We start from the raw sequence: 110,791 nt of genomic DNA, 5'->3' as shown, positions 1-110,791 counted from the left end.
TAGTAATGACAAACATATATACAAATATACTCTTTTCATCCGGAATGAGGGGAAGGTTAAAGGGGTCAGGAAGAGGACAAATAAAAACAATAGTAGTAATAGTAATAATAATATTAATAATGGTAGATATTGATAAAGTCATTAATAGTGATAATAATAGTAGTGGTAACAATGATTTTAATAATAATAACAATAAAAATAATTATAATAATGGTAATATTGATCAGCTATTAATAACAAGGTATTATAAAGCTTTGATACCCCTCATGGCCATGGCATAGGATAGACCTCTGGCAGAGTTGTAATGCAATGGGCTATCAAGGTGAGGTGCTGCCAGGGTCCCGAGATCCATGCCCATCCCCCAGCTGTTCCATAGATGCCACGCTGACCCTATCTTTGTGTTTTTTGTTGTTGTTGTTGTCTGATGTGTTTGTCAACTAGTGTATAATGCATTAAAACAAACATGGCGTGTAGCATGGAACCTGCCCAGTGCAAAGCCCATGCAGGCCGCCATGTCCATGCCACATTTACCCTATATATGTGCCTTTTTTTTTCTTTTCTTTTTTTTCTTTTTCTTTTTTTTTTTTTTTTCCTGATTTAAACTAGTTTTATGCTCCAAATGAATGTGTGTGCACCTCACCTAATATGTAAAGCATTAAAACAGCGCGACAACTACCAGCTGGAGGGCGAAAGACCAAGGCCCCCGGCCCCACCTCACCCCCACCCACGACTAATCAGAACCACACATGACAGGGATTAGTATGCCACAACCATCCAGGGTCCACAAGCGCAGAGAGAGATAGAGAGAGAGAGAGAGACAGAGAGAGAGAGAGAGATAGAGAGAGAATAGAAAGAGAGAGAATAGAAAGGGAGATAGAGATAGAGAGATAGAGAGAGAGAGAGATAGAGACAGAGAGAGATTCCAATATAATCTTATAAGAAATTTTATTTATTTAATAATAGTCTGTGTTGCTACCTCTTCCTGACCCCGCTCCCCCCATTATTGATGGTGTATCATTAAGGATGGCTTCAGACAAAGAAGGTGAGTGGATTCATGACTGTTGGAAGTTAAACAGAGCTGACCAAGAAGGGTGTAATTCTGATGTATCATTTTGAGTAGAGGTAGACAAGTTTTCCATTGAGATGTACTCTATTAGTAAATTTTTCCAAGTTGTAATGTGTATGGTGTTTCTTGATTTCCAGTTCATGAGGATAGTTTTCTTGGCGATAGTTAGGGCCACTAGGAGTAACTGACTGTTTGTACTGTCTAAACTGATTATGGATATGTCACCTAATATACAGAGAGAGGGAGATAGTGGGATGTGACAACCCATAAGGTTGGATAGTGAGTCAGTAACGTTCTCCCAAAATGTTTTAACTGAGGTGCAATGCCAAATAGCGTGTAAATAGGTGTCTGGGGTGTTTTGTGTGCAATGTGAGCATGTTTCTGAAGAAAAACCCATTTTAAATAATTTCTGTCCAGTTAGGTGGGATCTATGAAGAACTTTATACTGTATAAGTTGTAAGTTGGCGTTTTTTGTCATGAAGTAAATATTTTTACAAATTTGTGACCAGAAAGCGGCATTGGGAGTAATGGATAAGTCTGATTCCCATTTAGCATTGGGCAGGCTTAATGTGTTGTCTGATTTGGATATTATTTTATATATTTTGGAGAGTAGTTTTTTGGGGGATGTTATATTAATTAGCTCTAAGATTGGAGGAGGAAGATCTAGATTAATTGTCTGAGTGTCGATTTTTGATTGAATAGATGACTTGATTTGTAAATATTCCAAAAAACAATTACTCCCAATGCCGTACTTCAGAACTAAGTGGGAAAATGGTGCCCAGTTATTATTAAGGAGGATGTGTTGAAGTTGTGTGATGCCCTTATCTACCCATGTGCGTAAGTTGAGTGGCTTCTTGTTAACTATAAAATCGGGGTTATTCCAGATCGGGGTGTATTTAGACGGTGCAAGAGGAGTGTTTGTGATTTGATGAAATTTCCACCAGGCTGTCAAAGCTGCGGCTATTGTTGGTGTTTTAAAACAGTGATGCTTTTTGATTGTCTGAGTATGGAAAGGTAGTTCTGAAATGTTAATGTCTTTGCAAATTGACTGTTCAACAGCTAGCCATGTGCTTTCTGATGGGTTAGGATGAATCCATTTGTATATATTTTGGAGTTGATTGGCCAAAAAATAGTGGTAGAAATGTGGTGCTTCCAGTCCTCCTTGTGCTTTTGGTTTCTGTAGAGTAGTCAATTTAATTCGTGGGGTCTTATTTTTCCAATAGAATTTAGTGACGATTGAGTCTAGTGATTTAAACCAAGTGAGGGTGGGTAGTGCAGGAGTCATTGTAAATAAATAGTTTAATTTAGGGAGTATAGTCATTTTGATTACTGATATTCTGCCCATAATGGATAGTGGTAGATTCATCCAGCGGTACAGGTCATCATTTATTGTTTTCAGTAATGGTGTAAAGTTGAGTCCAAACAGCTCTGACAGCCTAGGGGAAATATTAATGCCTAAGTATGTGATATAGTTGGTGCACAAAGGAATAGGTGGTGTCTGGGATGTCACATCCAAGCTGTTGGAATGTAATGAGAGTATAGCAGATTTACTCCAGTTAATCGAGTATTCAGAGATATTTGAGAATGAATCAATGAGTTTAATCGTTTCTTGTAGTGATGATGGAGGATCTTGTAAATATAGCAATATATCATCAGCGTAAAGACTAATTTTGTGGTGCATGTTTATTGTTTGAATTCCTTTAATGTAGCTGTTTTGACGGATAGCTGCTGCTAATGGCTCAATGAAAATGGTAAATAATGAAGGTGAGAGTGGGCATCCTTGTCTAGTCCCCCGTTGTAGTGTGAAGGTGCGTGATGTTAATCCATTAGTGATGACAGTGGCTGAAGGTGATGTATATAGAATTTTGATCCAATTAATGAATGACTCCCCAAAACCAAACCTCTCTAATGTGGAAAACAGGAACTTCCAATTGACCCTATCAAAAGCTTTTTCTGCATCGAGACTAACTATGATGGTTTTGGTTTTTTGAGTTGATGAATAAGGCATTAAGTTAAATAGTCTACGTGTGTTACTGGATGAGAGTCTACCTTTGATGAAACCGGTTTGATCTGGATGGATTATAGATGGTGTGACTTTTTCTATTCTATGCGCTAGTGCTTTAGTGATGATTTTAATGTCTACATTGATTAGGGAAATCGGGCGATAACTTGAAGGTAATGTTGGATCTTTATTTGGTTTAAGAAGGAGTGAAATTGTGGCAGTGTTTATACTATCTGGGAGTTTTGATTTTTGTTTTGATTCAGTTATCATACGGATGAAGAGTGGCGATACAGTTGACCAAAAGTGTTTGTAGAACTCAGCAGGGAATCCATCAGGGCCTGGTGCTTTATTGTTTGGCATGAGTTTAAGGGCATTCAAAAGTTCATATTCTGATAAGGGTGCTTCAAGAGTATTTATATGATCTTTACTGAGTTGAGGCAGGTTGATATTGTTGAGAAATGAGTTGATTTCTTTCTGATCTGGGTCTTTATCGGAGGAATATAATTTACTGTAAAAATTGTGAAAGATTTGATTTATTTCTTCTGGTGAGTTGGTGGAATTCCCTGCTGTGTCTCTAATCAATGGTATTGTAGCTTTTTCTTTATTTTGTTTGATTTGATTTGCCAGATATTTACCAGATTTGTTATTATGATGGAAGCTTTCTTGCCTTAGCCTAAGAATTAGGAATTGTGTATGTTTATTGATTAATTCATTCAATTTGAGTTTATATTTTCTTAATGAATCCTGAGTTTCTTCTGTTGGGTTATTGATGTTAATGTCTTCTAGTTGTTTAATTTTTTGTTCCAATTCTACCTGTTTGTCCTTTTCCTTCCTTTTTTTGTAAACAGAGAATGAAATTATTTTCCCTCTTAGTACGGCTTTTCCCGTTTCCCACAGAAGAGATGGGGATACTTCCGGGGAGTCATTCATCTCTAGAAAGCATGCCCACTCTCGTTTGAAATAACTGTCAAAATCATGATCTTTCAGGAGAGATGTGTTAAATCGCCATCTGGTAGTAGGTTTATTTCGACTAGTTGTGTTCCACTTTAATGTTACCGGGGCATGATCACTAATTACTATTGGATGAATCTTTGATTCAGAAATGTTTGATATGATAGAATTACTGGTAAGAAAGAAGTCAATGCGGGAATATGAGTGGTGTACTGGTGAGTAGAATGAGTATTCTTTACTGTTAGGATGCTGTAGACGTCCTAACATCCTTATTTTAAATAGGTCATAAAAATATAAATAATTATCGATATCGAACGATATGAAACATATCGTGATACCACTTTCAGCCATATCGCACAGCCATACTTAAAAATACCACATTCTGTGCAGAATTCAAATGGGTCCGATACAGTTTCTGTTATGCGCCGACTCCCGCTCGTGCATATAATCCACTCTGTGCTATCGTGTCTCTGGACCGGAGCAGACTAATGTGAAACCGACTTAATTTGCCTCCAGAGGACAGCTGAATCTGAATCGTTCCCTTTCTCCTATATAGTGCACTATGTGCCCTTCACCATGCAGAAAATGGTAAATGTGTGACCATGACCAAGTGACCGATTTCAGCCGCACCTTCAACGTGTATTTGGGGGCATGGTGCTTTAGATTCAAGAGAGCTTTTGACCAGACAGAACATCTAATCTGAAGCTGCAGTACAGTTTTCTGGCTATCACCAGACCAAGATCAACCTTTTAAAGCTGTATTTTTTAAAAGTCATTTTTTTATACTGTTGTCTGAGGTCAATTAATGACGTTTGTGTGGTTTTTACATTTAAAAAAAAAAGTACTAGGCTATTTTCTACACTGGTTTTGAGGCTCTCTCCAAAACACTGGGTTTTGGTGAGCGTGACGCACTGGAGACTTGGAATTAAACGCCCACAGCTAGGATTGGATAAGATTTGCATATTTAATGAGCTTAAGCTCTCTTGTCAGTTCACATAAGAGAGGAGAGATTAAGGAAGAAGCAGCAACCGGAATGATTCTCTCGATCACAGGGCTCGTAAACGTCTTTATCAAACAAACACTGATTTATTTCTCATCCACCTGCAATTGATTGGACTATTACTTTTATAATACACATAGCCAGCAAGATCGGACGCTATAAGCGTGAACCGCGCGCACACATACACTGTAAAACCCAACAAGTTACGGTAACTCAAACCATTTGAGGAAACCGATTGCTTCAAACCAATTAAGTTTTAAAACCATTAAGTATGAGTACTGAAAACTCATATACATTGAGTTAAATTAACTCATATTTTAGTGTTGTTTAAGTGTTAAAACTTATATTTTAGTGTTGTGTTGATCAATTATTAAGAGTAAACTGAACTTAAAGATTTTAAGTTAATTTTATTAATTCAGTTTGAATTCAGGTAACAAATCTAACTAAGTCTTAACAACTACATAGTTACTTAAATGGTTTTAGGAAACAGATTGCGGCAAATGGTTTAAGTTCATCAAACTCAAAGTGATTAAGTTACATAAGACTAAGCACAAGCTAACATTGGTACAAAATGAAGACAGAACAGGAGGGTATTTTTAAGTAATTTATTGAAATATAACATTTACATCATAAATACAGTATGCCATATGTTCACAAATATAACTAGACAAAAAATATTAGACTTTTTCACCAAATAAAACAGCACAAACATGTTTAAAAAAGTCATAACATTTAAATAACCAAACATATAAAATAAAAAAAATTATGTAAAAAGGTACGTTTCCTCAAAAAGCAAAAGCACTGTATGATCTTTAATGTACTCTAAGTGTATTGCACTGACCGAAGACTTGGCAGACATCACCACCTCATCTTTAAAGACAATCAAAGCATCCAGTGGGTTTAAAGGTAACGTTCCCTCTTCCTCCTCGACAGTAAGGATGGTGACTGTTGGCTTCTGCACCTGGTCAAGCTCCTTTTTCTATATGCATTGGAAAAAAAGTTTGTATGTCACCACATATAAAAATAACCCTTGTCAGGGCAGACACCATATTTCAATTTTCATAAATAAAAAAAACGTTGTTATAAGGAACGGATTATTGTTGATTTAATTGGGTGTGTGCTTATTTAAAACCCTGTAGTTCAATTTTGTAAAGATGTTAAGTTGTTTGTCAGCAAGGTTTAATTAGGGGAAAAACATTTTCAGGGGTGTATCAGCCGAATGTTCTAGACCTTGAATTGAATGACGAATTGAATTGAATTGAATTCAAGCGATAATGCACACATTGCAAAACATTTGTTTTTCATGTCAGTATGTCATAAATAGAAAGAGGCAACAGTTTACTGTCAAAGATTTGTCGCTCACATCACGCCGCATCCAGTGTAGACAACATAACGGACTATAAGGGGTTCTTTTGTCCTGTCGCGCTGCTCACATCCGGTGTAGACAAGGTGAAACAATACAAATTTTAAATGGATAATGGCAAGACATCCTTGGTGTAAATTACGTTCTTCTTTCAGATTAATATAATCAGAGCGGTATTAATAAATGTCCTGGTTAATCCAAGCATTATAATGGCAGTAAATGGCTGTCCAAAATTTGAAGCCAAAAAAGTGCATCTATTCATTATAAAAGTAATCCACATGACTCTGGAGGGTTAATAAAGTACTTCAGAAGTGAATCGATGGGTTTATATAAGAAAAATATCCATATTTAACTCGTTATAAAAAAAGAAAATAACTAGTTTCCGGCGCAACGATGACGTCGGATATAGCGTAAAAAAGCATAACAGCCATGGCGTTGACGGCGGACGCAGCGTAAAAAACATAAATGATGTGACGATGTCGGGCGTTGCACAAGCGTTTTGAATCACGAGAGGATATTTTTCTTACACAAACCCATCGATTTAATTCAGAAGGCCTTTATTATTCCCCCGGAGCCGTGTGGAGCACTTTTAAAATGGATGGATGCACTTTTTTGGGCTACAAATTTTGGGCTGCCATTCACTGCCATTATAATGCTTGGACGAGCCAGGACACGTATTAATATAACTCTGATTGTATTCGTCTGAAAGAAGAATGTCATTTACACCAAGGAGGACTTGAGGGGGGGAGTAAATCAGGGTGAACGATTCCTTTAAGCTTGAGCTGAGATTGGTTTATTATGTGTCAAATAAGCTTTTGCTGTGCTCAATGTATATGCTAATGAAAGCCTAAATTAAACGTTTTGAAGACTAGATTTTCAATGGACAGATTAAAACAATTCTTATGTGTGTGGAACAATATGAGGGTTGGTAATTTATGAATCATGACTGAATTTGTATTGGCAAGTGGACTATACATTTAAGACAACTTGAATGATCAACTATCAGTCACTGTAACCACACCATGCATTTATGCTGGTGGCAGCTGAAAGGTTAACATGTTGCTATATAAATGTAATGTAGTTTTGACATGTGTCCTACCTTGTGTCTTGAAAACATCTCCTGACTCTTCCTTTTAAATAGTAACAGACTTGCCAGGATCGTAGTTTTTTTTATGATTCATGACAAGACTTCTTTCAACCACTGCAAATCTAGCATTGCCAATTACCTTACACCTTTACAAACCCAAGGCAACTTCAGGATAACTGCCAGTGAAAATATAACACACGAAATGTTTCTGTTTATATTAGGAAAGCCGACTATAACAACAACTTTCAAGACTTGACCAGTATTCTCCTGAAGTAATACAACATGACTTTGAATGATAGACAGACTGGACTTTGGACTTTAAGCCTTTTAAAAAAATCATATTGCTTCAGAAGACTTACAAGTGGTGCTAAAAGACATTTATGGTCATAATTACGTTTGCAAAAATAGCAATTCATTCAAAAATTAAAATTGAAGAACAAACTTATATTTGTATGAACATTATGTAACTGTTCATAACGTTATCATTTGCATTTTGCACAGTAACGTTACAAAATTCCATTGATTTGTTCAATGTTAATTCTAACTTACTTACTCATAGAATTGTAGCCACGTTGCTGCCATTGCACCTTCGTCTTTGCTCTGAAAAGATTTAAAAGCATGGCAACAATGTGTTAGTGTGAGTTTCAAATGAGAAAACGTCATGAGAAACAAATAACAGTTTAAAATTTTATCTAACGTTAGCAAAACAGGATCTAAAATGCTCCTCAAGTCACTTTGTTCACCCCGGAGCTTCAGCTGCTTTAGTCAAATTAACTAGCATCACATATGATAGAGGAAACTCGAATTCGATTAACAATACATTTAAAACGGTTGTAATATAAGGAATGCGTGAGTTTGCATTAACGTTACCTTTTGCTTTAACGTAAGTTAGTTAACGTCACTGTGGCACGAGACGAGAGACATGGAAAGATGGCCAACTGTCTCAAAAGCCAGCGTTTATCTGTCCGACTGTGAGAAAGCACAAACATATATTTTTTAATTCCCCGCTGACAAACTGCAGTGTAAAACAGCATAATTAACTCCAAACGTGTACATTACCGTTGATAACACTGGTGAAATAGCGCATTTGCTCCTAATGTTAGATTGTTTGCTGGCTAACTTTACACACAACATTACTGAGCTGGTTAATCTTCGGATAAACATAAAAGAGGTACGAAAATAACACTGAAAACGTTCAAACATGAGCGAAATATGAATAAATAAGTTTGAAACGCTTACCTTTTGTTTTTCTTGACTGTAGCGCGAGCCGTCCTGCTGTGACTGGACTGAAGGAGGGAAAATGGTGCGGTTTTTGTTACCTCGGAAACTCACTGGGATGATACTTTGACATGACTAAATGTAATGACTTTAAAAGAGCTTAATGTAAGACTGTAGGCTTAATATGAGGTAGATTAATGTATATACTATTGTTTATTTATTTATTTTATCAGCTTTTAGTTATTTAATTGGCCATAGATGTAAAATACTAGATTAAATAAATATCTGTAACTTAAACCATTAGAGTTAAAAAGTTTTGGTAACTTATTTAGATTGAGGTTTGCTTACAATAATACATTTTTGAGTTAACATCACACATATTTGTTAAGTTGAATTAACTTTTTTGGTAACATTAAGTAAAATGAACTTATTTCATTTAGTGAATTTCACTGTTAGGTTTTACAGTGTACACGTGTGCCCAGATCCGCCCTTCCAATGTCAGTGTCAATGGCTCGTAAACGTCTTAATCAAGCAAACACAATGATTTATTTATCATACACTCGCAATTGATTGGAATATTATTTTTGTATTACTTGGCCCGCCCGATCGGTGGATATAAGCGCGAAACGCGTGCGCACACACACACCTGCGTTCGCGCCCAGATCAAGAACAGAATTTTATTTCACTATTTTAGATTCACCGCCCTGCTGATGGGTGTACGTCTTGGTAACCTGTCTGAAAAAAACATAGCCCCGGAACTATATAAAAAAAAAAGACAGCAGATCTAATATAGAAGGCACAGCATTGTGTTTTAATCTCAATATGTCTGAAAATCCAGCTCGACCTGAGACTTGTTTAGCAAATGACACCGCAGTTAAATGAAGCGAACATATGTACATGTCTTCCCCACATGAACTGGAACTTCATAAGAAATAAATGAAGTATAACACATTCCTAATATTATGATCCGAAGAAAGCTTATGCAGCGACTGTGTTCTTCCACAACCAGGAATAGCGCAATATCTTGCTATCTTCTTCAGCATGTTTATTGCTGCTGGCCAGTGCAATCCGAACAGCTTTATGAGTCGGTGATCGGGGCTACTGAATTAGACGTGCTTATTATTAGGCAGTGTTTCGCCGCATGATGACGTAAAGATGCGGCACATGATCGTTTTCTGGACCTGGTGTCTATAAAAGCTTTTCTTTGACTAAAAAAGGAAGTTTTCAGCTCTGAAACTTACAGGATATTCTTATATTACCATAACCTTTTATATATCAAAAGATCAAGGGAAAGTTGATTTCTTAATTCATCACCCCTTTAAGATTGAACATTGGTCTGGGGAGTCTGTTCTGTATTTTCTACTGCACAGAGGAGAGATCAACTAGCATAATTCAAATCTGTACGCAATTGGATAGTCCTTCTACCAATCAGACCACAAGAGGCGTGATCAATGGGCAACGACCCATCGCCTCTCTATCCATCGTGTTAAACTCACCAATAGCGCACCAGGTGGATAAGCTAGTTTGTGATTAGTTCCCGCAAAAGTGTGACAGGATAAATTAATGTACAGATTTCCAGCCTGAGATGCAGGGCGAAATCAAATCGCCGACAGATCAGGCTGGGTTTACCCGATCTAGCAGTGCAGGGTGAATCCTCAAAATCATTGATCCATATTGCCAGAAATGAGAGACTGCAAGTTTTGGATGCTTATATCTTCTAAATGCGAATTTTGTAGAGCAGACTAGCTTATAGATAACATATTCATACTAAAAGCGCATCCTTACGCTCTCCAGTAATCTGTCTTTCTTTGCGTTCTGGAAATTGAGAAACAGTGACTTTTTAAACACTCCTCTACTCCACTCCTACTGTCATTGGTCGTTTCAACAGATAGTCCCGTCCTAAACTCACACTATTGGCTAAATCATTGTTGTTTTGCAACACAATATGCTTACTACCATTCTATATAGCATGCAAAAAAAAAAGTTACGTCAAAAGAGTAGAATGTCTGATTCATAGTATTCAAAAAACAGTAGGTGAAAATTATCTGGATGACTACTCAAGATTCTGGAGTGTGAATTCAGTGTTTGCATTTTTTTTTTAATTGTCGCAACGTACCTTTCAAACCAAATGTAGTTCCTACTATACACTATGCAATTTGGAACGCAAGCTTTTGATAGCAACTTACACTTACGAATGACTTATAAACAGGGCCTAAAATTAACACTCGCCTTCTGCCTGGACTTGCAGAGCGCAGTGCCAAACAAACAGCTTATTTCGCTAAATACGACTATTATTCCTTGGCTGGGATTGTGTAGAGCCCTTTGAAACTGCATTGAAACTGGAATTTGGACGTTCAATCTAGTGATTGCTGTTGAAGTCAACTATATGGAGAAAAATCCTGAAATGTTTTCCTCAAAAACCTTAAATTCCTTTTGACTGAAAAAAAAAGACATGAACATCTTTGATGACGTGGGGTGAGTTAACTATCAGAAAAGTTTAATTCTGAATTGAACTACTCCTTTAAGTCACCAGTCATTGGCAGCTATGCTAAAAGGTACATTTAGGCTCTGCTGATAAACATCTCTAAAGTGTAGCAACAGTAGCGCTGTAGCTTGTAAAAATTCTTCAGGAAAGGTAACATCAGCAAAAAATTTCAGGCAAAACTGCCAAAAGCGGTTTTGACAAAATAAGCTACTTTAAACTTGAGTTGTGAACTTGAACCCAATGCATGAGAAAGACTTTAGCCCTCACGCAAAATTCCAAAGTGCGAAAATTTGCTGAACAACATTAAATGTTACCCCACCCCAATAAATGGTTAGCATATGCAGATAACTATAGTATCTACCTAAACAATAAAAATAATTGATATGCGCTACCGGACTGCGTTTCCCATTCACATCTGCACACATATGCTTCTGGTCCCAAAAAACAAAATTTTATTTTTATTTTTAGTACATCGGTTCAAACTATTAACAAAACTGAGCTTGGGAAAAAAGTATCTGCTCAATAAATATATATACATTTATTTTAACTTGTTCACTTGTTTGAAAAAATAAGGCTTTTCATAACACCTTATGGGGGACACAATATGTTATGGGGAACACAACTTTTGCCTCAATGAAGTCCTAATTTACTGCTTATTAATAGTCAGTAAAGTAGTTTTTGTAGCATTTAAGTTTATGTATTGGGTAGGATTAACGGATGTAAGGTCATGCAAAATAAGGCAATAATATGTGTATAAACAGCCAATATCCTAATAATATGCATGCTAATAAGCAGCAAGAAATTAACCCTAAAACAAAGTGTTATCATTTTTTCCAAGTTGCATTAATTGCATTTAATGTAAATTTATACATTAAGCTTAATGATCACCAAGTTTGAAATTCTAATTGTTGTATGCCAAATACAAAAAAATCATGAGAAAATAAAAATCTTTCCCCCTTAAATAATTTTGGTAATGGCTAGTTGTGTAAATAGCAGTTCAAATAAATATATTTTTAAATAGTTTAATTGTAGTTTAAGTCCTCAACAAGCTACAGTCTGAGTGTGATCTTGTTTTTATACGCTGTAACATCCCTGATTTATATTTCACATCACTGTTCACAAACAATCAATATTGTCATATTTGTGATAGCAGGACATCTGCACAAAATATGGAATCAAACCAACGTTTCTAAATATCACCAATAACACATGCCTCCAGCTCTTGCAATGTGAATGAACAGAATACAATAAATATTGGCTAAGATAGTGTGTACCAAAGCAAACAATTTTATCTTACTTTCCTTCTTTATACCGAGTGCATCTGTACACTGTAATCTGCATATAAAGTGAGCCCCATATTTACATGCTTTACATTTTTTCCCTGTAAAATACAGCAAACATAATTTGTTTCATTCTGAATTCCGAAGCTGGCATTTTACTTTTATTGGTTGTGAGTTTATAAATTACAGTGTACTGGACTGTGTTTAAAGGGCCAATATGTATTTTCCATTTGTTTGCAATGAATAATTCATTAAAATAAAAGGGTTTTATTGCATGTAACTGATTATATATAATGTTACATAACAATGCACACTGACGCCATGGGCTAGTCGGGTAAGCTTAAAATAAACCTTATTTTTTAGAGCGTAAGTTAATATCAGTGGTCTTATCACATGATAAGACACACATAACCACTGTCAACATGGGAATTCACCTCATGATTCCGCTTGACAAATGAAACAGAAATATTACCCGAGGCTCTTTAAAATAGGATTCTAGGTTTTTTAGAAAGTTAAAATGAAGATGCAAACATTTCATTATTTCTGAATATTATAGTTTGAAAGATAAAATAGGTTACGCCTATAAAAAGGTTTATCAAAATATACACATGATGATAACGGCATCTTTTAATCCCAAAACATCCCACACTACTACACCTTTGTGTGGTCAGCAGTTTTGTGTTCTGTAACTCTGGCTGTAGTTACTGCTGCCTGACTAGTATTAATCCTAAAAAATGTATATATTAAGGACAATATTTTTAAGTGCGAATTGAATGTAATGCCTTGTTTTAATTGCATATTATTTATAATTAAATCAATATTATAGTTTAAATGTATATTAAATTCAGTTTGATTAATTTAAGACTCACTTAAGCAGGACTTATTTAATTTATAATATAAATATTTTTTTTATGTGTTAAGAGTACTGTCTAAAGTACCGACTAGCATTTATGGTACACTAAAATACACTCACCTAAAGGATTATTAGGAAGCCCATACTAATACTGTGTTTGACCCCTTTCGCCTTCAGAACTTTAGAAATATTGATATTGATATGCCCATATTGATAGGATAGCATCTTGCAGTTGATGGACATTTGTGGTATGCACATCCAGGGCTTGAAGCTCCCGTTCCACCACATCCCAAAGATGTAAGTGTGGGGGGCCATTTTAGTACAGTGAACTCATTGTCAAGTTCAAGAAACCAATTTGAAATGATTCAAGCTTTGTGACATGGTGCATTATCCTGCTGGAAGTAGCCATCAGAGGATGAGTACATGGTAGTCATAAAGGGATAGACATGGTCAGAAACAATGCTAGGGTAGGCCGTGGCATATAAACGATGCCCAATTGGCACTAAGGGGCCTAAAGTGTGCCAAGAAAACATCCCCCACACCATTACACCACCACCACCAGCCTGCACAGTGGTAACAAGACATGATGGATCCATGTTCTCATTCTGTTTACGCCAAATACTGACTCTACCATCTGAATGTCTCAACAGAAATCGACTCATCAGACCAGGCAACATTTTTCCAGTCTTTAACTGTCCAATTTTGGTGAGCTTGTGCATCATCAAAATTAGTCCATATGTGACATCAGATGGTTCATTCGAATCTCTTGAAGCATTAAAAATACATTTTGGTCCAAAAATAACAAAAACTACAACTTTATTCAGCTTTGTCTTCTCTTCCTTGTTTGTTTTCAAACCTTAAATAAACATTAAAACGGTAATGAATCACCGGATTGATTCATGATTCGGATCGCCAATGTCACGTGATTTCAGCAGTTTGACACGCGATCTGAATCATGAACTAACCCTTTAAGTCAAAGTTGCTCTTCTATCAACTTGAATCAGTCGGCCCATTCTCCTCTGACCTCTAGCATCAACAAGGTATTTTCTCCCACAGGACTGCCGCATACTGGATGTTTTTCCCTTTTCACACCATACTTTGTAAACCCTAGAAATGGTTGTGCATGAAAATCCCAATAGCTGAGCAGATTTTGAAATACTCAGACCAACAACCCTGAGTTGGTCCGGCACCAACAACCATGCCACGCTCAAAATTGCTTAAATCACCTGTCGTTCCCATTCTGACATTCAGTTTGGAGTTCAGGAGATTGTCTCGACCAGGACCACACCCCTAAATGAATTGAAGTAACAGCCATGTGATTGGTTGATTAGATAATAACATTAATGAGAAATTGAACAGGTGTTCCATATAATCCTTTAGGTGAGTGTATACTAATGTAATACGTATTGAAACTTGAACGCCATGTATTTAAATACATGTGTAACTATGCAGTAGCAATGTAGTACATTTAAAATATATCAACTTTTTAGTACATATAAACTTTTAATATCAACTATTACACGGCTCTATGGAATACTTGATTCTGACCATGTGATTATGGTCAATCACACATTCCAGCGTTATGTTCCCAGATAACAACCATCAAAGTGAACAACACACCACTCATCCGGGTACTATGAGTTATCTTGACCGGTACTACTTATATGCTTAATGTGTCACTCTGCTGTCATCTTGTGACTGAAAAACACTTAACCACCACGGGTTACAATGGAAGGCTTCAAGGAGTCCACGCAAAAAAAGAAAATTAAACTTAAAAATCACATTTAACTTTCAAACAAATAAAATTGGAGTTAAATATTATATATTTTATAATGGCAGTGATTGTCATGTTTTTGAAGTCCATAAAATGCATCTGTTCATCAAATAACGTGTTCCACAAGGCTCTGGGGGGTTAATAAAGGCCTTCTGAAGCGAATCACTGCAGTTGTGTATGGAAAATATCCATATTTTAAACTACAGAGTAAAGTTTTGGCCAATCGCCTTCCGTGGAAAAAGTGTTAAAAGTGCCTTCTTGCAATTCAAAATGCTTTTCTGACGACCCTAACTGGTAGCGTAAGCATTTTGAATTGCAAGAAGGAATTTTCAACACGTTTTCCATGGAAGGCGATCAGCCGGAATTACTTTATAAAGTTTTAAATATGAATATTTTTCTTTCACAAATGCAGCGATTGGCTTTTGAAGGCCTTTATTAACCCCCCAGAGCTGTGTGGAGCATGTTATTTGATGGACCAATGCATGCAAGCAGCTACAACTACTGCAATTATAATGCTTGGATTAGCCAAGATTTTTTGAATAGAACTCCGATTTTATCCGTCTGAACGAAGAATGTCATGTGGTTGAACTATCCATTTCAGCATTAATTTCAGCATATATGGTAAAAACAACTCTTTTCAACAATAGATAAACGCTTAAAGCAGTTTGGAAATGTTTTTAGAGCTAATAAAATGTTTAAACTCAAGACAATATTTTGTGTCTAATTTGAGGGTGTGTGTGGTCCGTGCTTACATCCACCGATTAGGTGTGCCAATTAATGAAAAAATTAATCAATCACGGTTGGATAAGATAAATCATTGTGTTTAAATATGTTTTGAGACTGAGCCCCGTCAGATAATTATTCTGACCGCTTTCAAAACCATACCTCCCTCATGTGAACTGAACTGACAGGGGAGCTGAAGCTCATTAAATATGCAAATCTTATCCAATCCTAGCCATTGGCGTTTACTTCCAAGTCTCCAGTGCAGCACGCCCATCAAAACCCAGCATTTTGGAGAGAACCTCAAAACCAGTGTAGAAAATAAAAAAAAATTCTACTGTTGTCTGAGGTCAACTAATGACGTTTGTGTGGTTTTAACATTCAAAAACATCATAACTAATAAGTACTACGCTAAAGGCCAGTTCATGACACCTTTAAGTTGACTAGGCAGTTTAATATCTGCAACTTAATATATCAAACGGCAAGAACTTTCCATATCAAGTTTGGTAGTGAGGGTCCAAAAAGAGGCATCAACCAACCGGCCAGATTACAGTGCGTCACTTCACAGACATTTCACGAGCTGGCCTTATCATGCACTTTTTAATTACTTTCGTCTCTTTTATTTTCTCTTTACCAATGAGTGCCAAATGCAACTAGAGAGGCGTCATATAATTAAGTGTGCAGATGATTCAGAGATTGTATGAAGGTCTAAAGATCCTAAAAGTCTTAAAATGCAAGCTTTTTGAACTTGTAATTCACAAGTAAAAAACAGTGTTAGTCTTAAGTTTATCGAATTTATTATGTTTGCTGAAAGCACGGACCAACTTTAATTAAGTTGATACATTTTCCGCCAAAGTAGAGTGATTTGGGATGCAGTGCACTAAAACTAATTTTGCAAACTAATATGCAGAGTAGGCTCTAGCCATAGCCTCAACAACACTGGGATGTGGAGCGTATTATGGTCTGTCCTGTTATTTTTGAGAGCAAAAGGCCCATAGGGTTGTTAATTCATCATGGATTTAAAATGGGATATAAATGGATGAGGAATTGTGCCATTTACTTAAGAGCAATTGTCTAGAAATCATTAACTTCGGCTCAATTAATTAAAGCTTTTTATTCATCTTCCCCAAATACTCCACAGAGGGAAGGGAAATATTAAAAGAGCGAGAGAAACCGTTGGTTAAGCATAAAAGGCTTCATCACACAGATAATAAAAGAGTAGATTTAATTCCCGCTCTGTATATGCTAAACACCAGATTCATTAAGCTGAAAACTGAACTTAAAATCATCTCATCAGAACTTTTAAAACTTCACTGAGCACAGGCAGATCACAGAAAAATAAAGTTCGGCTCTTTCCATAAAACAATGTGTTTTTTTTATTATCATTCTCAATGAAACCCAGTGCAAGTTTACAAGATTGCTTTTGAAATATAACCTGTTTACAAGGTTTATGGAAATCTTGGCGAGGGGTTGCCTGCATTTGAATTTTTGCTTTCATTAACATACCCACAATTCCTCACTCCGAGCACGAAATATCGCATACATAAAATATATAGTTCTTAAACTCCAGGCATAGTTATCCTTGAATTCAAACCGTCATTACCAGAAAGTGATACTTATGCGTTTGTTTATTACTGTTTAAATCATGCCTATATTTTCATTAGCCTATTGGTGTTCCACTCTCGGAATAAAGGTGGGGTATAAAACAGCCGAGAACACTCAGGCGTCTGACATTTTAGGGAGCCCTTTCAGAGTCATAAAGGTGCCGGAGAGATGGATGAGAGAAGAGTGTGCAAAGCCAGACCATCAGTGGAATAAAGAAAAAGGAGCGGGGGGAACGTGAATTCGATTATATGGGAAGGGAAGAGTATAACCTCTCTTTCTAGACCCTTTATACACACAAAAAACAAACACAAAACAAACACACCAAGATAACCACAGTTTTTGCTTACAAAAAAAAAAAAAAAAAAACACTTACTTACAATTTTTGCAACTGGAAAAAAAATGTGATTACTTGGTACTTGCCTCCCGATACACGGTTTTGAAATGTAATTATTTTCCTTATTGAAGATGATCTTTAGCCTGACAAGCCAGACCCACATCAAGATGTTTGGTCTGGAAACTCACCATTGACAGGGCGCAATCCGAGGGGCGGGATAAACGGTTGTCTTTCAAACTCCCTCTGCACGCGATAGGATAGCGCTACCATCAACCAGAGCAACAAAGGTGAAGCAGAGCTTGTTGATAGATTAAACATTCGCCGTATCCGGTCAGCAAAACTCAGAACACTTCTTCCCTTTTTAACCCCCAAGTCTTCCAGAGTCGCAGTCAAATCACAATGGGTGGGGGGTTATGCCCATACTATACTAAAATTCACTACTAGATATCTAGTTTAGATGGATCTCAAGAAGTCTAATTGAAGATGTCTATAGGCCTACCCTTAATTTTCTACAAAAACCCATAATGAAATGACACTTCACAATGGATGATGAAGTTGAAAAAAAAAATACTTTCTAAGTTGTGAAAACTAACCCACTCCCACACCATACACGTCAAAGTAGCCAGCACATTTTTTTCTATGCAAGTGTGACACATATATCAGGTCTAAATCATTATTTAATAACAGGCTTACCATAGTGAAGCAGGATAAGCCAAAAACACGTTTTGGAAGAAGAATTAATGTATTGGCATGATCTAAATGTTTAGTGTTCCTTTTTGTTGAGTTCAACATTAAAGGCATAATACAGGTCCTTCTCAAAAAATTAGAATATTGTGATAAAAGTTCATTATTTTCCATAATGTAATGATAAAAATTAAACTTTCATATATTTTAGATTCATTGCACACCAACTGAAATATTTCAGGTCTTTTATTGTTTTAATACTGATGATTTTGGCATACAGCTCATGAAATCTAAAAAAAATTAGCATATCATGAAAAGATTCTCTAAACGAGCTATTAACCTAATCATCTGAATCAACTAATTAACTCTAAACACCTGCAAAAGATTCCTGAGACTTTTAAAAACTCCCAGTCTGGTTCATTACTCAAAACCACAATCATGGGTAAGACTGCCGACCTGACTGCTGTCCAGAAGGCCATCATTGACACCTTCAAGCGAGAGGGTAAGACACAGAAAGAAATTTCTGAACGAATAGGCTGTTCCCAGAGTGCTCAGTGGGCACCTCAGTGGGAAGACTGTGGGAAGGAAAAAGTGTGGCAAAAAACACTGCACAACGAGAAGAGGTGACCGGACCCTGAGGAAGATTGTGGAGAAGGACCGATTCCAGACCTTGAGGGACCTGCGGAAGCAGTGGACTGAGTCTGGAGTAGAAACATCCAGAGCCAGCGTGCACAGGCGTGTGCAGGAAATGGGCTACAGGTGCCGCATTCCCCAGGTCAAGACACTTTTGGGCTACAGAGAAGCAGCACTGGACTGTTGCTCAGTGGTCCAAAGTACTTTTTTCGGATGAAAGCAAATTTTGCATGTCATTCGGAAATCAAGGTGCCAGAGTCTGGAGGAAGACTGGGGAGAAGGAAATGCCAAAATGCCTGAAGTCCAGTGTCAAGTACCCACAGTCAGTGCTGGTCTGGGGTGCCATGTCAGCTGCTGGTGTTGGTCCACTGTGTTTTATCAAGGGCAGGGTCAATGCAGCTAGCTATCAGGAGATTTTGGAGCACTTCATGCTTCCATCTGCTGAAAAGCTTTATGGAGATGAAGATTTGGTTTTTCAGCACGACCTGTCACCTGCTCACAGTGCCAAAACCACTGGTAAATGGTTTACTGACCATGGTATTACTGTGCTCAATTGGCCTGTCAACTCTCCTGACCTGAACCCCATAGAGAATCTGAGGGATATTGTGAAGAGAAAGTTGAGAGACGCGAGACCCAACACTCTGGATGAGCTTAAGGCCGCTATCGAAGCATCCTGGGCCTCCATAACACCTCAGCAGTGCCACAGGCTGATCGCCTCCATGCCACGCCGCATTGAAGCAGTCATTTCTGCAAAAGGATTCCCCACCAAGTTTTGAGTGCATAACTGAACATAATTATTTGAAGGTTGACTTTTTTTGTATTAAAAGCACTTTTCTTTTATTGGTCGGATGAAATATGCTAATTTTTGGGGGTTTTCATGAGCTGTATGCCAAAATCATCAGTATTAAAACAATAAAAGACCTGAAATATTTCAGTTGGTGTGCAATGAATCTAAAATATATGAAAGTTTAATTTTTATTATTACAATATGGAAAATAATGAACTTTTATCATAATATGCTAATTTTTTGAGAAGGACCTGTATTAACGACTTCTGGATTCAAATATCCAAACCACTAGAACAATGTTATATACCTGGTTGATTTTTATACTTACGTTATCCCAAATGTTTCGAAGAATGTTTAAATCAGGAGAATTAAAACATTATAACCAGGATAACCATGTCCATGCATCATCTATCAATGAGATCATACCCGCATTACCCTCGATTGTTATATACCTCAACACAGATAGTCTTGTTTAAATCTTATTTTCTTGATTTACCATGAGTACCATGTTTTACAATGCCTATATCGATCTAGCTTACTAGATGTGAAAGTGTCCCACAGTAGCCACCGAATGCCATCACATAACTTCCAGCACACTCAAACCTATCTAATATGATAAAACAGATGTAGCCCACATACATACGCATGACCTGAAAAAGCGGAAGCAGTCACCTGCAGCATTAGAAAAGCTCCACTGCTCGAGCCATGTGTCGCGTTTGTCTCTCATCAGCAATGGCTCCAGCTGGCTCATTCCACTCCAACGGCTTTCAGCCCCACCCTGCTTCATACTTCAGTAATATTAATACAAAATTAATACATTAGCTCACCCATGAATATGATTAATGTGTGAATATGAGTTCCTTCAGGTTCTTTTCCACCAGCTGAAGTGAAGACAACAACTGCGAAATCAAGGCGTCATCAAACTACGCATGTGTTTTCAATAAACAACCTCTAGTAGCAAACATTACATATTGTGCTAAGATTAATAAATACTGATGAAGTATTGTTCATTTTTAGTTCATATTAACTAAAGTAGTTAACGGTTAACACATGAAACTTTATTGTAAAGAATTACTATGTGTTATAGTTGTAAACAACATTTCCAATAGAATGAAATATGACCTTGACATAATTTTAATCCACACAAATTAATACTTAATAAATATGTCAGACCAGCTCTAGATGCTCCGTTTTCATGGGTCCCATAAATAAAACATTCAGAAACATTATAGTAATGAGAAATTTTAAACAAAGTGTAATTGTCGTGAAAGTAATGTGGCAATGCAAAAACATGACTTGGAAAAACTAGAAAAGATTCTAAAAATAGGTTTAATTTTTTTATGAATAATACATAATTTCTTATTTTGTGATTTAAGTTTTGTGAGATCCATATCATAGCTTTATCATAAAGAACAGCCTCAGTGAGAGTGTGTGTGTGTGTGGGGGGGGGACAAGCAAAAAACCAAAGTTAAGGAGTCTCTGGTGAGAAGTGGAGTGTGTTTTATACAGCAGGTGTGTAGAAGACTTCTCCACTGCTCAGTCGGCGCATGAGCTCTTTCCACAGGAGGTCTCTCTCCATCTGCACTCCTTTCATAATGCCGCGGTTCTCCTGTGCCCGGCGGGACAGATAGGGAATCACCTCGTTCACCGGACCATATGGAACATACTTGTACACTGGGAATCCTGCCTGAGCTAGAGATATGAACAGACAAGAGAAAAAAAAAAAAAAAAAACTATATTTTTAAATGTATTTTTTTTTTGGGGGGGGGGGATTTTTTTATATAACTATACTTTTGGTAACACTTTATATTGTATACTTTCATTAAGATTATATATTAAATGCATGTCAATTGATGTCATCATCAATACACACTGCATATATATATATATATATATATATATATATATATATATATATATATATATATATAAGAGAAATCTGTTATATATAAAGTATACATATATAAGATAAATTATATAATATATATATATATATATATATATATATATATATATATATATATATATATATATATATACACATACAGTATACACATGCAAATGTTTCTTAAATATATACATGCATGTGTGTATTTTTGTATAAATAATAATTATACACAGTACACACAAATATATATTATGTAAACATAAACATTTATTTTGTATGTGATTAATCGCAATTAATCAATTGCCCAGCACTATAAAATTGTATACTTTGATTATATGTGTTGAGATAAAAGATGATGGAACCTGAAACAAGCACAGCTATGAAGGAAAATAAACTAAATTATGTAAATTAAACTTTTAATCCAAATCTAAATCAATCTAAATCAAATATTGCAAATATTTATATATATATATATATTTTAACTTGAAATAAAATAAATATGAACTGAAATGAAAGAAACTTTTAAAAAAGAATTCTAATTTTGATGTTCTAAAATAAATTAAACTATCATAAAATCAAATCACTAAAACAAAAACTAACATACTAAATACTCAATTACAAAAAGTTCAAGTAAAATACATAAAGAAATAAATACAAATGTAAAATATTACAAATAATATAATAGAATCTCAATTATAATAAAATAGCAATGGTTTAAAATTAATGAATGCTATTGTAAAGTGTTGCTGTAATTTTACTAAAGTGACCACTTTAGAAGTGATTTTAGAGACTCTGTGTGTGTGCGCGCACGTGTGTCTCTCTCTCTCTCTCTCTGTGTGTGTGTGTGTGTGTGTGTGTGTGTGTGTGGTTCACCTAACGGAAAGCTGATTTGGTCACACATTCCCAGGAGCTGGCCGAAGTACACCTTCTTATCTGTGGGTGCCAGACCCATTTCATTCATCCTGTTAGACCATAAACACACAGAGCGCCGTCACAGAAAGTGAAAAATGAGAGACGCCCCTTCGGCAAGGTCATTTAATACCGGATACATTCTGGTGATTGCTCACTCAAAGTTTTACACCGTCTTATCAGTTACAGCCATTACACGCAGGAACAAGACACATTCTGAAACACTTAGGCTGATATTAAGTGTGAATGATGTAATAGGAGGATAACTAGTGTGTACTTCCATACGAATCATGCCCTGGCGCCAGCATTTGACATTGTGACAGAGAATGTTAATGGCATCAGTCACTGGCACACCTTTGTCAAATGAGGTTACACCCCAAGGGAGTGATTAACTACAATTAATGATTGCACATTACATTATTAATTTATACAAATTAATTTACTCCCACAGGGATCTAAATATTCATGGTGATTCAAAGAAGAACAGAACAGAACCTAAACTACACTTTAAATTTGCGTTTTTCTGTACTTAACAGCCCTCAATTGTATGTCCAGATGTTGATATTTATTATCTAACAAATATCAATATGCAGTCATTTAATTTAGTTTTAAAGGTGCATTGTGTAAATTTCACCTCCATCTAGCGGTGAGGTTGCGAATTGAAACACATAGAGAAGCTACGGTGGCTGACAAAGGACAAAGATGGCGCCGTCTGAGACAGCAGAGAGTAGCTAGCGCTGTGAAGAGTAGTTTGTCCGTTTAGGGCTACTGTAGAAACATGGCCGCGCAAAATGGCGACATCATTGTAAGGGGACCTGCGGTGTATGGAGATAGAAATGACTAATTCTAAGGTAATTAAAACAACGGTTCATCATGTAAGGTCTTTATACACCACTGAAAACATATTTTTAAATAATATATTGCATTTCTGGAAATATATATTTATGAATATTACACACTGCACCTTTAACTTTTCTATGTATACATTGTATTGATACACTAGCTTTCAAGTTGATTATACCTTAAACATTTTTGTTCTTAACTTCAGGCAGCAACTTTTTTTTAAGGATATTTGATGAATAAAAGGTCCAAAAGAACTGCATTTATTCAAAATAAAAACATTTTCAAATAATATAAATCTCCTTTACTATCAAATTGCTGAGCTGCTGAATAAAATTATTGATTTATTAAAAAAAAAAAAGACTGGAGGAATGATACTGAAATTCAGCTTTGTATCACGGAAATAAATTATCATTTAAAGTATAATAAATTGAAAACCAATTATTTTAAATTGTAATAATATATCACAATATTATTTTTTCTGTATTTTTGATCAAATAAATGCAGGCTTGATGAACAGAAGAAACTTCTTTCAAAAACATTACAAATAGTAATGTGTAAAAACTGTATTTTCAGTCATATAACTGTATTCTCAAAATTAAGAGAGTTTTTGCTTAAAATAAGATAAATAATCTGACAATGGGGTAAGAAAAATAATCTTAATTCAAACAGAAAACAAGTTTATTTTTCTTACCCCATTGTCAGATTATTTATCTTATTTTAAGCAAAAACTCTCTTAATTTTGAGCTATTTTCCCCCCCAAAAAGACAATCATTTTTACTTGTCTAGTAAATGTTTCTTAATGTAAGATTTCTTTTATATTTTGACTAGAAACAAGACAAAAATACTAAGTATGACAAAGCATTTTTTGTAGTGTATTATATAACAGATTTAAATAGACTCCTATATTTGGTTATTTGGTTTCCTTTTGGAGTCTCCAATGATCATTGAAGCTTGCAGAAAATACAGTTTTGTGAGAATCACCCTTCAATGTGAATGTTTACTTTGGTTATAGCACATATATTAATATTAATATTAATATATATATATATATATATATATATATATATATATATATATATATATATATATATATATATATATATATATATATATATATATATATATATATATATATATATATATATATATATATATATATATATACACAGTCTTGTTCAAAATAATAGCAGTACAATGTGACTAACCAGAATAATCAAGGTTTTTAGTATATTTTTTATTGCTACGTAGCAAACAAGTTACCAGTAGGTTCAGTAGATTGTCAGAAAACAAACAAGACCCAGCATTCATGATATGCACGCTCTTAAGGCTGTGCAATTGGGCAATTAGTTGAAAGGGGTGTGTTCAAAAAAATAGCAGTGTCGCATTCAATCACTGAGGTCATCAATTTTGTGAAGAAACAGGTGTGAATCAGGTGGCCCCTATTTAAGGATGAAGCCAACACTTGTTGAACATGCATTTGAAAGCTGAGGAAAATGGGTCATTCAAGACATTGTTCAGAAGAACAGCGTACTTTGATTAAAAAGTTGATTAGAGAGGGGAAAACCTATAAAGAGGTGCAAAAAATGATAGGCTGTTCAGCTAAAATGATCTCCAATGCCTTAAAATGGAGAGCAAAACCAGAGAGACGTGGAAGAAAACGGAAGACAACCATCAAAATGGATAGAAGAATAACCAGAATGGCAAAGGCTCAGCCAATGATCACGTCCAGGATGATCAAAGACAGTCTGGAGTTACCTGTAAGTACTGTGACAGTTAGAAGACGTCTGTGTGAAGCTAATCTATTTTCAAGAATCCCCCGCAAAGTCCCTCTGTTAAAAAAAAGGCATGTGCAGAAGAGGTTACAATTTGCCAAAGAACACATCAACTGGCCTAAAGAGAAATGGAGGAACATTTTGTGGACTGATGAGAGTAAAATTGTTCTTTTTGGGTCCAAGGGCCACAGGCAGTTTGTGAGACGACCCCCAAACTCTGAATTCAAGCCACAGTACACAGTGAAGACAGTGAAGCATGGAGGTGCAAGCATCATGATATGGGCATGTTTCTCCTACTATGGTGTTGGGCCTATTTATCGCATACCAGGGATCATGGATCAGTTTGCATATGTTAAAATACTTGAAGAGGTCATGTTGCCCTATGCTGAAGAGGACATGCCCTTGAAACGGTTGTTTCAACAAGACAATGACCCAAAACACATTAGTAAACGGGCAAAGTCTTGGTTCCAAACCAACAAAATTAATGTTATGGAGTGGCCAGCCCAATCTCCAGACCTTAATCCAATTGAGAACTTGTGGGGTGATATCAAAAATGCTGTTTCTGAAGCAAAACCAAGAAATGTGAATGAATTGTGGAATGTTGTTAAAGAATCATGGAGTGGAATAACAGCTGAGAGGTGCCACAAGTTGGTTGGGATTTAGCAATGGTTGATTGCTAAATCCCAGAAAAAAAAAATGTTTGTACAAAATAGTTTTGAGTTTGTACAGTCAAAGGTAGACACTGCTATTTTTTTGAACACACCCCTTTCAACTAATTGCCCAATTGCACAGCCTTAAGAGCGTGCATATCATTAATGCTGGGTCATGTTTGTTTTCTGACAATCTACTGAACCTACTGGTAACTTGTTTGTATACTTGTATATATATAAAATAACACACACACAGGCCAAAAATTTGGACACATTACTATTTGTAATGTTTTTGAAAGAAGTTTCTTCTGCTCATCAAGCCTGCATTTATTAGTGTATAGTATGTGTACAGAGCAACAACAACGAGATTGTTCTCATTTTAGACATTTTATGTAAAATGTAAAACACGGAGATGCAATAAAAACTCCTAAATCAACCGCTTTGACTGCAAAAATGTGTATGATATAATCAGCTCGGCACGTCGTGCTCATCATCATCAGTTCTCAGTAGGTTAAGTCAGTGTACTGTTAACTGAATAACTCCAGGATGTTGGTTTATTTCGAGTCAGACATGTCAAATAGTGAATAACTTTAGAAATGTGTGGATTAGTGCTTACTAGAGAAGCAAACTGTTTGGAACGGTTCAGTCCGATTTGGTGAACTGATTCACCAAAAGCGAACCGGTCATCACTTAAGTTCACACATGACAAATCAAACATCTTGAATATCCTTCTTGAGTGTGTGTGGAAACAACACAAATGTACTGAAATGTACATGAATGCTGCGTGAGATCAGTGATGGAGAGCGCACTCACGTTCTCTGTGCATCAATAGAACAGACTCTTACGCGCTTACTGTACGACACCAGAAATGAGCTCTTCAGAAACAATTGCAGAATACAACAGAGCTTGTGTTTTAACGCACAGCACACACTGAAAAAAAACAATCTCTATTCTCTCTGATGTAGCCTAATCCAGGGTTCGTACACCTTTTCAAAGGTCAAATTCAAGCACTTTTCAAGCACTTTCAAGGTCCATTTTAAAGTTTTTTCCAGCACCTACCACCGCGGTAAATTACATACCAATACATTGTCAAAATTATTATTTAGTGTTATCATCACATTAAAAAGATAATAATGCTATAAACAGACAAAATTGTGTTTCGTTAAGCAGAAGAATCAGATATTTAACCAAATCACAAGTTTTATTTATTTTAAATGTATCACTGTCTAAGTTGACTGTGCTTACTATCTAACCTGCCTTTGGGGTCACTGTAAAAACAATTACCCTAAACAAAATCACTCGACGGGTTCACTTAACTTTCAATTCACTTATTGATAATATTAAAAATGCAAACATTCGTCTTTGAGGTAGACACTCAATCAGATTCAGCTCATTGACCTTTTCTATTTTTAATTAATTTCTTTTTTGTGTGTGTATGTCTATTAAAAGTCTAGGCAATCAAATATTTCTTCTGAAGAGATCACTTTATATTTCCCCATAAACATTGATCAATTACCATTACAATTATCTCACAAATATGCTTACAGTGCATGTTCTACAATGGGGTAATTGTGTTGCAGTAGCTTACATACAGCACAAGAAAGCTTGACTTCAAATGGTAAAAAGAAGAGAAAACTGTAATAAAATAAGAATAAATAAGCAAAAATACTAGCACAAATAAACCAGGTCTAACTATATTAAGGTGATAAACTGAATTAAAAAAGAAACAAGTTATCAAATTTAAAATAACATTGTATTTTCATTGTAAAATTAAATACATATTAATCTGTTAAAGTTACACAAGTTAATCAGTAAAGAGCAGCAAGTGATCTTTTGTCTTTTTGTATTTTGAATAACTGCTGCCCCTTTAAGACCTGACGCAAGTGTGGAATCAAAACACTGTTCCTGTTGCTCATTCTTCTGAACTGTTTATGACTGAATTTACGTTAATACACACCCAGATGAACAGTGTAACATTTTTTGTGAGTATTTGACCATTAATAAGCTGGGAAAATGAGCTATTTTTTATTTTATTTACTTGTATGTCAGAGGTCGGCTTAACGGTATGTGCGCACTTCAGATATGAGCGCGAAATCTGCGGGAATTTGTAGAATTATGTGCAATCGTGTGCAAAATTCAGATCGATCACACTGTCATAAAGAAAAATCCAGCCGAACGCGTTGGCACGTTAGTGTTCAGAGGCCGGAGAACAACAGGTGTAAAGAGGAGAGGTGTCGTTTCGAATATTTCATTATCGATGCATATCAAAAATATCAATATTTTTGACAGCACCAAGTAACTTGTATGACCATCTGACACTATTTTTATGCACTGAGCTAACGTTTAGGTTTTTTACCTGAGTAGGTTTTAATTTGCGGATTTGTGACTACATTCACTGCCTATTCCACAAATGAACATGCCATAACGGACATGCTAATTATACATTATCACATTATACATATAAGTACTAGCGCAAGTTAAACAAATAGGCGCTAATGTGTAGGCTACAGTAAACTACTTTAGTTAGCTTATTGAAAGTCTGAGTTAGCCTACCTTTCATGTGACTCGAAAGAGCAGACTCGCCCATAGAGAAAAGCTGAAAGTGTTTCTGCAGACTTTACAAGAGGCACTTCGTGGGGTTAGTGCCCGTTTGATCCAAAATCCGAATTTAGCATCTTTCAGCCAACGCTCATTGAAACGACAACATGGGGGCGGAGTCACACATGGAAATAGACGGGCAGATCGCGAGCACAGCAGGTTTCATTTTAGGCTCTCCAGCATTTTATTTCTACATTTAATAAACAAACTATTTAGTCAGATAGGTATTTGTTGTAAAAGAAATAGTTACAATTTCAAGCATTTTTAAGCACTTTATCCAAAATTCAAGCACTTTTCAAACCTTGAAAACACAACATCAAAATTCAAGCACTTTCAAGGATTTCAAGCACCCGTATGAACCCTGCTAATCAGCCTGGCCTTCTTTACATTAGCACTGTTTTGGAGTTTGAATGAATTAGATTACTGGATCACTGAACACTTTCCCAGAGTTTAATGGCTTAAACTCACAAACTGAGAATTGCAATTGTGATTGTAAAATCACAAACGCAGAATCGAGTTAAATAGTTGGAATGGAAATTTCCTCCTACCAGAGTTACAGGTGCAGATGCTCAGTGTGATTGTGAAAAACTATGATTGACTGTCTGATGCAAATTATGTTAAAGGGATAGTTCACTTTGATATTAAATTTTGATATGTTTTAGCTTACCTCATGGGCATCCGAGATGTAGGAGTATTTGTTTCCCCAGTAGTTTCAATTTTGATCATTTTAGGTCAAACCGTTCTTGTCTGTGCCTCACATAATGCAGGTCTATGGTCACCACCTCAAAGAGCAAACACAGAGAAGTCCAAATTAAACAATCCCCCATCGTAAGTACACACTGATGGCCTAAGACACGAAACGAGCGGTTTGTGTGAGAAAACGAACAGTGTTTATATCGTTTTTACCTCTTGTACACCAAGAGGCGCGTGCGTGTTTCCTGTTGTGACATTCGCGCGTTCTGGCTTTAGTCTACGCAAGTGCGGACGTAGTGGTGTACAAGAGGTAAAAACGATATAAATACTGTTCTTTTTCTCACACAAACCGCTCGTTTCGTGTCTTAGGCCATCATTGTGTACTTACGATGGGGGATTGTTTAATTTGGACTTCTCTGTGTAGGCTCTTTGAGGTGGTGACCATAGACCTGCATTATGTGAGGCACAGACAAGAACGGTTTGACCTAAAATGATCAAAATTGAAACTACTGGGGAAACAAATACTCCTACATCTCGGATGCCCATGAGGTAAGCTAAAACATATCAAAATTTAATTTCAAAGTGAACTATCCCTTTAATGTCACAGCCTCACGTACTTCTGCAATTTATCTGCATGAATTGCATTAAATTATTTTAATGTGTTAACGTTGAGAGTGAGAGTGAATAAATTAACAGCAATTTTTTATTTTTGGGTCAACTATCCCTTTAACAAGATAAAGGATTCAGCCATTGTATTCCAAAAAGTTTACAATTTAATTTCAACTACCATTATTTCCACCACAAAATGTATAGCTATTTGAGTTGTGGTGGAAATTACATTTGTTCACGATGGTTCATACAGTACATTATTGAAAGAAAGGAGGAGAGAGTAAAAAAAAGTGTCCTACCTTCTGAGTGTATGCTTGACAGTGTCTAGATTGTGTGATGCCACCATGACATTTGCTTTCTTATTCCGTTCGATCTCCTCCAGCACGTAATCCAGACATCTGAAAGACACCAGCTGCTCATAAATCATCCTGGTTTTGCTCTGCACTTCCAGCCAACATTTTAACCTGACTGCTGACCGCAAAACACAAAAGCTTTTGAAAATATCTGATTTATTTTGAAAGCTGTCAGAATGTGCCTTAATCATAAGAGGCTTACCTATGGTGAGATAAGCCAAGAGTCTAGATAAATCTCTCCTGCCTTTGAAACATTATGTCAGCACACAAGACCGTCTGAATGAAAGCACAGTTCAGGGTATGATGTTCAGATAAGGACCTATATTGTATGTAACAAGTATTTTAGGACTGATATCTGGACTCAAAAACTACTTGGCAATGTCATCTTGCTCCTTAAAGGTCCCATGGCATGACATTTTTATTTTGAGGTTTTTCAACATTAATATGATTTCCCCTAGTCTGAATATTGTCCCCAAGTGGCTAGAAATTTTGATCGGTGTAAACTGAGTTCTGGCTGTCTTTCTCTGCCTTTGAGAAAATGAGAGCTCAGAGGAGCGGATCTTGAGTTCTCCTGTTATGACGTCATATCAGGAAAGGTTTCCTCTCCTTCCTCTGCTTCGCCCGCCCAGAAAATTAGTAGAGAATGGATTCAGTTTATCAGTCGCGATGTCAGCACAGGCTTTATCGTATGGATTCGACAGCACCGCCACAAACAGTGAGAAACCGTGTTCATTAATGCCTGATCTGGGATCAGTTAGTTCTGATGTGTAATCATTCAAGTTCACACAGACTTTCTTTGTAAATTGTTTAATACTGTCAGTCCCGCCGCTGGCCGTCTTGATGCATCAGTTTATCAAGCCAGTGACTAAAATGATCAACTTCATGTCGTTTCTGTTAGCACCATGAAACAACAGAGAGCGATCAAAGAACACTCTTTATAATGTTCTGATCAGTCAAACACATGTATATCTGCAGTGCACACTTGCCCAAACTGCCGTTATAATGAATGATGCTGTTATGCTGAACAGAAGCTCTTACTATATTCATGTCATGTTTGCTGTTAGTTGTGGTGAAACCATTTTGTGAGAGAAATAACGTTGCAAAGTTCTCTCGTGTTTATTCAGAGCTCTCAGATACAAACAAAATAAACTTGCGCTCTCAACAACTCGGTACAATAACACTTCCTCAGCAATCTTTCCCCAGCTCTCCGTCTCTCTCTGGACCGGAAGTGCTGCAGCTGCTCGCGCCTCACTAAACCACGCCCCCTCCCCACGTAATCTAATTTCAAATGCAAAGATGTCAGCCAATCACAACAGTGGGTGTTTTCACTGAAGACTCACAGCAGACGTGTCCCTTAAAACAGAGCATTCAAGCCAGAGGGCTAATATCAGTATAGAAAAAAAATGCCTTTTATTTGTAAATTATGACTTTTTTTATGTAAAAACCATACTAATAATATAAGTACACCTCATGAAACATTATAAAATAATAAAAAAATCCATGCCATGGGACCTTTAATTAATCCAGAGATCAAGTCTGTAGATATCAAACAAATGTAATATAGTACAATTCAAAATCAACCATTAAAAAAAACAAAACAAAAAAAACCCACTAAATATATGGCTAATTACAGCTTATATTTTACGTTTTAATGTAAGCTAAGAGAAGTAGGACGTTTATTAAATATCAGACCGCGGAGATGTGGGCTGAAAGTGGGAGTCCATGGCCACCCGGTTCCTGCGGCCCTGCGTCAGACTCTATTGGAATCAGCTGTGAGTGTTAGTTGAGTCTCTTGTGTGTATTTTGCGAGTAGCTGTATTTGTTTTCCGTGGGTGAGTGACTGTTAATGGAGCTGCTGCCCAAGAAGAGCTTTTAGATGAGTCACTTACGAGGGCCCATTTCAGTTCAGATGCTGCAGTAGAAAGCAGCACAACAAGGCAGCTCGCTAGTTTTCAAGAACAAACTTCAAATGTGAAATTCTCAAGGAAGAGTTTGGAACATTTCTTGCCTGTGGTACATTTCGTTAGTGCATTCATAGTCGGGGTTGATGGGGTCTTCGTATCCAATCTCCATTGCTCGGCTTCTCTCCTGGTACATGTAAGCCCCCCTTACCAACTTGGCACCGAAACACCAGCCCTCCCTTCTCGATAGCTCAACGTCCATGGACACATTATCAAATGCCTCCTGAGCACAAAGAATTCATTACATTGCAACAGATAACCTTATTTTAAATGCAGCATTTCAGGAAATTAAAAAGATCCTTCAACCAAAATTGAAATTCTGTCATTAATTCCTCACCCTCATGTCGTTCCAAACCTTTAAGAGTTTCGCTCATCTTCAGAACACAAATGAAGATATTTTCTAAAATTCTGTCCCTCCATTTAAAGTCTATTCAACCTAGGATGACCATATTTTGATTACCGAAAACCAGGACACTCGGCCTGGCAATAAGACACTCAAATAATACTCAAAGTTTACTCCAAGATGTCTTCTTAATTTCAATACATTTAAAGTATGCCCCTCTGTATGGATAGAAAACAAAAAACAAAATGTCTATGTCCTGGGAAAAAAGGACGTTTGGTCACCCTAATTCAACCAAAACTCTAATGGTACAGCTTTACTCCAAATTTTATCTGTTCATCATCACAAAGGCGATCATATGGAAGCTTGTTTCCACCACAGAATAAAATTATTCAAAAGAAAATTGCGACTTTTTAATCTCACAATCGTGTTGACGTTTCGCAATTCTGACTTATTTAGACTTGCGAGATATTAAGTCAGAATTGTGAGATATAAACTCGCAATTGCAAGAGAAAATGTAAATTGCGAGTTTATATCTCACAATTCTGACTTTATCTCCCATTTCAGATTTTTTTAATCACGTAATTCGGACTTTATAACCTCGCAATTACGACTTTTTATTAATTGGCAGAAAAATAAAGGCAGAATTGTTAGACAAAAAGTCGCAGTGCCCGTTTTTATTTAATATTCTTTGGTGGAAATAAGCATCCATATGACCAAGTCTCTTCAGAAGACTTAGACAAAACAACTCGATTCATATGGTTTCATTTTCCAATCTCTTTATGAACGTTTTAAACCATAAGTTGACAGAAATCTCTCAGATTTGAATACAAACAGGCCTATCTTAATTAAAATGTATTTAATTTCGTAAATGAATGAAAATCTAGGAAAGACATGAAATGGGAAATTGATGACAATTTAAAGGGGGGGGGGGGTGAAACACTCAGTTTCAGTCAATCTCATGTCAATCTTGAGTACCTATAGAGTAGTATTGCATCCTTCATATCTTCGAAAAGTCTTTAGTTTTATCATATTTATAAAAGAAATATGGGCTGTACCGAGTCTTTCCGGAAAAAACCGAGCGTCTGGAGGCGTATCGTATGGGCGGAGCTAAAGAATGACGAGCGTGCACAAAGCGGTGACGTCCTCAAGCGTCGATAAGAAAACGCTACCCTAAATATACCATGGCTATCAATCAGATTCAACTAATACAGATATGATCCAGAATCAGATCCGGAGGCTGAAATAAATTGAACAGGAGAAACAGCAGCAGCAGGACGTCCGTCTCTGTGGTATGTACTGTATTTAGTGGCCTGTCAAAATTTGTGTGTCTTTACTCACAGTTTATGAGGACATGATTCGGTTTATGGACTATTGTTTGCGACTAAACCTTAGCAGTAGCAAGCAAAACGGTTTTGCACGTCAGACTAGTGTAACGTTATACATAGAACAACAATAGAGTCCGTTAGCGCATTTGAATGACGAAGCACGCGACCGTGTCGTTTACTCACGCGACGGTAGCCAACAGCACAGACATTTGAAGCAGTTTTACTCACCGGCTGCTTCCAAAGCAGGACCGAACCTTTATAGCCCCGTCAAAAACATTTTTGACACAGAAATACTCTATAAAACGTCCAACATTAGTTTTTGAAACTTTGTCTATGTTTAGTATGGGAATCCAAGTCTTTAACAGTGTAAAAAGCTCAGTATGCATGAAACAGCATTTAACCCCCCCCCCCCCCTCCTTAAATTTATAGGTAAACTATCCTTTTATTAACTTCCTTGCACTTCTGCATGTAATACAGCATGTAAACATACTCGTACATTTACAATGCAGAGCTCCCCCATAAACCAAATGGCAAAAACGTGTCATTTAGAAATTGTCACGGTATTTACACTAATGCGGTGGAGACTTGTTAATATATAAAGAGGTTTGACAACATTAATGGAAGACATCTATCATATTTTTAAGGAAAATATATTGCACCTGTCTATAAGTCGCACTTTTGAGGGAGAAAAAAAACATTGGTGTATAAGTCACATTATTTTAACTACATTCAGAAACAATGTCAAATACTGGTAAATAAAACAATGTTTGCAAATACTACAAAAGGGTATTTTAGTTCTGCTCACTCTACAACAAATCATTTACATTTAACCGTTTTCAGAACAGAAATAAAATATGTAAGTATATTATAAACAGCAGGTATTATAAACACCAAGCCTAAACAAATGTATTTAAAGCACAGCTAAAACTACCGGCACTTGGGAAATACGCTATACAAATAAATTTGGGCATGCATATGAATCTGCAATCTGAAAAAGAAAACACATCGTTTTGAATTCTATGGTTTTACATATTGGGACACATAACACATTGGGTTTTTAGCAGGTCTTACAATTAGGTAGGCTAAATATAACCTCCGATGAACAATACCACGACATATAACAGTGTGTATTGTATTCTGTGCGTCACCGTGTCAATATTTATTTAACAAAAATAAAGTCAAAATGGAGAAGCCATGTGTGACAAACTTAGTAAACCCTATGATTAAGCGCTGTAACGTACTAATTTTCTATATTGCTTTATCAGTCTCATAGTTTTGGAGGAATTTTGTTTCGCTCTTCTTTACAACATTGCTTCAGTTCATTGAGATCTGTGGGCATTTGGTCCTGCCACAACATTTCAATCAGGTTGAGGTCTGGACTTTGACTGAGCCATTGCAACATCTTGATTCTTTTCTTTTTCAGCGATGCTAGTGTATATTTGCTGGTGTGCCAAGCTATAGCTGTCAAGACAGATGCCTCACATTTGACTCTAGAACACTGTATGGGGGAGTTCATGGTGGCCCCAATGACTGCAAGATGCCCAGGTTCCTACACAACAAGCCCAGATCATCACCCCTCCACCACTGTGCTTGACAGCTGGTATAAGGTGTTTGTGTTATGCTGTGTTTGGATTGCACTGTGCAGTATGGCCAAACATCTCCACTTACGACATTGTTTCAGAAGTCTTGAGGCTTGTTCAGATGCAACTTTGCAAACCTAAGCCGTGCTGCCATGTTCTTTTTAAAGAGAAGAAACTTTCTCCGGGCTTACCTTCCAAACAAGCCATACTTTCTAAATGTACAGTGCTGTCATGAACTTTAACATTTAACTTTAACTGGGGCCTGTAGAGTCTGAGAAGTAGCTTCTGGGTGTTTTGCGATTTCTCTGAGCAGTGCACAGTCCGACTTTGGGGTGAATTTGCTGGGACGTCTACTCCTGAGAAGATTGGCAACCTTCTTGGATGTTTTCCACTTGTGAATAACCTTCCTCACTGTAGAATGATGGACTTTAAATGGTTTGGAAATGGTCTAGTAACCCTTCTCAGTTTGATAGGCAGCAACAAATGCTTCTTCAAGATCATTGTCTTTCCTCCTTGGCATTATGATAACACACAACTGAATGCTCCAGACCAGCAAACTGCCAGAACTTCAGCTTTAATAGAGTTGATCACACTTGCTGATCTGATATACATTAATCAAATACATTTGATTTGCATTGTCTAACTGATACTTACCCTTTTAATTCCCATGGAAACAATAAGGGTGTACTTAGTTTGTCAGACATTAATTCTTTTTGGCATTATTTCATCTTAATTGCATCATATAAGCAGTGGTGGGCTGTCAGGGCCAGCAGGGCCTTCTCTGCTGGCCCTGTCAAAATCATTATATATATATATATATATATATATATATATATATATATATATATATATATATATATATATATATATATATATAGTTACGATTATATTTCCAGAAAGAATGTATTTATTTTTGGTGTATTTTCCATATGTCATCATCTAATCGCATCACAGCCCCGAGGACCAGCACTAGTAGAATAGCTTGCCTTCCATTGAAGCTGCTATTTTCCATTGGACCATAGCTTTGACTGACGTGGGTCATTAGCCAATCAAAATTTGATGTGTAATGATAGACCGGCCCAGAGGCCCAGCGATGTGTCGGTGTGCTACCCCCTGCTGATGTCATCAGCCGTCTGAACTTTTCGCAGGTTGTGAGAATTCTGTGTGAAATAAATAGACAGGCAGCGTGCGAATGATCGATCCTGATGTCAAGCCGGTAATGTTAGCTAACAAGCAGTGTTTTTTTCTGTTTCTTTGGATGTTCTGTTGGTCCGTATTTTTGTTTGTTTAAGAGTATTTGTGCCAGCTGATTTTGATTCTTTTCCCCATTTGCCTAAACGGTGATACGTGAGTGCAGTATCATCAATAAATAGTCAAATTGCCTTTTTGTCTCGCGTGTACTTTTTGCTTGCCCCCTTCCCAACGAACACTATGAAAGCAAAGTTCGTAGTAGTATTGCGTACAGTGCATTATTGTATTTTGCGTGTGTGTGTGTGTATTATGACACACAGGAGAGGGTGAAATATGAGGACATTGGCCATGTCACTTTTCAAAATGCTTATAAATCATACAGGATGAGGTTTTTTTTAGAAAGTAAAAATGCAGAATGTTTCATATGATGGGTAGGTTTAGGGGCAGTGGCAGTGTAGGGGGATAGAAAATACGGTTTGTACGGTATAAAAACCATTGCGCCTATGGAATGTCCCCATATGTCACAAAAACAAACGTGTGCGTGTGGGGGTGTGTGTTGTTATGGCGACGGCGTGGGGCTTGTTGATCGTGTGTGTGCGTGCGTGCGTGCGTGTTTATGGCGTGGGGCGTGTTGATCGTTAGTGAAGGCCCTGACTGAAACCCCACGGTACGCTACTTTGGAATACAAGTTACAGCAAGGTTCAGATGATAAATCATATTATATTTTAATTATATATTCTGGTTAAGATTCCATTTGGCACATATAGAAGCCTTAAAGGTTCAGTTGCAACAAACAGCATAATCATAAAGTTTAAATAGAGGGTGGAGAATGTTTTTAGTGTAAGAATCCTTAAAAGTAAACCCTATTATACAAGAAAAGTAGTATACAGAGACTCAATGTTGCCATCAGTTTGTGTGCACTTCATGTTTAACTGTCACCATCATTTATTTCCTTTTTTAAGATTAATTTTAATGCAACGATAGATTGCGTTAAATATCAGTTTTGATGTTGCATTGGCTAAATGTTATTCTGTTATAACAGCATGTCTTCTGCACAACATCTAACTATCTCACTGCAGTTAAAGCCCAGAATATCATCAACTGATCCAAGTTAGCACCATTCATATGTGCCAGACATATGTATGTGTGTGTGTGTAAGGCTCACTTTGAGGTAGCACTGATAGGTGTTGAAAACGACAGCTTTGTCTCTGTTGAAGATTCTCTTCATCTCCACAGTGAGTCTGCTGATGGCAGGCTGGAAATATGTCTGTTCTGCATCCACCATCAGCCTGACGCCATTTTCCACCGCATGCTGTTCAGCACATGAGAAGCAGGCAATGCAACGGTGAGATAAAAACATTCATCAGCGGACAAAAAAAGATAATGCCACAGACACAGTTTTAATTGATTTTGAACCAATCTTTCCTGACATAATCAAGGATTTGTTGGGAAATTATGCTATAAACCACAAAACCTTTCAAAACAAAACATATTCAAAGTAGTTTGATAGGTTTAAAAACAATATTTTTTATGTAACTATATACACATATATACATTCATACATACATACATACATAAAGGAAAATAAGTATTTGAACACCCTGCTATCAGTAGGTGCATGTCCACTGTGAGTGACATAATCTAAAAGAAAATCACCAGAAATCACAATGTATGATTTTGTTTAACTATTTATTTGTATGATACAGCTGCAAATAAGTATTTGAACACCTGAGAAAATCAATGTTAATATTTGATACAGTAGCCTTTGTTTGCAATTACAGAGTACAAATGTTTCCTGTAGTTTTTTACCAGGTTTGCACATACTGTAGGAGGGATTTTACCCCACTCCTCCATACAGATCTTCTCTAGATCAGTCAGGTTTCTGGCCTATCACTGAGAAACACAGAGTTTGAGCTCCCTCCAAAGATTCTCTATTGGTTTTAAGTCTGGAGACTGGCAAGGCCATGCCAAAACCTTGATATGCTTCTTACAGAGCCACTCTTTGGTTATCCTGACGTGTGCTTCGGGTCATTGTCATGTTGGACGACCCAGCCTTGACACATCTTCAATGCTCTAACCAAGGGAAGGAGGTTGTTCCCCAAAATTTCGCAATACATGGTCTCGGTCATTCTCTCCTTAATACAGTGCAGTCGCCCTGTCCCATGTGCAGAAAAACACCCGCAAAGCATGATGCTACCACCCCCATGCTTCACACAGGGATGCAAACACATGTATGGTCAAAAAAGAGAGAGCACAACCCCCCGAACGCGACGCAGACAGTGTTTGCATGATATCAAACAGAGATCAAGTTAGAAGCGACCAAACACCTCCATGGTTTCCCACGGTTTCCCGTTTTCCGGCCAACTATAATGTATGGTGGAATAGCACATCTGAGAGTACTTTGACTCAGCGCATTAAAAAGTCACGCCTGAAAAATCCTCCGTCACATCTCCCCCTCACTCTCTCATTTCTGTCAATAGGGGGAAGGGGGAGATGTGAGATGTGAGGATTTTTCAGCCGTGACTTTTTACTGCGCCGAGTCGAAGTACTCTCAGAAGTGCCATACATTATATTTCTCCTTTTTAATCCACTTAGAAAAGCGCCACATTTTATTGTATGTGTCCACATCACCCCCATTCTAAAATCACTCCACTCGTTCAGGATCGAGTACAAGATCTCTCTCCTTACGCACCAGTGCATCCATGGTGATGCTCCCTCCTATCTCAAGGAACTCCTCACCACACAAACAGCCACTCGTAACCTCCGCTCTCTGTTTCTCTGTTTCGTCTTAAAACTCCCTCGACCAATCTCCGAACTATGGGAGATCGGGCCTTCTGCTCGGCAGCCCCCAGTCTGTGGAATTGCTCTCCCTGACCACCTGCGGATTCCACAGACTATAGATGCTTTTAAGCGTGGTCTTAAAACCCACCTTTTTAGCAACGCTTTTAATTGACTTCTTTATTTTATTTTTTTCAGTTTTATTTATTTTATTTTATTCATTTACTTATTTATTTATTGTTGTTGATTGTTTTTAATTCTGTAGCACTTTGAGATTTTGTTTAATATAAAGTGCATTATAAATAAAATGTATTATTATTATGTCACCATACTAGGTCGTTCAACTATTCGTGTAACTGTATTTAAATAGGGAACACGTGGAGGTGTTTGGTCGCTTCTAACTTGATCTTTGTTTGGTACCATAGTGAATGAACTGGGCTTAGTGGGCTAAGCTAAATGCTTTCAGAATGTCACCGCATATCAGAGAGATTAAGTGAGACGAAAGAGGTATGTATCAACTTGTCTTAGTTAAAGGGGGGGGTGAAACACTCAGTTTCAGTCAATCTCATGTCAATATTGAGTACCTATAGAGTAGTATTGCATCCTTCATATCTCAGAAAAGTCTTTCGTTTTATTATATTTGTAAAAGAAATATGGGCTGTACCGAGTCTTTCCGGAAAAAAACGAGCGCCTGGAGGCGTATCGTGTGGGCGGAGCTAAAGAATGACATATGCGCAAAGCAGTGACGTCCTCAAGTGTGGAGAAACCCATCTCAGCTATCTCAGCTAATAGATATGATCCAGAATCTAATTCGGAGGCTGAAATAGAAACAGCAACAGCAGGATGTCCGTCTCTGTGGAAAGTACTGTATTTAGAGGCCTGTCAACATGACATGATTCGGTTTATGGACTATTGTATGCGACCAAACCTTAGTAGCAAGCAAAACGGTTTTGCACGTCAGAGTAGTGTAACGTTATAAGTTACATAGAACAGCAATGAAGTCCGTTAGTGCATTTGAATGACGAAGCACGCGATCGTGTCGTTTACTGATGTTTACATACGCGACGATAAGCACAACACAGACATTTGAAGCAGTTTTACTTACCAGCTGCTTCCAGGACCGAACCTTTATCGCTAGGACGGCTCCGTCAAAAACACACTTCTTGGAGTGTGGAGATCCACTTTGCGATGCGACTGAAGCATTTCTGCGTTCAAATCGGTTCAAATGCAGCGCTGCCTTCCCGGAATGCTGTGCTGAAGCGTTGAAGTCGATTAATGTCAAAGTGGAGGAATGAAGTGGAGCGCGGCGCGGACTATAACCGACATTAGTGTTCACGGACGACTGGATCTGCAGCTGAGAGACTGTTTACAGCGTGCATTTCCTCTCTCGCACTAGTGAAGCGCGCGCGCACCCTACCGGGAGAAGAGCCCGTACGGCCCATACAAGGACCTTCCGATCTTTTAACGTCAAGTAGACCCATACTCGAAAAAAACTCTCCGAAACTTGTGAGAAACCGGTAGGAGTATTTTTGACATAGAAATACTCTATCAAACGTCCAACATTAGTTTTTGAAACTTTGTCTATGTTTAGGATGGGAATCCAAGTCTTTAACAGTGTAAAAAGCTCAGTATGCATGAAACAGCATTTCACCCCCCCCTTTAAGGAAATTTAATATGAAGTTTAATATGAAAAAGCGGTGAAGTATTCCTTTAAGTATTTGTCTTAGAGATGATTCACAACACTTTTCTGTGCTACAAATGGGATTTTGGATGGACCAATCACTGAAGAGATTTCCTTATTTAAGAATCTCAGATAAATTCACATTGAATGTTTACATTCAAAACACACCATAAAGAATTTTCAAGAGAATGCATTATGATATACACATTGACAATGAAAGAAACACATTTTACCATATCCTACAAATTAAATTTTTTAAAACTGGTGTGCTGTTAACTGACCTACCTATACAAAGCCTATATTTTAAAGGGTTCCTTTAGTGATTAGCATATGGCTTTGTATCAGTAGAAACTCTGGAGTATATTCAAATGATTGTGCTTCCCCCCCCCCCCTCATATCCCCCTGAGACGAGAGATTTATTCATTTTATTTCTGAAAAAATTCCTCCCGTGACGCAAATTGATGCTATTTGTGTCCTCTTTGGAATGTTTGGCCAAAGGCTAAAGACTACGGCCAGCAGAGGGAGCCATTTCCGCATGTTTTAAACCCGCGCATGGGGGATGGAGATCACACTCACAGCACTCAGCTCAGCTAGCAGCTACAGGCATTCATTTAAATGGATCAGGTGCTGAGCAATGCAAGTGTTTTAACTTCTCAAAATAATTTCTATGAAAGTTAAGCTTCCAAAGGCATGAACTGAAAACCCGCAAGACTGAACAAGCGTTGTGAATGTATGCCGCGAGTGTGGTCGCGATTTCCTCAGCTCTCATCACGAGAGCTCAGCTCATTTATGATGTTAAATGTAATCTGACTCCTAATCTGAGTTGGTGCTGTGAGACTCACACGGTGACTCAATCATTATATTGAACAGATACGTTCAGTATTTATTTGTAGTGTCTGTTCTCTAACTCAGTCACAGTGATCCAGTAGCGGTGGCTTTGGGAATGGCCTCACAGGGCAGCAAAGCCTTCTGGGAATTGTAGTCTTTCATCCCCATGAGACAAAAATAAATGTTCTGTCTTTTCTCAGTCTAGAAGGCACCAAATAAAAAAAAAAAAAAAAAAATCACATTTCTACTACATTAATGACCCAATTTAAATACAGAGTCATCTTTCTAGCGCTGAAGTACCCCTTTAAGATATAATCAGCTACAATGGATTCAAAAAGAAAACCGAACTGGCGGGAAGAAGAAGCGCAACTGCTTGCTGAATTAGTCAAACAGCGGAAACTTGTTGAAAAAGGCAAGTTCAGCCCAACATTAGCACTGACAAAGATGATACCTTCCCTGTCCAAACTGATTAACTGCTCATCAAACATTTCAGAAACATTCTCCCTCTTCTGAAAGATTTGTGCTTGTCTGTCTCCTCACTGCCTTCACAAGCCCCTACTGGCAACTCCTAATCACTTGAGAGACTTCTGGAGCCGTCTTAAATAACTGGGAGAGTAAAAGTGATTCTTAGCTTTAAGAAATTTGATAACTTGCTTTTATACTTAAGTTTGGAAGTAGGAGTAATTTTCATGAATTTTCAGCACTTAAGACTAAAATGGCACTTTGAGAAGTTTGATAAATAGGGCCCTTGTCTAAATTCAATAGCCCAGTATTTTTTTGTGTTCTCTAAAGGGCCTGTTAGTTATATGACCCTATAGGCGGGTGCACAACGCAGCAGCACACAAACATTTTTAAATATATATACATGTCATAATGATTAGTCACTGCATCCATCAGAACTAGCCTACCTATTTGCAGTAATTTGCAGACCATGCGCTTAGACAGTTAAAGGCGCCCATAAACTCGCAAATCTGATCACACAATTCTGACTTCATAACTCACAATTTTATATTTCGTTTATATTCCTCAAGTCTGAGAAAAATAAAAGACAGATTTGTAAAAAGTAGCAAATATCTTTTAAAGTGCTTTATTCCATGGTGTAAAAAAGCTTCCATGAATTCATCCTTGTGGAAAAAAACTATTTACTAAGCCAAAACTTTTGAACAGTAGTGTAAATCTGTGTAGTTTTGGTCTTTTTGTCACTTTATGTGTAAGGAAAGTAGTAATTAGATGTAGGAAATGACACTGGAATAAGTTGCATTCTGAATTCAAACCTGCCACATGAGCACTAACTCATTGCAGAATGAGTGAAATCCACTAGGTCACAGCTCCAACTTTTAAAACACTTTGATTTATGTATTCCAGGTAATCAATTGAAAGAAAAACTGCTATATAAAATCTCTAAACTTTGTTTGGTTTGGTACTTCAGGCTGAAAAACAGGAAGCACTGAGCCTACTGAGTCACACAGCTGGTACTGCTTGTACCAGAGGCCTTTCAGTGCGACATAAACCCGATACATGTTCCTCACATCAAGTCGACGGGGCGGAACAGACTCTCTAACCTCCACACTATGCTGAAGGCTTTCTCAAAATCGATCTCTGTTATATTCTCCATCCATGACTGTCTGGTAGACCATGACCTTCTGACACCCTGCATGAATACCACAGGAGAAAATATAAGAGGAACGCAGCCAATGAACGCACCTTAGCCAGCACGTCCAGTCGCTGAAGCATCCTTTTCATCTGCCTTTCCTCTTCCTTTGTGAACTTGGACAGAACAGGCTCCAACTGACCAGTCTGTATAAAAAATAAAAAAGGGAAAAACTCATATGGGTGCATTTTTATTTGGGAAGTGAATCTTAGTAATAATACTAACTTTTTTCATTCTCTTACGTTTTTTTTTTCTGGGCAGATGGTTTTGATTTATTGGACAGAGATCTTTATGGTAAAGGGCATAGGGGGTAAAGCCCCCTAGAACTTTGCGACCTTTTGCCACATTTCAGGCTTCAAACAAAGATATAAAACTGTATTTTTTTGTGAAGAATCAACAACAAGTGGGACACAATCATGAAGTGGAATGACATTTATTGGATATTTAAAAACTTTTTTAACAAATCAAAAACTGAAAAATTGGGCGTGCAAAATGAGTCGGCCCCTTTACTTTCAGTGCAGCAAACTCTCTCCAAAAGTTCAGTGAGGATCTCTGAATGATCCAATGTTGACCTAAATGACTAATGATGATAAATAGAATCCACCTGTGTGTAATCAAGTCTCCGTATTAATGCACCTGCACTGTGATAGTCTCAGAGGTCCGTTTAAAGCACAGAGAGCATCATGAAGAACAAGGAACACACCAGGCAGGTCCGAGATACTGTTGTGGAGAAGTTTAAAGCCGGATTTGGATACAAAAAGATTTACCAAGCTTTAAACATCCCAAGGAGCACTGTGCAAGTGATAATAATGAAATGGAAGGAGTAATCAGACCACTGCAAATCTACCAAGACCTGGCCGTCCCTCTAAACTTTCAGCTCATACAAGGAGAAGACTGATCAGAGATGAGGCCAAGAGGCCCATGATCTCTCTGGATGAACGGCAGAGATCTACAGCTGAGGTGGGAGACTCTGTCCATAGGACAACAATCAGTCGTATACTGCACAAATCTGGCCTTTATGGAAGAGTGGCAAGAAGAAAGCCATTTCTTCAGATATCCATAAAAAGTGTCGTTTTAAAGTTTGGCACAAGCCACCTGGGAGACACACCAAACATGTGGAAGAAGGTGCTCTGGTCAGATGAAACCAAAATTGAACTTTTTGGCAACAAAACAAAATGCTAAACGTTATGTTTGGTGTAAAAGCAACACAGCTCATCACCCTGAACACACCATCCCCACTGTCAAACATGGTGGTGGCAGCATCATGGTTTGGGCCTGCGCACGCGCATGCACGCACGCATATGAAATGTATGTTTTTTTCTCTGGTTCATGTTGGCCACAGTTATTGTAACGTCCTTTTGTCAAGACGACAGCTCTGAGTCTTCTTCTATAATGCCTGATGAGTTTGGAGAACACCTGACAAGAGATCAGAGACCATTCCTCCATACAGAACCTCTCCAGATCCTTCAGATTCACAGCTCCATGCTGATACACTCTTCTCTTTAGTTCACCTCACTCATTCTCTATAGGGTTTAGGTCAGGGGACTGGGACGGTCATGGCAGAAGCTTACTTTTGTGCTTGTCCTGATGGATGATGGCAGAGCCAATGGTATAATTAACTGTGGGCATGGGGTACTTTTTATACCTGTGTGTCCAACCCATTTAGTGGGCTTGCTGCTAAAAATCCCTTTTTATCTTAAAGGGTTACTTCAGCGATTAGCATATGGCTTTGTATCAGTAGAAACCCTGGAGCAGGGGTCTCCAACCTTTTTTCATTTGAGAGCTACTTTTTAAAAATGAAAGTCGCCAAGAGCTACTCATGTTCTAACAATACTTAAAACTCTTAAATAATGCATCATAATTCTCATATTAACAACAATCCAAACTGTTTTACACCTGAAAGAGTGTAGTAGAAGTTCCAGTAGTTGGTACCAATACCATAAACATTTTACGGTAGTCAGTACCAATTTTGGTACCACAGCAAAAGGTTTTTTTTTTTTTTTACTATTTAAAACGTTTATCATTTATGATGATAATTATTATAAGTAAATCATACATTTAAACATTTAAAGGCCGTATGCTGTTTAAAAAGTAATCATTGTTTATACATAAAATATTAAGTGAAAAATAAGGAACCATCTAGGCTAATTATTATTATTAGTAGAGACGTGTTATTATTACATCTACTGTATAGGCTGCAACAGTAGCCAAATATATTCTGTCAATTTCTCAACGTTAAACCAAACTTTTATTATGACGGGTTGCCGTGAAGACCTTTGAGTGTCTGTGTTCCTATGACAGCTTACTTAAATGAAACATTAAATTCTCATGAAGTGACAGTTTATGAGTCCGTGTGCCCTCATAGTGGCACACGGCAGAGACACGCGAGTGTGTGTGTGTGCACGCGCTGGCGCGCACTGCCGCGCCCTCGCATCTGCGCCTGTTATTCACGCAGAGACGCAGAATTTGCAGGAGTAATATTTAAATAGTAATTTGCAGTTTAATATTCACACACACTAGTATATATTCATTACAGTTTGGAGCCCTGCGCTTGGATTAACACGAAAGCTGCGTGTACAGAATATACTCGGGAGTCGGTACAACCGGTAATAGCCTACAGAAATGCTGGTATCGTCATTTTTTTTTTAAATTTCACTACCAACATCGTACTAAAGTAGCCTACCTGTACTTGTGACAACCCTACATTTGCATGTTTACATTGACATTTGTTCATAAATAAAAAATTCTAAGTCAGTCTAAATTAGCTCACTCTGATTAGATGCAAAGTAGCCTACGTCTTGGCGAGCTACCTCCAATCAGGCCACGAGCTACTGGTAGCTCGTGAGCGACGTGTTGGAGACCCCTGCCCTGGAGTATATTCAAATGATTGTGCTTTTCCCCCCTCATATCCCTCTGAAACGAGAGATTTATGCATTTAATTTCTGGAAAAATTCCTCCTATGATGGAAATTGACGATATTTGCGTCATTGGAGGAATGTTTGGAATAATTTTATATGATAAAACACTACTCTGCCTCTTTTCATTGTCATAAATAAAAAATAAAAAAATTAAACATAGCCACACAAATGTAGTGCCGGTAATGCATTATTTTCACTGCATGTAACAAAATGAAATATATATATATATATAAAAAAACCTGCCTTTTTTCATTTACAAAAAAAAATTTAAAAAAATGTTTATATACATGTGATTGTGTTCAATCCTCAAATATAGATTAAAACTGTTATGAATCAGTGAATCAATCAATGATTCGGATCGCCAGTGTCACATGATTTCAGCAGTTTGGCATGCGATCCGAATTACTGATCAATTCACTGATTCACAACCATTTGAATCTTTATTTGAGGTTTGAACACAAACACGAAAGAGAAGACAATGCTGAATAAAGTCGTAGTTTTTGTTATTTTTGGACCAAAATTTATTTTCGATGCTTCAAGAGATTCTAATGAACTAACTGATGTCACATATGGACTACTTTGATGATGTTTTTATTCCCTTTCTGGACATGGACAGTATAGTGTGCATACACTTAGATACGCTGTCGGACTAAAATATAAAATATCTTAAACTGTGTTCTGAAGATGAACGGAGGTCTTGCGGGTGTGGAACAACATTAGGGTGAGTCATTAATGACATCCATTTCATTTTTGGTGAACGAACCCTTTAACTAATAATAAGATGGATGAGAGGAAGTTTTACCAAATATGGCAAAATTGATATCTATGTTCTCAGCAGTAGTCAAGGAATGTATTATGACAGTTTCATTATAACATTATATGCTTATTACACTGATACAAAAAACTAAAAATACATCAAATCATTCATTAGCACCCACAACATTTTGTTCAGATGTTTATGTTGTAACATTCAACTTAAATTTATGCAACAAATAAATTAAGACTATTTTCTGTGCTTGTGTTTCTCTTGAAGGCAAAAATCCAGACATGTCTTCGTAATCTAATTACCTGGGAAAACTTAAAACTGTGAAGGGGCAAGTGCAGTGTTTATAGAACCAATTAGACCATAAGAAATCAATAACCCTCTTAATTTATGCTGTGGTTAAGCTATACATTTCTTGCTGTCTGCCTACCTGCAGGTTTGGGACAACTAGAAGATCAGATATCTTTGTTCTCTCGTCAATCAGACTGTTCCAGTCCAGCATATCCACCGTGCTTTGGGGAACATATAAAAATACAGCATTTATATTTCACCAGATTACTTTTTATTTTTTTTAAACATCAAATGACTTGCATGCATCATTACAGAACTGGTAGATTCTGCAGGGCAAAGTGCTCTTATATGAGTTCAGGTACAGAGGGGTTTAGTTGACTCAAGGGGGTCAAGCAGAGGGGGGCAGAGTAATGGAGCACCCGTGGAATAGGCCTTGAGTAGCTCTCCTCAGTTCATAAGATAACTTCATTGTCTATCATTGATTGAGAAGATTTACAAGTCTGAGTGTCAGAACAGCTCCGGGAAACTGGTGTTTCTCACCCTGATGAGTGCAGTCGTCCATCAGAGAAGCAGCTCTGAATGTTGCCTTTAGCTCCCAGCCTGGCTAGACATGTCTGCAAAGAAAACACACATTTTTATTCATCAGAGCAAACACTCCAAAAAGACTGTGATTAAAGGAAATATTCACCTGAAATGAACTTGTGGAACATAAAATTGTACATTTGAAGAATGTTACAGTTCTTTAGGCCCGTTCACATCCACTATAACAACTTCTGATATCGTTCTGTTTATTATAAGCACATGATGCAGTTCTGTCACCTGCCACTTAAAATGTTCAAACTCTGGATGGATTCTAAATGGACGTCAATCAGCTGGGTCCAAGCATTTTCGATTAAAAATAATGGCTAATGTGGTGGCAGCGATATAGTAAACCTACCACCTTTTTTCCCCCCGTTTTATTAAAAAGTTATGTTTTAATTGTGAAATGACGGCATTTCCATTAACCGATGTCATGAAACTCTTTTATATTGACTAGAAAATAACTGCAAAAGATTTGCGCAAATCTGTAATGGAAACCAGGCTAATGTTTTATTGTTCATTTGCAAAATACTTTGAAAGTGATTCCAAAGATATTGTTTCTTTGTGCCGTTATCATTTTATATGTGGTTTGGTCTCCGATATTCTTTTACAATGAAATCTTTATAGTTATGGTTATCATCCTTTGTGTGAATGGGCCTTGCTCTCCTAAAAGTACAAAAAAGCACCATTCCACATGACATTACAAGTTAGACGATAGCTTTCCAATAGCGGAAAATGTTTTTCAAAATTCAAGCAGAAAAAAAAAGAAAAAAAAAAACTATAGCTCATATATTATATGCACATCTGCAAATCTTGGAGGATTTTGAGCAAATAACTTGCATATCAGAGCTTTCAGCACACAAAGCTGTTATTGTAATGTATTGGTTCCAATGAAGATGACTCAGAATTAAAGCAGTTACGTTTATTAAACTAAATCCGCGCGGTGCAAACAAAAGCGAGAGTCTACAAAAGTGTGCGTTGCACAAACAATACCAGACACCTGAATGAACTAAAATACACAGTGATAATGAACAGAACACATACAGATGTGATATCAAATACCATGGTGACAAACTAGTGATGGGAAAATGAGAACAAATGAAAACCATAAGAAAACTAGGAGTCCTTGAAAATGAAAACCAAACACAATGAACGGGTGACAATTATATGTGGAATTGTATGGTGCTTTCTTTGTCCTTTTTGGAGTTTCACATCCAAAGGCCACAGTACAATTTGAATGTACGCAAAAGAATAGGGTGGAACAACTTCTTTTGAAATAATTTCTCCTTTCGTTTTTCACGGAATAATTAATGTCAAAGGAAAGAAACTGATGACCGAAATTTCTATATTTTAAATGTGTACATTTAATGTGACTATAATGCACAATGTGTATGTGCATGAATTAAATAGTTCAAATATGCACATAGTGATTATGTAGTTATAGTAGTTTAGTGGTTACAAATCTGGGCTAAAAGGTTGTAAGTTCAAACATCACAAGTGTCGATTCATGTAGTATCACAATTGTTCCCTTGAGCAAAACCTTTCCTCAGGTTTCCCTGGTGGAAATTATCTCGTCTCATGTAAGTTGGTTCAGATGCAAGTGTCGGCTAAAAGGCTACTCAATTATTTATCGTCATGTTAATTACATTTTGTCATTAAAATGAATGCAGCTCACACTGTCTAGTCATTGCAACACAGCGTCCAGTTGCTTGCTGTATCTCAGATTTGTTAGCTGGCTTACAGTCCTTTTGCAGTATTAAACATGCTTTAGTGTTGGTTGATCTGTGTGTTTGGCCGCGGTTTGAACCCAAAGCATACCTGCAATTGCTCTAGATCCAGTTTCTGCTCCAGCACCTCCACGCCGTCTTTCCCCTGCTTGGCAGCCAGGAAACAGAAAAAACGTCTCCATTTCACCAGCACCTCGGAGAACTGGAGCTACAGGCACCCATGGGAAGGATGAGGAGCCTGTTTAGTTCACCAAGGTGATGGATTTTAACCCGTGTTTTCTGATGAATGAACCCTGCCTGAACCTCAGTCTTACCAGGAATTGTGGGCGCCCCAGGGCAGTCATCTTAATAGCCGAGAAACCATCTTCGGAACTTCCACCTGAACAGGCAGGTGATTTTCTTTTAGAGTTATTTTAGAGGTAACTGCAGCAATGAAAGTGAAACTGCCTTTTTAGGAGCAATTTTCCAGGAACACTGAATGAATTCTATGCAGTGTTGCTGGTGCAATACAACAGGCGTTTCTCCAATAGTTCTGCCATAATGAAAAAACAAATATAAATGCTTTCAATAATGTTTTGGGACTGTAAAATATATACGCTAAAAATACATAAAACAATCTTGAACATTCACAACACGGAACAGTTTTTAATTGCTGTTTATATGTCTATGTGGTGTTATTAATATGCTTTAAACCATGTGGAAATTCAAAAGTCAACACCATTGCTAAGTATTGTCACCTTAAAAGTCCAGTAAACCAAAGACGTGGTTTAATATCGCTGGTGCTTCTGATGTCACAAACTACCTTGTAAGCAATCATGTCAACGTTTGGACGGGCTTTAGCTTATCACTAACTATTCTCTGAAGCAGTGGATGGAGTCTTAAGAGAAGCCAGGTTATCCCGGTATATTTTTCTGTTGATATGAAAAATCATGTATGTTTAGCAATATAGCGAATTAATTATGTATACAATGTATATTACGATATAATAAGGAACTGTATATGTCTTTCTCCACTGATGATATATGATGTTTAAAGCGTTCATAAAGATGTTGATTTTTAGAAGGCAGACTGAGATGGTGAACGGGAACATGGTTTGTGTAACATTAGCAACACACGTTTGATAATGTAGACAAGCAAAAGGCTAATCATAGTAATTACTGGTATGTGTCAGATGTTGTAAAGACCGATACTGTACCTACAAGATCTATAGTAACTATGAATAATTTTTTTTCCACAGTAATTTTTTTTTTTAAATGTGTCTTTTTAGGGTGCGTTCACACTTGTAGTTCGGTTAGTTTGGTTCGTTTGGTCCGGACCAAAAAACAAAAACAAAACATAATAGTCCTGGTCCGCTTAGCGTTCACACGGGCATTTTTAACAGCGAACCTAAAGTTACCGAACCAAAGGCATAGGGAGACGGTCACAACCTGATTGGTCGGTTTATAGAACATAGGAGCTGCTTACCGAACATTTAAAACAATGCTGTCTGCTGGATTAAACGCGATCGTTTTATGCGTTTACATATGGCATTATTTTTTACCAGAGAACTCATGAAGAGCTCATGAAATGTTCAAAACATTCAAAACAACGCTGTGTGCTGGATTTAACGCGATCATTTTATGCGTGTACATGTGGCATTATTTTTACATGCTGAGAACTCATGAAGAGCTCATGAAATGTTCAAAACATTCAAAACAGCATCAGTATTTCCTCCGTTGTGCAGAAAAGAGACGGCCGTTCTGTCGTCTGTACCTGCTAATAATGGGCAACACAGGAACTTTGATGAGAAGAGCCAGATATGCTTTTTTGTGTGTTTTTTCTAACATTTTCGAAACATGCTCGTCTGACCAAATATTGATGAGGCACTCCCTCGTTGCTCCACGTTTGCCCTCTAACATTAAAGTTACTCATTTTGGATACACCGATCTTTCCGCGTCCTCAAATCAGCTGACTATGCGTCGCATCTTGTGGCATTATACGTCCGGTTTTTGGTCCGTTTACATGTCTTTGGTCCGTGTTGCGTTCATATATCAATCGAACCGCACCAGAGTTCGTTTGGAAGCGGACCGAGACCCATCTTTTTAGCGGTCTCGGTCCGCTTGTTTGGTGCGCACCAGGGTTCGGATGGCAGCGTTCACATATGTTCAAATGAACCGCACTAACAGAGCAATCGCACCAGGGTTCGTTTTAATCGAACCAAACATGACAAGTGTGAACTTGTCTTAGTGATCAAATAGATAAAATTACTGATTACAGCAGGACTTTGAAGGTGTCATGAACTGGCTTTTTAATTTTTTTTTATACCGTTGTCTGAGGTCAACTAACAATGTTTGTGTGGTTTTTACATTCAAAAAGATCATAACTAATAAGTAATAAGCTATTTTCTACACTGGTTTTGAGGCTCTCTCCTGAACGCTGGGTTTTGATGGGTGTGCCGCACTGAAGACTTGGAAGTAAACGCCCACAGCTAGGATTGGATAAGATTTGCATATTTAATGAGCTTCAGCTCCCCTGTCAGTTCAGTTCACATGAGGGAGGGGTTGCTTTGAAAGCAGCAACCAGAATGATTCTCTCACAGGGCACATAAACGTCTTTATCAAACAAACAAAATGATTTATTTCTCATCCACCCACAATTGATTGGATTATTATTTCTGTATTACATGGCCTGCACGATCAGTGGATAGAACATAAACACACAGCGCAAACACACGCGCGTGCGCCTAGATCGAGAAAGGAATATTATTTCACTATATAGCCCGTCTGGAAAACACATAGCCCCGGGACTACTATTACATTTTTTTTTTTTTTTAAGATTTTTTATTCACATAAATTTGTTGCAACATTCCTGTCAGATCCAATATAGAAGGCACAACATTGTGTCTGCAAATCAAGTACTTGAGACTTGTTTACAAATGATTCCGCAGTGAAGCAAACACGTGTATAATGTCTTCCCCACGTGAGATGGAACTTCATTAAAAATAAAAGAAGCTTCACACATTCCTAATATTATGATCCGTAGGAAGCTCATGACTATGTTCTTCCACAATATCTTGCTATCTTCTTCAGCATGTTTATTGCTGCTGGGCTGGCTAGAGCTGATCAGCTCCATGAGTCGGTGGGCGGGGCTACTGAATTAGACATTCTGTAGAGGCGGTGTTTCATCGCGCGATGAGCCTGGTGTCTATAAAAGCTTTTCTTTGACTAACAAGGAAGTTTTCATCTCTGAAACTTACAGGATAATCTTATATTATCATGACCTTTTATTTATCAAAAGCTCAAGGGAAAGTTGATTTTTCAATTCAATCACCCCTTTAAAGGAATTACAGGGCAAAGGTTTGCATCATTTTCCACGAAGCAAGAACATTTTGATATTCCATTACTTTTTAAAAGAGGCTCAAATTTAAAGTCTTGAAAAACGAGGCTTGACGGAAGCCTGAAGACAGCATTACAAAAAAATCAACTTGCTGCAAGTTTTCTTGAGAGTAGAAGAGTTTTAAAAAACACTCTCACCCACAGACCGTAAAAAAACATGGATGACACAGCTTAATTCTCTTCCCCTGAAATAACTGAAATGTAAAAATTAAAGCTAAAGCTCCGATCTCCTCCCAAAAATCTCGAAAAAATTCTGTTAGTGCCTCAGTGACTATGAGAAGCTGTCAATCTCAGCTGTCCCTCATGACGTCACACCCCCCATTTTTAATAACATCAAATAAATAAATAACACTAAACATATTTAAAGAACGAACACTTGGAATGAAATCATGATAAAAACTGCCTACAAATGACAGAAACTTTGATAATTTGATTTTTTAGTTTGTCTCGCACCCAATAGAAAATACGGTGGGGCCGGGGTTATGACCTATACTGGGACCAATCACCTGGGGGCGATCGAGGCGTGGAGGCTTCAGCGTCTGTGAGGAGTGTTACAGACTTGCTCACACCCCAAACTATCTTATCTAGTTACAAAAAAAAAAAAAAAAAAAATGTACATAACAGCTTCAAAAAATCAAAGTTTAATCAAGTTATTTTTACCGCAGCATTTGTTTCTTATAAATTATTTAAAAAAATTATTTAAAAAAAAAAAGCTAAAAACCCCATATCGAGGGACCCAGGGGTTTTTGATGTTATCCCTGCACCACTATTAAAAAGTGCTGTGACTGACACTGACCATACGTTTTCTGTTTTACCAGAACATACAAAGAAACATCACTAAATGGTGATGGTAATCGTAATTTGGCCAACCAATACGACAGAAGGTCGGCATATTTGTTGATCCTGGAACAACATTCCTGTCTGAATTTTTTTTCCATTTTTTCCAATTTTCTAACCCTTAAATTTAAAGGGAAATGATGGAGAATAACACTGATGTAGCAGCACCTAACCCTGGTTGCAAGCCTAAACTTGACATTAAACTGAAAACGTGTCCCTTAAATCTGACTGGTTGATTGGAATGTTGTCTCAGGATCAACAAAGATGTTGATCCAGGGAAATGCTGCAAGTTTTTGGACGACCCTTACTACAGCCTAGTGTATTACTAGCGTAACAATATATAGCTAGTTTAAGACCACATAATATCATTCAGCTGATCAGTGATATTCTCACTCACGATTGCTTCTTTCATTACATCAAATTCTGACTGATCTAACTCCCGTTGCTAGTGTCTCCCACTATCCTGATTAGTATAATCAGAATGTCCAGAGGTGCAGTTCCAACTTCTCTGGCTCTTTTGATCAGAAAGACCATCAGCTTTACTTGTGGACATGAAAAATGTATAATTTTGAATAATTAATAAAGTAGAATATTAGAATAATTTGCCAGGTATATACACAGTCTCCAATCTTTCTGCTACTCACTACTCTGCAACTGCACACAAAACAATAAGCAGTAAGCAGCAACCAATGAGAGCTGATTAATTAAAATGTTAAGGGTCCAATAGCACGCACTGCCACGATGCAATGCACTTGTTAATTCCGGATCATTTAAAAATACATAACGGAAGGCAAAAATCCGAAATCTGACATTTTCCAGAACAGGATCCAGCTCACATTAAAGCTACACTGTAGTTGTTCCGTCTGCTAGAGGCCGTGTTTGATGATGCCAGGTTTGAACGCATAATCTTGGGCATGGGGTCTTCACCTCACAGCCGGTGGAAAAGAATGGAGATAGGAATCGGGCAGAAATCATGTTCATGGATGCGGTTATTAATGTTACTGCAGTATGAAGCAGAGCAGGACCGAGTGTTGAGGAGCTGAGCGAGGACGCTGGAGCGATTGTTACGCAACACACGGCTCGAGCAGTGGGACTTTTATTATAACGGGACAGTCCCCAGCGCTATTTCCACTTTTACAGTCATGAGTTTGAGGTAACATAACTCTGTTTATCATATTAGATACATTTAAGTGTGTTTAAAATTATGTTATGACGTTACTCTGTGCGTTCCCTCAGCGGCTGCTGTGACACTTATTCACACTGCTAAGAATAAAGCGGAAACCGACAGTTAAGCAGATATGATGCCACTGACATATACTTACATATCGTCACTGCCTGATGAAACTCACGCATGTCCAAAACGATTACTTTTTAGGAAGTGAAAAAAACACCGTATTTCAAAAGCAGTTGAATGTAGCGTTGTCATACTTGGTACAGCATCTTTACATGTAACCATATTCTTGCCAGTGTAATGATATAATCCACATTTGACCAAACTTGAGTTTAAATGGACATACGGGCATATTTTACAGTAACGGTGGTCGATATGCGTTATTCCGATCATTAATTAGAATGGATAAGTCACGTTTCATATTTCACATTCATTTTCGGCGTTTATTTGCGCATAATCTTAGCCTTAAATGCATGACTGTTTCGCCAAACATTCTTACATATTCGGGTCGTTAGTGATCCGGATCTATATTTAACGTGGATAGACCTCTACCTGTTGCGTAAAACTCCTGATGTTAGAGTAACACTTACAGAACAATAAAACAAAACATATTTCATTACCTTTTGGAGCTTGGAAGGGTTCAGTTTGAGCAGATGTTTAATACCATCATCATCTGTCCTCATCAGAGCTCGTTTACCAATGCATTCAGCATCTGACTCATATTCGCGATCTCAAGCATTTTCTCTAAATTCATTTTCAACATCTTCAAAATCAATATTTGACAGCTTCTTGACCACATCCATCATCAAGAGAGAGTGACACTAATATTTGATTGTGTTTAGTACTTGCACTCTGTAGTAAATCACTAAGCCATTTCAAGTTTTGCAGATTATAATTATTATTGTTTCGTTTTCTGTCAGAGGTATGAGTGAAATGTCACTTCATCATTGCGTATCAGACATTGCCACCTTGTGGAATAAAGGTGAATTGCGCCCTATTTCGTCATCGTCACCATATTGCACCATATGCTCCTGGGGACCCACTGTCCTGCAGAGTTTAGCTCCAACACTAATCAAAGACAGGTGAAGCTAATCAAGCTCTTCAGGATCCCTTGTTCACAATGCAGGCAGGTTTGCTGAAGCAGGTTGGAAATAAATCTTTGCAGGACAGTGGGTCCCCAGGATCAGGGTTGAAGACATCTGTCCTAGTAACATAAATGGTAATAAGCAATTTGTTAATAGCGAGACTTGAAAACTACGTAAATATGATATTTCAAGAATCTCTAAAGCAGTTGTCAATCCCAAATACTGACAGTGTAAATATGTAGCTATTGAGCAGTCATTTTCAAAACCGGCCTTGCTTAAAAACAAGAAACGAAAAAAAGACAAAGTCTGAAGAGAGCAACATTCTCTAAAAGTAGTTTTTTTCTGATGTTATCAAGGACTTTTCAGCTAGAAAAACAAGGAAGAATGTCATTTGAAATCATTCACACGAGAGCACAAATTGAAATGTCTGACTAATGGCCAAGTGACATTTCTCTCCGGGATACTGTACTGCTGTAGCCCAGGGTCCTCTGTTTATCTAAAGGCACCCCTGCCCATGAACACTGGTACTCTCAAATATTTGGTATTCTCTCACAATATTTGGCTTGTGTATTTAGCTGCATTTTCTGGCAAACCTCATCTTGAACAATTGCTTGGATTGCACACTTCTATAACGAAAGATTCTCAACCTGAACGAGCCTATGCAAACTTCCATAAGGGCCTCGGGTTGATTTTCAAATTTTTCAAATCAATACATTACTTTTATTAAAATCAAATTAAGATGATCTAACTTTTATTAAAATGTTTTGAAATTATGCTGTACAATTGGGGGCCTTTGAGTAAAAAAGATCAGAACTGTAGCACTGTTTTAAATTTTAAAATTAAAAAAGTTTTAGTTGTGTAAAATATTAGTTGTGGCTAATCAACATCATATGAAGGTCAAAGAAATTAAATTGACTGTTGTTGACTTGTACTCGTTTGTGCGTTTTGATCACTGCATTTGTAGCTTCTGGCATTTGTTTTGCTTGTAAACGGAGTCCAATTCCAAAGTTAATTACTAATCAGTTTTTACAGATGGTCTGTTACCTGAGGCTTTGATGCATTTCAGGAAAGTCTCCATGTGCTGGTCACATTTCGCCTCATCGGCATAGAAATATGTACGAGCGCTCGTCACGCCTTCACGACGATCTCCAAACTTACGGTGGGCTGTGAACTTCTTCTCCCGGTGGTCAGCTCCTGAAAAGGGAAAATTTGACCTTTTGTTTCAATACTACAAAAGAACTGAAACGTTAAAAAAGTTCAGATACTCACCAGGGCTTTCCTTCTCTGATGTAGACATGCAAGATCTATCAAAAAAGAGAGAGAAACTGACATTTTTAATAAAACAGGGGTCTAATGAAACCAGCTACTTGTTCTTTAGGTCTTTTTAGAGACCTTTACCAACAAAATGAAGAAACAGCAGTTTCTGTAGAGAGGAATCAATAATAACTGCAGAGGCTGCTATGAAGTCACTTTACTGTGGTGCACTTCTGCTATTTGTTTCCCTTCTATATTTCAGGGTCAGCACTTACAGAGTCACACACTGACTCCCGGCTGATGTCTATGCTTATACCCTGATGCAGCTAAACTCTCTGCTGTATTACACTGATGCTTGGGCCAGGCATTCAAACCAACTCAAAGGTTAGACAGCCACATGGGGCAGTGATTTGTTTAGATTGAGTTCCTGTGATCTCCACATCCTTCGAACGGCCTCCGCACTTCCCCATCCACCCACACTGCCGCGCTCACGCTGCATGGGGCGGCTCAGTGGAGACAATGTTTTGACGTCTGTAATGTTCCAACAGGAAGGAATGTTGAGATGTTGACGGGGTCATTAGCGGACAGGCTAAAAGTGCTCAGTCAATGCCTCAGCCTGCAGCTAAACAAAAGAGACTTCTACAGGCAACATATGGCAAAGATAGTCTTCAGATTTTGACCAGGATCTTACTCATTTTTAAATGACGTGAGACCATCACTTCAGGTATTACTATCAAAATGCAGGAACTGAATATGAATGCAAAAGAAAATAAATGTATGTTTAATGTAAAACTTCTTGTTTTGTCTCAAAATCACAAAATAAAACAATGCATAAAAAGTAAAAAGGTAGTGTATTGAAATGGTAGTATTTGCTGCAATTACTCAAATTATGCATATATTATTATGTATTAGAAATTAATTAAATTAATAATTCATTCATTAGTATTTATAACGATCAATAATTATTATGAATGGCTCACAGTCTCCGCACTAATCCATCCCAAATGTGTTCTATTGGGTTGAGGTCAGGACTCTGTGCAGGCCAGTCAAGTTCCTTCACACCAAACTTGCTCATCCATGTCTTTATGGACATTGCCATTGGTCACGTTGGAACTAGGGCTGTGTATTGCCAAGAATCTGGCGATACGATACGTATCACGATAGGGGCTTACAATACGATATATTGCGATATTGTACGAATTTTTTTTAGAAAGATTAATTTAAAAGAATAAAGAACACAACCATATGCATAAAACATGACAAGTAAAGCTGTTTTCTTTAACTTAGTCTTTTGTATAAAGTCCCATTTCAAGTAGGCTACTGAACTGCAGAGTTGGTGTATCCATATCCACATCGCTATGATCTGATGCTTTCGTTCTGCTGCCACTGCTGTCAGTTTTGGTGTGTGCTTATTTTGTTACTGAGGAAAATGTGCTATATTCTATCGAAATGCTTCTCAGCAACATGGATGACGGCAGGATGTTAAGCAAGCTCTCTGATTCAATGTTTTCCGAGAACTGGATTTTAACGTGGCCTATTTTGCAATCAAAATGACTTGTCGATTACCTTAGTGGATGAAGCCAAAATGAGTCCAAACTTCAGCTCTGTAAACCGCGGGAGCGGAATAATTCTATCGTCTTCTGAGGTTTGTTAATGCACACACACACACACACACACACACACACACACACACACACACACACACACACACACACACACACACACACACACACACCTTGCGCTTCTCCAGCTCCGCACGTCAGTTATGATCTGAGATAACACTGCCATCTAGCGGTTGGGTTGTATGCAGTCTGTGGTTTAATTCGAACACAAAGCCACGAATCTTGGATGTAAATAAATAAATAAATAAATATTGATACATTGTTTTTGAGAATCGATACAGTATCGCCAAACAAAATATCGCTATCGATACGTGTATCGATATTTTCTTACACCCCTAGTTGGAACAGGAAGGGGCTATCCCCAAACTGTTCCCACAAAATCGAGAGCATGAAATTGTCCAAAATGTCTTGGTATGCTGAATCATTGACTTCCTTTCACTGGAACTAAGGGTGTCAAGCCCAACCTCTGAAAAACAAGCCCACGCACAATAACCCTCCCTTCCCCAAACTTTACCACAATGCAGTCAGGCAAGTACCGTTCTCCTGGCAACCACCAAACCCAGACTCGTCTATCAGATTGCCAGACAGAAGTGTGATTCATCACCATAGAGAACAAGTCTCCTCTAGAGTCCAGTGGCGGCGTGCTTTACACCACTGTATCCGGCGTTTTGCATTGCACTTGGTGATGTAAAGCTTGGATGCCGCTGCTCGGCAATGGAAACACAATCTACAAAGCTCTCTATGCACTGTTCTTGAGCTGATCTGAAGGCCACACAAGTTTGGAAGCCTTTAACTATTGATTCTGCAAAAAGTTGCCGACTTCTGCATGCCATGCATCTCAGCATTTGTGGCAGGCGCATTATCCTCCTGAAAGAGCCACAACCACCAGGGAATACCTTTCCATGAAAGGGTGTATATGGTCTGCAACAATGCTTAGGTAGGTGGTACGTGTCAAAGTAACATCCACATAGATGGCAGGACCCAAGGTTTCCCAGCAGAACATTGCCCACAGCATCACACTGCCTCTGCCGGCTTGCCATCTTTCCATAGTGTATCCTGGTGCCATGTGTTCCTCAGGTAAGCTATGCACACGCACCCAGCCAGACGTGATGTAAAAGAAAATGTGATTCATCAAACCAGGCCACTTTTTTCCATTGATCCATGGTCCAGTTCTGATGCTTATGTGCCCACGGTTGGCTCTCAGCGGTGGACAGGGGTCAGCATGGGCACCCTGACTGGTCTGCGGCTATACAGCCCAACACACAACCAACTGCGATGAACTGTGTATTCTGACACCTTTCTGTCAGAACCAGCATTAATATGAGAAATCTGAGCTACAGAAGCTTGTCTGTTTGATCAGACCACATGGGCCAGTCTTCGCTCTCTACGTGTATCAATGACCCTGTCGCCGGTTCACAATTGTTCCTTCCTTGGAGCACTTTTGATAGATACTGACCACTGCAGACCGGGAACACCCCACAAGAGCTGCAGTTTTGAAGATGCTCTGACCCCGTAGTCTAGCCATCAAAATTTGGCCCTTGTCAAACTCGTTCAAATGCTTACGCTTCTCTATTTTTCCTGCTTCTAACACATCAACTTTGAGGACAAAATGTTCACTTGCTGCCTAATATATCCAACCCACTAACAGATGCCATGGTGCCACTATTATTCACTTCCCCTGTCCGTGGTTAAAAAAAAAAAAAGTTAAATTAATAAGGTTTATCGCAACTGTCTCACTTTTACAGATACTCACCCTGTGCCATCTGTGAGCCAGAGACATCGCTATCCTCTCATCCTCTCTCAAGACACCTTCGTCCGACTTGAGTTTAGGGCTTCTGCGTGTTTATTAATTATTTATTTTGCAAGCAAAGAGATTTTGTGGAATTGTCTTGGGCTGACATCAGCTGAATGTTACATGGCAGATAATTCATAAATCAATACTCACAAGTCAATTACAGCCGACCGATGGCTATTATTATAATAAAGGCTGTCTGCTCAAAACAAAACATACCAATAACAGCTCCCCCCAAAAAAATATACAAGGCAGAAATGGCATCTGAGAAGTCATGGAATGATCAGCCTGGGTTCCTGCATATTAGATGGCAACCTACTCAAATGCCACATCCTCCAGCATTCTCCCTCTATCACACCCTTGATAATGCAGAAAAGCCAAGCTGAGCACTCTATTCTGTATAACAGCATTACAGGATCCATTGGGGTGGATGTTAATGCAATATTGATAGGGGCAGAGGCTCTAAAACACACATCACGGACATAAATTAGCTTTTATTAGCCAGTGACCAGCCAGGGTCCTCTGTGGTTGTAAAGAGCATTTCCAATAAACGCTCCATTTCAGCTCATTTTCTTTGTGAGGAGAGCGATCGTGGTGATTTAGCGCCTCTCTCGGGCGATAGGGAGAACTGCACTTATCTCTGCAGAGTAATCTGAGGCAGGACGCCTATAAAATTGCTCAGACCTCTGACAGCGTCGTTCAGAAATGAGAGCAGTGATGTGGAAAAGAAGTCCATTTATTGGATCTCACTCTGTATCACTGGCTTTTCCTCATAATCCAAATGGCATATCATCTATATCTCCTTCTCTCTCTCCCTCTCTCTCAGTTCTCAGGCAATACATTTTATTTATATTTCCAGCAGGAGACCCACGGGTGTGGCTCTGACGCTCTGGAATTTCCAAAAGGTCAATGACAGGAACAAATGAAGACATTTTTAAAATCAAATGTCATAACATTGACACAGCTGTTGAAATGTAGGTGATGCTAATGGTTAAGGACCTGGTTGGTAATAAAAAGGTCAAAGGTTGAGATCCAGGTCGGAAAGAATGACAAAGGGTTATCATTCAAAATTATTAAAAACAAATTTCCAAGTAGAGTTCAGGACAATGCATTTCTAACCAGATAAAACTGTATGTCAAATAATGTGTGTTTTCTGCAGTGTTTTAGCAAAATGATCTATCTTGCTGCCTACTGTGTTTCTGCTACTGTTGTTAATATAACCGTGTCATATACTGCTCTTAATGTGGCACTAAGACTTTAGAGGGAGAAAAAAAGCCACGTGCACAGAGCGGAAAGGGCTTGAATGATGGATGACTCCAGATAAAAATGAACTGCTCCACTGTTTTGACGTGCCGCTCACTTTAAACTGTGGAAATGGTAAAATGGCATAATTATGTTCCAAGGTCCGGATGAAACCAGGCTGGGGTCTGGAAATGAACTGCGGTTTGCCATTTGAAAACCACTGATCTGTCCATAGTGCTGTGCTGCTCATATATATTAACAAACTGCAATATGCACAAATAAGGCATAACATTATGACTTTATCCTAATATTGTGCTGGTCCCCCTTTTGCTACCAAAACCGATATGACCATCGAGGCATGATTTTATAGGCCATCGCATATTATATATCCCTTCAATCCCATTTAAATAAATCTTGCATACAACATGACACAGACAAACTTCTTTCTTCCACTATTTTTTTGGAATTTAGTGGAAACAGCCCAAACTGTCTGCAGGGTCCTAGAGCACACAAGGCCTGAGTTACACACTTTCAAAAATGAATTTATAAAACAAAAAGCGCCTACTTTTTTGGGGGGTTATTATAGCTTAGACGACATATACTTACATGCTTTGTGAGTCTGATTACTTCTCAAGATTGCAATTAAACTCCAAAGTTTAATATATACGATCAGAGATAGTAGCATGGAAATAATACATAAAGTTTTTTACAAATCCTAAGTGACTGATTAGGGAAACTCCATATCTCTCCATGTTTTGTCAAATAAAATAAGTCTAGTAATTTAATTTGACTTCTTTTTGGGGGTGTCCAAGCCTTAATAAGGCACCGCATCCCCCCAAATAATCCTACTGTTGTCTCAATACAGTATAAACTACTATAAAACATTTTCACTTGTGGTAATAGAGCTCAGCTCTCCATTTGTATGTGAACCATGAGACCAAATTCCTAAACAGTGAGCGTGTTGATAGCCAGAATATAAGCCAATCAGAAACAATAGGCCTTGACCAAAACAACCAATAGGTTCTCAGCTCTTTGTTTACATCTGTGACAGCAGATCAAATCTTAGGCTATTTCTGTGAGCTCTCTGCATGAGCACAAATCACAGCATGGCCATTAACCTTTAGGCCCTCAACCGAGAAGTAGTTAGTTTGATGCAAAGCAGGTCTTAAAGACCAATTCAGACAGATAGATTTTAGATGCACACTGCCACGCAAACTAGGAGAGCCAAGAAGGGAGAAAGTTTTAAAACACTTAAGTATTCACTAAACTAACTGCCCAAAACTGCAGGTTGATATTAGGAGAGCAAAAATTCGTAATGAGCTGCTTTAAATTGAGCAATATAGCTCTCTATGGAGCAAAATAATTGCACTCATTTAAATTCTGTTGACTATATCATTGATTTATTTATTTGGCCCTTAATTGGTCCATTCTGAACCAGTTAAAATGTTCAGTTGAACATCTTGAGTAACATGAGTAACATTCTCCCATCTAGACGATAGACACTGAATTTTGTTCAATTGCCAACAAATCTTTCCAGTCATCTTGGTACCTACGATCGATCGAAGCAGCCTAAACATGGTAGTTTTCAGATGTAAGGACCTGGGGTCTCATTTATAAAACTTTGCGCAGATTTCATCCTAAAAGTGTACTAACGTACAAAAGCTAGATTTTGCGTACGCACAAAAAAAATTCTGATTTATAAAACCATGTGTATACCAGAAGCTGCGCAAAAATCCCTTTATAAATCACAGCCAGCAGCATATTGTGCTGTCTCCTCCCCGAAATCACCATATATGGAGCTTACAACGCCTAGTTTTACTATGCATGACCTCATCTGCATATCATTTGCATGCATATTCCCATCCATGTGAAACCATGTTTAACACTGTCATAAGGTAAAATACATTGAAAAATATTAGATATGGACTATAAATGCCATGTGCCTTACACATTATATTGCTGAAAATCATCCAATATCCTTTTCATGTTGTAGAATAAAAATATCAAAATATCAATAAAAACAAAATTGTATAAAATACTTCTCAGGTATTTTTTATTATTATTTTAAATAAAAAATATTTTGTTCATTTTTAACACTTAAAATCAAATAAAAATCATGCAATTTTGCTGATAATGTCCCTGAATGAATACTCGTTCTCTCCTTATTCTGCCATTGGCGTAATCCTCCATGAAGCATTAAATACCCAGGTTACCGGAGGATTTATATGTTTCTAACAAATAGACCGATCGTTAACACCTTGACAAAATCACATAATTAATTTGTTGGCTAAAATTTAAGACAAGAATGTTAAGTGAACACATGCTTCTTCATGACGGTTTTGAAATGTACTAATAGTAGGCTAGGACTGATGATGACAAGTAACGATTGTGCTTCATGACTGTATTTGCAGACTTTGACATTTTATGATATATGTACATTAAGGCTACACTGTGTGATATTTTCCCCCATCTAGCGGTGTAAAGGTATATGACCATCCAGTTTCTGTTCCTCTCAATTCCAATTTTGTTTTAACTACTACGGTGGCCGATTTAGTCCAAGATTAACATGGCAATCCCCCTCTTTACATTAGACACGGTGCCATCGAGTGTTAAAATGCGAAAGGCGAAGCTTGAATTTACGGGTATGTCCCTCTTTGGCTAATGTACTTTCAAGATGGAGGGGCAACATGGCGACCGGCATTCGAACCCCTCACCCGTATGTATTTTCAATGGCATATTATAAACTTATGAGAATACTTTATTACTTGAAAGAAGTAAATATACATTAATGAACACATATTTTTGAAAGAACTAAGTGTTTTTAGCTAAGAATAAACTAAAAAAAGTTACACAGTGTAGCTTTAAGGTAATTATTTCGTTTTTACACTGTTCTGCAGTTCTCTAATAAAAGGGTATTTCATGCTATTCTGTATCACATCGCGCCATCTCCTCCTGCGCTCCCGTTGTGGAAGATGTGACTGTGAGGCAGCACTGATTATTATTTTTAACATTTTTTAAATTATTGACATTTTGAATTACGTTTGGATTTTACTAGATGCATATAGCCTAAAACAATCAGCACAAATAACACTGTTGGATTTAATCTTTATGATAATGTGGATATAACGTATGGAACGGAGTGAAAATAAATGTCATTAATTCTTATAATCCTTCTTCTCACATTTATTACTTCAGTTCACGAGCTCACCATCTGTCGCCAATTCTCTTCATCTCCAGAATGTGTACGCACTGCTCAAAGTTTGCTTAAAAGTGCCCACATTCTCCCGTCAGGTTTGTTTTTTTTAGATCACAACCTTTGCGTGGGAACTGGCGTACGTACGTTTCTAGCCCCGTTTTGTGCGTACGCACACTTTATAAATGAGACCCCAGGACTACAACAGACCACTTACTCCATCTCTTTCCTCTCAGCTTCTTCCTGTGAGAGATCCTCTTCTACGCTATAATCCAGCACAGCTCCCACTCCATACGCTTGGTTCCTCTGCACTACAGGCCTGATGGACTGATGGTCCTCACCTGCCACAAACTGACCGTAGAACGTCATCTTCATAACCTGCTCAAACATCTTCTGTCCCAACAACTTTCGGCTGAGATCTATTATCTGTAGGAGACAGAAATAATGTTTTCAAAGCAGAGACATATTACAGTATTATCTGATTTCACTTTTTAGCCATGAGTAAAGGGACAGTTCACTCTCAAGTTGTTCCAAACCTGTGTACATTTCTTGACATTTTGAAGAAGATGGGTAACTAACAGTTTGTCGGCCCCATTGACTTCCATAGAATTTTTTTTTCCCGGAGTGTCTACTTCAACTAAGAGTAAATAGCCCTCCTTGATAGCAGAGGCACTCAGTAAACACACTGACATCTGGTTGGGTCAGACAAAATTACAGCAGATTTGTTTTATGTGTATCAGTTTTATTCATGTATCAGATTGGAAAGACATTAGTTTTCAATAAGGCATTTATTTTCCCAATAATGCAGCATCCATTTAATAATTTTATTAAATATAATACTTTACATTCATGTTATTGCATACAGTTTAATGTACAACAACACAGAAGTGAAAATAGTATCTTACACTCTTTATAAATAGCAACTACTATTTATTATTGTTCAAAATATCTTATTTTGTGCTTTAGCACAAAACTTTATGTGGATGTTATCAGGGGTTATTTGAAATTTAATGTTCAGTTCATTCATGGAAATAATGATGGATTGTCACTGTGATCTGTTATAAATTAAGTGTAAGGCTGGAATCTTATATGGATCAGCCCGTAACGTTTAGTGTCTCCAGACACTATGTAATTTTCAGAAGTCAGGTAAGAAGTCAGTCAAGTTTGATGTTATACGGATTATCTTTTAATTGATTATGTAATTGGCATTACACATTTACCTGACTGTTAAAGGTGCACTATGTAGTATTTTTGCAGTAAACTCTCCAAAAACCACTAGGCCAGTGTTATATATTTTGTTCAGTTGAGTACTTACAATATCCCAAATGTTTCCAACTATTTGTAAATTGTGAAAAATTTGCTATTTTAACTAAGGACCGGGACGTTTCAGCATAGCGTTTGAGCGAGTCGCCTGTCAATCGCGTCATATCTGCGTTACCCTCGGTTTTATTTAGCAGTGTGAACGTCACAGCAGCGCAGAGCGAACGCACATAGTAACGTCATAACATCATTTTAAACACACTTAAATGTATCTAATATGATAAACAGAGCTGCTTTACCTTATAATCATAATCGGAAAAAGCAGAAGTGCGTGCGCCCCGGCAACTGTGTCCCGTCCTGTCATAATAAAAGTCCCGGTGCTCGCGGGCCGTGTGTTTGTATAACAATCGCTCCAGCGGCCGTGTTCAGCTCCACAACACTCGGCCCTGCTCTGCTTCACACTACAGTAACGTTAAAAGGGGGGGTGAAATGCTGTTTCATGCATACTGAGCTTTTTACACTGTTAAAGACTTGGATTCCCATCCTAAACACAGACAATTTTTTAAAAACTAATGTTGGACGTTTGATGGAGTATTTCTGTGTTAAAAATACTCCTTCCGGTTTCTCACAAGTTTCTGAGAGTTTTTTTCGAGTATGGCTCGGGTTGGCGTTAAGAGATCGGAAGGTCCTTGTATGGGCCATACGGGCTCTTCTCCCGGTAGGGTGCTTGCGCATGACTGGAGCGAGAGAGGAAATGCACGCCGTAAACACTCTCTCAGGTGCAGATCCAGTCGATCCAGGCGCCGCACTCCACTTTATTCCTATGGGTGACTTCAACGCTTCAACACAGCATTCCGGGAAGGCAGCGCTGCATTTGAACCGATTTGAACGCAGAAATGATGGGAAGCTTCACAACATCGCTTCAGTCGCGTCGCAAAAGTGGATCTCTACCGTTCACTGCTGTCAGGACTTTACCAAATCATACCAAAGAAGTGTGTTTTTGACGGAGCGGTCCCAGTGATAAAGGTTCGGTCCTGCTTTGGAAGCAGCCGGTGAGTAAAACTGCTTCAAATGTCTGTGCTGTTGGCTATCGTCGCGTGAGTGAACATCAGTAAACGACACGATCGCGTGCTTCGTCATTCAAATGCGCTAACGGACTCTATTGTTGTTCTATGTATAACGTTACACTAGTCTGACGTGCAAAACCGTTTTGCTTGCTACCTCTAAGGTCTAGTCGCATACAATAGTCCATAAACCGAATCATGTCCTCATAAACTGCGAGTAAAGACACACAAATGTTGACAGGCCACTAAATACAGTACATACCACAGAGACGGACGTCCTGCTGCTGCTGTTTCTCCTGTTCAATTTATTTCAGCCTCCGAATGATTCTGGATCATATCTGTGATAGCCATGAGTTTCTCCACGCTTGAGGACGTCACCGCTTTGTTCGCGATCGTCATTCTTTAGCTCCGCCCACACGATACGCCTCCAGGCGCTCGTTTTTTTCCGGAACGACTCGGTACAGCCTATATTTCTTTTATAAATATAATAAAACTAAAGACTTTTTGGAGATATGAAGGATGCAATACTACTCTATAGGTACTCAAGATTGACATGAGATTGACTGAAACTGAGTGTTTCACCCCCCCTTTAATAACCGCATCCATCAACATGATTTCTGCCCGAGTCCTATTTTCCACCGGCTGTGAGGTGAAGACCACATGTCCCAAGATACTGCGCTCACACTTGGCGTCATCAAACTCCGCCTTTGTTTATAATAGGCGCCCTCCAGTGGACGGAAAGTTGCATGGTGCACCTTTAATAAATTGCTACATTTTGATATATTGACTTATTAACTATCTCTAGTATATTACGAATGGGTATAATTTCAACAAAGGGTTAAACACAATAATTAAATGTGTGGTTAACTATTAAATATAAATTATCAAATAACCAATTGACATTCTAACCTAATTTCGAGGTCATAATAAAATGGAGTCAGATAAAGATAAATTGGAATTAAATTCCTTTGCCCAGCTTAAAATACAGAGAGCGCAGCGACTTTCACCCACGGACCGTTAGCCTCTATTGGGACGATTTGGACGGGCTTACATATGCTAAATATATATTAGGGCCGAGTATTTTAATGTGTTAGTTAAGATTTATTAATTACAGGACTTTAACGCGTTAATTAAGATTAATTACGCAAAAAATAAATAAAAATTTTAACCACACTTATTTTTTGCAACGCGGAACGTTTTTCAATGAATGAGTTTCGACAGACCGATTATACTGGAACACCAACTAGCGTTCACGAATGTTCACGAGACGAGTCAGGACAACAACACATGAACGAAGAAGCTGATGAGACCGCTTTGCTTGGCCCCGTGGATGGGAAATTTTGTTTAAAAAAAATGAAAGGATGGAAGCGTTGACAAGAGCATGGTTGTGTGCAAGCTATACAACAAGGAATATGCGTATCACCGCAGCACATCGAGCCTCAAATATAAAAAATATGCTTTTGCTACACTTAATGGCAAACATTGCGCTGGTCTGCTGGACTGAAATAAATAAACAATATTTTGTTGATTAAGCTTATGTAAGCGATAATATGGAAGGAGTATCAGACCACTGCAAATCTACCAAGACCTGGCCGTCCCTCTAAACTTTCAGCTCATACAAGGAGAAGACTGATCAGAGATGCAGCCAAGAGGCCCATGATCTCTCTGGATGAACGGCAGAGATCTACAGCTGAGGTGGGAGACTCTGTCCATACGACAACAATCAGTCGTATACTGCACAAATCTGGCCTTTCTGGAAGAGTGGCAAGAAGAAAGCCATTTCTTAAAGATATCCATAAAAAGTGTTGTTTAACGTTTGCCACAAGCCACCTGGGAGACACACCAAACATGTGGAAGAAGGTGCTCTGGTCAGATGAAACCAAAATTGAACTTTTTGGCAACAATGCAAAACGTTATGTTTGGCTAAAAGCAACACAGCTCATCACCCTGAACACACCATCCCCACTGTCAAACATGGTGGTGGCAGCATCATGGTTTGGGCCTGCTTTTCTTCAGCAGGGACAGGGAAGATGGTTAAAATTGATGGGAAGATGGATCGAGCCAAATACAGGACCACACTGGAAGAAAACCTGATGGAGTCTGCAAAAGACCTGAGACTGGGACAGAGATATGTCTTCCAACAAGACAATGATCCAAAACATAAAGCAAAATCTACAATGGAATGGTTGGCCCCAAGCGACTTAAAGCTGTAATCGCAGCAAAAGGTGGCACAACTAAGTATTAACTTAAGGAGGCCGAAAAATTTTGCACGCCCAATTTTTCCGTTTTTGATTTGTTAAAAAAAGTTTGAAATATCCAATAAATTTCATTCCACTTCATGTTTGAAGCCTGAAATGTGGTACAAGGTCGCAAAGTTCAAGGGGGCCGAATACATACACACATATATATATATATATATATATATATATATATATATATATATATATATATATATATATATATATATATATATATATACACTAGATTAAGGAGGTAAAATCGATTGAACGTCTATAAAGATAGCACTAATTACTAAACTAAAAACTACCAGTTACAACTAATGATTTAGTCTGTAGATTATTTAATATGTTAACACCAATGGTGTGTAAAAGCCCTGCAGTGATGAAAGGAATTAATTTTTAATGAATGATCTGATTGGACAGCCCAAAAGTTGCTGTTGCAGTGTTTCACGTCAATGGGCCCTAATATACACCTGCCGCAATACGACGCCAGGCGCGACAAGTGTTTTTTGCTAGTTATAGCCCAACACAGTTATCCTTTTTACGTCCAGTGCCATCTTGCTTAAATAGCAAATGCACTCGTGCCCATATGTTCGCTCATGGGCATGCAGGTTTGAAACGAGGTGTGTTCAGACGCATTGTTAACACACTGCTATCTTGAGGACACTGAAACTGACTGTGCCAGAGCGCACTCATTTTTTGTTATTTAAAGGGCACATTAGTATTCTATAGATGGGTCTACGATGCACATACACTGATTACTTTACACACACACATACACACACCGTAAACATTTATATAAAAAAAGGATTCCTCTCCAGAGAAGCGTTCAGTCTACACTCACAAATTCTGCCATGTAAATAGTGAATCCGCCGTGGTGCAAGTGTGGTGTGGCGCTGGCTTTTAAAGGGAATGGAAGATGAGACTGACTCTGATTGGTTTACTGCATGTTATGCCCAAAACATGCCCACGACTCATTAACGGACTAGGAACAACCCTTTTGGACCAATGCACCTAGCGCACGGACCGTTTTTTCCGCCTCTGTTGTTAAAACTGCAAAAGTTGATTCGGATACGCTCTAGGTGCGCCTGTGCCATGTGCTCGTTAAAACAGGGCACAGTGATTCAATGGCTTATTCATGAAGACAACCATTCTTAAATTAATCGTTTAAGTTAATTCATTGAATACTTATTTCATTATTAGCAGCAATATTGTTCAATATTATTACACATTAAAATAACATTTTTTTAATATATATTTTAAAATGTAATGTATTCCTGTGAAGGCAAAGCTAAATTATCACTATCCTTACACTCCAGTCTTCATTGTCACATGATCCTTCATAAATTATTATTATCAATCCTATACATACATTAGCTTACTATATAAATTGTTACATAGCCTTTTAAATGAAAGTTAAAGATTACAATTTCATTTTTGGTTTTATCTGAAGCTCATAAATTTTCTGAACATCTGGTCCCTTTACTCTGCAAGGGCTGAAACCCTGAGTAAACACATATGTTCAGTGTGTTTTCCACCTCCAAGTCGCCTAAAGGTCAAAAAGAGGTTCATCTATCTGTCCTTGCCAGTAATCTTTGGCTCTGGTAACTTTACACTCTAACCACATGACTTCTCTCTGGCAAGGTGCCATTACTGTCAATCATCCGGGACAATAACACAAGAGCAGTATATCATATACAGTACATGATGCACGAACAGGATGATACTCCTTTTTTCAATTCTATGCATTCTATAAGCACTACATACCTCTTTGTTCTTATCAACCAGGATGTCATAGGTGCACAGTTTAAAAACTACCAAGCTTCGAAGTAACTCAAGAGTGTCTTTGCTCTTGTAAGCTTCTTTGGTCTGTTCAAAGTCAATGGAGATCTTGTTACTGAAGGATACATGCTCCTCTTGAGGTGTGTTTGCTTTGGTTGGATGTAACGCTTGCACACTCCGGTGATAACCATGACGAGTGGAGAGCACCAAACTCCCAATGTTGCTGTCACGAGTCGCGAGGGCAAAAGCAGGAAGAGTTTTGCGGAGAGACATCAGTTCAACACTTCTATAACGTTACTGACAAAGGGCATAAAACAAACACAGCACGCCTGATGTTTATGGAAACCACGCTGTCCTTGAGCGCACATTAAACGCTACCTGTGGGGTCCCGCCCTATAATTAAAGCTCGGCTTACTGATTGGTACAAATCCGGTGACGTTCCTGTTTACCGACGTAACACACGCATGGGATGCCATAAAAGGATTCTGCTGTTACATAAACGTTCCATTAAAGAAATATCGCCATTTATATAATTCCGAGGTGTAAATAAATGTACAGATTATTTTAGTTAACGAGGGTTACACACAGAGCTAATATAGGTTATGTGGTGGTAGCATATGTCAAAACAGGACACAGTAAGACAAAAATTATATACTGAGTATGCCAAATGAAATCTTGCTTTTGTCGTTATTAATTAATATATTTTTAGCATATAGAACCAAACATAGTATAGAACAATGAGATAACCTAATAGGCTAAATATATTGATATTAAAATGTAAAAGGGCAATTGGAAATTCGTTCATAATGTTTTATACAGACTTTTTGTTTTGTTTTTAGCAGTCTAGTGGAGACAAGCAGTTCAAATCAGTCGAAAACACCTTAACCATAGGGGGTGCATTTATACATTTTTGATTATGTATTTAACATTTTGCCATTAAAATAAAAAGATTAACAGTGAATTAGATCGTTGCCACAGAATCACGCACAAAAGTAGGCTACTATAACTTTCACTAACTTAAAGATAGCCTGCATTCTGCCAGTTCCATCCAAAAATATGTTGAAAACTTTACACAAAAAAAACTCTCACTTTTACAAAAACAACATCAATATCAATATTTTGATATCAAAGATTTAACTGTGCAAAATATGTACTTTTTTACTTAATTACAAAGGTGATTAAACAGGCACTATTACAGCTAATAGGTGTATCAATAATAGAACTACAAACAAAACAAAAATCCTATAGGAGACATGTTTGGTGTTTTTTGAAGCATGTTTTCGGATTTGTCACTGTTGGAGAGTTGTAGCAAATATGACTTGTAAGTTGTAACAAGCTGAATAATTGTTGAAATGAACAGCTTTAATGACTGAATTAAATGTATTTTTGTCAGGTTTTTTTTTTTTTTTTTTTTTTTTGGCTGGAGGAGAGGAGGATTTTTTATTTTATTTATTTTTTTATTCAAGAATGTACAAATACAAAAACCTTCAGGAAAACATTAGAGTTAAGACATAAAAGACATTTGTATGTAGAGTCAAATATCTAAGCAAGTAAATAAAAAAATAAAAATAGAAATAAAGTACTACAACAACAAAAAAGCCAATAACATACATAAGAAATGGACATAAAAGACATGGGACAATATAAGTATAACAAAAAAAAAAGAAGGGGGGGGGTGGTCAATACGTGAGAAAGCTGGTTAAACTTGAACATCAGATTCATTACAAAAGAACTGTTCATATTGTTTTAGGAATCGATCACATTTTTTATTGCTAGTTAATCTAAATATTTTTGTCGTTAGTTTTGCTCTGTTTTTGCTTGTGAAGTAGCCTACGTGAAACGTGACGTTTCCTTTGTTGTGCACGTTCTATGAACAGCGGGGGGAGCCGTTGCGTTATTAAAATAGGCTCACTTTTACACGAGTGGGTGTATTTTAGCTAATCCGTTATTTAAAATTATATAAAAAGTAATAATAATAATAAAGATTTTTTCATTATTATTCACAAATATAATTTATTCGAGAGAGAGAGAGAGAGAGAGAGAGAGAGAGAGAGAGAGAGAGAGAGAGAGAGAGAGAGAGAGAGAGAGAGAGAGAGAGAGAGAGAGAGAGAGGTTTTAAACTGAAGGAGGTTATAAAGGGGGCTGAATGAATCCATGGTTAAGTCCTAAGCATGCTTTAGTCACACCCACTCGATGAGGAGCTGCTCCTGGTGGTTTTGGTTAGAATTTGGGAAACCGCTGCACGCCAAAGAGAGCAGGCGCGCCGAATTCCCAAGAGCCAGAGATAGGATCACTAATTAGGAATTTCCCTTCTGAAAAGAGAACAACGATCCATTTTTAAAGTTCCCGTTTCTTTTCCAAAATGGATGCACGTGAAAGTTTTGCAGACCTTTTTTTTCTTGACATGTTTTGAAGGAGCATATCCTCTCTGAAATTGTGGGAATAACAACGGAATCTCGTCTCAGGGTGTCAGAAGTTTCCAGCAATGCACCAGTTATATCCAACAGTGTTTGGAGCGCGTAATACAAGCAGAAGTTCTCCTCAGGAACTGGGGCTGGACGGAGGGAATAACTGTTTGGTTTTATAACTTATGTGCGCCCTCTCCTCCTCTTTTCTCTCCTCTGCCTTAGCCTTTGGAGTCTGAAAGAGATTTATGCGGATAAAGTAACGTACAAACGCTTGAAGTCGACGGTTTTGAAACTTTGGAGATACAGAATATCCCAGCAGAACTAGTCTGTAAAAGAAAGGAATGCTGAGCAGAAGAGGCGCATGGAGAGATGCTGTTTCTTCTACCATGGATCTAAAGGGCACTTTAGCGGGTTTAGTGCTTTTGCTTCTATGCTTGTGTCCAGTTTTCAGTCAAGAACTCAATCCAAAGGGTAGGAACGTGTGCAAAGTTCCCGGGTAAGTTGGATGAATAACTTTTTTTCCCCGTGGGGTGGGGGTGGGGATGGGGGGGATAAAATAAATGCTATTAAGCAAATTAGTAGTGTATAGGTATAAAGAAATCAAATGTCATTAAATGCAGAAATCAAACATCATGTCCGTGCAGCTTCAAGTAAAGTCATGAAAATTTAAAGTAGGCCTGTACTATATTAAATTAAGAGTTACAATTAAAAATGATAGTCTTTTACATTAACCTTTGTTTTAATGTTAAATGTGTCAAGATGTTTGTCATTTCTGATTGTGTCGTTTTTGTTGTTATAAAAGTAATGAATTATAGCCTTTTTTTTTCTTCGATGACGTTCCAAATGGCAAATGATCTGATGTGTGTCAGTCACTGTTTCACATCTGGGTCACTGACACACATTGAGAGATAGAGGGCGACACCAATTACTCAAGCACTGGAGCATTGAAGTCGTGGCACACTTTAGATACTGCATAAGTCTAAGTAAAAGAGCAATAATTAACTAATTAAAATACTTCTAAAAGCCCTTAACTTAATGTGCATTAACTAGTAAATGCACATTAACTTTGCCATTAATCATTTGATATCAAATAATTTGTAATGTTTCAAGGCCTAATGTAGTAATCCGTAATTTAGAGAGTTTGAAGCTTTAAGACTTGATATGAATGATATGTACCTGTTCCACAACCGTTACAGATACTAAACTCATCTCTAACCTAAACACAGAGGTCATCAAGGGTGTGACATCAGGTCTCAACACACTGGGTTCCTGACCTACATTTCATTCCATGTAGAATGGATGCAGAAGCCAAGGCTAATCACAGTCTTGATGTCCAGATCAATCTATCAAATCAAACTGGCAAAACATTTAAAAATATATATCACAAGGGGATCAAAACTAGTGATTGACTTTTTTAAATGGATAATGGCAACGTCTAAATCTAATGCATTTCACAATTATTGAATTTCACATTTTGAATAACCTTTTCTAATGCATCTTCCCCCCCCCAAAAAACTATTGACTAAAATTACTATTTCTAACTTTAATAATTAAATTTCAATTGTGGGTGATTTCTGTTAAAACATTTTAGATATTGGCATGTCTAAATTGGGCCAATCCAACTTTTTGCAGATGTTTTGCTTCAAACACATCCAATGTCAGAACTTCTGTTTTCCATATAATGAAAATTCATGATCAAGTTCGTTTGAAATTTGTCTGCTTTGTATTAGTCATATTTTAGGTTGGGACTACTAGGTCATTTTACTTTCTTGTGTCAAGTCTTACCTCGCCCTGGGCAGCAAGTGAGCCAAGACTAAAAAGTGTTTCCCCTTCAAATAAATGACCTACATATAGGCCTTCACTTACATAGGCTTGTTATTAAAAAGAAGTCTCTTATACGCTCCCCAATGCTGGATTTATTTAATCAAACATGCAGGGAAAAAGTGCAATATTGTTCTAATTTAACTAAACTTTTCTATTGTAATATATTTTCTATTATATATATATATATATATATATATATATATATATATATATATATATATATATATATATATATATATATATATATATATATATATATATATATATATTGTAATATGTAATATATTTAATTGATATTATTCATGTGATGGCAAATTAAATTTTTTAGCATCATTATTCCAGTCTTCAGTGTCACATGATCCTTCAGAAATCATTCTGATTTGCTGCTCAAGAAACATTTCTTATTATTATCATATATATATATATATATATATATATATATATATATATATATATATATATATATATATATATATATATATATATATATATATATATATATAAATACTATGGAAGTCACTGGGGCCCATACAATATTTGGTTACCCATATTCTTTAAAATAGATTTTGTGTTCAGCAGAAGAAATAAATTCATACAGGTTTGTGGGTGAACAACAGGGTCCACATGAGGTGAGGGTGAGTAAATTATGACAACATTTTCATTTTTTGGGTGAACTATCCCTTAAAAAAATGTATTTACCGACTCCAAACTTTTGAATGTTATGTATGCCATATAAGCCAAATTCAACAAAATTCACTGAAAATGAATTGGTCATTGTGAACATGCAGATAATCCTGAAATGATTAACTAAATGGCCTGGGGTGCATTTCCCGAAAGCATTGTTAGCCAACTATGGTCGCAAGTTCCGTCGATCAGAAATATTATTTCAACTGGGGCTGCACGTTTTCAAGTTTTTCATTAACCGTTAACCAAGGCCCTTAGCGGTTAATACTCGGTTAACCATAGTGTGTGTCAGGTTTATTATTTTTAGTTTATTAATTTGACGACCGCCATCTCCGTAGTGAACGTGCCTATATAGAGAAATGCACATCATGGATTACATAAACAGAGAGGAGCCTATTTCTTTTCGTTTTAAATTGTTAAAAGACATTTCAAGCTTTCTTAAGATCTATTTCATGTCTGCGAGGCGTACGCTGAGTTTCGTTAAATTAGGATGAGATGCGCTCCAGTTCACGAGCAATGCAAGTGGCCGCGAGGGCGCCTGCATGATTAGGGCATGTAGTAAAATATGCAGCCGAGAATGATTCACACAGCGTTTGACTCGCGCGGCTGAGCCTCTCCCGGCAGAGAGTTCAAGCATCTGTGGACTCGTTCCTTCAGCTCTGGCCATCTTGCTTTCAGTCCGCGATTAGCTTTTTTTTGTTTTCTTCATTACAGTTAAAGTAACGTCTGCTTTTCGCTAGTCCCTCACAAGTTTTTCACTTCAAACTTTCTTTCTTCTGCTCCGTTATGTACAGCGCGCGCGGCTTCCGCTCTGCCCTAATGCGACTTATAGTCCAGTGCGACTTGTTATTTTCCTCTTCATGACGCATTTTTTGTACTCTCTTTTACTCCGGAGCGACTTATAGCCTGAAAAATGCGGTAAGCACTGCATTGCAATCCTTACATTTTGCTCCGTCACTCTCAATTTTAAAGTGCTCCCACTCTACTTTTCTTTGCCCGCTTCATGTTAGAAAGCTGGTCATGACTTCTTCTTGTGGATATTACAAATGTCTGGGAGCGCTCTGGCGGTCTCTAGTGGTGCAAAAATATATTACAACTAAATTCAAAGCACGTCATTGATGCCACTTAACCGAGCAAAATGTTTCACTCGGTTACGCAATTTTTAACGGTTAATCGGTTAACCATGGACACCCCTAATTTCAACGATTCAGTGTTTCCCGAAACAACAGTTCCATCGAACATTCGCAAACAGCATCGCAAAGTTGTGTGGTTGGAACGACAGCTATCTTGATCTCTGTCTTTGCTTATCTTGAGCAAAATAAGCCAGCTGACAATCAGTACAAGCTGTAGCTTTTCGAATGCATAAAATGTCATTTAAGTCTTTTAGTTTGTCGAGCCATTTTTGAAGATCACGCATGCGTACAGTGCTCTAGCATGCAAGAACGCGTGTTCTCAGATGGCGTGTCTGTAATAAATAGCAAAAAAATGAGCATTTATTTGCGGCAATAGTTTTGGGAAACAGTCGTAACTAGCTAGATGATTTTAATAATTAAGCAGCGAGTATGATGTATATTAGTCTTTGACTTGCCAACATATAACTTGGTAACCTGTTCAGTGTTCAAATTATCAAGTGAACATGCCTTCATGAGGAGCTTTAATTTAATTCAAAGCAATATGTTAGAAATAAGGCAGAATTTAGATATACATCAAAATCGTGTTGCATTTCGGCTCAGCAGGCATTTTAGGGGAATTTTACAAGCAGTTTTAGGCGATGAATAATTTACACGGTTGTTTAAAAGTTTGTTTACATTGCGATTACTGGCTCCAGATGGCTACCAATACACTTTATATCTAAATGGAAAACACCAGATACAATCTAATGTGTATTCTCACAAACAGATTCTCACCAACCACAGACGTTGACAGGAAGTTCACTTTATTTTAACAAAATCGCCTAAAATTTCCACACAGGACTTTATTGTTGCTGAGTCAAGTTTGGCCCCTAGCTGTTGACTGATGCTCATTTTCCATTTGTGTACGTTTTCTTTCACGGCCCTAGCTTCACGTTCTCGGCTGTGGTGGGTATGTCCGGTTTGACACAGAGCAGAGAAGTCCGGGCTGTGGTGTAGATCATGTCTGGCTTAGACATGCACACATAGGCTAAACAAACTCTGACTGAATGCAGAGAGCGGCCCCCACGCTTCAGAGGAAGCCAAAGTGTGGACAAGGCCTCTCAGAGGTCACATGTGGCGGAATATGAGGGGCGGCACATGTCTTGTATCTAACAAGCTCTTAGAGAATATTACACTTTAAGGGGATGCCACTTAAAGTAGAGATAGCAGGGATAATTTGAAATGTTTACCATTCACTACCACTCAAAAAGTTTGGAGTTGGTAAGATTGTGTAATGCTTTTGAAAAAAGTCTAATGCTCACCAAGGCTGCATTTTTTAAAATCAAAAATACAGAAACACAATAATAACGTTGTGTTTTCTATGTCAGTCTTCAGGCATACGATCCTTTAGAAATCATTCTAATATGCTGATTTGCTGAAACATGTTTTACCATTATCGATCTTGTAAACAGTTATGCAGCTTTATATTGTTGTGGAAACTATTATACATTTTATTCAGGATTCTCTGAAGAATTGGAAACCTTTTCTGTGACTTCTGACTAATTTAATGCTTCTTTGCTAAATAAAAGTTATGATTTAAAAAAAAAAAAAAAAAAATCTTACTGACCCCAAACATTTGTATGGCAGTATATTAGTCTAGACTGGGTAAACCCAGCCTGTTCTGCCGGCGATTTGATTTAAACCGGCATCTCAGTCTGGAATTCATTTCTACTTTTGCGGGAACCAATCATAGACTGGCTTATCCACCTGGCGCGCTATTGGCGGGTTTAACACGATGACAGATTGAGAAGCAATGGGTTGGTGCCCGTTGATCACGTCTCTTGTGGTCTGATTGGTTGAAGGACTATCCAATTGCATACAGAGTAGTAGGAAGTATCTGTATCAGTCTCATTTATCCACTTTCAACCACTTCTGTCGCGATTCCTTCGAGGAGATTGTCTCTGTGCAACTTACATACGAACGCACTGGGAGACGTCGGAAAAACATACGGAGAGCATCGGCTTTCGTTTCTGCTCTGACAGCAATAAGACCACGCCAAATGCTTAGAGTGTGTGTTAGAAATCAGGAATGGTGTGAGAACATTGTGCTTGGTACGTTTCCATTTTCAAACCAAACTTGGATTTTCAGCCGACAATGTTTAAATCCCTGGCTAGCGCACTTCCCATAATGTTTACGCATTAGGTCATTAGGCGGAGAGTAGGCAGTCTTTTGCGCTGTTTGACACATGCGACCATATGAGCGTTTACACTATGAAAGCAAACCGGTCAAATTCGTTTTCGAATACCTCTGGAAGTAACTGAAAGTGGACCAGCTCAAAACATTTTAGACCCCGTTTACACCTGTATTTAGCGTTGTCCACTTGTGATTTGATCATCAAAACACCAGGTGTTAATATCAGGTGTAAACAGGGCCTTATACACATTGTGCTGTGATGTCCATAAGGGAGACACAGGTTTGAATCAGGTCCTCATTTTGTCCCAAACCTATTCCTCCCTAATTTTCTGTTAAAAGGCATGCAGCAATAAGTTGTTGCAGCAGGCCTGTTGTGAGATGCTTTGAATAAAACATCCACCGCAGACATGCAAAATTCCACCGAGATCATATGTGTTTGATTAAAAAGCATTAAAAAAAAAAAAAAATCTGTCATTATTTATCCACTCATGTCATTCCAAACCCATATGACTTACTTTCTTCTGTGGAACACAAAGGAGATGTTATGACTCATGCAAATATTTTAATCCGTCTGAAGCAGTATGATAGCTTCATGTGATTTAAGTCATTATTCACTGCAAATTTATATTCAAAAACAGGTGCATACGAAGAACATCTTTTTAGATGACACAAATTTCAATCTGTTTCACACAAAGCTACACTGTGGTTTCAGAAGAATGTATTTAGGGTTAGTTCATTAAAAAAAAAAAAAAAAAAAAAAAAATCCCATAATTTACTCGCCATCCTATGGGTACATGACATTGCTCTTTCAGCCAAACACAAACAGAGTTATATTAAAACAATATCCTGGCTCTTCCAAGCTTTATAATGGGAGTGAATGTTTCCTTAGATTTTGAAGCCTAAAAGAGTGCATCCTTCCATCGTAAAACAGCTCCAGGGCGTAAATAAAGGCCTTCTAAAGTGAAGCGATGCATTTTTTAAAGAAAAGTATCCATATTTATAACTTTATAAACTAATCACTGGTTTCCGGTAACAGCCGTCCACAAGTCTAATTCTAGCGCAATTTAAAACACCAGTCATGAATTAAAAGTTTGTTGTCCAGCCCTATTTGTTGGAATTGCGTCACACTACTCTTACATCGTATATTCACCAAACTTGACTCACATACCACCGGAAGCCAGTGATTATATATATATATATATATATATATATATATATATATATATATATATATATATATATATATATATATATATATATATATATTGTAATTGTAATGGGCTAACATTCATTCCCATTATAAAGCTTATTTTTTAATATAACTCCGATTGTGTCTGGCTAAAAGAAGAAAGTCATATACACTTTGGATGGTTTTAGGGTGAGTAAATGATGGGGTCATTTTAATTTTTGGCACTTTAAATGAGTTCAAATGAATATTCTGACAAGCATTTTCAAAGCTTTCTTGAAATATCTGTTTAAATTACTGACTTATTACTGTTTATATACTATTTATTAGACTGACTTACTGGCTTAATGCAGGACCTTTGCATTACTAATCACATAAGGCTGTGGCCTTATTTTGGATCCAGCCACTCATTGTTTCTCCACATCTGACGATGCAATGAAGTTATCGCTTCTAACGGCATGTCTGGTTCGCATGACTCCTGTCGGCGAGAGGGTGGAGAATGGAATGAATGCTTACGCTTGTGTTTGTGCGAGTGGATGCGGGTTCACTATCTGAAACATCTGCGCTTGTGAAGCTCAGATGAAGCTACAGATGGCACCCAGACATTTGCAATATTCCTCATGAGTCACATGTTTAAATCACTCAAGGACAGTTGAAACTTTGGTCAAGGCATTTGCAAAATACGCTGACTCAAACGTTGAACTGTCCTTCGACTTATCAGCTAAAATGTTTTAAAGATTTAATGTTCCTTAACTAATACGCCAATGCACTTTATCTTGATCATTTTGTCTTGATTTGTCACCTTATCATTAGGTCATCAGGGTTTACGTGTTGCAGTGGATGGGCGCAGCAAGGTGAAGAGTGTTTAACACGTAAGTGTCATTTCCTGTATGTTAGATGACTTCCTGAGTATCACATTACTTGATTTATATCTTGATCATGTCATTGTCCCCTTAGCTCTCTGTGAAGGCAACTTCACTTGTAATGAGAACGAGGTGTGTGTCCGACCGAACGAATGCCGCTGTCGTCATGGATATTTTGGGGCAAGTTGTGACACAAGTGAGTAGCTTTTTGTCTTTTTTAGATTAAAGAAACAATTTTAATAATTAAAAACTTATTTTTGCCCTTCAGTGAGCCTAGCGGTAATAAATGCTAATGAACTTCTAGAAGCGAAATAAACTTTTAACAGATATATACCAAGTTCTGTCATGAAAGTTCTGTCATTCTCTAGATGGCGCAGGCTGATAGTTCCTTAATGCAACCTGCTGACAATTACATCTTGGCACAAGCTGATTGGTTCCTGTTGAATCTGTAGCCAATGAGCTTTCTGCTCAATATTTAAATAGTTAGTGTTTACTGTAGCTGTTTGCAGCGCACTATCAGAGTTCCTCATAAACCCTCCACCTTCCCCAGCTCCACCTGTATAGATCTGCAATGGGGTAATTCATGTACACTTTATTGTACAGCAGCAGCATGTCATGTATGGATTGGCTGTAGCAAGTCTCTGTGAATGCTCTACAGCAGCAATAATCAACAGCAGCAGTATAGCAGATCTATTCTGGCAAGAACAAATATTAACATTGTCGTATTCGTTATGATGCTAAAATTTTCAGAGACATATGATAGAAATGCATTTAAAATCTACCTTTTCCAGTTAAAGGACAACTCCGGTGAGAAATTAACCTAGGGGTAATTAACACATGGTTACCAAATAGATCATTCTCTGGCATGCGTTTTCATGAAAATCGAATGTAAAGATTTACATTCGGTACATACGGCACAGGGTAAGTGAAATTAAATCACTAGTTAATACCACTAACAAGGCTCAAAATAGCCTCACACTAACACTTTGTAAGTGTACAAACAGTTTAATAAGAAGATGCTTTATAAAGACAGTCCATTACGCATATACAGACAGGAGCCATCTTGGAAAAAAAGTTGTTTCCGGAAAAAAGCACTGAAGGCAGCAGAGAAAAATAAATCAATAAAAATAAAAATGTCCATGAAATTAGATTTCACAAACTTAATTCCTATCGACCAGCTCACTTAGCACAGCGTTTGTGGCTCGACCCGTCGAGACCGAGATGGCGCCTGACCGTAAACGCGTAATGTACTGTCTTTATAAAGTATCTTCTTATTAAACTGTTTGTACACATACAAAGTCCTCAATGCTTCAGTTTGCATGTATGGACCCTCATTATGCTACCGTGTTAGTGTGAGGCTATTTTGAGCCTTATTAGTGGTATTAACTAGCGATTACATTTGTTTTACTCTGTGGCCCATAGACAAGCGTTATAAGCTAATCTGTTTTTAGAGATAAAACTCTTTAAATTCATTTTTCATGAAAATGCATCCCAGAGAACTTGGTTAATTAAATGTGTTGTTAATTACCCACAGGTTCATTTTTCACTGCCGTTGTCCTTTAAAGGGTGTAAAAATACTAATTCATATTGTCTGCAGGGGTATATTTCAAGGAATAGTTCACCCACAAAATTTATTTTCCCCATAATTTTACCGTCAAGCCATTCTAGGTGTTCAGTATATGTCTCTCTTCTTTCAGCCAAACACAATCGGAGTTAAATAATATCCTGGCTCTTCCCAGCTTTGTAATGGCATTGAATAGTGTTCGAGTTTTTGAAGCTCCACAAAATGCATCCATCCATCATAAAAGTAATCCATACGACTCCCACGGTTTAATAATCGCCTTCTGAAGTTAAACAATGGGTGTTTGTGAGAAAAAATCTGGCAATGGCCTTATGCACGTTCACAAGTTACATGGTTTTTGCGAGAGGCATCTATTCTAAGCTTATGCTACGCCTACGTCATGCGTCAGGTCAGAGGTCACATTTACACCAGAACTCAACTCTCTTGTAAATAAGCTTACAGCCATTGCCCGAAGCCAGTTATTATAGTTTCTAAAGTTTTAAATGTAGATATCATGGGAAGAGCCAGACAATTGCCTATTATAACCTTAATATAAGACAGATTGTGTTCGGCTGTAAGAAGAAGGTCATATACACCTTGGATGGCTTGAGGGTGAGTAAATTATAGGATCATTTTCAGTTTGGGGGGAACTATTCCTTTAAATTTGTGTCCAATATAGCATGCTCTTAAAGGGATAGTTCACTTTAAAATGAAAATTCTGTCATCCTTTATTCACCCTCAAGTTACTCAAACAAAGTTTCTCAAACAGTTAACTGGAGCGATTGACTTCCATAATATTTTTTTTTTTCCTACTATGGAAGTCAATGGCTCCAGTTGACTGTTTGGTTACTGACATTCTTCAAAAAATCTTCCTTTGTGTTCAGCTGAAGAAAGAAATTCATACAGGATTGAAACAACTTGAGGGTGAGTAATGGCAGAATTTTTATGTTAAAGTGAACTATCCCTTTAAATGTCTCCTTCGGTGTAGCAATCGTAAATAGCAAATCCTCAAGTCAAATCCTTCAATACGTCCCTCTCAAAATTCTATTTGTGATAGTTCATATTATTACTGATTTTATTGTATTTTTATCAAATAAATGAAGCCTTGGCGAGCAGTAGAGACTTCTTTCTAAAATATTGTACTCTCCACAAACGTTTTGAATGGTACTGTAGATAGGTATCACATTAATAATACAAATTTTTATTTACAAAATAAATGTTTATGCTGGATTTTAGTTAAATAAACAATGAAACATGAAATCATTCTGTCTGCTTCCCTTACACAGTAAACATTTATTTTCTTTTGAGTCTGTAAACAACAACCCGTGCATCTTTTTGACTCCCCCAGAGTGTCCCGCTCAGTTCTGGGGTCCGGACTGCAAGGGCATGTGCACATGCCACCCTAATGGTAAATGTGACGATGTGACCGGGAAGTGCACATGCTACCCCAACCGCTGGGGTGAAAACTGCGAGAAGCCCTGCAACTGTCAGAAAGGGAAATGTGACCAGGAGACGGGCAAATGCACCTGCCATGCCGGTTACTGGGGACCGCAGTGCAACAACAACTGCTACTGCAGCATCAACTCTGTGTGCGACCAGAGCACGGGCCGGTGCATCTGCAACCCTGGCTGGTACGGACGTAATTGCGGCGCTCAATGTCTGTGTAGTAACTCGCCTTGTGAGCAGTTTACAGGCCGATGTCAGTGTAAGGAGAGGCTTTGGGGTCCACGTTGTGACCGGTACTGTCAGTGCTTGCACGGGAAGTGTAACCCAGCAGATGGATCATGTACCTGTAAACCAGGATACAGAGGAAAGCTATGCCGAGAGCCATGTCCAGCTGGGCTCTACGGACAGAACTGCAAAAACAGGTAAGGAAAAGTCAGAAACACTACTGGCTAGAAGTTTGTAACCATTAAGGTATGTTTTTTTGGAAGAAGCCTTTTATGCTCACCAATGCTGAATTAATTTGATTGAATTTAAATGATCCAAAAAAAAAATGCAGATTCAAATAACATATTTCACATGATTAAGTGTTACATGATCCCTTAGAAACCTTTTTTTTTCTTATCACAGTTGTGCTGCATGCATATTATTTAGGAGGAAACCATGATACAATATAAAATTTAAAAGTTTTGGGCAATACAAAAAATAATGTAACAAATAATTCCACTTTTTAACTTTCTACTCATAAAATCCTGAATTAGTTTTTTTAAGGGTGGGTCACCGACAGTGGTTCAGGCTGTAGAGTTGCCGAATGACTAAAGAAACGTTATCAGCAAGATTGCAGAAAATGTACATTTCTCATCTTTTCAATTCAAATTCCAAATGGCCCTTCTGGTAAGAAAGAGGAGGATTAAAAACAGTACATCAAATGTTTGTTCAGTTGCAAATATCATTGCTTATTTTCAATCCTACATTTTTAATAATTTCCCAACAAAAAATAACCAGCACAAACTGTTTTCACCATTGATAAGAAATTAATGATTTCTGAAGGATCATGTGTATTTTTGATCAACTAAAAGCATCTTGGTGCGCAGAAGAGACTTTCAAAAATATGAAAAGAAATCTGGTTACACTTTATTTCAATGGTCCACTTTAGACATTTGACTAACTAATAACTACAGTGGGGCAAAAAATTATTTAGTCAGCCACCAATTGTCCAAGTTCTCTCACTTAAAAAGATGAGGCATTTAATTTTTATCATATGTACACTTCAACTATGAGAGACAGAATAAGAAAAAAAATCCAGAAAATAACATTTATTTCAAAAAGAATTTATTTGCACATTATGGTGGAAAATAAGTTTTTGGTCACCTACAAAAAAGCAAGATTTCCGGCTCTCACAGACCTGTAACTTCTTCTTTAAGAGGCTCCTCTGTCCTCCACTTGTTACCTGTATTAATAGCACCCGTTTGAACTCATTATCAGTATAAAAAACCTGCTCACAACCTCAAACAGTCAGACTCCAACTGCACTATGGCCAAGACCAAAGAGCTGTCAAAGGACACCAAAAACAAAATTGTAGACCTGCACCAGGCTGGGAAGACTGAATATGCAAAAGGTAAGCAGCTTAGTGTGAAGAAATCAACTGTGGGAGCAATTATTAGAAAATGGAAGACATACAAGACCAATGATAATCTCCCTCGATCTGGGGCTACATGTAAGATCTCACCCCGTGGGGTCAAAATGATCACAAGAACAGTGAGAAAAAATCCCAGAACCACATGGGCGGACCTAGGGAATGATCTGCAGAGAGCTGGGACCAAAGTAACAAAGGCTACCATCAGAGCACACTATGCCACCAGGGACTCAAATCCTGCAGTGCCAGACGTGTTCCCCTGCTTAAGCTAGTACATGTCCGGGCCCGTCTGAAGTTTGCATGGGGGTGGAAACAACATATTTTGGGGGTTTTTTTTCTGCAAAGGGACCATGATGACTGATCCGTGTAAAAGAAAGAATGAATGGGGCCATGTATCATGATATTTTGAGTAAAAACCTCCTTCCCTCAGCAAGGGCATTGAAGATGAAACGTGGCTGGGTCTTTCAGACTGACACTGATCCCAAACACACCACCGGGGAATGAAGGAGTGGCTTTGTAAGAAGCATTTCAAGGTCCTGGAGTGGCCTAGCCAGTCTCCTGATCTCAACCCCATAGAATTTTTTTGGAGGGAGTAGAAAATCTGTGCTGCCCAGCGACAGCCCCAAAACATCACTGCTCTAGAGGAGATCTGCATTGGGAATGGACCAAACCAACAGCAACAGTGTGTAAAAACCTTGTGAAGACTTACAAAAAAACGTTTAACCTCTGTCATTGTCAGTGTTGGGAGTAACGCATTACAAAAGTAATACATTACAGTAACTCATTACTTTTTGCTGTAACGCAGTAGTGTAAGGCATTACTAAGGAATTTTCAGTAATATTTAACTCGATACATGTTCAGTAACGCTTGCGTTACACCCCCCCCCCCACACACACACACACAAAAAATTGTAAAAGGAAAAGGAAAAAAAAACAGCGATACATTAACAAATAAAATGAAACTGTTCGTGGACTCTTAAGCCGCGTGTGGTGTCCAAGTTAGTAAATAAAGACCAAATGACAGCTTCTGATACATTTGTATAGTGATTTACTTCATTCATCTCCCTCTTGCTGGTGTACATTTGAATATTGTGTGACATAGTCGTGTTTTTTGCGGATTTTACGGAAGTGCCGCAGGCATGATTTCAGCCTTTGTGCTTGTGCGGGCAAGTGGAAAAGTGGCTAAAGAAGGTTTAAAGGCTCTGTTGTTTCAAAGAATAGCACAACGGCAAGCACGTCGAAAAACAGACGAGAGGCGCGCGCTGCTGAGCCAAACTAAAGTATAAACAAAACTTTGTAAAAAAAAAAAAAAAGAATAAGACTACTGCACACTGTGACACCATCGTTTCGATTTTTTTATAGTAATAAAGTAATTTAGTTCAGTTAGAGAACAGACCGTTCAAATAAAAACTGAAGGTGTCTGCTAAGCATGATCCGAACGTGTCGCCTACAAACGCAGCAGGAGTCAGATCTTGAGCTGACAGACAAGATGATCACAGAAGATTTGGCGCCTAATAAAGGGAGTTTGTCATTGTGTTGTGTTTTTCATTAAGAATAATAGGCTAATTCTAAACCGAAACTAAAATCTGCTTGGCCACACAGAGCGCGCATTTACTGACGAGCTGTCATTCACGGTGTGCACTCACTAGCGCGTTTTCAGTTCATCCATTTGGAAGCTTAACTTTCATAGGAATTCATTGAAAGCCCTGTCTTTGCATCCGCTCCCGTTATTAATGCCCGAAGCGGCCGTGCAAATGTTCCTTTCGGTTAGTGATTTAAAAGCCCAGATACCGTTATTACCGGTGTTGTCACATCACACTTTGATTAACCGGTGGGAAAATTTCCACACCGTCACATATCTACTGTACATTCGCGAGATGGATGCGCATTGCTTGGAGTTTATCAGATATACGGACAAGAACGTAGGCTAGTCAAAAGAAACCTTTGTCTAAAACCGAAAGAACTATCGATGTCGCAACAATAAGAAAGGAACAAATGCGCATATTATCATAACATAAAATTTACAGACAGTTCTGTTGTGTCTATAAACAGACCTAAGCTATTCCCAGATAATCTTTACCTCTACGATACTTATAACAGAATTGGATCATTTGTGATTCTGTCTGTCATGATTTCTTGCAGCTTTCACTTTTTTTTTTCTCTATATTGTTAGCCTGGATAGCCCACAGTCATTATGCTTCATCATATTTCCTTCTACTCGATGTAAAATGCTCTCTGGTAGCCTACATTTTAGAATGTTAAGAGCTACTTCTGTAGTTATTTTGGTGAAAGTAACTCAAAAGTAATACAGTTACGTAACGCATTACAATTCTGAGACAGTAATATTGTAATGTAAAGAATTACTTTTAAATAGCAATAATAAGTAACCTATAATATATTACAGTTTGGAAGTAACTTGCACAACACAGGTCATTGCCAACAAAGTATTGAGATTAACTTTTGTTATTGACCAAATACTTATTTTCCACCATAATTTGCAAATAAATTGGTTAAAATTCAGACAAAGTGATTCTCTCATAGTTGAAGTGTACATATGATGAAAATTACAGGCCTCTCATCTTTTTAAGTGCGAGAACTTGCACAATTGGTGGCTGACTAAATACTCTTTTGCCCCAGTGTACATGCCAATTTACTCTTATAACTCAAACCTAACCTAAGTCTACCAATAATCTAATGAAAGTTTTTTTAAATGTAGTTGCAAAGTTACTTACAGTATATTTAGTAGAATGTCTAAAGTGGACCATTAAAATAAAGTTTAACCAAAAATCTTAATGATTCCAAGCTTTGACCATATCCATATTCAGAGCTTTTTATCTTCTTGATTTTATTGCCAGAACTTGTACTCTTGTTTTTGTTTTTGTTTTTTTGACACATACCTGGACGATTCCAATCTTTCCTTTTTTCCGTTGATCAGGTGTGGCCACTGTAAAGGCCAGCAGCCCTGTAAGGTGACGGACGGTCGTTGTGTAACGTGTGAGAGCGGCTGGAATGGAACAAGATGTGATCAGGCGTGTGTAGACGGTTACTTTGGAGAGAACTGTAAGGATCAGTGTCCGCCGTGCAAAGACGGTCACTTCTGCAACCGCATCGATGGGAAGTGCTCTCACTGCAATCCCGGCTGGATTGGAGATCGGTATGTGATTTTTGGCTGATAGTGAACCCCTTTGTTGCCGACAGTTGTAAAATAATTACTATTTGTTTTTTTAGCACTTGTTATAAGACAACTGAGAGGGGTATTCACTAAGAAAGAACTGATATAGCTGTTTATTTGAACACATATGCATTGAAATTAGTAATAATAATAATAAAACAAATATAAGTACATCAAATCTAAAGCTATTTGTACATACAAACACATGTTCAAAAGTTTGTGGTCGGAAAGGTTTATTTAATGTTTTAAAATAAATGTTTAAAGATGTCTCTTAAGTGGCTGCTTTTATTTGATCAACAACAACAAAAAATAGTTGTTTCAATTTGAAAAAGTGTCCGTGCTGTTTTAAAGGTCCCGTTCTTCGCGTGTTTTCAAAGCTTTGATTATGTTTACAGTGTGCAATATAACATGAGTTCATGTTTCGCGTGTAAAAAAACAGTATTTTTCACACAGTTTACTTATCTGTACAGCGCTGTTTCCTCTGTCCTAAAATCGGCCTGATGATTTCCTTGTTCTATGAAGTCCCTCCTTCAGAAACACGTAACGAGTTCTGATTGGGCCAGCGCTTCCCGTGTTGTGATTGGACAGCAGCTTAGCGCACTTTGCCCGGAAAGGTCCCGCCTCTTACCTTAACGGGGAGATGCAAGCGCTGACTGCGTGCTCTTCTCCACGTGGGAGAAGATTTCTATTTTTCATGTTCTTGTGGGGGGAGGGTTAGTCAACAAACGGTTCTATTGACGTCATTACAGCAGGACGCGCAGGGGTGTAGTCCAAACCGGCCGTTCGCTGTAGGCTTTGAAAGGGAACTTCTGTTAAATAAAATATCTCGCTTGGCATTGAACTTTGAGCTTTATAAATTTACAGATATTATTTATGCTCTAACAGCAACATTACACACTAACTAAAGTTTGAAAGATGGAATCGCGAAGAACGGGACCTTTAATGTTAAGTCAACTTGAAATGTAAAGTTGTACTAAGTTACAACTTGGAGGTTTGAGTTGACTAAACTTAAAATGAAGGCAGCACAAACATTTAATTTAATTATAATTTTGTTATAGTGTACAATAAAACGGCAATACTGTGAAATAATTACAATTTAAAACAACTGTTTTCTATTTTAAAATGTAATTTATTCATGTGACGAATTTTCAGCCTCATTACTCCAGTCTTCACTGTCACATGATCCTTAATTTTTGGGAACAATAATTGTTATTTTTTAAAAGAACAGCATTTATTTGAAATAAAAATCTTTCAAATGAATTGCACATGATTAGTGAATAAAACAGATTTTTTGCTGTAAAATAGTGGAAAAAAAGGGGAATTGTGCAAAGCATTTAGTTAATTCACCTCTCAAACTTTTCATATGTTGTACCTTAAAGGGTTAGTTCACCCAAAAATAAAAATTCGGTCATTAATTACTCACCCTCATGTCGTTCGACACCCGTAGGACCTCCGTTCATCTTTGAAACACAAATGAAGATATTTTTCAGATGAATCGATGGCTCAGAAAGGCTTTCATGGACGCCCATGTCATTTCCTCTCTCAAGACCCATAAAAGGCACTAAAGACGTCAAAACAAAACAAAGCACATCTCACTACAGTGGCTCTAAAATAATTTTACGAAGCGAAAGGATATTTTTTGTGCACAAAAAAAAAAACTGAAATCATGAATTGAAACACTGATTTATAACAGTTTGAAGCTTTGTTTTGAAATAAGATTGCCATGATTTTACAGTTGCTTCAGATACCAGTCACACAGAGCCGTTCGAAAGGGAACTGAATTAACCATTCAATTCTGTTTGTATAACCTCTGCCTTTTTCTCTTTGTATAGCTGTGAGGTGCGCTGTCCTAACGGCACCTATGGAGAAAACTGTGAAAAAGACTGCAGCCATTGCTTTAATGGAGACTGCCATTTTGCCACAGGAGAGTGTCTCTGTGACCCTGGCTTCTATGGGACATAGTAAGTCACATCTCTGAGTCATGCACATATTTAGGTCATCTTGATATCTAAGCCTGTTTTCATTAACGAATGAATCACAAAATCAACAAAGAGTCATTCTAAATACTTTAAAGATGAGTAACAAACTAATTGCAGGAAACAGGACACCCAAAATAGTTAAATGAGCTTGGTTCTTTGTAAATTGAACATGTCCATGGAAAGACATGGTGATAAATGGATTAACTACTGCATAATTATAATTTAGTACCATAAAATCCCATTTAATTGAAATATTGAAAACCACATTTTTCGACAGGTAAACTTGAAGACAAGCAGAAAACACATTTAAAGGAACTGTATGTAAGAAATGTATTTCAATTAATCATAAAATGGCCCTGATATGTCACTAGACATTAATAAATCATGTTAATTTCAAATACTTATATCACTGTCAACAGTAGTCCGGCCAGGATATTGTCATTTAAAAGTTGTTGCTGCAGCCCTCAACTGATGTTGATGTTGACATGTGTTTTGGCCTGAAGCTCCACCCTCCACATATCGATCAATCACGAAGTCAGTAGTGTTTCGGCATCAAGGTTGCCAGATCTGCTCTAGTTACCACAGCTGCAGCTACAAATGTTCCTGCTGATCCTGCAGACTATCTGGCAACCTCGAGTCAGGGGGGAGGGGGAGAGGAAGACACCGCTCTAGTCATTTGAAAGTGATTGCAGTACCAGTTTTGGCCACAATCTTACATACACTTCCTTTAAATGAAATGTATTTTTATGCAATGCTTCCTTTTTCTCTGAAAGATATTTTAAATATTTTGTTTCAGTTCAGTGATGTTCAGTGTATTGCAATGACAATTTCTGTGCTTGTTACATTTATCATCAATGCTCATTCCTCTTTTCTGTTAAATGATTTGCACTGCCAATATTTACTAAGTGCCCATAATTTCCATTTTCACTGGAAACTCCTGTTGCTTTGTACACAATGCTTGTATTGACTCTCTTGTGCTCTTTGCATTTATTTTCATTTTAGCTGCAACCTGACCTGTGAGTTTGGTCAGTTCGGAGTGAACTGTGCCGAGACCTGTCGATGTCATGACAAGAACTGCAACCCAGTGTCAGGAGCCTGCAACCTATGTAAGAAACCCTTCCAGTTTCTTTTAAGAAAAAAATAATGTCATTTTTCAAGCTATGTTATGTCATTTGCTATAGAGACACAAAAGTCTCCTGAATTGTTGAAAAATACTTGTGGGGTCCAACATCAGTCATATTTTCCATTACGTAAAGGAAAGGAGGAATAGCTGCCTAGTTGACGCAGAGGTCAACTCAAGATTCAACCTTCTGAACCGCAACGGATTAGCAAGTGTGTCGGATACTGAAGTCTATAAATTGTCATGATCACTACGCACATTATGTATTAAAATATCTAAAAATCCTATACATTTTGAATTAATTGTATTTTTATTAGACTTTTGACAGCATATTTTTCTGTCTAAAAATGGAAATGCCAATGCTGCAAGAAAATATTTATTTATTTCCCGGTTATATTCTCTTATAATCTTATTAATTTACCTTTATCTTTAAATTTCCATGTCTTAACACATGGAAAACAAGACAAAAATATGCTGTTTTCCAAAAGATTTGAATAATCAAGGAAGAAAACATTTTCATAACATAACGAAAAATGTTTTCCTAACATTTCCTGAACATAAAATGCTTGGATGCAGATGAATATTCTACAGCACACGATTTGTGCGCTTTATTCAAAGTTGTCAAAGATAGAAAAATAGATCAAATAGAAAAAAAAGAGTAAAAGATCATTCATTTCTCTTTAAAAATCTGTCAGAAACTTGTTGTGCAGGCAAAAGAAACACACAGTTGCTATGTGTAACATGCCTGCGTAGTCCTCACTATGTAGGTCACTGCCGTAGACGGCAGCAGTTTAACATGGCGGCCTTGATGGTGTTTCCAGAGCGGTGTCTTATTTTTACGGCTGTGTTTTTTGGCTCTCTTCCTGCCTGCTTGCAGGGTTAGTGAGAGCTGGGGGTTTTTCACACAGCTGAGAGAAATACTACAGGAAGAGAGATGGAGTGATGAGGAAAGGTGTGGGTCAGAAGAGGTTTCACAGGGACCTGAGTGAAGGCAGTAATGATGTCATTGTGCCCGACCTTTGTGAGGCCTTCAAACGCAGCTGTGCTTTCAGGGCATGTGTGGATGTCCCCACACCTCACTCTACACCCAGACTGAGCTCAGCACTTCTGTGAGCCTAGAGCACAAATCAAAGAGTCAAATAGGATGTCGTCAGTTATTAGGCTTTAACTGTTTTCAGTTGGTTTTCCAGTAGCAAATGTTTGCACAAGGAATATTACGAAAGGAGCATTTGGGTTCAGCTGAAAATAATTCCGACTTGTACCTCTGTTTGACAAAACTGCTGCAGATATTTCAAGTGCATTTAAATAAACTATGCACTTAAAGAGGACCTATTATGCTTTTTTTTTTTTACATCGTAAGCTGTCTTTAGTGTGTAATGTTCAGGGGGATTTTTTTGCTTGAAAAATTCTGCACAGCACAAAGTCACGCCTCGGTTGAAAAAAAACAGTCACGCCTCCCTGAAACGCCTCGGTTATAGTCTTCAGGTTTGCTCTGGGATGAACGCATCACAATATTCCTAATTTAAATAGTTCCTGCCCAAGGCTTATTCAAATTAAAGGGGCGAGGCCTGGTTGAGTTACATTTCCGAAAACACGCCCAAAGTGGCTGACCAATCACAACACACTGATCCAGCCTACCAATCAGAGCACATTGTGCTTTTCATAAGGAGGTGCTTCATAGAAACAGGAACTAAACAGAGTGTTACAGTAGGGCTGGGTATCGATTCAGAGGTTTCAATTTGATTCGATTTCGATTCACAAGTCCTCAAATCGATTCGATTTCGATTCTCGATTCGATTTTCAAATTTCGATTCGATTTTGGATTCTCGATTCGATTTTCAAATTTCGATTCGATTTTGGATTCTCGATTCAACTCAAATGAATATAGATTTAATACAAATACTATAGGTATTTATAAAAAAGAACAGTGAACATAATTACAAGGTAATTAAAAAGAAATGAAGAGCCACAATCATGTATGTTAAACTTTTTATTTTAGGTACACCTGAGTACATTAAAACAGAACGCATCTCTATATTTCAAATCCATACAATTGTTAAATACAATTTTGATGCAACTTTATTTTATTTTTTTATTATCTGAGAAGTATTTTATGGATGTTTTGATATATTTATTCTAAAACATAAAAAGCTAGGATATTGGATGATTTTTTTGTAGCAATTTTCAGTACATGACAAGCTTTTGTTGCGATTTTGCCGCTCATTGTGTGCATTTACTTTTCATACACGAGAAATGCGTTCATTATTTTTTTAGTCTATGGTTGAGTAGTTGTCGTGGTAACAGACAACAATACCGTGCTGACTTAAGTTGACTGTGGACTAACTATTATTTGAGGAAATCTGTTTATAATATAAGCTATTAGGGTTTGAATTATTGATCCAGCGCTGTATATGGACTTTAATTTGAATATGTCTATAATGGCTAACGTACATGCTTAAGTGACTCCTTAAGTTTGATCCTAATGCAAGGCAAGCATTCGCGTGTATGTGATTATTTTTAGCAGTTGTGTGCTCGGCTGTGTGTGTGTGTTGTCACATCAAATGGTTCCGCAGATTTTTGGTATTACTACAGCATTTCACCTCAGCATTAAAAAAGGCGACAACGCACCGGAAGCTGCCATTTTAAACACTGAATAGATAAATTATGTGCGCCTCTTGCTCCTTTGTAAGATCACGCAAGGCAAATGGGGACACCTAGTGGAGAAGACTAGTAATTAGATTTATGTTAACAGGGTATATGCAGGAATCCTGAAGTTAATTTCAATACCTTTTTAAGACTTTTTAAAGACCTTCTCAAAATATTTTAAGACCTCATCGCACCTCAAGTTCTAATTGGCAGCAAACCTTTAATAAACAGTTGTAGTCGAATGTAGACTTAAAATCTCTATCGTAGGCCAATTTTGTGAAACTAAATATGTCAAACTAAATATAAGGACATCACTCAGGCAGCAGTAAAGGCTACTGCGCCTTTAAGACCTGATGCAGGGATATGCTCGTCTTTCTCGACTGTGCATACTATACAGTTCACTTAAGGCATATTCAGACTATGTCAGCTTGGATACTCATCAAGATGGACATGATGACATACTTCTTGTGTGAGTTTGTCCATTTAAGCGCAAGACTTGAAAGAGAACTCAATATTTGCGCGCTGTGAGACGAGCTCGCTCTCTCGCATGATGCACCGCGTCAGATCTCTCAGTGCGAGTCTCACAGCGCGTCTTCACCCGAGTTGTGACGGAGAAAACGTCTGGTCATATGCGCACATACGGCAGCACTCGCATGCATTGAACAAAGTTTACAAAGAGGTGAAACAGCTCGGTAGGTGAAGCGAGTTTACCCGCCACAACTCAAAATCAGCCGCATTTGGCTGGTGGCGGTGCTAATTTCCATCCCTGGCGCGCGCGCTCCGAGCCGATCTCAGACTGAGCGCCCCGTTGTTTTTTTAATACTTATGGGGATGAAAATAAATATATTCATAAATACTTTTTGGAGTCAAACTCTTTTGACAAAGCTTGAACAAAATACTTTCAAAATTTAAGACTTTATAAAGCCGTGATAAGACTTTTTAATACTTTATAAGGGTCTTAATTTTCCCAAAATTGATTTATCACCTTTTAATACTTTTCAAGACCCCGCGGATACCCTGGTTAAGCTTATTTTCAATGTTAGTGGAAAAAAATACTGAAAAAAAATCGATTCGTGGCCTTTGAGAATCGACTCTGAATCGACCAGATTTTAAAAAACGATTAATCGAAAAATCGATTTTTTTGCCCAGCCCTATGTTACAGACAGACTGGGAATATAGGTGCTGCAAAAATGTTAAATATGTGAAAATGTGTGTTTTTTTATTTTTATTCAAGCATGAAAGCCTATTTTAGTAGACCTCAAAACCAAACCTTTGGGAAAGAGCATAATATGGCCTCATTAATACATACCGGTAGTTTATAATAAACATTTGTTCATGGCCTGCTGGTTGTGTTTATCTGGGTTTAAGTTGCTTATGTTGTATAAATATCAATACTGACACAACATATGCATATTGAACTAATAATTTGCCTTGGATGATCCAGACGAAAAATATGGTGCATCCAACAAAAGAGAAATTCTTCATTGTCAGCAGTGCCAAGTTAAGCATCCCATCACCGTCTTTGTTTATGAACGGAAGAGCATAATGGCCACACATTATGCTCCAGTGATAATGCCTGTTGGCAACAGATGCAAAGAAGCCACTGACAGACTTCCTGCATCTCACAGGATTAATCTCCTGAACCTGTGTGGGAATCAATTAATTTCAGTACAATGTTCTTTAGCATGGAACAACTCAAGACTCACAGCTCACAACTCTCAAATACTTGAATCTGATTGGTCAATCGCAGGATTATGGTGGGTATTTATGAAATGTATTAAAATTTATGCTGTGAAAACTTCAATATCACTGCATTAAATAAACAAAACAAAAAAGTTTAAAATCCTTAATTTCCTAAATCATGCTAGCCTGACAAGCCAGACCCACATCAAGATGTTTGGTCTGGAAACTCACCATTGACAGCTCAATCCGAGGGGCGGGATAAACGGTTGTCTTTCAAACTCAAACTTTCAAAATTAAACATTCACCGTATCCGGTCGGCTAAACTCCGAACACATCTTCCCTTTTTAAGAATGACTTCAGTGCCGTTCTTTGTTCTTTTCTCAGAGAAAAGCTTAACTCCAAGTCTTCCAGAGTCGCAGTCAAAGCTGATTCGAAAGACCGCCGCCGTTTGACAGTTTCTGTGTCCGCCGACTCTATACACGACGTGATTGGCCCGTCCAGATTGTGAGGAATACAGCTCAGAAGGGTATTGAGAGTTCCTAGACAACACTTGCGGGCAGATTAAATTTGCTGCCGCTAGGGTGCGTCTAGATTTCTAGGCTAAAATCATGCAGTTTGTTCTGGCAAATATAAAAGTTGCTTTTTGAGTGACTGGAATTGGTTAATTTCTGTAGTGTTCTTTAGCAGGTAAAATTCAAGAACATTAAAACACTGTTTAATGTAAAATGGCATGCAACATTATTCTTAGTTTGAATGTAAGATATTTGCAATTATTAGAGTCTGGTCAAATGAGGCATTCTGCAGTTTATATAAAGTTCATGAACTTGTATAGGGCCAGTTTTACTAAACAGGGCAAATTAGCATGAGAGCGCTAAACCAAAAAGCGCAGATGGGAGTGGAAAGTTCAGCGTGTGATCTTCTGATGACGCACATTAAAGAACACAGAGGCAGCCGGATCATTTCCATAATGATCTACCAAGAGCAGCGCAAATTCGCATCTGGTTTAAGACATGCTATTTTGGGGTGGTAAATAATGGTGCAAACATCAATAAATTGTCTAGCACAAACCTTAGTAAATCACCTTGCATGATTCATTTAAATACTCTCCGCCCATAAATTTTCCATCTGAGGGGGAAACTCCTATACAAATACAAATGTCAGCTGCAAAAATAACCTTGCCCATGCCTTTTCAGTGCTAATGTTTCACTGCGTGTCTTTAGTAAATCTTGACAGTAGTTTTTTAACGCCAAAAGTGTGGTTTGCCCTGGCGCAAGCTGTTAGTAAATCTAGCCCATAGCGTGTAATTTTTAACATTACTGCAATTTTTGACCACTAAATTGTATAATTGTCCACTTTATGTCCAATATTTCATGTCAATTTATTTATTTATTTGCTAAGTGGTCATATTACTTATTATGTCAAGAGTTTATTTTGTTATGAAGATCAACTGATTTGGATTTGAGGATGAAATACTGCTTTTAGGAATTATATATCTTCAATTACATCTTAAACTTTAGAAGAAGGTCTTACTTGTTGTTCTGCACAACCCATTTGTACTTTGGTCTCCTACGGCAGCCATGTTTTCTTGTACAGCCTCCATCTCTCTTAAAAAAAAGGCTGTGTTAAATGAAACAATTGAATACACACATATGTCAGTGCCATTTTTTTCTAAATTGCAAGTTTTACACTCTCCATCTGTGTCTCTCAGATCCTAATCAGCGGATGGGAGTAATAGCTGCGGGAACGCTGGTAACATTCCTGCTGGTGGTTCTTCTGTCTCTGCTGTGCTGCTGCTTCCTCTGTAGCAACAAAGACAACCGCAAGTGAGTGCAAATCAACACTAGTTTCTCAGTCCAGTTCCTAGTAAGTCCCAACCTTCTGAATTAAAAGATAAAGGTAAACACTTAGTCTAGTTACAGTTTATTGTGCTGAGACGATCACAAGTAAGTTATTTGTAACATTGGGCCTTATTTCTGCATAAAATGGATTCACAAATGTTTTGTAGACCTCATATTTGATAGTTATATGTGTTAATGAATTCTAATCATTCGTAAATAGGACTCTTCCCTGTTTCAGTGGTTTATCATGTCACAGGGTGTGTTCACAGCAGATTTTGGTTTGTGTGTGTAGCAGAGGGATTCCTAGCACTGTTTTATCTCCTTTACACATTTCATAAGCTCTTCACGAGTTCTCATCTGGTCAAAATACCATCATATGTAGCTATGCACACACAACAACCACAGCATTATTTTAGATGTTCGGTAAGTTCCATCTCGAAATATATTCGCAATAAAAGCAGACAAATCAGGTTGTGAAAATTTCCCTCTGCCTTTATGTTCAGTGTTAAAATGCCAATGTGAACGCTAAGCGGACCGTAGCTAAAAATATATATAGTATAAAAAATATATAAAAAATATAAGTAGTAATAAATATAAAAGTGAAACTTGTATATTATATTCATTCATTACACACAGCCTGATATATTTCAAATGTTTATTTCTTTTAATTTTGATGATTATAACTGACAACTAAGGAAAATCGCAAATTCAGTATCTCAGAAAATTTGAATATTACTTAAGACCAATACAAAGAAAGGATTTTTAGAAATCTTGCCCAACTGAAAAGTATGAACATGAAAAGTATGAGCATGTACAGCACTCAATACTTAGTTGGGGCACCTTTGCCTGAATTACTGCAGCAACGCGTCGTGGCACGGAGTCGATCAGTTTCTGGCACTGCTCAGGTGTTATGAGAGCCCAGTTGCTCTTATAGTGGCCTTCAGCCCTTCTGCATTGTTGGTTCTGGCATATCGCATCTTTCTCTTCACAATACTCCACAGATTTTATATGGGGTTAAGGTCAGGTGAGTTTGCTGACCAATTAAGAATAGGGATACCATGATCCCCAATGGGAACTGACTATGGAAACTTTACACTGGACCTCAAGCAACGTGGATTGTGTGCCTCTCCTCTCTTCCTCCAGACTCTGCGACCCTGATTTCTAAAAGAAATGCAAAATTTACTTTTATCAGAGAAGATAACTTTGGACCACTCAGCAGTCCTTTTTGTCTGTAGCCCAGGCAAGACTCTTCTGACGGTGTCTGTTGTTCAAGAGTGGCTTGACACAAGGAAAGAGAAGCTGAAACCTATGTCTTAGACACGTCAGTGGATAGTGGTTCTTGAAGCACTGACTCCAGCTGCAGTCCACTCTTTGTGAATCTCCCCCACATTTTGAATGGGTTTTATTTTACAATCCTCTCCAGGGTGCGGTTATCCCTATTGCTTGTACACTTTTCTACCACATCTTTTCCTTCCCTTCGCCTCTCTATTTATGTGTTTGGACTCAGAGCTCTGTAAACACCCAGCTTCTTTTGCAATGACCTTTTGTGACTCCAAAGTGTCAATGGTTGTCTTTTGGATAACTATTAAGTCAGCAGTCTTCCCCATGATTGTGTAGCCTACAGAACTAGACTGAGAGACCATTTAAAGGCCTTTGCAGGTGTTTTGAGATAATTAGCGGATTAGAGTGTGGCACCAGCTGTCTTCAATATTGAACCTTTTCACAATATTCTAATTTTCTGAGATACTGAATTGGGATTTTCCTTAGTTGTCAGTTATAATCATCAAAATTAAAATAAATAAACATTTGAAATATATCAGTCTATATCAAATATATTCTTGAAATATATAAGTGTAATGAATGAATATAATATACAAGTTTCACTTTTTGAATGGAATTAATGAAATAAATCAACTTTTTAATGATATTCTAATTATATGACCATCACCTGTGTGTGTGTGTGTGTGTGTGTGTGTGTGTGTGTGTGTGTGTGTGTGTGTGTGTGTGTGTGTGTGTGTGTGTGTGTGTGTGTGTGTGTGTGTTTCAATTACTGGGTATTGCATTCATTAAAAACTAATTATCTGATAATACAGTGACCATTTTGATAATGTGAACTATTATTACAATATAAAATAAGTCATTTTAATTTAAATATATTTAAAAAGGCTATTTATTTCTGTGATCCTTACTTCAGTCCCCAGTGTCACATGGTTCTATAGAAATCATTCTAATGACGTCAGAGCCCAGAAGACTAATTCGCTGCTGGTTCCTTCAAGATTTTCCTATGGGGTTTTTTGAATTTATAAAATAAGTAAAATAAACCCTGTAGTAAACATAACTTGATGCTACATCGCCGTTTCATACACTGCACACACTCGCACATAAAAACATATGTTTTCAAAAAATGGTCATAACTGCTTCAAAATTCACGTTTTTGCTATGGGTGTGTAATTTACATGCTAGAACAAAACATCAAATTATAGTCAAGTTATGCCTATCACAGGCTTTATGTTACACATTAAAAACCCATTATAAAAACACATAAGAAAATCTCAAAGGAACCAGTGTAACGTGGACCAGTGGAACCATCAACGTATCTTTGCTGAATATATACATATGTATAATAATACCAAATAAGTTTAATCATAATTAATACATGACTAAAAATTGTAATTAACCAATGCTCACATAACTGTGTGTGAACGTAACCAGATTGAGTGCTGTAACGTGTGAACGTGGCCATTGTGTCTATCTGAAACTCACCCCTGGCAAAGAACATCTTTTAACAAAGCCTGTCATCAGATTTGTTCACAGTTCACTGAAGTGAAAGCCTCCTCTGTTCTCTACAGTCAGTCGGGAAAACTCAAGACTCTCGCGTTCTAGAAATCACAGCCGGCTGTTTTCTTAAACTTTCCACCTTTTCTAAATGGCTGGAAAACTACAGAACGTAAGACCGACTGAGCCTAGACTTCCTCAGTTTGCCCATGAGGCAGATGAATCCCTACATTTCTCCTTCGTTTCAACACAAAATCTATAATCTCTATGGTTTGATGGTGTATACTGTATGGCGTATATATAATCCATTTCTGGGCAGTTCAAAGTTGGTCTAACGTCACCCTTCCTCTTTCAGCCCTGACCAGGAAAACTCCACCAACAGCAAGAAGGCCAAAATAATCCTCTGTGGTGGATTCAGCCGAATCAGCACCAAACTTCCCAGAATCCCCCTGAGGAGACAGAAACTACCCAAAGTTGTTGGTATGTCCTCATTTTCCACCATCTAAAATTACATATGGTCCAGTGTGCCGCGAGTAAACAGAACCACACAATAGATATGCACTCAATATGATTTGCAGTCTTCAATGGTTTAACAAAAACAGCGTGACATCCTTTTTGTGATAGGACGTTTTAATGCAAATCTTTAGCTCAGACGTGTCATTTTTATTATTGGCAACCAGTTCATTTAAAGGTGCAGCGAGTCATTTTGTTTTTTATGTAAATCTTTTCACACCTAGTGAAGTCATGTGAAGAAGGGACTACAAGATGTGTGAGTTTATTTAGATGGAGCGTAAATGAATGACAACACAATACCTGTGTCCTGTATGATCACTCCTTAAAGAGCTTCCTCTAAGTCTGCACTTTCACGACGTAATACCGCTTTGACTGCCGGGTAGAAGTCCTCTGCATAGCTCGCAAACTTGCGGGCTCAGCTGAAGTGCGCATTGAGGGCGCATAGCAGCTGCAAAGGGGGCGCTCACGAGCACCCTTCTTTAAGCTTAAATGACGAATGGGACACCCTACGGTCTTGTGGACTTAACGGACACACGCACACAATGGCCATTGTAAGTCCACAAGACGGAAAGTGCACATGAAGTGTGTTATTTGGGACAGGGCCATAGTAATATCAAATTCTGGCTCAACCAATAGCATGAGTTTGGGGCGGGCTCTCGTTTCCCTGACCAATGGCAGATGGGGCAGTGGTTGAGAACCTGTTTGGTGCCTCTACTGGCTAAGAGCTTGAAAAGCGCTGAAAGCGCTCTGCGTCGACCCAAACACAGTCTTTAGGGTTTCATCTGAATGGAATGCTCCGGGTGCACGTCTTATTTCCCTTGGCTCCTTGTGAAGCTTCAAGTCCTTATTAATCTGTACCCAAACAGACATTCATTTTCTTATTCCCCGCATTTCTTCCCTCATTTCCCTATTTCTTATTAAAACAGACGGCTGGGAGCTGAATGTTCCCCCAATCAAAGACTCCTCTGTTTTTGCCAGGATGGAACCCCTGTGTGGAGTTCTTGTGGTTGGGGAACTGTATGAGGTGTTGCTGCCAGGAGTCGGTTTTAGAGGGAATATTAAAGTGGCCATGCAAACATATTACTTTAAGGCAGTTTGTTTGGTATAATCATTTTAAACTTGGATTCAGAGACCAAAATCGTAAAAGGCACTAAATTAAATACATTTGACTTTTTAAATATAGAAAAATGTGAGGTAGTTTTGCAGGTCAAATGGTAAAACTTTACAATGATTCTCATTTGTTAAAATTAGTTAATGCATTAACTAAAATGAACTAACAATGAGCAATATATTTTTTTACAGTGTTTATTAACCTTTGCTATTGTTAGCTAATAAAAATATTAATGTTCATGTTACTTCACAGTGCATTAAAGGGCACCTATTATGCAAAATTCACTTTTACATGGTGTTTGAACATAAATGTGTCGGCAGTGTGTTCACAACCACCCTATAATGGTAAAAATCCACCCTCTCCTCTTTTTTTAATCCCCATAAATCATGATCACATCTCAGAACAAGCCGTTTGCAGATTCATGGCAAAATGATGTCACATTTACTTTTTGATCTATGTGATTTTTATTTTATCTATGTGATTCACTTTTAAGGGATAGTTCACACAAAATAAAAATCATCACCATTCACTCACCCCGATGTTGTTCCAAAACCTGGATTGTATTTCTACTCTGGAAAACAACCAGGGGCTGTCAAGTTCCTATAACAACAAAAAAGCACCATACATATTTTCCCTAAAAATCTATTCCAAGCAATACATTAGTTTTGTGTGCAAGAAACTATTTAACTATTGGTAGTTAATTATATTTTACACTTGAGCAAATTCACACTTGGCACACTACAGTCAGATACTAATGCCATTTAATTTAATTGATTGAGAAAATTTATCATTTGCTTCATTGCTAACTTGCTGTAAATCCACTAAAAAACATCAAACCCCCAGTTGATCAAAAGTCTTTCAGCAAAAAATAAGAAAAAAAGTATATTTGTCCGAATGCTATTCGTCTTGACATGTTATGTGACTTAAGTGTCCCAAAGAGACACTTGGAAAATTGGTCATATCTACGGTAAATCACAAGCAAAAATCCAGGTCCAAATCAAGGAAATGAGAGCTGAATTCTCATTTGACAAAGAATATGGATGGCACTGCTTCAATTAAAACAAACAATACCCTAGTGTGTGGGTAACAGGCGGTCACGGGTGAGCACTATTTAGTTATTTAGTGACAGAGAGCCTGAGAGAAAGCCCAGAGCCATACTATCCTTGAGAGACGTGTGCTTCCACACTAATTTACCACATTACATAAGTTAAAGAGTCACTGCCATCAGACCCGGGTAATGAAAAGTCCTGTCTAAAACAATAATGCCACTGTTGGTTAGGGTTGAGTATGGCCTGCAGATTGTTTCAATAAAACCCCTTGAGCTTTAAAACCCTGGATAGACAACAAAGAACAAGCAAGTAGTAAAACGCAAGAAGAAGATGGCACTTTAGCAGAAGAGATATGACCAGCATTCGGCTCTCAAACACAAACCAGCCCGTTCATCCACAAAAGTTATGAGAAAATTGACGGAGAATGCGTGTAAAGTGTCTCTCTTATCCGACAAATCAACGCAAAACAATGTTTCTTTTCACGCTCGCTCTTGATTGGAAAACAAACGGGGTTTGCGATAGCATATGAGAGGGAGAACTGAAAGTCTACCCCGTTCTCTTCCCCACCCCCTCAAACTCCTCACTCCATGGGAGGAACTGGATGAAAATATCACTCTCTCTTTCCCTCTTTTTCCTCTTCCTCCTTTTCCTGTTGCGGTTCTGCTGTCCTCATTGGCCAACTGCAGCAGTGAGGCCTGCTATTTTTTCCCTTTCTTTTCTTCCTCCACTTTTTTTTGGAAACTCTACCCTCACAGGAGAGCAGATGGGGGGCTGGGGGTCTTTAGACAGGAAGTGACTAAATATACCTCTGTGCGTTTCAGAGCCCTTTTTACTCCAACTAAAGCTCGTAATGACAGATTTAAGACAAGCGGGACAAAAAAAAAAAAAAGAATTAAAATGTTTTTTTTCCTTCATCTCCTGACCCACATTCTATCTTTCACCATAATTTAGATTTAAGAACAACACATTTCTACACCAGTGAAGTCGATCTGTCTTGAATGGAAAATGCATATTCAAAGGCAAATATATATTTATAATTCTTTTGGTTTGGGGGTGAAATATGAGAATTTCATTTTATATATATATATATATATATATATATATATATATATATATATATATATATATATATATATATATATATATATATATATATATATATATATATATATATAAAGTGCATGGTATTATTTGGTTATATTTGTACTGGATTTGATAAAATACTAATTTAAATCAAAAATAAAGTATTTAAGTTATTTAATTATTTTAATTCACTGTTGTATTATGGTACACTGTTCATGCTATAGTCTTATCAATCTGGGCCCGTATGTATCAAGCTTCTCAAAGTGCTATTTTAGTCTTAAGTGCTGAGAATTCATGAAATTTACTCCTACTTTCAAACTTAAGTATAAAAGCAAGTTATCAAAGTTATTTAAGACAGCTTGAGAGGTCTCTCAAGTGGTTAGGAGTTGCCAGTGGGGCTTGTGATGGCGCTGAGGAGACAGAGACGTGCGCAAATCTTTCAATAGAGGGCGAATGTGTTCGGAATATTTGACGACAAATAATTAATCAAACAGTATCGTTTGGACAGAGCAGACATCATCTTTTTCAGCGCTGGTTAATGTTGGGTTTTATTTTTTTAAAAAAACTTTAAAAAAACATGGTTCGAGTGATTCAGCAAGCAGTAGCGATCGCTTCTTCCTCCTGCCATTTCGGTTTTCTTTTGGAATCCATGATTGCTGATTATATATAAAAAATCTAGGCTATATATAGACAGGTCATTTAACAGCACACCAGTTTAAAAAAATGTAATTAAATGGATGAAAACATGTTTATCTTTCATTTAAAATGTATATATTATAATGTATTCTCTTGAAAACTCTTTATTGTCAAATGTGTATTGGATGTAAACTCCTCTTAGGAACTTCACCATTCAATGTGAATTTATCTGAGAATATTCTTAACTAAGGACATCTATTCAGTGATTGGTTCATGCCTATGACATCATCCAAAATCGCGTTTGTGGCACAGCAAAGTGTCGTAAATCCACTCTAAGACTAGCACTTAAGATTTAGTCCTACACTTCACTTAAAGTATGATTGGGACGCTTGATAACTAACTTTTAAGCGCAGCTTTGAGCCAAGAATTTTTTTACTCAAGTCAATTCTTAGCAGTGTTCTTGTGAGTAATTCTAAGATGTTTGATAAATACGGGCCCTGATCAATAAATCAACATTAGATAGTTTCCATCCACCTATTTTTACGTGCATTTTGAGATATTAAAAAAATGCTGGATGGAAAGACAACGTGCAAATTGTGCATTAAAAAAAAAACTTTTAACATTTTACTTTACAGATACATTTTTAATCAGATAAGACAGTCATACATTACGATAGAAACACACACTCTAAAAAATGCTGGGTTAAAAACAACCTAAGTTGGGTTGAAAATGCACCAACCCAACAATTGGGTTGTTTTAACCCAATGGTTGAGTTGTTCTTACCCAGCAATTGGGTTGTCTTAAGCAACATTTAACCCAACCACTGGGTTAAAACAACTCAATTGTTGGGTTAGTGCATTTTCAATCCAACTTGGGTTGTTTTTAACCCAGCATTTTTTAGAGTGCATTTACCGAATAAATCCCTGGATGAACAAAAAAAAACACACAACAACAAAAAAAACCCACAAAAACTTCAGCCTCAACTGTGGATGTGATTGGATAACTGGACTAACGAGTGTTTGAAAGTTAGTTTGCAAAAATAACTATTTCAACAGCATGCAGCAGTGAAATCCACCGACTAACCCTAACCCTAACATTTATAATAGTTATATAATAGTTTGTTTTCCTTTTGATTTTGAGGTGACACAATTTCAGCATGTTTTGTGAAATTTGCCCGTTTACTTTTTACTTCTATATCATTTAAGCCTAATTTATTTTTATGTTCTCAGATATTTAACTACAAACGAAACAGTGTAAACATTGAACAATGTTCCTTGCACAGCCTTTTAGCTCTTAATCTAAATGGCTCTTAGTCCAAGTCTATAAACATGTTTCTGGAGAGGCGTGAGAGAGACAGGCCACCTGCTGCCTTACACCAGAGTATTTTCTGCAGCTGTGGGGACTAGTGCAGCTGGGATGTCCCTGTAATGCACTTTTGTTCAAGGCCCCCATAGCAGAGGGTGGGTAGCCAGACCGGTCTAAGTGTCTGTCTCTGACAAGACAGCAGTTGTCCGATGTCAGTAAAAACAGCTCTGTGTCTGTTTACATGCATCCCCAACATACATGGCATACCATTTCATGGAGTGGCGAGTCCCACAGGGGCATTGTTAATCTGCATGATCAAAATGCTGGTGAAGTGAACAGTTGAAAGATATTCCTTTGACATTGAGGGAAAGTTCTTCCAGAATCTACAGCTGTTTGGAAAAAGTAAAGTATGGAATGTAAATTGTTTCATTGAAGGCAAAACTCCAAAAATGCAGTTTTATATCTCTGTGGTTTTCAATGCTATGTGCTGTTGAAATGTTTATTTTTGCAAATTTACTTTCAAAGCTTTTTTTCCACCCTGGGAGAATGTTAGAATAAACTCTTTGCTAGCCAATGGCAAGGGCTTGAGTGTTTCTGAACGAAAGGCATATGCTAGCTCTAAAGCATGCTAACTCAACTTGAAAGTCTGTAAAACGACAAGTTCAACAACACAGTCGGCTTTTGTTGCTGCTAGTTCTAGATTTAATAAGAGAAAATGTGGATAAACATGTTTTTATCCATAATGCGTTGATTAGATTGTAGAAAGTGGTGTTACATACCAGAAAAGTGGGCCTGGTGATGTCACCTGAAAAGGAGAGTTGTTTAAAGGGATAGTTCATCCTTCACCCTCAAGTTGTTTCTAACCTGTATGCATTTCTTTCTTCAGCTGAACACAAGGGAAGATATTTTGAAGAATGTCAGAAACCAAACAGTTAACTGGAGCCATTGGCTTCCATAGTATTTTTTTTTTCCTACTACGGAAGTCAATGGCACCAATTAACTGTTTGGTTTCTGACATTCTTCAAAAAAATATTTGCTTGTGTTCAGCTGAAGAAAGAAATTAATTCAGATTTGAAACAACTTGAGGGTGAGTAAAGGATGACAGAATTTTCATTTTAAAGTGACCTATCCCTTTAAGAGACAGAGCAAGTTATTAAATTGAAATAAAATGATGCATACTAAAACAAAGAACATTTATAAAAAATAAAAAAAAAGTAAAGTAAATTTTGAATGCATTTTGACTTGAGAGATCTTCTGATCTTGCCTAGGTTTTGTACAGCCAAATAGCCAAAAGAGCAGTGTGAGAGAGGCGTAACTAGGCCAAGAAAATGTGGTTAGCATCTACTCCTGTTCCTCCTGGCTGAGATGAGATGTGAGCAGCAAGCCACAGGAATCTCAGCTGACCATCTTTTCTAAGTCAGCATGAATGCATCATCACATATAAGTGGGTGAAAGGAAGCGGCCTCTCGAAAACCACCGTGACCTTCATTAGGACCACAGTCACACGCAGGAGAACTGGGCAAAGTTACCGCTGTACATTTGTAAACTTTCGGGATTAGTTAGATAGCCCTTTCAGTTCCTTAAAAGCTGTCTTTAAAAGAATCCCACACGTATTCACTCATATTATCAAGAATTTTAATCGAAATGTGCTTTCATTTCAAAACCACGTAAACCAGGGGCCTATTGCACAAAACTAGGATAAAGGATTAAGCCAGGATATCTTAATGATCTTGTTATCTGTATGCAAAATTTAGTACACCGCTGTCATGTAAATGTACCCTGAAGGCAGACTCACACCAAGAACGATAACGAAAAATAACTGTATATTAGCGGATAAATTGAGCCAGGATCACCAAGATATCCCTTATTAAATTGACCAGTAAGATCACGTCTGATTATATGCTGTTAAACAACATGGTTGGTCCACCAGCACCAAACAAGCTTGAACTCTCAGTACTAACCCTAACTGTAATCCAATTTACCACAGTAAATTCTTGGGTCTTCAGTAGCTCGCAGATCATTCCACTAGCATGCTTTGAAGTGTAGCGTTTCACTTATGTTCTGTCAATGCTGGCTTTCATACAGATTATCCACACTCCACTTTTTGCCCTTGTCGGTCACTAATGCAGACTGTAGAGCCTAACATCATCACATATGTAGTCAAAGAGCCTTTGTGTGTTGTGGAATCCAGGGAGCCTTCTTCCACTGATTTGACCTGACCTCTATGTTTGTTTTTCTCTTGTCCAAACCCTTAGTCACCCACCACGATCCTGAAAACACCTTCAACAGTATTATTGAGCCGCCCTCCGTGGTGGATCAGCCTTCTCCATCATGGTCTTCACAGGAGTCCTTCTCTTCCTTCGAGACAAGCGAAGATGGGCCAGTTTATTGCATACCCCACGAAGGTAAGTGGGAACTAGCACAGATAAACCATCTGTTTGTGCAGCATGGAAAATAAATGAGGGAATTAAGAAGTCTCCTGACAATTTTATTAAATGACCCAATTCTGTGGTAAATGCCTGGCCTGAGTGCGTACATCACGTGCATTGAGTTAATACAAACAGCAAACGCTCAAATTGGCCATGTCAGCAGATCCTACGCTTTCAGGATGTGACTCAGGACTTTCTGCATAAACCGTGGTGTGGGAGATTCTGGAATCATGGACCCTTATAAAAGCATTTTAAGGAAAAAAAAACTCAGTTTTGGTGCAGTTTTGGTGTTTCTATCTGGTCATACACATACAATAATCTTTAGGTGTGCTTATTTTATTCTTGATATTTATTTAACAAGCTGAGCTCAGTTAGTTGTTTTTTAATACATTTTGGTACAGTCAAAGTTTATGCTCAGAATTAAATATTGGCTTTATACTTACTGAGTAATAAATAAAAAATAAATAAAATAAAATAAATAAAATAAAATAAAATAAAATAAAATAAAATAAAATAAAATAAAATAAAATAAAATAAAATAAAATAAAATAAAATAAAAATAAAAATGAAAACTTGTAAATGAAAATTAGAAATGTTGCCTTGGCAAAAAACTGAAATAAAATGTGCTTAAGTACTCAAATAAATGAATCTAAAACTGAATAATAATAATAATAATAACAATAATAATAATAATAATAATAATAAAAATAGATGATAATATAATAAAATAAAAATAGGTAAACAAAAAGGTAATTCAAAATAGTATTAATAAATACTTATGCATATAAATAATACTAAACAAACACAGTAACGAAAGTGACAAAAAAGTGACAAATTATGAGGACGAATATTACC

General features: G+C 37.6%; 2 protein-coding genes and 2 long non-coding RNA genes across 7 annotated transcripts in view; 1 reads left to right on the top strand and 3 right to left on the bottom strand.

Moving 5' to 3' along the window:
• Positions 1-5,507: 5,507 nt before the first annotated feature.
• Positions 5,508-8,920, bottom strand: LOC137072057 (uncharacterized). The gene is made up of 4 exons (XR_010904602.1): positions 8,708-8,920; positions 8,339-8,437; positions 8,022-8,068; positions 5,508-5,997 (listed from the first exon to the last, which is right to left on the bottom strand). It is a non-coding gene; the product is annotated as an uncharacterized lncRNA (long non-coding RNA).
• Positions 8,921-20,949: 12,029 nt separating this feature from the next.
• On the bottom strand, positions 20,950-72,074 carry prodhb (proline dehydrogenase (oxidase) 1b). 4 transcript variants are annotated; one of them, XM_067439522.1, is made up of 14 exons: positions 71,674-72,074; positions 65,560-65,768; positions 57,509-57,564; positions 57,284-57,433; positions 50,087-50,151; positions 49,864-49,980; positions 48,007-48,080; positions 47,606-47,687; positions 43,548-43,640; positions 37,722-37,868; positions 32,165-32,340; positions 30,103-30,201; positions 22,603-22,691; positions 20,950-21,533 (listed from the first exon to the last, which is right to left on the bottom strand). In XM_067439522.1, exons 1-14 carry the CDS (start codon positions 71,959-71,961, stop codon positions 21,343-21,345), a joined length of 1,836 nt encoding a protein of 611 aa, XP_067295623.1. In that variant the 5' UTR covers positions 71,962-72,074; the 3' UTR covers positions 20,950-21,342. The 4 variants fall into 4 exon arrangements, with proteins under 4 accessions (XP_067295623.1, XP_067295625.1, XP_067295624.1 ...); XM_067439524.1 differs by having other exon boundaries at positions 57,398-57,433; XM_067439523.1 differs by having other exon boundaries at positions 20,951-21,533; positions 57,509-57,543.
• A 1,799-nt stretch (positions 72,075-73,873) lies between these two features.
• The window catches only part of scarf2 (scavenger receptor class F, member 2), a 39,037-nt gene continuing 2,119 nt past the window's right edge, over positions 73,874-110,791 (top strand). The window contains exons 1-10 of the mRNA XM_067439514.1: positions 73,874-74,592; positions 81,909-81,967; positions 82,053-82,154; positions 84,868-85,387; positions 89,533-89,751; positions 91,602-91,730; positions 92,751-92,854; positions 98,906-99,020; positions 102,166-102,290; positions 109,763-109,912. Coding sequence (XP_067295615.1) covers positions 74,438-74,592; positions 81,909-81,967; positions 82,053-82,154; positions 84,868-85,387; positions 89,533-89,751; positions 91,602-91,730; positions 92,751-92,854; positions 98,906-99,020; positions 102,166-102,290; positions 109,763-109,912 — 1,678 coding nt within the window. The 5' untranslated portion in view covers positions 73,874-74,437. The remainder of the gene's footprint in view (positions 74,593-81,908; positions 81,968-82,052; positions 82,155-84,867; positions 85,388-89,532; positions 89,752-91,601; positions 91,731-92,750; positions 92,855-98,905; positions 99,021-102,165; positions 102,291-109,762; positions 109,913-110,791) is intronic.
• Positions 85,245-110,791, bottom strand: part of LOC137071480 (uncharacterized) — a 59,891-nt gene continuing 34,344 nt past the window's right edge. The window contains exons 6-7 of the long non-coding RNA XR_010904436.1: positions 91,193-91,330; positions 85,245-85,375 (exon numbers count right to left, since the gene is read on the bottom strand). This is a non-coding gene — a long non-coding RNA (uncharacterized lncRNA). The remainder of the gene's footprint in view (positions 85,376-91,192; positions 91,331-110,791) is intronic.

Source organism: Pseudorasbora parva, chromosome 3, assembly GCF_024679245.1.
Source record: "Pseudorasbora parva isolate DD20220531a chromosome 3, ASM2467924v1, whole genome shotgun sequence".
Lineage (NCBI taxonomy): Eukaryota > Metazoa > Chordata > Actinopteri > Cypriniformes > Gobionidae > Pseudorasbora > Pseudorasbora parva.
Note: the sequence above shows the minus strand (reverse complement) of the source record. Positions and strands in the feature narration are given on the sequence as shown.

Coding starts and splice junctions, on each gene's coding strand:
- prodhb (XM_067439522.1), bottom strand. CDS start 71,961: ATGTCTCTCCGCAAAACTCTTCCTGCTTTTGCCCTCGCGACTCGTGAC. Junction 49,981..50,086: donor TGGGGCGCCCACAATTCCTG/GTAAGACTGAGG, acceptor GGGTGCCTGTAG/CTCCAGTTCTCCGAGGTGCT. Junction 47,688..48,006: donor GGACGACTGCACTCATCAGG/GTGAGAAACACC, acceptor TGTTCCCCAAAG/CACGGTGGATATGCTGGACT.